Here is a 143,227-nt window from a genome sequence, read left to right as displayed (position 1 = left end):
CAAATGTATATATTTTCGTCCTATACACTTATGATTATACAAATACGATCTTCCCCTGCCCAGTTTTCTTTTGTCTTTCTCTCTTTCTCGCTTTATACAAACACAGATTATACAATTGATCATTTGTATATGTATACCGAAACAGAAATAGATTATACAACTGCTTATAGCGAAATATAAATATTTATGTTTGCTATGAAACGTAATTATGCAAACTATAGTTATAGCATACAAATATGATTTTCATGTTAGCTATATGTGAAAGTTGTTCTTGTAAATAATTACTTCATGTATATATTTAAATATTTCATGTAAAAATAATAAAATTAAAGAGTTACAAAAAATAATCTTTTCAAAAACGACTAAGAATAGTAAAAACAAATTGAAATAGAAAGGAGGAGTAATTAATATGTTACTGTCCTCAACGGTACTCAATAATTATCTCCTCAACAAGAATGGCCATATATCCCTTTCCATTTCTTATGGTATAATACTGCAACTGTTGTCACTGTAATGAACTCCACAGAGTGAAGGCAAATGATCCACAGTACACTGCATCACGTGTATGTACACATAACAAAAATTAATACTTTTCCTCTTTTTTTTCAGGATCACTGTTCCTTTAATCGATTTTTAAAAAATGACATATTTTTATATTTAATAATAACAATTTATCTTGAATGAAATAATTTTTTCCTACAAATATCTATAACTTATTTTAGATTACAAGTTTCAAAATTTTCTCTTTCTTTCTTAAATTACATGACAAATCAAATTATATCATATAAATTGAGACGGAGTAATTAATTTCGGTATTGGTGGAAAGGCACCAGAAAAAAGCAATGAAAAGAACCCCAACAAATAGTACTCTAGAGCCATGAACTCTAGAAATAACCAAAGAACCAAACACAAATTCCCAAATTTAGGAACAGAGAAACTTAACAACCACACCAAAAATAATAAGCATTTAAAGAAGGGAAAACCAGATGGTAAAATCAACTGAAATTAGTAGTGTAGTTATTGTGAAGAAAGCAATTATAATAACGAAAACGATTACTAGTTCGAGATGATGAGGAGGGAAGAAGAAGAAGAAGGAAGAGTATCATCATCATTAAGTAGTAGTAGATGTCAAGATTGTGGAAATCAAGCCAAAAAAGATTGTACATATTTGAGGTGCAGAACTTGCTGTAAGAGTCGAGGGTTTCATTGTGAAACACACGTTAAGAGTACTTGGGTCCCTGTCGCCACAAGGCGTCCCAGGCACCATCTTCATCATCATCATCATCACAGTACTATTCAGCAACAGCAACAGCAGCTTCAAAATGGGCCAAACCCTAAAAGATACAGATCAAATGAAGGTACTGCTGTTATCATCACAGACAATATTAGATTCCACAGTGTATAGATCTCCACATACTCATCATTGCACTTTAAATCTATTGAACTTTGTGACTATTTTGATAACAACATTTCATGATCTAAAAGCCTTTTTTTCCCCATTGGGTGACAGTACAGTGACGAAGCTAGAATTTTCAATAAAGAGATTCAAAATATTAAAGAAGTAAGCGCACACGAAGAAACTATCTATTGTTATAAATAGGGTCACAATTTAGTAGGGAAATCAAGATTTTCAATAAAGTGTTCAAAATTTAAATAAGTAAACATATGAAGAAGTCAAGAAAATTCATCATATATTATAGATACATAAAAATAATTATATATAGTGTAAATTTTCGCCAAACAGAGTTCAGATGAACCCTCCTTCCACCATTTTCCGCTTCTCACATAGTTCAATAGATAGTAGATAATGGGTGACATAGTAGCGGATTTAGAATTTTTCAGTGAAATTCATTAAATGAAGAAGTAAGCACATGAAAGAGGCACTATTCAATATTTGTTTAATATATAATTATAAAAAATAATTTAATCGTGTATATATATATATAATAGAGTATTCCTTTACTCCCCTTAGTGCTCCGGCCCTGGGTGGCCGTGAGAATCAACCCAAGAGACTCTTATCTGGTTGGATATCGTGTACAATGATCTGTGATATTTTCTAGTTTAAAAGCTTCAGCAATTTAAGATATACTTTTATTTAGAAGATTATACATGTTCTTAATTATGAAACCCTAGCTATTGCAGCTTTTCTGTGTATGCTTGCTAGCAAGCAATGTTGTGATACCATTTTCAAATTACTTTTACTATAGTACTCTTGGAACGACTCCTGTTAAATAGCGCAATGTTACACCCATTGAAGCCCCAAAAAAATATGTATATAATTTGCGCTACCTACTGTCAATGTCAGTGTATAGTACTTAAATTCTTAATTTAAATTTCGTGTGTTGTCTTTGATGTAGTGATGATAGGTGATGATCACGAAGGAGGTCATTTTCCGGGGGAAGTGAGTTCTCCAGCAGTATTTCGTTGTATTCATGTAAGTTCGATTGACAATGCGGTTGATCAATATGCATATCAAACATCAGTGAAGATAGCAGGACATGTTTTTAAAGGGATATTATATGATCAAGGACCTGATAATGAGAGTCCTCGTTACAACAATTATATGGCTGGAGAAAGTTCGTCAAGTGGCTTTCAGCTTCATCAACCTCCTATTTTACCTACTACTACTACAACTTCTCCACCACCACCATCTTCTACTTTTCCCAATCTATTTAGTGCTTTTAATATGCCTGGTACGCAATTTTTTCCATACCCAAAATCATCTTGAAATAAACTTTCTTCAATCAATTCAACTTATATACATTGATTTACCAGTCAAATGTTGTATTCCGAGGTCAGACTTATCTGTAACTTTTGTTGGAATATAACATACACTACCTTTTGGTAGTTAAACCAAAAAAATAAAATAAAATAAAAATACATTGACAATGTCACTGTATTTTAACCCTGTTGTATTAGGTTTAAAATTTATTATGGACACGATTATTTGTATTAATTTTTTAAATAACCTAATTTAATTACCCCTCTAGTTATCTCTCGGTATTTTGTTATGTGCAGTGCAATGGTAAGAGTTCAAACAATGTACATTGAACATTGAACAAAAAGGAAAGAGATGAAGAACAAAAAAAGGCTAAAAAGAGTATTAAATTCTAATGAGGAATTATTGGTTGGCATATGGTTCTGCAGTTTGTCTTATCATGAATTTCCCCCATCCCCATTGTTTTAATCTTTTTGATTAAGGGAATTAATTATGTCTGATTTACTGGTTGTTTATGAATATCGAAGCCACTTTTCTCCTGATTACCCGTTTCTTTGCCGGTTTAAAATGCATGTATCCTTTTTAATGGACACAAGGACAATAAGTGATTCTTGGACCATATATTTTAATCATCATGATGAGTTATACTTTTTCTATACACATAACTAACAGTAGTGTCATTTTTTTTATACTATCACATTAATTAAAAGAGACTATGTACGTAGGGACTAGGGAATAAATAAGATAGGACAACATGTTATAACAGGTTAAATTACAATGGTAACATTTTAATTTACACTATGAATGCATATAAGTTGAAATTATAATTTTAATGTATTTAGGGTGTGCCAGTCAATTCACCCTCCCTCAATGACCAACTAATTAAAGGCCAACGTGGGGAAGGTCCCTTTCTTGATATTTTTAGAGTTAATTAACACAATTAGCAAATCATACAAGAAAGTAGGCACTGATGCTTACCCACTATAGTTGTCCCCTTGTAACACCTAAAAAGTTCAACATAAAACTCCATGTTTTCAAAATTAAATTGTGGCATGCTTACTTGTTACAGAAAGAAAGAAAATTGTGTTAGTGTTATTGAAGAGTCTTACATCGATGGTTTAAGAGATACTATATAGTTTCTTTAATATGATTTGGGTGGTTGCCCAAGATTCATTATTTCTTTACTGTTACCATTGTCTTTGTACATCTTATTTTCTATGTTAATTATGTGTGAATTGTAATTGTTGTGTTCTTATTATTGATTTGTGGTACGTCTATTTAACTAAAACACTTCTATGACATTAGAGCTATACTTATATCTAGGTAGCTAGTTCGTAATTAATGCTTAAGATGCCTTCGATCATAAGCAAGTGTTAGACATTGATCATTGTAGCACTTAGGACAATGAAAGGGAATCCTTGATTAGTGTAAGGGGCCCTCAAATATGATTAATACTTAAATAAGTATCTTGAAGCAAAAAAAATAATATTGGGTGGGCATCTTGAGTGACTTTAAGCAAAAAAAAGTAGTTAGTAAAGCCTCATTTTTAACCTTTAGAAATATGCACACACCAAACCAAAGGTAAAGGTTGATGCCCCTATCAATGACACAATGTTGGAATATATCCCTCTAATAGTACTCATAGAGAAGAAACTAATAAATAAGAACTAGGAGAATAAATTACATGGATATTTTGTAAGGGGGAGTGAATGTTGAAATTTGAGTCTATATATTATATTGTTTTATAATTGTGGCATCCGGATTAGATTGAGCTCACTAATTTTATGGGGTATTTGCTATCTTATAAAATTTGAATTTGGGATTTCATGATTCTCATCGTAATCGATCTATTACTAAGATTTGAAATTGAGACCTTATAATTCTCAACAAAATTCATTTCATTGATTACTAGGTCACACCCTTGAGTGTGAAATATGTTACTATCTTATTTTAAAGGAGTTTAGCACATGAAAAAGAATTAGACTCACACACGGAATGAAACATATCTAGATTTAATAGAATCAAGTAAACAATCTCTTGCAAAAATATGCAGGAAAAAGACAACGTACAATAAACTCTTGTAGTTTATACTTCCCTGCATCCCGTCCATAACAAGAGCTTTTAGTACACCAGGCTACCCTTTTGAGTAAATTAAAGTATGTTCTTTCCAATTAACAATATATAAAACTTTGATGAGTCACACATTCCAATATACATACATATTAGATATTACAATCCATCCTAAAAATTCCTCAAGAGTGCAACCCTCTTTTCAAGGAAGGCTTACTTTTTCCGGAAGGGGATCCAAGCAAGCAATTTCCTTCCTTTTTTTTCTTGTTTCTTAAGCAAAGAAACATGATAATATGGTAGTGATGTTTCTTTGATTATAATATGGTAGGAAATTTAATTAACATATAATTAAATCAGATACTTTAGTGGCCTTGGGGACCAAGCACATGATCAACAACTTTTTTCTCTAAAGGAATAGTATCTATATCAAGTATTTTAAGATTGTTTTTACAAGTAATCTTTGGACTTATTGAGGAGATCGTGAGAGAGTACTGTGCTTTTCCACCACATGGCCACAAAAAAGAAAAAGAAAAAAGAATCAGTACTTGTACGGAGTTCATGCATTTATCCACTCTTTCAAATTTTATGGACGTTCCATGACCTCCAAATTATGGACAAAATTTTCTGTATCTAATATCTTATGTTTTTTGGTTTTGCCATGTACCCTATATTTTATTACTAGACTAGATAGGCATGGCCCGGGCCCAACACTAAACTGAGAAGAGATGATATCCAATTGAAGCAGTTCCCAGAATATCATTGTTGGGCCACTCATCCAAAACTTCAGTCATAATCCTTTTTGAATTTCACCAAGCGCATTCATCTTTTCTTTATGGTATGTCTTGTCAAAATCATCAAGAAAAAGGACTAAAAGGTCACAACCAATTAGCTCAGATTCACCTAAAAATACAGTTATAAGAATGTTATGTGTTCTCCTAAGCAATGAAAAATAAGACAACGCGCGATCAAAATGAACTAGTTACTTCTTGCCTAGAAATACAATAAGTTTCTCCTTTTGATGAGGACACATCAAATACACAAGAACTGACAAAATTATTGTTTACTACCAATTACAAAGTCATAAATTATTATCAAATCAAATATTTCAAATATAGTGCAGAAGTTGAATGTAGAAATACATACCACAGACCTCTCACAACGAATAATTTCACTGCCTTTTCATTTGCTGCACTCACAAACTCCATTGATGCATGGTCTCTCCAATAATCCAAGCCTACAATTATGCTCACAATTATTTATACTAAATTGATAGGAAATTTCCTAGCATTATTAATATTTGAAAGTACATAAATAAAGTTGTAAGCAAATATTCATTTATAGTGATCTTAGAGGGATAAACAAATAAAATGCATTCACAAAGAATAATATTATTTTTTTACTTGCAAAGACCAACGTAAGGCTAAGTAACCTCTGAAAACTGAAAAGTATAAAGAACGGGTAAAAGCATATCGTGTCATCCCAAAATCCGACATATTACAGAAGAAAAATGAATCTCAAAGGCCATAAATATTAGCGTACTTATTCATAAATGGTAATGTTATCAGCAAAAATAAATTGTAGAGCAAAGAAACTCTTTAAAAAAAGAATGTACTACTCTCATAGACTCTGCAGACAAAATTTTCTTCAAGTGAAAAGAACGATTACAAATCAAAAGAGGAGATTAGTTTAATTGAAAGGAATAACATAGAGAAATTTAATACCAAGAGACAGACACAAGGAGAAATGTTACGAAAATAACCAGAATCATATCTAGGAAACATCACTAAGCAGACTTGCCGCTTTCACATATGCACACCATAGTAACTAATTAAGGAAATTCTATTTTACTTCATTGTATTTGAAATTAAGAATTTTACTTTTGATTTTAGGTTGATACGAGTAGAAAGCATATATTTGAAACTTTAGGAAAGGGCAAATACATGCATATCTTCAAAAATTCTATGCACAAATGGTACAAACCAAGTTATAATAATGTCTCTCTTGTGCTTGCATGCAAATTTTACTACATATGCTCTCTAAATTTTCTAAGCTTCTTAGCCAAATCAACTCAGACTTCTTCCTCTAGAAAATTGGTACATCAATTTCCTTGTACAGTTTAACTGCACTGTATGATAATTACACAACATAGCATAGCAAACTAATTTCTACATTTGATTACTTACCCCTTTGAGTCAGGCCTCGTCATAAGCATTTGTCTTGATCCTACCCCTACTCCCTCTCTCCCTTGTTTACTCGAGGGATATTAAGAGTAAAGATAATGAAAGTCGAACCCAAAAAGAGATGATTGGATGAGTCATTCAAAGAGCAAACCAGCATATACCAATATACCTTGCCTCAACAAAACAAAGGAACAAAGAGTAACATCATGATCAAATTAAGCATGAAAAATGGATTCTTTTAATGGAATGCCCCCCTTTGGTTCTTAAAGGCAAATCAATAACCCTTTTAATAGACATAAGACTCTATTGAAAAAGAAATATGAATGCATAATTGTCTCCAGATTGATGTAGTTGTTGGGTTTAGCAAGGTGTGAATGGGAAATAAGAAGAGAAAATGGAAAGTGGGGGAACCAATTTTAGAGGAAAAATGAAAAGTCATTGCAAAGTTCAAATGAAAAGTCATTTTTTACCATATTGGTAGAAGAAAGGAAATTGTTGTCCTTATATTAGGAAACACTTCTTTTAGTTCTTAAAGGGTTAAGAAGGAAGTGCCCCCTCGCGCCGTCTTCATCGCTCGCTCGGCCTCGGCTTTGGATTTGGCAAATAATTGATTAATAATATTTTTAGACAAAATTTATTTAATCAATCTTGTTAATTCATTTCTTTTCTCTTATAAATTAATTCAGAATGTTAGTTAAATAACGGAATTAATTTCGCAACGAATTATTTGAAATTCACGCATAACGGTAAATTCATTTGAAAGGATTTGTTCCTTCCGAAAAGTGGTTACTTTTTCCAAAAGACACAACATTCTGGAAAAAACGGGTCTGAACAGACGCATTCCTTGCTGCTAATGGCTATAAATAAGAGGTCATTTTCGTTTTTCAAACACTAAAATTTTTTCCTCTCTACATACATTTTCTTACATAAACAAAATTGTCGATCGACTGAGTTTGTGTGTGCTCTTGTTGAAGCCTACAAAATTCAGACCATTTTTTAAAAGGATTTATGTTATACAAAATGTTGCTATGTCTAATAAGTATGGAAAAAAAAATCTAAAAAAAGATATATATGGTGGTACACATGCATGCGTGCACATAGAGAAATTTTATAACAAAGAGAGAATATTGGAGAGGAAAGAGCGAGTAATTTAGAAGGTATTTGGACAACTCAAAAATGACATGGAAATAAGACCATAAGAGTGTCTTCCAAAAAGAAAAAAGTTACTCGTTATACAATCTATCTATCTATATATATATATATATATATATATATATATATATATATATATATATATATAAAATTGAATATAGATAATCTGATGTGGCACCTCTCTATGGCCAACATTTCTATTTATCTTTTTTCTCCTTTTTTGACATTTTATCTTTGTTTTGTATTTTTTTATATGTATTTTTAAAAAAAAACTGAACGTATTTATGTCATACCCAATTAATTATGCCCTTTATAACATCCATTACACTAATATAGATTTAAGTAAATGAAAGATGAAAAGATTAAAAAAACTATTCATTTTTCATAACTATTTATATTTATTTAGCCTATAAAATAAAAAATATTTGAGCATTTGTAACAAACAAGAACAAATTTCTTCACTTTGACTCTTCTTCTGACGATGATTATGAATATATGGTATCAACTTTTGTCGCTAAGATGTCCATCAAATTTCTAGGTCATGTGACTTTTTAACAAAAGAGAAAGAGAGAATATCTCATTATTCTTGTGAAGATATTGATGTGAAGATATTAATGTAAAGAAAGAGATCATGTAACAAAAGTTTCTCAACAAAATGAAAGACATTTTTGAAAGAATGTGTATTCCTCCTACAAGGAGAGAAAATTTATTTTGGTTGAGAAATTTATATGAAGGCTGATTAGTGTTTCAAAGGGTAAGAAGTATTATTTGAAGAGAAAATCAATCTATTTATGAAATTCGTATTAAATTAGGAAGAGAATAAGCAAAAATTTATTTTGTAATTTGAAAAGAGAGAAAATTAGATATTCTTTTAATTTCTTTCTTCTTTTATTTTGTCATGATTTTTTTGTATCTTTAATTAAAGTTTTTTTTTATTTATCTTTAATTAAAGTTTTTTTTCTTATTTATCTTTAATTAAAGTTTATATATGTTTTCTAAAAAAAAAAGAATTTATAAAGATGGATCATATTTAGTTCCTTTCCTCATCAATGCTCTTAATTTCATAATTAGTGTTATTTATATTATTTTCTTGATTACTTTTTTTCTTCCTTTTAATTATTTATATCAAGAAATTAGTTATTGTAACTTGAATTACATATGTATTTTACATAATTGATTTGTCATTTTTAAAAATTTTGGATCATTCTTCTTCTTAAACTTTCTAGCTATATGTAATAATAAAGCTAAAATAGAAAATGTGGGGTGACACCCTTCTTAGCAATAGATATCTATTTATTCTTATCAATGTTTTCTGACATTTTTTGTTAGTTTTTCCTTAAAATAATTGTTGTCTCGATTTTTATTTTTAGTTTTATTTTTTAAGCATTTTTTAATTTTAAAAGTCTGAAAAATTTTATATTGAAAATTTATAAAATATAAAAAATGATTTATTTAACTCCTATCATCATCAATATTATTATTAATTTCTTTTACTTCTTTCCTTAATATTCATTTCATCATTAATGTAATTTATATCATTTTGTTATATAAGATAATCTTCATTTTTACATGATGTGTCATTTCTTAGAAGTTAGGATTACTATTTATCTAAGGCAAAAGGGTCTGGTGGACCCTTCTACTTGAATGAGTTTGTATTGTGAACCCTTCTACTTATTCATTTGTCATCTGAACCCCTAAATCCATCTACACTCAATATTTTAAACATTTTTTAACCCTTTAGTTGTGCGTGTACCACAAACGCCTGACACGTAATTTTAAAAATAATTATAAATGACATGTGTATATATACCACTTCATGTCATCTTGACATTTTTATTATATTTAATTAATATATTTCTGATTTTTATGTGTCTTTTGCCACCAAACCCACCACTTTCCCCCACAATCTCATTTCATTACTCTTTCATCTTTCTTTAAAAAAATAATTCAACCTCTTCTACTCTTTTCATTGAAGAAAAAATTCCAGTAGCATAAATCATGGCTCAATCAAGGCAATCCGTCTTTGTTTTCATCTAAGTCGAAGAAGAGAGGTTCACCGCAACATCAATGTGTGGCTATATATACCCACATTTTTCTTTCTCATTTTTTTCTTCATTCCCACAAAATTGTTTGAGTATTTTTGTTGGTTTTGTTCGATTTTCAATTTATCTATGTAAATTTTGTAACTTATTTTCGTATTTGTATGTTGTTTAGTCTAGATTTCATCTTCTATTTATGTCTTTGTTTAATTTTTTGGTTTTTAGTTGATTCATACTAATTATGTTGAAATTTTTTGGGGATTTTGTTTGTTATGCTTTCAATTACATGTTTCATGATTTCTATTAGATTATAGGATTCTAACAAAAATAACTTTCATGATGATGCAGAAAACTACAATAGGATCAACCACAAAATGAAGTAAAGAATTAAATGAAAATGCATAGAAATAAAAAAGGAGTATAATAATGGAAAAAATGGAGAAGAAATTTGGGGAAAGGAGATCGAAAAAGAGGTCAGAAAAAGCTCAAATTTGTCTAATAATGGTGTTAAATGCATATGGGGAAGAAGATGGCTTTATAAAACCCTAATGTGGCTATTAGACCATTTAACCAGATCTCACGCTCCTCAGGTGTGTTTATCACACGCTCCTTTGTTGTGTCTGCCATACAGGATGCTAAGTCAGAAAACGTGTTTAAAATATATATTTTTAAGGAGTTCAAGGGTTCAGTTGACAAATGATTAAGTAAAAGGGTTTGGAATACAAACTCATACAAGTAGAAAGGTCTACCAGACCTGCCTTTATCTAATTTCTCAAATTTTTGTATTATTTTATCATACTAAATACAATATGTTTTATTATAATGACATTCAATATATTAATTAATATGTTGTATGAATGAAAAGAAAATTATCATTTCACAAAAATAAAGGTTAAATTGTAATTTTATTATGATTAAGGAAAGATAAAGATATTATTCCAATATCCATAACCACATTTAATACATTAAAAATTAACTGAAAAGTAGTAAATGGAAAAGGAATCACCATTTAATGAATCATTATTTTTAAATTTTTTGAAGCATATCTTCTTCTATCCATATGTAACAATAAAGTTAAAATAGAAAATGTAGTGACACCCTTCTTAGTAATAGATACTTATTTATTCTTATCAATTTTTTCTGACAGTTTTGGTTATATTTTTCTTTCAAATAGTTGTTGCCTCGATTTTTATTTATATTTTAGCATTTATTTTTAATTTTAAAAGATTGGAAATTTTATGTTAAAATTTTATAAAATATAAAAAATGATTTATTTAACTTTTATCATCACCAATACTACTAATTTATTTCACTTCTTTCCTTAATCTTCATCTCATCATTAATGTTATTTATATAATTTCTTAAATCACTTATTTTTTCTTTTTTAACTCTTTTATTTTCTTTTTTTACTCTTTTATATATATAAAATTGGATATGTAAATGATGTACATTTCTTAGACGCTAAGATTACTATTTATCTAATTTCACAAATTTTTGGGTTCTTTTGTCATACTAAATACGATATGTTTTATTATAATTACATTCAATATAGTAAGTAATATGTTCTAGGAATTAAAAGAAAATTATCATTTCAGAAAAATAAAGGTTAAATTATAATTTTATTACGATTAAGGAAAGATAAAAAATATTATTTCAATATTCCATAACCACATTCATTACATTAGAAATTAATTGAATATAGCTGTAAATGGAAAATGAATCACCATTTAAGGAAAACAAATGTTTGCAAAACCATAATAATTAAGGAGAGAGTAAGATATTATTTTAATATCCTAATTCAGAACTTTTGATCTACTACTCAATTAAAAAGAAAATGCATTTAATAAATTAAAAGGTTATTAGTTTAATATTTTTTTTCTCATTCTACTAATTCACGATTTTATTTATTTTTAACATTTATTTTTAGTTTTAATAGATTGGAAATTTTATGTTAAAAATTTATAAAATATAAAAAATGATTTATTTAAATTTTATCATCATCAATACTACTAATTTATTTCACTTCTTTCCATAATGTTCATCTCATCATTAATGTTATTCATATAATTTTCTTAAATCACTTATTTTTTTCTTTTTTAACTCTTTTATTTTCTTTTTTACTCTTTTATATATATAAAATTGGATATGTAAATGATGATGTGACGTTTCTTAGAAGCTAAGCTTACTATTTATCTAATTTCACAATTTTTTGGGTTATTTTATCATACTAAATACTATATGTTTTATTATAATTACATTCAATATAGAAGCAATATGTTCTCTGAATTAAAAGAAAATTATCATTTCAGAAAATAAAGATTAAATTATAATTTTATTATGATTAAGGGAAGATAAAGATATTATTTCAATATCTCAATCCCATAACCACATTCAATACATTAGAAATTAATTGAATATAGCTGTAAATGGGAAATGAATCACCATTTAAGGAAAATAAATATTTGTAATACCATAATAATTAAGGAGAGAGTAGAATATCATTTTAAAATCCTAATTCGGAACTTTTGATCTACTACTCAATTAAAAAGAAAATGCATTTAATAATATCAAAAAGTTATTAGTTTAATATTTTTTTTCTTATTCTACTAATTCAATTCAATCAAACTTAATTTTAAAGATAAAACAACAACTCTATTTTAATTTTTATCAATATATTTCAAAAAAAAATTATCGTGAAAAAGTTTTTCTTGCACCTTATTTTGATTTTTATACTATTTTTATTTTTTGTGTCATTTTTCAATGATTTCTTATTTCAATTTACAACTTAATGTTTATTCTTAAATTCTGATGGTACAAATTAAGGTGGAGTAGAATATAATAAATGATGATTCTTCTACTATATAAGAAGATATAACGAAATTGAAAGAGTGAAGTTTTTTTTTAAAAATGGATAGGAAGCTCTATTAAGGTATTATTACGTCATTATTCAATATATTTTTTAATATAAATTTCACTTGTTGATGCATTTGTTTAGTATTATAGTGTTATTTCACATTATGAGATATTTCTTAGACATTTAAGGAGAATGGAACACCGAAATATATATTGTATATTAAAGGATCAACTTCATGCAATGGAAGAATTTGTTATTAGCAATTTCTTAGACATTTACGGAAAATGGAACACCGAAATATATATTGTATATTAAAGGATCAACTTCATGCAATGGAAGAATTTGTTATTAGCAAATATATTTTAACTTATTTGATAAAAAAAATTATTCTTCCTTATTTAATAGATGTAAATTTTGTCAAGCTTTATTTTTTTCACAATCTTCACATTATTAAAACAAACAATAATATTACGATTAAACAACAGAGTAAATATAAAATTAATCAAAAATATTTAATTTTTAATGATCACGCGAAACGCGGCCAAGTTCTCTAGTGATACAATAAACAAGGAAATCAGAAGCTACAAATATACAATTGTCCAATAATGTGGTGTTGGTTTTTGAATGTATTAGATAATGCACAATATTAGATTCACAATTTGATCTGCAAATGGAGTCGGGTGTACTATTTATGTTTTCAATACTAACGTGAAGGAGCAGAAGTAACGTGAGAGGTAATGGAGTAGTCAAGTGCAAATACCATATAAAAGTGATAGTCCTAAACGGAGCCACTACTTGAAGCAGTTGAATAAAGCTCTTCCCGCTTGGCAAAGCTGGTGTTTGGCATCTCTCTGATTTTTCTTCAATTATTGATTGCAGTGTTCATCCTTCTCTTGCTCACTTATATATAATGGTAATATTAGTGCGAGTTGAATCTAAATGCTTCGTCAGCATCTGAAAATGAAGGACACAATACATATTGAATAAGTTGAAAATAGAGAATCGACATGATTGAAGAACTTTATCAACATATTGAAACAATACTTTCCAAGAATTTAAAAGTCAGCCAATGAATTTTAATTTAAAGTGAAAAGAAGCCTAAGAGGGAAAGAAGATGTTTCATCTTCACATGAGCAACTATGAACTCCAAACGCAAAAGTCCACTGTAATAAAGTTCAAATTTGCATAAAGCTTGTAAATGATTGTGATATTGTCTGCCATGATTGTAAGGTTTTTCTCGAAAGACCTCACACCATTAGGAGAATCTACATCTTATGTAGTTTCCAATCTTTTCTTGAGAGATACATTAGCTCTCTGGATTTAGTCCAATAATGTGTCAACACAACCATAATGAACATAAAAAGATATTGATTTTGTGGCTCTTAGTAAATATAACTAATCACAACAACCCTCTATATCTTAATCCCTACTCTTGATTTTCCCATTTGTAAGCATGTAACGAAAAAGCGAATGAGTTTTTTATTTTCCATTGCCCTGTTTTGCTCCATTTTACAATGATCCATCACTACACATCCCTTCAAATTTGCTTGTTCTTTTTGATAATAATCACCCCACACTACAAAAATCATGTAAAAATCAAATGTATAAGTGAGGAACAATATCTGTAGGGAAAAGAAATGAAAAAGTCTTTTAGTTGGTTCGAACATACTATCAAACACCTTTGTTGCACCAATTCTTAAATTAAGTTAACCATGCAATATAAATTTTAACGATATAACACATAATTTGCCACACATCTCATAAGATTGCGCCTGAATATCTCAATTCAAACATGAATATTGAATAAGTATATCAAAAAAATTGGTACATGCACCAAAAATCCAATACAAAACAACCCAAAAGAACAAGTGACGATTACAGATAATGAGAGTGCAATAACTAAAGAAAGATTGCTTTAAAACCTCAAAAAACATAAATAGCTCACAATTTGAACAATAAATTTCTTAATATCAGATGAAGAACGATGAAATTTGAGAACCATTAAAAAAAAAGTTGTATAGTTTTAGAGAGAGAAATTATGTAAAATTAGAAATCAATTGAAGAAAACATTTGTATGCAAATAAAGGAAACAAAATTTAGTGAAAATTTACATGTGGTTTGATGAGAAAGAAGTACAATACACGTGCAGACTTGCTATCACAGTAAATATAAAAAGATGTTTAATGACCAATCAAACTCGTCCAAGTTTATAGTACAACTGATAATGTTGTTGGTACAATTCTTACTTGCAGTGTTCGTCCTCAAAAGTCTCATTTCTATATAGGAGTAATAATATTCTTCTGTTAGTTCTAGCTAGCAAATGGCCTGGTGGTAAAGATAACGAAGTTTTATTTCTATTCGAGTTAAATTTAAAGTGTGGTAAAATGGTAAATAAATACCAGCTAAAGAACCCAACCCTACCAATAATTTATCAAATCTTGATTGAAGAGGATATTGGTTGTTTAAGAAGAGTGAGTCGTTGATTTCTTATAATCATTTTTTTTTCTTTCTATTGTTGATAACTCTTGTTCCCCACCTTTTAGCGGTAGGGCTCTAGCTTCTATGTATTAAAATTAGAATACCCTTTGTAAAATAGATATTAGAAGGTCTGAGTCTTGAAATAGAGTTTTTCCGATAGCTAGGGAGCTTGGGAACTTTCTGTTGTCGATTCAGTGGATTTCGAACCCTCAATGCTAGAAGGGGAAAAAATTTAATTTAATTGGCCACAGAAAGTGTATCTAATTTTTTATTTCTAGCTATTATTACTCACGAGAGTTGAATGCATGCCTGTTAAATTTCTTTAAGGTGAAAACTACTCCACAACTAATGGTGGGGATTTGGCATGACCCCAAAAATTTATCCTTGTGTAAGCTGTAATTTAGCTTGTTATTACAAGTTACATATCATATTTCATCAGGTTACAAATTGATTAATTATTGCACGTTGTTGTTCATATACAATTGTCTTTATGACTTTACAGGTTCAACAAAATTCAGTAATTTTATCTTAAATCCTGCATTGATGTAAAAAAAAATATTTATTATGTCCGAATAATCTATCAGAACTAATAAGAAGGAAATGATTATGATCCAAATAATTAACTTGAGGGATAAGTACTGCATTGTAAGTTTTTTACTACTTCACAGTGTGCTCTCCTTTTTGTTCAGTTACATTTGTGACAATGTTATTAAGAGCCTGTTTTGACTGACTTATTGTGTTTGACTTATTTTTTGCTATATTGACTTAAAATAAGTGCTTAAAAGTACCAAAAACAAGTCAATCCAAATATGCTATAAAACCTCCCAACGTTGTGCTTTAATTTGTGCCCCCCTGCCCCTCCCCTCCCCCCCAAAAAAAAAAACAATGTGGCTCATAGGCCATGAGGGATAACTTGTAAAAATCAATCTTCACGTACTCTTCATGTACGTACGCAAACAATTTTTCAAATATCTCATGAATATAATCTGCTTTCAGAAAAAGGAATAGTGTTTTTGATCTGGTATTGTTGCTTATCCATATGCATAATTGGTGGAATACAATATATTTTTTCGACAATAAATGTGTAAATTAACTTCCTTTGACAAGGACAACTCCGCTTATGTCCATATGGTAGCAAAAGACAGAATAATTAGTGCTCGAACCCGTTTGGACGAAAAACTTGTTTTCCTCTTGTGTTGGTAGCCGATAGCAGGTAGCAGTGTTTCCTCTGTAATGAGCTATATTGGAATATACAGTGTCAATCAGAATTAATCGGGTCAATAAATATTTAATACAAATTATTATATGAAAAAAAGATGGGATGACAACGCATCTGAACAGGTTTTTTTATTCGTTCTCTTCTAGATATAAGGTTATTATAAGTCAATTAACCTGTTGAATACAAAAGTGATACAGAATAATTAGCTTCTTCAATGAGTTATTTGTTAAATGGTCATTAATTTGTTAGCCTCTTAAACATAAATAAAACCAGGAATTTTTGGGATACTATGTGATTAAATAAAGTAAAAAATGTGAGCTAGCTACCAAGCTTGCTTTGATAGGAAAACTAAACAAACTTTTAAAATTATCTCTAAGTCGGTTTGCGTGTATCAATTAATACAAGTGAAGCAAAGCATCAAGAATCATTAGAGTTCAAGTTGTAATTGAACTCAACAAGTTATTAATTGAGCAAAAACAAAGGATAAAAAGTTAAATGCACCAACTGTGTCAATGCAAGAAAATGTCGTAAAGGTTTACGGCTTTGGATGGTACTTTTCCACGGATAAGCGAATTGTGTTTGAGTAATAGTTGATGAAATATCTAACTCACGCACGTCCTGTTGAAATTTGACTTGTCGATTATAAGAGATTTTTGACAAGTTCTTTGTCGGAAATGTTCTAGCAATTTGTTTTTCATATCTTCAAAAATATCAATTAATGTCTGTACAAAGAATTACATACCACTATCTTTCTAAGTGCTCTGACAATATAAAAAAAAAGTAAGTTATCAATGCATAATTCATAAACCTTGTAAGCGCATCGAGTGGGAGTATGTCAAAATCATCAGACGTTTGTACTGCAACCTCAAACAATCGCTCATTATCTAACGAGTTCCTCTCTATTTAACGAATGCTCATTACCACGAATTCAAATCTTAATTATCTCCTAAATTCTAACAAGAGATCCCTTCTAACAACCTCTCCTAATCTGTCTACTATTATTTGTTAAAAAATAAAACAGAAGCCCAATGGACTAGGACTACTTTACATACGGGATACGGCTTCAAGAATGTGATCTTACATAAATCCCACTACTCTGGGTTCTAATTTTTAGAATTTTTGATAGTTTGTAATATTACTTTTTATACCATAATTTGGCCCCGAGATATATACATGTATCATTAATGGCGAGATACATGTATCCAATAGTTTTTAAATTCGAAATACACAATTTATTAATTTGAATTAAAGGGGTGTGACTTATTTCCTCAATTAAAGAATTAATTGTTGGCTAATTGACAACTCAACAGATTTACAGGATCCTTGGATATCAATTCTAACAAGTTTTCCTAAAATAACGATATCATAAACTCAAGTAATTTTGTTATTGTATTCTTCATCTTCTTCATCAGTTCCTTCTTTTGTATCTGAAAGTTTCGAGTTTTTTTTCCCCAAATGGTCAATCATAGTATTGTTGAGGCATTTCCTTACAATTGTTCGTCTGAATCCTACGCCAACTTCTAGAATGTGGATGGTGCATCTCACCGTTAATGACATGTGTATCTCGAGCATGTATCTCGCAGCCTAATTTGTAAAAGTTAATACAATTGAACTTTATAGTAATATGAACTCTATCTCAGATACATGTATCTCAGCTTTAAAAACTGTTGGATACATGTATCTCACCATTAATGATACATGTATCTAGCAGCCTTATTTGTAAAGGTTTATACAATCGAACTTTAGAGAAATATGCATCTAGTATTAATTTGATATGTCAAATATCAATTTCATACATTATATCCAAAAACATGTATCTCGAATACATTGTAAGTAGATACATAAATCCAAAAACATGTATCTCGTCATTCTTCTTCTTGTCAAATTTCTCACTCATCTTCGCTTGCTGGTAATACAAAACTATCATGTATGGATTAGCGATATTGAAGTCGAAGAGATTATCGACTATGATTTTTGCATCATATATATCCTTAGTTGTGCCGATACGAATATGCCTTATAGCACCGTACTTATCAAAAATATAGTACATCTCCTCGCTCATGATGTTGAACGGAAGGTTTCGAACGCATAATACCCTGTTAACCTTCGACAGTAGTCGAGTATTACCCTTTCGGAGACTTAACATCGCCATAGTTTCGCCGGAATAAGAGTGAAAAATTTTAGCCTCTTTTACTTAATAGTCTCGCCGGAAGATGAACAAGGATCAATTTTGATATTAAGAGGATGAAGGAAGGAAGAGAAATGGTGGAGGACGTGAGGGATTAGAGATATTGTTGGAGTAGAGGATTGACAGAGGAAAACAATTGATGAGAGAGGAAAAATATTAATTGCAATTAGACCATTAATTTTGGTGTTTAAATGTAAAGATAATTAATCAATCCTAGTTATAAGAGATTTGTTTACCTAATTGTATCTTTTAAAATATATGATATAAAATATTAAAAGTGATAACATATGTAATTGTATAAAGTAGAGGTAAATTTAAGGGCAAATTACAGAAATTACATATTTTTAAGGCAAAATTATAATTTATTCCTTAAAAGTTTATAATTACAGAAATCCCTCAAATGGATACAATAATATAAGCGCTGATACATTAATCTGATGCACGAGATATATTAATCGTTAAGTAAGATACATTACATTTTATACATGATACAATAATTTGATGCGCGAGATACAATAATATAAGCGCGCTAATATATTAATCTGATGCGCGAGATACACTAATCTAATACGCGAAAATGAGGGATTTTGGAGATTTGTAAAACTTATAGAGGATAATGGTAATAAGTAAACTAAAAAATGGGATTTTTGTAATTTTTCCTAAATTTAATATAGGGCAAATCACATAAATATGATATATTAAGAAAATATTTACCATCTATGGCAATATAATCTTTCTAACTTAATATAACAATTTTTTGGATTAAAAAATTGTACCGCTTCGCCTCTTTCTCTGTCCTCTTTCTCTTCCTCATCTTCTTCTTTTTATTTTTCTTCTTTTCGTCTCTTTCTGTGTTATTCTCTCTTCCTCCTCTTCTTTTTTTATTCTTCTTCTTCTTCTTTTAAAATTTTCATTTAAATAATTATTCTCAAATCAATTTTTATCCATATTTCACAATTTTTATCCAAAAACACGACGAGAAGAGAAATAAAAAAATAATATTTTTTTTACAATGTCATATTCTCAAACAAAAATTTCAAATCTCTAAAATTACAACAACAAGAATTCACCATTGATGATCACTATAAAACTTCAAATTTTGAATTCATTTTATGAATCTTACGAACTCGTGATTAGTTTGGATTGGTTGATCATACAAATAATTGAAAATGCAGTTTAAAGTTTATATCTCAATTTTAAGAGGGTTCAGTTAAGTTTATAACTGATTTTAGGAGAAATATAAGATTGAAACTCAAAAAAGGTAAAGTTTATGGAATTATATCGCAATTGTATTAAAGTTGAATTAGATATGTTTTATAATTGTATTAAAATAATGAACAGTATATTTATAATACATATTGCAAACTTTACTCTCTTCTTAGTGAGACCAACCAAATGATTTAGGTAACACACTTAATAATACATTTATAATACATGCACACTACATTTTTAATATATATTGCAAACATCACTCATGTTCTTAGTGATACAAACCAAAATAATTTATAACACATATAATACATGTTTTATTCATGAATAATACAAGTTTAATTCAGTCTATAGATTATTGTCTTGTCTTTCGTTAGTTACGTTTTTCATTTATTCTTAATTTTCTCTTCTAATTCAACTTTAATATTGTGTATACACTTTTAATGCAAATTTAATTCATTTTGTAGTTTATTATATGTTACTATTAGATTACTTGTTTAATTCATTTTTTATATAAGTTTAATTCACTTTGTAGATCATTGGCTGCTCTTTCATTAGTTAATTTTTTTATTCGTGCTTAATTCTCTCTTCTAATTCAATTTTAATATTTGTGTAATACACTTTTAATACAAGTTAATTCATTTTGCAGTTTATTGGTTGATTTGTTACGATTGAATTACTTGATTATTTCATTATTGATACAAGTTTTATTTAGTTTACAAATCACATAATGCTCTTTAGTTTGCTACATTTTGCATTCATGTTTAATTCGCTTCTAATTCAACTTTAATATGTGTGTAATACATTTTTAATTCAATTTTAATTCATTCGGCAGTTTATTATGTTTCTTCATTTGTTATGATTAGATTACTTGTCTGCTCTTTCGTTTGCGATTAGTTTGGATAGGTTGTTCCTACAAATAATTGAAAATATCTTTTGGAGTTTATATCTCAATTTTAAGAGGGTTTGATTAAGTTTAGAATTGATTATAGGAGAAATACTAGATTGAAGCACGAAAAGGATGAAGTTTATGGAACTATATCGGGTTTGTATTAAAGTTGTATTAGATATGTTTCATAATTGTATTAAAATTGTATAAAATTCATGAACAATACATCCTACATTTATAATACATATTGCAAATTTCACTCCCTTTTTAATGATACCAACTAAAACAATTTAGGTAACACACTTATAATATATGCACAATACATCTTTAATACATATTGCAAACATCACTTACGTTCTTAGTGATACAAATCCAAAATAATTTATTAGACACATATAATACATCTTTTATTCATGAATACTACAAATTTAATTCAGTTTATAGATCGGTGTCTTGTCTTTCGTTAGTTATGTTTTTCATTCATTCTTAATTTTCTCTTCTAATTCAACTTTAATATCGTGTAATACAATTTTGAAGCAAATTTAATTTATTTACTTGTTTAATATTTGTGTAATACACTGTTAAATACAATTTTAATTCATTTTGTAATTTATTGATTTGTTACGATTGAATTACTTGTGAAATTCATTGTTGATACAAATTCATTCAGTTTACATAGAATGCTATTTGATTTGCTACATTTTGCATTCATATTTAATTCTCTACTAATTCAACTTTAATATTTGTGGAATACATTTTTAATGTAAATTTAATTCATTTTGCAATTTATTATGTCTTTTCATTTGTTACGATTAGATTACTTGCCTAATTAATTAATTATTGATACAAATTTTATTTAGTCTACGAATCATTAACTACTCTACAAAAGAAAATAGAGAGAGAGAAAGGGAATAAAAGTAAGAGAAAGAGCAACAAAAAAAAACAGCAAAAAGAAAAACAAAAGAGAAAGAACAACATAAAAAATAAATAAAAAGGGAGAAAGAGCGAGAGAGAAAAGGGAGAAAGAGGCAAGAGAGAGACAAATCTAATAAAATATATAGTATTGTTATATATTGCTATAAATGGTAATGACTAAAGAGTATTATTAAAATAAGTAATTATTTTTTAAAAGGGATTCACTCAAGTAATTAGCCCTTTAATATATACGGTAGCTATGTATGTCTGGTTAGTTTCCCTACAATGGGGTATAATGGGCCCAGTCCATTTTCAGCAAACAATAGAACCACAGAATCAAAAAGCCCAGGCCCAATCGAAAGCCCATAACTTACTCGACCTCATGAAGCGAATTGGCACCAAAAGGCACTGCATTTTCCCGCCTAAGATGTCCAATATAATAGGCCCATTCCATTTTCAGGCCCAAACGAAAGCCCATAACTTTCAATACCCAATATAATGGGCCCTGTCCATTTTCGGCAAACTATAGGACCACAGAATTAAGAAGCCCAGGCCCAATCGAAAGCCCATAACTTACTCGACCTCATTAAGCGAATTGGCGCCAAAAGGCATTGCATTTTCCCGCCAAAGATATCCATCACATTTTCATTGAAGCCTCCCGCCACAGATCAAGCCCTAACAATTTCTTTTTTCAATCCCAATCTGCAATCCTTACAGCTACATCCGAGAAAGTTCCGGCGAACTGAGGATGGCTTCCGACTCATCTCCGGTCAACGCTCGCGGCGGTAAGTGCACTGCATCTCTTTTGTCATCTGCTCGTATGTTTAGTATTTTTCTAAGTAGAAGTTTCTTAGAAACAATTTGAAATGTACAGGTCCATCTACACCAGAAGATTCCATTTCAAGTCCAATTGGCAACACTTACTCTTCTCCCGGCGACTCTGCTCGCCGGAAGCGTGGCCGCCGCTCGGCCTCATCGACACCAGTAGCACCGTCAAATCGGCGATTCACAACTCCTGAGGCAACACCAACACCGTCGAGTACTAATCCTCGCCGAGGCGGAAGAAGAGCATCCTCCAACACCCCTACTAGTGCCGCTACTCCATCCTATGCCTCTGATGTTCCGCCTTCCTCAGAAGGCGGGGAAGGTGATGATGCCGATGATACCCCACCTATGTATGTGTGGGGCACAAACATCAGCGTGCAAGATGTAAACGCTGCAATTCTTAGGTTTTTGAGGAATTTCCGGGAGGATCCTTCTCAAACTGAGGGGAAATACATGAGGGCAGTTCATAATGTAATTGAAATGGAAGGCGACTCACTCGATGTTGATGCGCATGATGTGTTCGACTATGATGGTGATTTGTATACCAAAATGGTCAGATTCCCACTTGAGGTTCTAGCAATTTTTGATATTGTCTTAATGGACATGGTTAGCAGAATTAACCCACTATTTGAGAAGCACATACAAGCTAGAATTTTCAATCTTAAGACGTCCACTTCAATGAGAAATCTCAATCCATCTGGTTAGTTGCATTCTAGTATGATATATTTTTCTTTTCAGGATGTATGATGATACCTGGAGCTATATTAATTTGTATTCTCTTCTGTCAGATATTGAGAAGATGGTGTCACTCAAAGGGATGATTATCCGTTGTAGTGCAATTATTCCAGAGATAAGAGAAGCAATATTTAGATGTCTTGTTTGTGGATATTACTCTGACCCCATTGTTGTAGACAGAGGTTAGTTGACTAGGTGGAATTTATTACCTTTTGTCCTTTATAAATTCTGGTCTCTATGTGCTAATACTTGACAGTTATCAGGAAGAATTAGTGAGCCGACAATATGCGGCAAGCAAGAATGTCTGGCAAGGAACTCAATGACTCTGGTTCACAATAGATGCAGGTAAACATGACTACCTTTATATCCTGATTGATCCTACTTGTATACGGTTGATCATACTTGTATATAAGGTGGTGATTGATTTTTTGGTCCTTATTTGATTAGCTGAAGCCAATATTTGAAAATTTATTCCCATCTCTCCTTAATTGAGGAGCTGAAGTAGTTGCACTTGTTCTCAGTAATACTCAATTATCCACAAAGTTTGAGTAGTTATTTATATACACTTGGTATAACAGAGTTTTTATCTGTTGTTTGTGTCCCAATCCACAAAAATTACTACTTGTGATTTCTGATGAGCAATTTATTTAATTTGTTCTCTAGTGCTGAAAGAGGCATACGTGTTGGTTGATGTAACAAATTTGTTGCTAATTATTATTGAAAGATAGAAGCATTACACTTGGATCCTGGGAATAGTGCAGGAGGAGAGATTGACTTCCAAACTACAACACCATGTCCAATTAAGATCTACCAACTATTTCTGATGATTCCTTATCACCAATTCATGGCAGTGATTGATGACCTTTCACACTTTATTGTCCTCTACACCTTCAACATATCTCAGCTTGACTTGAGGCATCTAGCTTGACATCCTTGCACTTTAGTCAAGGATTTGGACTTTTGATCTAGTTGTTGTGATTACTAGTTTGATTGCATTCTCGAATAATGTACCCTGAATGTTGGCTAACCTTATTATTAGCCTTCAGCATTTTAAGTGAGATTTCCTTTAAATATATGTTTTCCCATACACTCAATTTATTGCAATTTTATTCAACTTGGTCTTCGTCGACACAGGTTTGCTGATAAACAAATTGTGAGAGTTCAAGAAACACCAGATGAGATCCCTGAGGGAGGAACACCTCACACGGTAAGCTTGTTGATGCATGACAAGCTGGTGGATGTGGGGAAGCCAGGTGACAGAGTTGAAGTAAGATTTCATGTCATATATTGTTTCTTGTTGATTGTGTATATAAGTCCAACATTCAGTTCCTGTTTTTTAATGTTAATACTTCAATGGTTATTTTGGTTGGTTAGGTCACTGGAATTTATAGGGCTATGAGTGTCAGAATCGGGTCAGCACATAGGACTGTAAAATCATTGTTCAAGGTATGTCTCCCTATGCGGTTGCTTAGAGTAGTTTGAAAATTAGGCAGTCTGCCAATCTAAAAACCCATCACATATTCAAATTAGACTCTATCAATATGCAGAAACTGATTGGACATCTTTTTATTCCAGACTTACATTGATTGTCTTCATCTTAAGAAGACTGACAAGTCAAGAATGCATGCAGAGGATCCAATGGAAATTGAAAATGGTGTTGTTGGAAATGATGAGCCTCTTGATCATGAAGAAAAGGTTACTCTTATTCAACCTTCTTCTTGGAGGATAAGAGTGATCCAAGTTTTGTTAATGAAAGGTTGTTTTTGAAATGACAGGTGGAGAAATTAAAAGAACTATCTAAACAGCCTGATATCTATGAAAGGCTGACCAAGTCCTTGGCACCAAACATATGGGAGTTGGATGATGTAAAGAAAGGCCTTCTTTGCCAGGTACCACAACAGTCCATCTTTTGTGCTCTGATTGCTTGTGCTTTTAAATGAACATAATTTATTTGATTTTTCCCTAAATATTTATCTTGATACTGATGGTTAAATTGGGTTTGAGGCGTAGTTGTTTTATATTGATTGTTAAGTGCTCTCCATGTAGCTCTTTGGCGGAAATGCATTGACCTTGCCGTCTGGGGCAAGCTTCCGTGGTGATATCAACATTCTTCTTGTTGGTGATCCGGGGACCAGCAAATCACAACTGCTCCAATATATTCACAAACTGTCTCCTCGTGGTATATACACAAGTGGACGAGGAAGTTCAGCTGTGGGATTGACTGCTTATGTAGCCAAAGATCCCGAGACTGGTGAAACTGTATGATAACTGCTTATTGCTCTTTTGATTGGACTTTTGGCAACATTAATTTGCAACTGCCAAAATTTGATTCAACAATTTACTTCACAGGTCCTTGAGAGTGGTGCCTTGGTCCTGAGTGACAGAGGGATCTGCTGTATCGATGAGTTTGACAAAATGTCTGACAGTGCCAGGAGCATGTTACATGAGGTGAGACTCCAAGCTCCTATTTCTTCCTAAATATTTAAGCATATTTTGATTTAAAAGATCAAAATAACAGTATATGCCATCATAGCAAGTTAAAATGTTTTTTAATCATCTTTTTCGTTGATTTCTCTTTAGGTGATGGAGCAACAAACTGTTTCAATTGCAAAGGCTGGAATTATCGCTTCGCTTAATGCTAGAACTTCAGTATTGGCATGTGCAAATCCAATTGGCTCCCGTTACAATCCCCGATTATCTGTCATTGATAATATACACCTTCCACCTACCCTGCTGTCTAGGTATAATTGTGCAAAAACTGCTAACATGCAGTAGTTTGATTTCTCATCTGTTTCTTTTAGCATAATGCTGCTGACTGTTGATCTACATCCGGAATTGGATACCAGCCACTTGGTGCTTGAACTGGTGGCATCTCTGACTAATCTTTGTGTGTTTTCCAGATTTGATTTGATATATTTAATTCTAGACAAAGCGGATGAGCAGACCGACAGGCGCCTTGCAAAGCACATAGTTGCTTTACACTTTGAGAATCCTGAGGTTGGTTGATTTGTTTCAGTAAACTATCCAATTCAGTACCTTGGTAAAGAGTATTACTTAGCTGTTTAACTTAATTTTCCATCTCTGCAGAACTCTGAGCAAGAAGTGATTGACCTTCCAACATTAGCTTCATACTTGAGCTATGCTCGAAAACATATACATCCACAATTATCTGATGAAGCAGCTGAAGAATTGACTAGAGGTTATGTGGAGATGAGAAGAAGAGGGAATTTCCCCGGCAGCAGTAAAAAGGTCTATTTTTTAATCAATCAAGTTATAAGTTTCATTGTCATATTTTTATTCTGAAAGATACTGTGCAGATTATTATATTGCACTTTTCAAATAATCCCCATAAGTACTACCACCTGGTATTTGATATGTAATCTTTTACAGGTGATTACAGCCACACCAAGGCAGCTAGAGAGTTTAATACGTCTAGGTGAAGGTCTTGCTCGGATTCGTTTTTCAGAAAAGGTTGGCATATCTTTCCTAGTGCTTGTCCTTTTTTTTTTTGGACTTCGCCTCATGAAGATGCTATTGCCACTTCATGTGCAGGTGGAGAAAAGAGATGTAGTGGAGGCTTTTCGACTTCTAGAAGTTGCATTGCAGCAGTCTGCAACTGACCATGCTACAGGTGTAACTTGGAATTCCCTTTTTATAGTCTACACTAATCGTTGTCTTCACATCTAGAAATATCTTAGGACAATGAATCATCACACTAATTTGAGTATCTGGTGACATCTATTTTTGCAACCTGCGTAGACACGTAGTTTGTGAAGCATTTTTCTTATTGCTCTATTTAATAAACTCAAATGTTACCTCTTTCTTATCATGTTCAATTGCTAACTCATTTCTAATATTGTCACCTAGTTGAAGTATTCTGAGCACTTGTATTCTTTGAGCAGGAACCATTGACATGGATCTCATCACAACTGGAGTATCTGCAAGTGAAAGGATGAGAAGGGAGAATTTGGTGTCAACCACCCGCAACATAATTATGGAGAAGATGCAGCTTGGGGGACCATCAACTCGTTTGCTAGAGGTGTGAAACTTGTTGAAATTATACTTTAATAGCATTTCGGGGTGACTGAAAAGAAATTCAGTACTGACTTGTGCTTACTTCAATGTATAGTTACTGGAAGACGTCAAGAAGCAAAGTTCTGGTGGTGAAGTCCACCTAGCAGATGTAAATTTCTCTCACTCAACTCTCTCTCTCTCTCTGTGCACTTTTGATTGAGAAGTCATCTGATGTTTTTTCCCTCTTGGTGTTGCATCAGCTGCGAAATGCACTGGCTACCCTCGCAACCGAAGGACTGGTTGTTGTTCATGGAGACACTGTGAAGAGAATATGATGAGAGGAGTGCTCAGGAAACTTAGGTTGATATGCACATTGGCATTATTTGCTAGAGCACTCACAAGCTCTTGGCCATATCCGCGGTCTACTTCACTGTGCCCTTTGAAACAGTTAGCCATATTGTAAGAGCAACGTGTATGACTTTGCAATGTAGTGTTTTTGTCTTTGAACTTGATCTTTAATTAAGAGCTTGGGTTAAGTTGAAACCTGAATCTGTATATTAGAAATTAGATGATAGGTTACGTGCACAACATCGCTGGTTTTGGCGTATATCTGTTGAGAGTTGACGAAAAACATTTCATTCATAGGTTTCTTTAAACTGTCTCCAATTTATCTGTTGTTAATAGTCCAAATCAACCCATGTAGCTCACCCAAATTTAGAGACTTGAATCTCTAACCCAAGTCTTCAGACTCTTTACAACGTTTGGAATCTGGAAAGAGAGGAAGACTGAATTTCCTCTAGCACGCTTGGAATCGACGTTTTGTTAAAAGTGCAACTCTTTATTTAGTCATAAAAGTTGGCTTACCTATGGTAATTTCCATCCACAATGTTCTTTTTCTTTTCTGAATAGGTATGATATGAAGTCGAAAAACAGACTAGGGGGAATATAGGTAGAAATATTATCAACAAATTGATGTGGCTGGAGGGACACTTGGAACGTGCAAGTTTGTTGTTTCTGTCAGTGGGTCCCATCTAAATCACGTGTTCGTTATTTGTCCACAGGTGATCCTCCTCCGGAAATTTCGTCTACAGATTTATGAGGATTATAAATATTAGCACCGTTTGTATAATTGATTTACCAAAGTATATGCTTTTTGTTAAAATAAGTCGTGATTTTCACGAGAGATTCAAAATATCATGAAATAGAGAAAAATTAACATTTACTATATGTATAAAATTAATAATTTTACTTTTGAATATTAATACTTACTCTGCTTTGCTTTATTTGTCTATTGACTTGATATAACATTATTAAAGAAAGTAAAATAGATTTTTAAATCTTGTGGTAGATAGATTTACTTGTACTTTCTTACTTCTATTTAGCTCTATCCTGATTAAAATGTGTGCGGAACGAATTAATCTCAAAATAATAAAATTATATTTTTCAAACAGATCTTATGATTCATCAGTATCGTTTGTGACTTACAAAAATCCGTGATTGATTTACCAATATTATGTTATATGAGTTTTTGCACTTGTAACTATTGGATTGGTGATGCGGATGCCTCCAACCTATTCCATGTAGCACAGAGTGGCTCCACATAATAATTACGATAATAATCTCTTTAAGTTGTTTTTTCACACGTAACTTTGACATGTTGCTCAATTCTCACTTTTAATTGTTTTTTTTTTCAAGAGCAAAAAACATGCTCCTTTCCCTTTTCCTTCATTTATTATACTAATTTAATTTTTGTACTAGTTTAATTCAGTGACTAATACTTTCTTGTTTAGTAAAAACATTAAAAATTTAAGAATATAAATTAAAATGTTCTAAGCACGGACAAAATGACACATCAATATACCTTTTGAATGTTGGACATATGTCCTAAAAATTATGTTTGATGATTTTCTGTTAATATTTTGAATTGAGATGGTTGTAGTCTTATGACACGAAGTTTATAAATTTAAATTCTAAACTCGCTATTTACTTTGAGAAATGATTCTAAATAATCTTTATGCAGTATAAGGAGGTGGATTAAAAGTAACCCTAAAAAATGGTAATATGAATGAGACCTTCTTTTTCTTTAAAATTACAGGAGTATATGGATGCATTTATAAAATTTAAGTTGAAGTAATAATTAAAGATAATAAAAGATTTGCGAGAATGAAAAGAAATTATAATTTCTTTTTACATAAATGAATAATAAAGTTATGAACTTTTATAATATGGTATGAATATTTCTTTTTTCCTTAAAAGATATAAGAGTGCATAAATGTTGGTATGAATATTTTTTTTCTCCTTAAAGTTATAAGAGTGTATAAATGTATTTATAAGAAACTTATGTTAAAGCAATAATTAAAGAGAACCGAGGGTGCGAAATAGGAAATAACAAAAGTTTTTACATCAAGAATATTAAATCCGAGTCGCGTGAATAATGTGGAAGCGGTAAGAAAGAAATAAAACTCAGCGACTCCTTCTTTACTGTGTGATGTGATCCATATATCATTTGTAGAGGAGAGAAGAAAGTCAGAACACAGATTTGAAACTCGGGTCGGAGGAGCAGAAGAAGAACTACAATGGCGGAGCAAACTGGTGGAGGATGCTGTCCGCCGATGGATCTGTTCCGTTCAGAGTCGATGCAACTCGTCCAAATCATCATTCCGAATGAATCTGCTCACCGGACAATCGATTATCTTGGAGAAATCGGACTCATTCAGTTCAAAGACGTGCGTTTCTTTATATCTATACTTTTTCTTTTTTCGCTACGTTTATTTGTGTGATTTGTGTTTGATGTATTTTTATCCTGTAATATCGGATAATTGTGTGGACTTGCTGTATGGCTAGGGTTTATCGGTTGTTTTCTGCTTTATTTTAGGTTAAATTTGGACGAATTAGAGATTTAGGATTCAGAACAGTGTTAGAGTTTATTTACTTTCTTGTTTCTGCGATATTGATCAAGAATCGATTCAATTAATCCGGCATTGACGTTATAAAGTTTGAACAAATCGTTAATTCTAGATGCTGAACAGTGTTGGAGCTTATTTACTTTCTTGTTTCTGCGATATTGATCAAGATTCGGTTCAATTAGTCTGGCATTATCATTATAAAATTTGAACAAATTGCTAATTCTAGATGCTCTTGTTTTTATCCACTGTTTTCTTTTGATTTTTGCGATTCCTTCCTTAGCAACAAGAGATTTTGCTAAAATCCTTGATTTTCACATGATGTCTGTTTGTTCGGTAGGTTCTTTTATTAGATAAGGGCGTTTAAAGGTAGATATTCTGCTTTCAGACTCTCAGTACTGATTTAGTTTTGAACTACTTACTAAATTTTTCATTTTGGCTTCGTTCTGATTTTTGAGTGGGCTGGCTCTATTGATGGACTTCATTTGATAACTGAGTAATATATGTAACTATATTCCATTTAAGTGTAAGATAACACTAATTCTTTTTATAAAATATTGACAATTATCTTGTAACTTTTGCAATTTTTGAAAAAGTTCTATCTAAAGTTGATTCATCTCTGATGCACAAATTTACTATAGTGTGATATTTCAGGATCATCATACTAAAAGAAAAGGCATGGAAATATAAAAACACTTTTTTTTTGATGATGAGGGAACCTGTAGTTGCTACCCTTTGGTGCACACAACCTTTACAAGAGTTCGCAAACCACACAGGTGAGGTGAACCGCACTAGGCAAGCCCCGTACGACGAGCTCGACCCAAAAGGTCAACCCCTAGCTGTTGCAAGCAATGGGTTTCGAACTTGAGACCTCCATTGTGGAAGTCCAAGCCAAACCATCCGAGCCATCCTGAAGGGTTAAAATGCACGGAATTTACTTAGTTAGTCTTATCTACATCTTGGATGCTCTCTGCAATGACTTTGTTAGAACTCCACTCATGATTTTGTTTCTACACAGTTGCTTATGCAAGCTGTCTTTGTTATATTTATATTGTTGTAGGGGACTCGGACTTGTTAATTATAATTAATCAAGTGCAGTGATTTTACGTGTATATTATATGGACTCATTACTGGTTTATGAGATCTTTATCTTTGCATTTTATTTATCCAATTTTCGTTTTTTTACAGTTGAATGCCGAAAAGAGCCCATTTCAACGAACATATGCTAATCAGGTATTGCATGGAATAGTTAATAGCCCCGCTCAATTCCATTATAGTTCACTCTATTGTACTCTACTCTATTGTACTCTCATCTTTCTCTTACTTTAGTTCTCCATTCAGTCACATTATACCTATCAAAATCTGGTTAGTTATCTTTTGGGATTATCAGCCATTACTTAAAGATTGGGGTAGGAGAAATATGTTGTTTATTATTTTTGTGGGAAAAAGGAAGAAATCCTCTTTATGAGTAGAGAATCTTATCAATGTAATTATAACTTTTACATTTTAGTTTTTTGGTTCTTTCCATCAATCAGATTGTTGTGTTTCTTTCTTGATGGATTATTCCATTTTCACTCTTTTGGACTAATTTTTCCTCAGAATAGCATTAAGCCATTAACTAGAGGGATTGGTGAAATTAACCCGATTAGTAAATCCTCCTGACGCGAGGGGGTGATGATGTACTCATGCCGTCCATATTGCTGTCATGTTAGCTTCTTTTAAGGACCTGAATTGTCTGGCGCTGAAAAGAACCTTTCTTTTGAATGACTGCCATTGCTATGAGCTTTTACAAAATATCCTCATATAATTTTTGGTCTTCCTCTAGAGCCATACAATAATGGTCACACCCTTTTGCCTGACAACAGGTAAAGCTCAAAAGCTATTTCCTCTCCTTTCTGCGAACACAATATTCACACCCTTTTGCATTCTTATTATGTCTGTTCCCATGTTGAAGGGAAACAAACCAAGAGAGGAACAAGGGGACAGGGGGGAATGTGGGAGAACTCACAATAATTTAATCTAGCTATTTTCTCCTCCCACTAAACCTCAATTCTCATGTTCAGTTTTAAATTAGAGACCCTAAGGTTCCTGCTGTGTATAAACACATTTTACAACTACCACAACAAAGGTGTTGGAACTTCTGAATTTTCTAACAGAAACAGTCTTATGAGACGTGCTCATTTTGTATCAAGAGAACTTAGCTGTTTTGTGTCAAACTGAAAGCTCCAGTGTAGGTAGTAACTTGAATGACTTTGTGCATAGATGTCACTGAGTCGCATTTTGGTAGTGCCTGGCACCTTTTTTAAAATGTGAAGTATGGTTAGGTGCTTTCTTTAAAGATACTTGTTTATCTTCTTTTGCATATATCTTCTTCGCTCTTGCTATTCAGAACTGGTAACTTTATACATATAACACTGTATTCCTTGTGCAGATCAAAAGATGTGGAGAGATGGCTCGTAAATTACGTCTATTTAAGGAACAAATGTCCAAAGCGGGATTGTTATCTTCTTCTATGTCTGCCACACAAGTTGACTTAAGTTTTGATGACCTTGAAGTATGTTTAGTCATCTGTTTGTATGTCAATTGCTTTTGTTCAATGGCTCAACACGGCTTGTTTGTGTACTAGGTCAAGCTTGGAGAACTTGAATCAGAGCTGATTGAAATGAATGCTAATGGCGATAAGTTACAACGTTCATACAATGAGCTTGTGGAATATAGACTTGTTTTGCAAAAGGTGCAGTTTCTTGGTTTATCAACGTCGGAAGAATTCCTAGAATTGCTTAGTTTCCTATTCGACTTTTAAAAAAAAGAATAGCTGATTGCCAATATAGTTATACATAAATTTTACACATTCTATTTGTTTTCTAGGCTGGTGAGTTTTTCCACATAGCACAGAGCAGTGCTGAAGCTCTACATCGAGAACAGACATCAAATCAAACTGGCGAACAATCATTAGAAACTCCTTTGCTATCTGAACAGGTAAACCTTGATACTTAGAAAATTGTATATTTTCTTCCTTTGGAGTAACTTTGTAGTTGGATTCGGATTCTTAGGAAGCAGTGACTGATCCATCCAAGCAAGTTAAGTTGGGATTTATTACTGGACTTGTTCCGAGAGAAAAATCGATGGCCTTTGAGAGGATTCTCTTTCGTGCTACCCGGGGTAATGTGTACTTGAGGCAGGCTGTAGTTGAAGTGCCTGTCATCGATCCCGTTTCTGGAGAGAAGGTATTTTCATCAACTTTTGAGAAGATTCATGGACAAAAATTGATTCGCAAAGCATGTCTGTTATCTAGTAGTTTTATAATTGTTTGCAACTCAATGAAGAGTTTTTGATCACATAAAATCAATGGGACACCTCTATTGAAAAGTGGATGCTCGTGATATTATTTATGTCGGTATCTATATGCCATATGGTCTAATGGGATGTTTGTGAATGTCGATTTGGGTTTTCCATAGTGTTTCAGTGCTCTCTGCGACTCTGCCAGCAAAATGTAATAAGTACTTATTCTTTTTAGAAACTTTGATCAGTATCTGTTTTTTTGTGAGAAAGAATGTTTTCCGTTGAATATCTACTTGTTTCTTGTCAACTTTGTAAATCACAAATATCTGATGGTACATATTTATATTTTCTGCTATATCTATATACTTGTAGAAATGAATACTATTAGTAGCCATTTGTTATGAAGTTGTTATCATATCTCAGAGAAAAAATAAATAAAAATGTTTCATGCAGAAGTTGTGCAACGTTTAATTTGATACGAAGCACTGTTGTTACAGCTGCTTCCTACTAGCTACAACCAGAAAGTTGATTTTCATTTTTGGTCAGACTAGCATATATTCGCTAATCAAAGAATGATTTATTCTACTCTTCGGGTAATTTCAGGTTGAGAAAAACGTATTTGCAGTCTTCTTTTCTGGTGAAAGAGCAAAGAGCAAAATTCTCAAAATATGTGAAGCTTTTGGAGCAAATCGTTATTCTGTCCCCGAGGACCTTGGTAAACAGGCTCAGATGATCACTGAGGTATGCACTACATCCTTTATTTTTCCTAGGCCATCCTTGCTTCAGTTCCTTCCTCCTATTTTAAGTCCCTTTCTGCTTTTATCAACTTAGTTATTTTTGAGTAATTGCTAATTAAAACAGCATCTGGGCTCAAAGGCATTGTGGTGAATTAGCATTTACAAATCAAAGAAACAAACAAAAGGAACCTATTCTTGTATATGAGGAGAACAAAATCTGACACAAATCATCTATTTGTTGGTGTCAACTATAATTGTGATATTGTTATTGTTTAGATGAAAATGCATTCTTCCTAATCTGGCATCTCTGTACAACTATTTTATGGAAGTCTGAATCTGTCTGGTTGGTACTTCTCATTTATTTGGAATTCTAAGAATGAAGTGTGTCTACAATGTCCCTTTGCAGGTCTCTGGAAGAATCTCAGAGCTAAAGACTACTATAGATGCTGGCTTGGTGCACCGGGGAAATTTATTACAAACTATTGGTGAACAATATGATAGATGGAATATTTTGGTTAGTTATTAAACAAAGGATAAATATTATTGTTCTCATTAGGAGGTCTTTTTAATTTCTTGAAGAAACCTATTTTTGCAAGTTTTGTTGTTTGTAGAGCTTTTATTCCATAATTGATATGAATGGTTTAATGTTTGTCTATCAGCTTTTGTTCTACTGAGCACATCTTTTTGATTATTTTAGGCGAGGAAGGAGAAATCAATTTATCACACTCTCAACATGCTTAGCATTGATGTGACCAAAAAATGTCTGGTGGCTGAAGGTTGGAGTCCTGTTTTTGCAACCAAACAGGTGACTATATGTTTATCTTTCATTTCTTGGTCATGGATGGTACTCAGGTTCATGTATGGGATGAAAGACTAACAGGAAGAGGAGAGTGTAATTGTCTTATGATCAGATCTGATGATGTCACTCCCTTAACTTAACAATGGAAAAAGACATCTCTCCGTTTCCTTGATATTTCTTGTCAATTTGGTAGTGGAAAGATGTCCACTTCGGCATATATTTAAGCATGTTGACCTAGTAAATGATGTATGATCGTGCAGATTCAGGATGCGCTGCAGCGGGCAACACATGACTCAAATTCAGAAGTTGGTGCAATCTTCCGGGTTCTGCGAACCCGAGAAATGCCGCCTACATATTTTCAAACAAATAAATTTACTTCTTCTTTTCAGGATATCGTCGATGCATACGGGTGTGTCTCTAGTCTCAAATTTTGGATTCCTTTTACGGAAAGATTAAACAATGATTTTTCTCTTTTTAATAAAGAGAGCTGGTTGTTTTTATGGGTCAAGTATCTGTCTTCTGCAATTGTAAAGATCAAAGATTCGTTAGTTGTTATCTCTCTTGCAGTTTCTGACATTTGTTAGATATGTTCTTTTGGGGTAACGAAGATTAATACGAGTTGCAATATTTAAACAACATATTCTCCCTTATATATCACTGAATATCTGTCCCCTAAAGAATAGCTAATATCTATTATTCATTTTGGAAACACAAATGCCTACTGATTATGAACAACTATAACTTAGCACTTCAAATTGCCAATATCATTTTTCTCAAGTAAACAAACATTTTTTCTATCAAAAAAGTGAAAAGATTGACTTGGCAAACTGTGATCCCAGAACTTAGTATTTTATGACATCGATCAATCATGTTTATATCCTTACATCTATTTAACAGGATCCTTTAAATGTCAAGTTTTCTTAGAACGTATCTATCATATGGCCTAAAGAAGCCTGCCACTTTTAACTTCTGTAGAGTTGGTGGTGAATTCTGTTTATTCTGTGTTTGACCACTAAAGTGATATACGAGGTCATTGGTGCTTGCACTTGTAGACTTACCTATCTTTCTTTAGTGATAGAAGTGCACAGTTAGTTTCAACCTTTATACTATTTCTAATACTTACTGTATGTGATGTTATTAGTCATATTCATGCTGTTTGATCAACTGTTGCAGGGTGGCCAAATATCAGGAAGCAAATCCTGGTGTTTACACTATCGTCACATTTCCATTCCTTTTCGCAGTTATGTTTGGTGACTGGGGTCATGGTATCTGTCTGTTGCTTGCTACCATGTTCTTCTTATTCAATGAGAAGAAATTCTCCAGTCAGGTGACTATTGCATTTCTATTTATGTATTACAAATTACTTACTTAGATTAGTTTAAAGACCCAATTGGGTATGTCTGTTACATCAGTTTGCTTAAAAACGTAGGAATCACCTCTTATTTCCCTTGTAACAAACACTATAAAAGATCCCTTGAAATAATGCTTAGGGGATGTCGTTTGTAACATGCTAAGACCTAGGTCAGCTTCTTATCAATTGTAAAAAATAGATGTATTTTTATAATTTGGTGCAATGAAGACTTCTGTACTGATGTTGATGTAATGATTGGAGGTTTTGGAATCCTTGCAGCTACTTAGGATTCATACCCAGCAATGACTGTACTATATACCACTACAAGCTCTAAGCATTTAGTATTTATAAAATTACCTTATTCATCAAAACTAGGCCAGCTTCTTAAGTGAGCAAGGAATTGGTGTATGTTCATCAGGTGGGTATAACTTGAGGTACCTCTAAATGACACAACATTTTCATAGTTTCAACAAAGGAAAAAAAAAACTACATGGGTTACTGTTATTAAGTTGACAATGTATGCTCAAAGGTTCTTCAATGATGAGAACATTTTTCTTGGAAGATTAGCAGAAATCTGAATGCGTTGGTCTAGCGTCGTCCACATTCTAGTTATTCTCTTGTGCAGGTTTTGGTAAATTAGGGTATACTTGGATTAAGAATATTCTTAGAACTATTAGTTTGTTATAGTTTATGGCAGTAATGGGATTTTTCCAAGTGAATTACGCCCTTTCTGCTTGAGCATGAATGTAAATTATTTGAAACATGATAGATAATGATTCATGAATGCAGAAACTTGGAGACATCATGGAAATGACTTTTGGAGGGCGATATGTGATATTTATGATGTCCCTCTTCTCAATATACACGGGCCTGGTCTATAATGAGTTCTTCTCAGTGCCGTTTGAGTTGTTTGGAAAATCAGCATATGGGTGTCGTGATCCTTCTTGTAGGTATGGATTTATTAAAATAATTTTCTTGATAAGTTAGAGTTGTTTCCTTTATTAATACCTTTTAGTGTCATATCTATTGCAAGTTGGCTAATCTTAGTTGGCTTGATTGTAGGGATTCTACCACTGCAGGCTTAATCAAAGTGCGTGACACTTATCCATTTGGTGTCGATCCAGCATGGCATGGTTCACGTAGTGAGTTGCCGTACCTCAATTCATTGAAGATGAAAATGTCTATCCTTATTGGGGTGGCCCAGATGAACCTTGGGATAATTCTGAGCTTTTTCAATGGTCTGTTCTTTCGCAATGGTGTAAACATTTGGTAAGTTCCATTGCATTCAGGTTACAGTCCCTAGATTTCTGGAAGTGTTATTTATCGATTTGGATACTTCAATCAAGATGTTGACAGTTAGCCAAACTTTGCAATGTCAGGTGTCAATTTGTTCCCCAAATGATATTTTTGAATGCTCTGTTTGGATACCTGTCCGTCCTTATCATTATGAAGTGGTGCACCGGGTCCAAAGCTGATTTATACCATGTAATGATATACATGTTTCTTAGCCCAACAGATGAGCTCGGTGAAAACGAACTTTTTCCTGGTCAGAAGATGACTCAGGTTAAGTATCCCTTCATAACCACACTTCTTACGATTTTTCACATTTTGATGGGAGATGTCTGATTTCACTTCGATTTTTGTTAATATTTGGCCAGCTTGTCCTGCTACTCTCGGCCCTTGTTGCTGTCCCATGGATGCTTTTTCCAAAGCCCTTCCTATTGAAAGCTCAGCATGAAGTATGTTTGCTTAACTTGTTTCTTTGTCCTTTTCACTTATTCATAAGCTTTTGTTTGTTGAATTTTTAATGATATTTGTTTTGCTACTTATTTAGAGGCACCAAGGACAGTCCTACACAGCACTTCAGGAGGCAGAAGAGTCTTTATTAGTGGAGAGTAATGATGATTCTGGTCATCATGGGGAATTCGAGTTCAGTGAGATTTTTGTTCATCAGCTCATTCACACAATTGAATTTGTACTTGGAGCAGTCTCAAACACAGCTTCGTACCTTCGTCTGTGGGCTCTCAGGTATGCTTGAGGAGTTAGGATGTGTTGATCCCCTTCTTTATTCTAGTAACACAATTCTTTGTTTGGTTCTATGTTGAAACCTTACTCATAATAGTTGTTGAATAGATTTTAGACAAAATGCTTTGTCGTTAGATTTTGATACCTTGATTCATTGTTGGAATTATTAACTATAATGGGTTTATGTGGTTATTGGGAATGGAATCTCTTCTTGAATCTCCATAACTAGTGAGATGCTTTGTGTTTGCCCAATAGGGTCTGTTTAGAGGCTGTGTGAGAGAGGATGTATTGGATAGTGGTTGCCCAGTACTAAGCTTTCATATTGGTATGTTATTAATAGGAGAGATGACATTGTCAAATTACCTAATTGGGAAAATTGCCCTGGGCTTATATTAAGGAGAATCTAATTGAAAATGCTGCTGGAAATTAAAAGAGATGGACGAAAAATAAATTGTACTAAAAAACCACTCATCCTGTACTTCGTTGTAGTCGCCCAGAACACCCCAACTATTACTATATATCCTGTTCATTATTTGCATATTAGTGAAATCCCCACGGTATAAGCTACCCTGTATTAACAGTGGCATAGGCACATGTATGCCAGGGTTTAATTGGACACCCTTCGTCGGAAAAAAATACCGCATATACAAGTAAAATGACACACGAAGTGATTAAATAACATATTTTGGACACCCTTAACATAATAAGTTGTTATAGCCTAGTGGTTTAAGATGTCTTGAATGTGTGTTTAGACATTTTTAATGAGTCAGTGCTCGCATGTTCAAATCTCACTTGGAACAACTTTTCCCCTTTTTAAAAAGAGCTTTTGTTGTTTAATTTTTGGACCCTCTTCGTGAAATTCTTGGCTCCGCCACTGTCAGTATTAACTCATCACTGAACCAAACTACCCCATAAATATTATCACACGTCACCTTTTTATTAACAGAATAATTTCCCATGTTGCTTTTTTTTCAGCCTTGCACACTCTGAGCTGTCCAGTGTATTTTACGAAAAGGTTCTACTTCTCGCCTGGGGGTAAGTTACTCATTCTATGTTCGTTGGCTAATAGCTTCCTACACTATTGGTTCAAACTGATTACATGTTTGGTTCTCTCTGAGAATGAGCTGTCAATTATCAAGTTTATATTTGCAGATCTCCAATATATATAAATCTGAATGCCCTAGGCTTTAGTTGGCATGTAGTGGACTGAATATTCCGGGAAGAAAAAAATGATATATTTATATAATATTAATACATTTTAAAAATTTTACTTGTGCTCCTCAGGTACAACAATATCATTATTCTCATTGTTGGCATCATTGTATTCGTCTTTGCCACTGTTGGAGTGTTGTTGGTGATGGAAACACTCAGTGCCTTCCTACACGCATTGCGACTTCACTGGGTGGAGTTCCAAAATAAGTTTTACGAGGGAGATGGATACAAGTTTAGTCCTTTCTCATTCAAATTGATTGATGTGGGGGAGGATGAATGAGGAAGTATCAAAGGTTCTCAGAGATGAAGCTCGCCGTTTGTAAAAGAATGTGTATGTTATTCTTTTCTGCTTGAATGGTCATCTTAGTGGAGGGGATAAGATTTTTTTCTCCTTTTCATTTTTGGTGGGATGGAGCATTATTCTGTGAGCACGCTCCACTCTATTTGTTTTATTGGCACCGAGAGAAATAAGCATTCCTGCATGTGAGGTTCACAGCAAAGAAAGCAGCATCTGTGCAGCTGCAACTTTTAGATGGTATAATAAGTTATTTATTAACTGTATTTGTTGTGTTGTGTGATCCAGAAATAGTCACTGTTTTGTGCGACAGATATGCCGGGACAGTTTGCCTGTAAATTAATCATATCACGTATATTTATTAGCGTTTCTATTGGTAATAATGAGACCATGTGAACACATCATGCGTGGTGCATTCTTTCTCCTGGGTTCCATATGTATGCAATTCAGTTTGTTTTTCGCCAAAAAAGAAATTGTTTTTTAGGTGTGCATTTTGCCCTTTTAGTTACATTCGTGCTGAAAATAGTTGTTACTGGTGAGACATTCTACTTGTTGTCTGAAGGGTTTGATTGGAGAAAGTACAATCAAGTTGTTCCTTCTGGAATAATGACATGTTGCATACAACTCCAAAATGTAGTTTAGATAATTAGAAGTGTTAAACAAAGAAATTGTCCAAGTAAACAAAGAAGAAAAGCCTTTGATTTGCAAAGATTAGCAGCTCAAGTTGAAAGTTACCTCCCTTGACATTGACGTCAACTAATTGAACTCTTCTGAATAGACATTTTTGTGTGTGCTGGCGACGAGGAGGGGCAGTCAACCACACATGGATATGAATTAAACTATAAAGGAATGTTTGGTAGGGTGCAAAAAATCCAAACTGATAGATAGATGTTTAGAATGCGGAGAAATGTGTTTTACTTTCAAGATTTGTAGAATTGGAAATAATAATGAAATAGAGTCTTAACAATTGGAAATAATGAAATACGGTCCTTTAAGCTACACTTAATTTACATAGAGTGTAGTTGGTAAAAATAGACGTTAAATTTCACTATGAGCTGGTACTAACAGCTGCAACTGTTGAAACCATTGAATCCACTCCACAAACATTGCGGCCTCTGCAGATTTTGTAGTATCCATTTTCTCCCCATTTCTCTCCCCATGAGTTCTTGATGATCCAGTATGGTTTCTCTTTCATTCGAATGGGAGAAAAGCCAGTACCATAACCAACTAATAAGACACCATGATCCAACTGCTTAGAGCATATATATGGGCAGGAGACTCCACCGACATATGTCTGCATGAACACTGCATTGATAGCCACTGCAAGCCAAGCCAAGCCAAGCAACAGCAACACTTTCAGAATTAGTTTTACATCCATTAATTAGCACATGAAGAGTAGTAATTAACTAAAGATCCCATAAAGGCAGTTTTAGCAAGTTTTTGGAGAGGACATTTACCAGCGAGTGGGCCATTCTTGACAAGATTAGCAGCAATTTGTTCTTCGTCAAGGGAGACAACACTAAAGTTAGCAACTTTAGCTGCAACCTTGGTGTTGTCAAATTTGCAGGTTGCCTTATCGGTGCCAGTGTATGGATAATCTTCTTCTCGCATAAGTCCACCAGCTTTGAGAGTGTATTCAAAGGCACTATTCATCAGCCCACCACTGCACCCTGAGTCGCAAGAACCTTTTTCTTCTGGGTCACACTGCAGGTATACAATGCAAGGTTAAATTAGTCTAGGATACATATTTCAGGGGGATGGAGGACACTGAAATTTCAAAGTAAGAATTTCATTTTCCCGTGGAGTAAGTACTACAAGTTAGAAGTCTTATTATACTGTCTACAATCCCAATTCTGATTAGCAATTGGCATACTGAAAATGAAAATAGCAACAAATTCAAGCCTACACTAAGCAAAGAACTGTTAAAATAATCATAAACACAGTCCAATTCCCTTTCCCTTAAAGTGGGTCCCGCACCCCGAAAACGAAGAGGAAAATCTTGATAAAAGAAAACCACAGAACAACACGGTACTTGAAGAAGAAAGACACGTTAAGTAATAGATTGATATCAAATAACAGCCAGAAAGGCAAAACTCAATATTTAACTACATGGGGACAAATATAACTATATGAATCCTCTCAGTTTCACTACATTTTTTCACATATAAACGCCAAGCGACCTTCCGTCTTTGTTTCGGCATGAGCTGTGGATTGAATCATTCCTCCATATAAATATCATAACTAAGTTTTTTCCATACTTAAAAAAGACAGACACAGAGCAAGCACTTTCCTAAAACTGATCCATGATCAGTTACATGACCCCAAAAAAACTAATAATGACAAAACATGATAAAAACAAAACTTTTATGCCAATAGTAAATTCCAATCGAATGAGCAACACTTTTAAGTTCGCAAATGCTTTTAATTTTATACCTAATTACCGTGTTTAAGCTCTATGCTTAACAAGAAATAAGTTCAGGATTCCCCTATGCACAATTTATAGAATGAACATCCGAATAGGATAAGAGGGAAAAGCGCCAAACCTCGTGATCACAGTCCACAAGTTGCTGCTCGCTGAGGCTAACAAGCTTCCCTGTAGCAAGAAAGTTGGCACCTTCTAATGCACCAGTGGTACTAAAAGACCAGCATGAGCCGCATGAACCCTAGTTTTTCAATCATAAACAATAGCAATTACTTAATTATCCATTAATCAATAATGATGCACGTATCAATCTCACAGAAACAAACATACCTGATTCTTCACTGGCGTGACAGCACCGTGTTCTCTCCAATCGAAATCTGAAGGAAGATCCTCGGTAGGAAGAATCGGAGCTTTATTGGCGTCAGAAGGAAACCGAAGCCGGCGGTTAACGCCGAGAAATTTCCGGCTGAATTCGTCCGGCGTCATATCGGAAAACTGAGTCACGCCGTGAACAGCAGATGGATCGAGCTTCTGGTGGCTCATTGCACGGCGCAAGTTAGCTTTAAAAACCGAGAATCTATAATGATGCTCCTCATCGGAGGCGTACGTTTTCCCGAACCTCTTTTTAAAAAGCGTAAAGTGATGATCGGCGTTTAGCATGTGATGATCATCATCGCCGACGACTTGACGGATTAAAATATCATCGTCCCCGCCATTAATCTCGCAGTTGACAGACAACAAAAACGACGTCGTTAGGAGGATAGAGAATAAGAAAAGGAGAGAGAAACGAAGAGCCATTGTTGATTCAGGAGATTTGTTTTCCGTCTTCTCTCAGTTTCATCTGCTATATATATCCATCAGTCTCCTGAAAGAATGAGGTTGCTTAGAGTTGAGGTGAAAGATATCCAAGAATTGAATGCCACGTGGTGGATAATAATTGGTTGAAGGAATGGTAGTTGCTTCTCGGCGTGGGTTTGGGTAGTTTTTCAGTTTTGAAGTCGTTCTGGGAAATATATAAAGAAATAAAATAACCGAAAGAAAGAGATTATCCTTAATTTTATCATTAAAGTTGTTGCCTTTAACAAACAAAGGTCTTCCAAAAAGCAAAACATAAAATATTAACTAAAGAACAATGACTAGTTTATATTCATTTTTTTTGTTATTACTATTAAAAAGTGTTGGAAGAATTCTATGTTAGTAAAATCTTCGTTTTGTATTCAATTCTCATCATCAAACCGCCAAAGGATGTGGTAGCTAAGATTTGAGTATGAATATAAAAAAATTATTGATAGAGATTGTTTACCTTAAAGGAAGCCTTATAAATTTAAAATAGTTGAACTTCAATATGTGTATGGAACACAGGACCAAATAACAAAAACAAAAAACAAAAAAATCTTATCATCCCTTAGTTGGCAATGAGCTACAAAAAGTTTACTCAACTTGAATTATTGAAATCGAATGGTGATGAAAGAGGATTTCAATTGTTGTAACTTGTACGTGTCTGGTAACTAAAACAGTAGAATATATAATAATTATAGGAAACAACAACAACATACACTTAAACTGGGTTTTGATGGTTTTTTTTTTTTTTTTTTTTAACCCAAGGATAACCCGCAGCCGTCACTTTGAGTGAGCACTTTGTGCACACTGAGTAAACCCCCCACTGTGTAATAGCCTTCGAGTGAGCACTTTGTGCGCACTGGATAAACCCCCCACTGTGTAATAGCCTGCAAATCACACAGAGGATGTAAACCGCACTAGGCAAGCCCTATGCGACATACTCGACTCAGAAGGGGGATCGATCTCGGGTCATCCATGTGGATAACCACCCTCCAAACCAGTTGTTGCGCATTGTTTCATACTATTTCCTTTATCTCAATTTATGTGACACTTTTCGGATTTCGAAATTCAAACAAATCTATTTTATAATTATTATTTTTATGTAGTTTACAAATATATAAATTCATTTTAAAAAAATGAAGATTTCATGTGAACTGTGCGATTCTCGAAAACGAAAAATACTACATAAATTAAGACAAAGGTATAATTTTATAGCAAACAAGTAATGTATACTTGTTCAATTTTATATAAATTTAAGTCTTTATTCATGTACATCTAAAATTGAAGGATATTATAAATATCAGTTGATGAGAAGTTAAATAACCATATTATGCCTTCAAACTATTGCTTTATTAGTTCCTAGTTACCCATGAACTTGACTAATTCCATGATTTTTAGCCAAATGGATCTTTTTTAGCGGAAATAATGTTTAACTGTGTATTATTATTATTTTGGTTGCGTTTATACATGCAATGGTTTTTCATTTCGATTATATATTTCTTCTTTTCGAGCAAAATTTGTAAATAATTGGATAAAACTTTCTTAGGTGTAGCCAAATAAAAATGATAGCTGATACGATGGAGTTCAATGTGTGAATGCCTAGTCTCAAATTTCCTTGGCTCGATATCAAACTATTCAACATCAACTAAGGCGGAGCCAGAGTTAAGAGTTTGGGGGCTCACTAAACCGTCAATCAATTTTGTTAGGGGTTCATAGGTTTATATATATATATATATATATATATATATATATATATATATATATATATATATATATATATATATATATATATATAATTAGTTTTCTAGTACAAATACAAGGTCTACCGAAAAGCTACTGGGTTCGACCGAACACATGAACCCCACCTAACTCCGCGTTTGAACATCAAGAAAGCTAACAAAAATTGTGGTAGAATGGTTAGTGTAATTACTCATTGGACGTTTGGTTCATCATATATATATTACTCCTAAAATTTAGATATAAACTATATATGAAATTAGTGTTTAAGTTAGATGCACTTACCGTGCAAATAATTTCTCTGAGTGCGTAAATAAATCTTGAATTCCTCTTCTAAGTGAAATTCTTTCAAAAAAAAATTTACGTGCTGTTATTACATGTTTGGCAAATACATAAATGTCATTTCACATCGTATTTAGCATAAAATAATACGGAGAATAACAATATAGTAATTGTTGTGGAAACTAGCTACTTATTCAGAAACAAATACTCCCTCCAAACATTTAGTTATTCATATTTGACTTGACACATTCCTTATTTAGTTATTCATGTTAGACTTGACACATTCCTTAAGAAATAATAAATGAAAGGAAAGATCCCAATCATCTAAATAATGGGAATGAATGGTAGTATTTAATAGTAAATATCTTGATTTTTCAAATTGAACACGAAAAAGGTGGATATCTATTTTAAATATGGCAGCCAAGAGGTAGTAGGATGCTAATCATACCTACTAGGCTACTAATAAAGAACTGCAGAAGCTTGGAAGAAACTTCAAAATGACAATTTGAATCAGCAAGTCAAAAATCTAAAAGAACTTCATATTAGATTCCCCATCTGTACAAACTTTGTTAAGGTTTCTGTTTTCTTGTGTATGCTATTTTTTCTGCCTCAAGTGCACACACTGAAGCAAAAAAGATTCTAATACATCTTACTGAACCTCAAATGTAATAGGAGTAAATGTCTATACACGGCACTAGTTTTTCGGCGGTATACTATTTAAATTCCTGAAGATGAAAAAGATAGACAGGAGAATAAAAATAATGGTGAACCCATGGATGACCCTTATGCAGAACACGGAAGCAGAATCGCAATTACACCAGTGTCGATGAACTCTTTTTCCGCAGTTGTAGCAGAAACTGGCACCACACCTACATCCAGATGAAAAGAGAACCAGGTTAGAGTATAAAACTTGAAAGTTGAACCCTTTCTCTACTTCTTATTGTTTGAGATCAGAAAAAGTCATTTTTTAACAGTGTACAAGCGTGACATATCAATCAAATTCACACAAAATATATCTTTCTCGACACCTGTGTACCCTTACAAGGCCTCGAATAAACCAGAAGAATGTAAGAATTGCATAGGAGAGTATATTGAATCTCGATACGAAGCACAAATTGCAGAATTATGAGAAGAGCTGTCAGGAATTAAGAGACGAACAATATAAGACACTTAATATCTCACGTATGCTGAAATCTTATGTCATAAACCTGGTATATTTAAATATGTAGATCTAACCAAGCATCTTCTTTCCTCCCAGAACATTAATTTGGCTTCACAGGCACTTTTTTATTTTACAAGTTATTTACAAGAAGATGAGATCTAAAATTGACTATACAGAGGCCGAGCTTGATTATCTCAAGTAAAATCCCCTCTTAGTATTCATAGCTTTTATCTTCTCTTTTGTTTCTTTCCCGAAACAACAACAAACCCAATGAAATCCCTGAAGAAAAGTAAACACTAAAAAGTAGCCACAATGAATAAAAGGATAAGCATTTCATTTGTGAGGAAAAACACATTCAATTAGAGCCAGATACTTGAAAACTATGTGAGGAAAAGGTCTGGCTACTACTAATAAATATCGATTGGAACATTAAACAAGACAAAATTTGGCAGATCAACATAGTTGATACATGATCTACTTTAGGGGATTCAAATTTATGTAGTCCTCATTCCCAACCCCTCTTCTTTATAACGATTGATAGTATCAACACCTATCAATGCCAACAGAGAAAAATATAGCAATTGAAACCTCAAATAAGTGGAAACTGAGAATGATCAGCATCTTAATCTCAATTAAGTGGCATTAGAGATATATTAGGTAAATTTTCCGCTCACATTACTTTCTTATCATGTATAAGATAATTCTTCAGCTCATATTAGAGATGTATAAATCCACTCAGAGAACTACAGAATGCTTCCATCAACTCCCTGTGCCCTTCATACCTGTAGCCTAACATTGTGGAACATTTATCGGCCTCAGGTTTTATAGGCCTTTTCATTCCTTATTTTGAAACTCGATAAATCAGAAGCATGTTAGCAATTTATCCCTGTTTGTGAAAATGCAGAAATATGCAAGTCCTTGTTCGAATAATCGATATTGCACCATTTAAAAATCCCATTAAGTAGATATTGGAATGCCACAACAACGAGATACAAGTCCTAAAAAAATTGACTAACTAGATATCCATTGAAAGTCTGAAAGAAAAGACTATTAACATATTGATAGCCAAGTATTCTGCTGCCAAACAACAACTTGTTGGTCCTCAAATTCCAGGGAACCCATGTATGCAGGGAGGAATCAATTTAACATTCATTTTTTCTTCCTCTTTTGGTTATAATAGCTAAATGCAAGTCCTCAAAATCCTGTGATTCAATCTCAAACTTACTCTCTATTCGGATCAATTCCAATTCAACAATACCCGGTTTAGGGTCTGGGAAGGGTGGAGTGTACGCAGCTTTACCCCTGCCTTGTGGAGGGGACCAATTCCAATTCAATACTAAATATTTGCATGGTTATCTTGTTAAGTATTAAAAAGAGTACACCTTCATTTATTTAATTAGTTCTTCATGTTTGCACCCACATGTGGGGGCCTGATATCTTTTCAGGATCAATGTACTTAGAAATTATTAAATTCATGACCTCTACCCTATCTGCAGAGTACATGTTTCTCCTAATTCTTATAGAAAAAAAGTAAAAAAATAACTACTACACTACTATAGGGTTAGCAAAATTTTGCAATTAATACTAAAACAAAGGGCAAACGCACCAAAAGGTGCAGACTCCTGTATAATCACCACCACAACAACAACATAACCGTGTAATCCGATTCTGGGCGGTGCGGTGTATACGCAAACTTACCCGTCTGTAAGGTAGAAAAATTGCTTACTATAGAAACTCAACTCAAGTAAACCTCAGAAGTTGTAATCCATAAATATGAGTTTTTTATTTTTATTTTCAAAAATTAGGAGGATTTATTCAAAAATAAAAAAGAAGAGAGGAAAAAACAAATAAGACTAACCTGCATTTAACAATTTTGCAACCTTCAATAAGTTCAACAAAGTGACGACACTGTGGACACCTTTTCCACTTATTAGCCTCGGCAACCACACCAAAAACGACATCGTTTCTATCCCTCAATTCCCGACTCTCTTCACACTGAAATCCAGAATGCCATGGAAGCTTACACTGAAAGCAAAAATGCATCTTGCAATTCGGGCACTTTGATCGCTTTGCATTCCCACCACACTCATCCAAAATCAAAGTCGAACATCTCCGATCCGGACAGTAACAATACGCTAACCCTAAAACAGAAGATTCACACAACACGTCGGACCATCTCACAAACAGCTGAGGGCCAACAAGATTCCGGCAAGAAATTGGGTCCAAAAAATTCTCACAACTCAGAGACGGACACGGAATGTTGCCGACGTTGTCCTCAAGCTTGACGGAGATGTATTTCACCATACAGTCCATACAAAACGGATGAACACAAAGATTCTGGTTCTTGAATTTTTTGTTAGGTAATAATATAGGCTCGATACAAATTTCGCAAGTGAATGATTCATCTGGTGATTCTGTGACTGGTGATTCTGTCACTGGCGATTCTTGTTCGGATTGATTTTGGGCCAATTTTTGCAGTGTGTTTCCCATGATCAGTGAAGTGTTTTGAGTTTTTTTTTTTTTTTCAAGTACTTTTTGTGTGGGCAAAGGAAGGGTCGTTTTAGGTCTTCTTATACTAGGATTGTAATTTGTAGGAGTAATATTTTCCCCAAAATTTTCTTTCACGTAAGACTTTTGCAGTCATCCTTCTTTTTCAAAATTAGCTGAACTTTCTTGAAATTGGAATATCATAGCAGGTTAAACAATTTTTTTGTTTATTTATAAGTTATTCTTAATCCCTCTGTTCACTTCTATTTACGGAGTACTACTATTTACTACTCCATAAATAGTTTTCTCTGTTACTAACATAGAGTATATTTTATTTTTAGCATTAATTATTTATTCTCTAAATTATTTTTGTAGAATTTAAGAGGCAATGTGCACTTATTAAGAAAATTAATTGAATTTGTGATGCAATGCACATTTATTAAGAAAAACATATAAAACATAATTTAAATCATACTTTCCACTTTTATTCTTTGTGAAATCATGAATATAACTTTGCAAGTAATGCAATTTATCTCCTAAAAAATACTTATCAAACTACATTAAAGAAAAGGACAAATATGAAAAAAAAAAACAAATATCCATTTGAACTTTGAACAATCCAATTATTTTGATCAATGAAAAAAACCTTAAATATTCAATTAATATAATAGAGAGTATTTTTATTCCATATTAACTGTATTTGTGAAACAATGCATACTTATTAATAAAAACATTCAATGACATAATTAATATCACAGTTTTCAATATTGTCTATTGTGAAAATAATAAATATAACTTTTCAAGTAGAATGATTTATCTCCTAGAAAATATCAAACCTCATAAAAGGAAAGGACAAATATAAAAAAAAATCAAACATTCATCTTGAATTTTGTACAAATTGTTTTGAACAATAAAAATACCTCCAAAAATTTAGTTAATATGAAATAGTGGAAATACCAATCAATAAAAAGTGAGTAAATTAGTAAAGCAAATCATTATTTTCTTACTAAACGTGTTAAGTCCATATAAAACAAGTAAAAATCTTAATAATCGTGTTAAGTTCAAATAAGACAAACAAAAATAAACTAAAAAAAATATTCCCTCCGTTTCAGAAAGAATTACCCACTTTTCTTTCTAGTCTGTTTAAAAAAGAATGATTTTTTCTTCTTGTAACATTTTAATTTCAGTTTTTCACGTGACATGTTTAAGGTCACAAACAAGCCACAAGATTAAAGGACAATTTTGTACATTTGACATAACTTTAATTTAGGACCACAAGATTCAAAAATCTTACTTATTTATTTTCTTAAACTCTGTGTCAAATCAAACTAGGTCACTCTTTTAGAAACGGATGGAGTACAACTTTTCATTATTTAAATACTTGGGTTAATTTAAATTTGTCATATATAGAACTGTCAATATGGGCTGGTTCACCCCATCCGGGCTAACCTATACAGGCTTTGAAATTTGACGGGTCAGGCCGGGCTAACCCATTTTTGGTGTGGGCCGAAAAATGGTCGTCTCAGCCCACAAGTACGTGGGCTACTGGCTTTGCTGGGTCAATCCTTTTTTCTTAAATGTATATTTTTATAATTTAAAAAGACAATATTACATGGTGTTAGTTAGAGCTGTCAATATGGGTTGGCTAACCCCATCTGAGCTAACCCATACAGTCTTTGCAATTTAACGAGACAGGCCGGGCTAGCCCATTTTTTATGTGGGCTGAAAAATAGTCGGCCCAGCCCATAAGTGTGTGGGCTACGGGCTTTGCCGGGTCAGCTCTCTTTTCTTAAAAGTATTTTTTCATAATTTTGTAAATTAAATTATAATTTAAAAATATTATCATAAATATCGACTAGTGTTACTGCTTGTTAATCAAATACACAAATAAAGTTATATATATAATATTTATTAAGTTTGATTTCAAATAAAAACATAAATAGCTAAATAGAATTATTAACTTAATTGTTTTCCAATGATCATAATAAAACACAAAAACTATGATAATATTCCATAGGCTATGGCCTATGTAGTGATTCTCTAGAATTTTTAGGAACTTTATTTTATGTAGTACATACTTTATAAACATGATTTGTATTTAAATTGTAATATTTCAAACTTTAAACAGATTTTGAGTATAGCCTCCTGCTGTTTTTAATACTTTTTTTTAAAATTAATTTTCATTTGGCCCACCAACCGGCCATATCCATATTACTCAAGCCCCACAAATCGATAGATTTATTCAGGTTGGGCTAAAAAGCTTTTTTCTTAAATGGACTCCAAAAATCGTAGCTCAACCCTATCAAATCACAACTTAGACCAAGCCTAGCCCATATTGACAGCTCTAGTGTAAGTGTTACTACTTGTTAATCAAATCCACAAATAAAATTATCTTTATAATATTTATTAAGTTTGATTTCAAGTAAAAGCATAAATAGCTAAATATAAATATTCAACTAATTGTTTTCCAATGATCATAGTAAAACACAGAAACTATGACAATATTCCATAGGCTATGGTGGCCTATGTAGTGATTCCCTAGAAATTTTAGAGAATTTTTATTTTATGTAGTACATATTTATTAACATAATTGTAATAATTCAAACTTTAAACAGATTTTGAGTTTAGACTCTTGTCATTTTTAATACTATATTTTATTTTTACTTGGCCCACAGGCCGACCCTATCCATATTTCTCAAGCTCCATAAATTGGCAGACTTATTTAATCCAGGCTAAAAAGTTTTTTTCTTAAATGGGCTCCAAAAATCATAGCACAACCCTATCAAATCACGGGTTAAGGTCAGACCGGTCCAACGAGCCTAGCTCATAGTGACGGCTCTGGTCATATACAATAAATTAAGGGTGTACATGGCCGGGTTGGTTCGGGTTTTTCAAATATCAAACCAAACCATTTGTGTTGGATTTTTAAATGTATAAACCAAACCAAACCAATAAAACTTGGGTTTTTCTACCTCAGGTTTTTTCGGATTTTTTTTCGGTTTTTCGGGTTGTTTCGAATTTTTCCGGTAAAGTATTCATACAAACATATAATTTACTTGTACTTCAAATATTTCTTTAGTCCTACCAAAATACAACTATCTAAGGTGTTTCTTAAAAAAAAAAACACAATATGATACGATTAATGACACTAAAATATCCAACAAAAATAATAATAATAATGAAATCGCGTAAAACAAATATTGCAAATTAACAAGTCATTATGAAAATGATAATAATTTAAAAGTACTAAATCATGCTAGAGTAAGTATAATAAGTATTAGTTACATGACTAAATATTAAAGGAAATTAAAATTAGATTATGTATTTTAATTGCCTAAACCAATGTAAAACTAAAGAACAAATACAACTGTCAATATGGGCCAGCCCTATCCATATTTATCAAGCCCCACAAATCGACAGACTTATTCAAGTCGGGCTAAAAAACTTTTTTCTTAAATGGGCTCCAAAAATCATAGTACAACCCTATCAAATCACGAGTTAGGCCAGGCCGGCCCAACGGGCCTTGCCCATATTGACGACTCTAAGAACAAATATTCAATATTATTGTCATTCTTAGTGTTGAATTGATTTTCTTTTTGCATTACTATTAATTTGATTTTGATTTAAGCTTTATTATAATTACCAACATTTGTGGATTATAATTTTATTGGACCATTGAGAATTCTAAGTTTCAAACTTGAAATAATATATTAAAAGATAAAAACTATGAAAAGGTATAAGAAATATTTAAAAATTATATCAAAGTAAATATTTTTATGTATAAAATAAAATTTTAAAATTAGATATATATAATGTCGGGTTGATTTGGTGTCGGGTTGTTGTTTTTTAGTTAAAATCAAACCAACCCTAATATAGTCGGATTTTTTTTCAATATCAAACCAAGTCAAACCAAACCACTAGTCGGATTTTTTTTCCGATTTGACTCAATTTGCGATTTGATTCGATTTTCAGGTCGATTTTGTACACCCCTACAATAAACTTATGACACGAAAAGAAGACCCTAGAGTTTAAAGGGGGATTTATGATTTGACCATGGTTTTGTGTCTTTTTTTTTTGTGGGGGGCTCCGGAAAGCACGTTTAATTTTAATTTTTTTTATTAAAATAACATTAAAAAGTTATTATCACGTTAAATTATTCACAAAAATGAAAATAAATTTGATTTTCAAATATCAATTTCATATTATTTTCAGTAACTATAGTTATAATAATGAATATGCACAAAAAAATTGATAATAAACAGTTAATTAATAGATGTAGGAAATTTCTGCGACCATTCCTCTTTTCACGTACTCATATGAGAGAAAAAAGATTTGGTAAGGTGCAAATTATTTTTGCTTCATTGAGTAAGAAAAAATATAGGTTCATAAATGTAGGAAACTTCTGCGATCGTTCCTCTTTACTTTTTTTTTTTTGGTATATTAGTAAAGTGCACGGCAATTACCGTACTAAATAAGGAAGGTATATATAGCATATGAAAGTGAAATATAACTTATTCACCCTTAAAGCTGACATTAAATTATAATTAAAATAGGCACTTGTTACCTTTATCACTAATTTATATTTATACCATAAAAGCACGTTAAATAAGTTGATTGAACTTTTTGGGCTTCATTAAAATACTTTGTAATAGACAAATTGTCATTTATCATATTTAAAATAAAAAACTATCGTGAGTTTCTTAGAAAAATAAAATTCTGTCGTGATTTTTGGCTGTCATATAAGAGTCCTAACAAAAAAAAAAAAAAAAAAGTTGGCGTAAATAGAACTGTCTTGTTTTTAGAAATTAAAATATTAATCATATATGTCAAGGATTTGTTTTATGGGGTGATTGAATTATTACGGGAAATAATGTAACTCAAATTAATACGATTGAGTGAATATTTGCTATACTCTACCAATAATTATAGTATAAATTATAGTGCTCTCCTAAATATGGAAAAAAAAATAAAAAATTAACTTTTCAAACACAGAGAGATTAATTAGTACAGTAGTTTCTTTTGCATTTTTCCCAGAAGGTTATGACAATGACAAATATAATTAGCCTAAGTAACTTTTAAAATACCTAATTAAGTTTTCTAGTTGAGTTCTACTTCAAAACCATTTACAAATTGTTATTTGATAGTAGTTTATATAATTCATGTGTAATTAGATTTCAAAGTTGAAATATGTTTCTTTGAGTCCTAATCTAATTTTATTTTGTACTGCTTTTATCAATATGAATTTCGCTAACTAATAGGTTTTTCCATTAATCATGGGGAACACATTGCAAAAAATCCAAGAAGACGAATTGCCAGATGAATCTCAACCATTCTGCTGCAAAATTTGTATGGAGCCTTTGTTGTTACCCAGTACAAAATTTAAGAACCAAAATCTCTGCGTTCATCCATTCTGCATTGACTGTATAACAAGATACATCTCCGTCAAGCTTGTTGACAATGTCGTCGAAATTCCGTGTCCGTTTCCGACTTGTAACCAATTTTTAGACCCAATCGATTGCCGGAATCTTGTGGATTCTGAACTGTTTGATAAATGGTCTGAAAAGTTGTGTGAGTACTCTGTTTTAGGGTTGACGCGGTGTTACTGCCCTAATCGGAACTGTTCTGCTTTGATTTTGGATGAATGCGGTGGCGTTGCGACGCGATCAAAGTGCCCAAATTGCAAGAGATTATTTTGCTTCCAGTGCAAGCTTCCATGGCATGCTGGATTTCAATGTGAGGAGAGTGGGGCATTGAGGGATAAAACGACGTCGCTTTTGGTAAGCTTGCTGAGCGTAAAAAATGGCAGAGGTGTCCTAAGTGTCGCTCTTCTGTTCAACTTAGTGAAGGTTGCCGTTATATCACGTGCAGGTTAGTTTACGCTGGCTGTTTATAACAAACCAATTAACGATGTGTTTACATATAAATTTTTAATATTTAATTATGTTGGTTAATATGTAATCGTTGTGTTTATATATAGTTTAATCTGATTGTGTTTTTATGTAGGTGTCGTGCCAATTTCTGTTACAACTGCGGAATGCGAGTCGATCGTCCCGATGGCCGGTGGTGTGCTTGTGATTCTCATTTAATTACCTTCAACCGTTTTCTATCTATTTTTTAAATCCATGTTCTTATTTTTCTTGTTTTTCTTGTTCTTATAAAAACATTTCGCCCGTACATACAAAAATAAATAATACCAAAACACGATTAGGGTTATTCATGTTTACATTTAACAAATCAAATCGAACTGCAATTCAAATTATTTGGTGTGGTTTGGTTTGGTTTGATTTGATTTAGTTTTAAATTTTGAAAATTGATATAAATTATTTATATATTATTCATAAATAAAATATAAATATTTTATTAAATTTTAATTAACATAATTCTTTTAATTTTACCATTTCCTGACTCAGGCCCAACATTTAACTTTTAGGGGTTGTTTGGTGGAGAGATTAGTAGTGCATGAATTAGTAATGCAATATTTATTTTTATCTAAGTGTTTGGTTCATTGTTTTCCACCTCATCCTGTGTTAGGATTAAAACTTTATAAAAAATTTCTTTGCAATTATACCCTTGAATTATTATGTAATTGGGTCAAGTTAAATAATTGTCGGACAATATTATAGAAAAACAATTTTGTTGTCATGTTTGCTATTTTTTCACTTAAATTATTTGAGGATAAATAATTGTCATACGAGTAAACATCACTCACAAAATGTCTATTCTCAATTTTAAAAAGATTAACAATCTACTTTTAAAATCAGAAAGACGGTATTGATTTGTATTGGATTTATTTAGTAACAAACAACTTTCTATAAATAACTTGTAAGTTAATATAAACAAATTAACTAAAATGATTTGAGGGATATTTTTATCTTTACATAGACTTATTCCATTGTATTATATCTTGTGTATTACTATACCTCCAAATAGGTATTAGTACTACATCCTATAATACCATGTAGGGGGATAATTAATACATGAATTAATTATAAATATGTCCAAAATCCTACCAAACATAGTACTAAATAATATCATACATAATAACTATTTATTTGGTTACCGGCAAAATAATTTTGGCCCATAAGACTAGCCCAATCCAGATCGTGGTTGGGTGAGATTTTGACTAGAATTCATTTTTCTTCGCCCAACACGATGGCCTCAAGACTTGGTTGGGCTTGGTATATCACTTCTTCTTGGGCCCAACACCGTGGTAGAGTTACGGTGGCCTTAAATTATGATTTTTTTTTTAGAAATTTCATAGTGTAATGAGCAAATTATATCCTATTTCTATCATTTTCAATTTACAAAAATTTCTCAAAATTAGTTGGATACATAGCAATCTAGCCGGATACATTATACCTGATACATTAAAAAAAATCAGTTACGATTTAAAAGGAAAGGGAACGTAAAATTGAATGTGATTTCCCCAAATAACGCAAATCAAGTTGATATCGATCTCTCCCAAATCGTAATAGCTTCAAACAATTCAATATTCAAATTTTGTCCTCTCAAATCTCTCCCAAATCTTAACAAATTCAAAAAAAAATAAAAATCGAAAACAGTAGTTGATACATGATGAATATCTCTATTTTGTTGAGATATTCAGAAGTCTGGGAAAGCGAGGTCAGTTATAAACAATACAAAAGTGATAGAATAGTTGTTGGACAAATAATTTCTTTTGTGAATCTCCCAGTTTATCAAAGATCCTTTCAATTTTGATTTAAAATTGACGAAAAATTTGAGATCAAAATTCTTCTCCAGTTCTTCGAAGATTATTTCAATTTTGAAAAATTCAAAATTCTTCTCCCAGATTATCGAATATCCTTTCAATTTTGATTCACCATTGTCGAAAATTTTGAGATTCAAAATTCTTCTCCCAATTCATCGAAGATCCTTTCAATTTTTATTCAAAATTATCGAAATTTTGGAGAAGACATGAATATGTTTGTTAGTCTTGTTACTATCATCGTATGTGGTTTGAAGAAGTTCTTGAGTTTTTTTTAGGGCTCTCAACCTCTCGTTTTGCACCGATGCAACCATCTCTATGGCGTTTTCCTCCTCTATCGACATTGACTATATACTTGTATACTAAATGAAATTCGAACTCTCCCTACTTCTATAGAGTAAAAGAAACGGGAAAAGTAGAAGAACACAAAATCGATAGGTTAACTGGTTGAATTTATTTATGTGTATTAACTTTTTATCTATTTACGTATCATGCCCATAAAATTGTGCGTGGTACATTATTGAAAAATATTGTAGTTTATAAAAGATATATTATACATGTAATTGTTCTCAATAGCATTTTTTTTGTGATTGGTACACGACACTGTGGCTAGTTGATATGTATTTGCCATATATAATAAAGTTTGAAATTTGTTGAATTTGACATACATACATTAAACAAGTGGTGCAACTATGTCTTAAAATGTTACTCAGAAGATTGCAGATACATAATAACATCTGATTCATAGTCAATTCGACATTTTGACATAGTTATGTATCATATACAAAAAAAAAAACTATGAATATGATTCAGTCATTTAGTTATAAAACAGTGTTGCAGATACATAACAACATGTGATACATAATTATGATGGACACATAACAAAGTTATGCGTCATATACATAGCTATGAATATGATACAAACTGATATTGTTAAAAACATTAGTGTTTATGCATAAAAAATAATATTTGATAATGTCTACAGATACATAGCCTCTAGTTGAATATGTATATGTGCATGTCTCTGGTAGTAAAAAATAACGAAATTTGTAATAGTTATGTATATTTGTATTTCAATAAACTAGTGTTATGTATCAAAACTAATATTTGAATACGATACATTGCACACGATAAAATTGTAATGTATCATAAAGTTGAAAGGAAGGCACTGTACATAAATTTATGAATCAAAATCAACTAGATATATTAAAAGTCAAAATCTTGGGTAGAGAAGTGTGTTTAGAAACACATTCTACTCCCCCCCCCCCTCCCCCTGCCCCCCTTTTCGTATTAGAAAAAGATGAGCAACAAAAAATCAATTATTTTTTTAACAATTCGACCCAAAGTCCTTATCGGAGCCACCAACAATTTGACTTTTTTCTCCTTTTTGGGGCATTTTTTGCATAGTCGATTTTAAAGTCGAAAAGAAGGAGCATCATCATCTATATGTATCGAAACTTTGTAGAAAATAATAATAATAAATAAAATAAAAAGAACAAAAAAAGGATCAACTATAAGAGAAAGTTGAAATTGATTGACTAGAGAGAGAACAAATTTGAAATTTCAAAATGTGATGAAGGAAGTAAAGATTGAGAGAGTAAAAATAGAAAGAGATTGATGGAGTGAAAATAGGAAGAGAAACGTGTATTTGGGAGTTGAAGAGTTATGTATCTCGAATAGTGGGTTTTGGAGGAAAAAGAGTGATTTTTGTAATATTTTAGAATGGTAGGGAATAATAAAAAATATGGTAATTAAAGATGTGTATATATGTAATTTTTTCTTAATTTGATAAGACGGACCACTAATATGAGACAACTATTTTTAGCAATATGATCAAATTATATAAAATCGAAGGAAATATCTTGTAGTCTTAAATTGTCACGTAGAATATAGAATTGAAAACTTAGTAAATATGAAATCAAAAACACTCTTTTGGGGATAAAATAAATAAATTAAAAGAGTGAAGTACTTAATATGATAGCTAGTATATTCTATTTAACTTTTTGATTAGATTCGATATTTTTATTAAAACCTTGTTATACATGTATAAATATTCAATTACAAACTCAGTTACTAAAACAAGTTACAATATGATAAAAAAGTTTTGAAATTCATAAACTTCAAATTATAACTTAGTTTCAAATGCATTTTAAAAAGAGAGGTATTGACTTCAACCAATCAAAAATGCCCTTAAATTATGTGAAAGGAACAAAAATGTCCACCGTCTATAGTTTGGCTCAAAAATATCCTTGTCGTCAATACTTTGGTTCAAAAATGCTCTTGCACTTAATATTTTGCTCCAGAAATGCCCCTATAGTTACTAAATTGGTCAAAAATGCCCTTTGTCAAATAAATATATATTTTTTTCTTTTTAAACATATCTTCTTCCTAATTAACATATTATTAAAGAACAATGTTCTTGTTTTCTTTCTTTTAAAATCACTTTAACAAATAAAAATGTAGGTTATTTCTTCATAATCTCATTTTATCAATTAAAATAGAATAACTTCATGTACCCTTTCGGCAGATAATATATGCCATATATGCCATATATATAAGATCATAGTATATACGTCATAAAAAATAATTATAATAAGATAAGAATTTTTATTTTTTTTTTCTGAATTGAAGTAAGATAAATATTTGCTAATTTAAAAAATATTATTAGAAAAAGAATGTATTAAAAAAGAAAATAAATAATGTATTTTATTTTAAAAATGAGCATTTATGACCCATTAAATAACAATAAGGGCATTTTTTAACCAAAGTATTGACGGTAAAAACATTTTTGAACCAAAATACAAACAGATGACATTTTTATTTCTTTCGCATAATTTAAGGACATTTTTAATCTTTTTCCCTTAGATTTTATTTGCAATGTTCATGACTTTTTCTGCAAGTGACAAATGCTCACTGCCCATACCATAATGGGAACTCAACTTATAATTGCCTTTGCAACTTGTTTTCATCTTTTTCTATTGGGACCTCTCTTATTGGAATATCGCAATTCCCCAATATAGCGTTGTCTTGTGAGACATGTATGGTCGAGTGACCACTTATTTAATATACTAGTGGCAAAATATTTTGCACGAGCTCAATATTTATTTACGAAGTTATTTTTAAAGTATTTTTAATTGAACAATTTTAATATTTTAATCTAAAATAAGTTGTATAGATGTATATGTATGACAATAAATTATTTCATTAAGTTTAAAATAAAATTCTATAATATTATAAATTCTAAGTGGTGTGAATTAAATTAATTTAAACATTTTAATCTAAAATAATATATATATATATATATATATATATTTGTGTTCTAGTAAATCATCTCATTAGGTGTAACGGATAAATATTATCAACATTATAAATTTTGAATAATGTTGATTAAAATAATTGTATAGGAAATAGACTAATTGACCATTTTATTCTCTTATAAGATTGTGAAAAGGAAATCAATGAAACAGAGGTAAAGCTCCTTAAATGAATAAAAGAAAATTTTAATTGAAAATTGACAAAAATTAAAAGTATTTTTTACTTTCTTAAAGTTCATTCAAATTAAAGTTAGACAAACAAATTAAAATGGATGAGAAATATTAAATATTTAGATGAAAAAAGAAAGGAACAATTTAGTACAAGTAATTTCTTGTTTTGCCTTGTTTGTTCAAGCAAATGACTTCTCAATAACAAAATAAAATAATAGGGAGTGAGTTTTATTCCATTTTAAAAAGTTTTATATAAGTATCTTTACGTACTTCAGTTAAAGTAAAACTTTTTCAATAAAGTGATCCAACAAGACACTTTCAATTTTACTTTCTTTTGGTAGAGTTTATTGCTAAAAAAAAGGATGGTCTAAGTAATGCTACTTCCTATGCAATTTATTTGTTTCGATTTGAATTTGATATGAAATTTTAAAAAGTAAAATAGATTTTTAAACTTTATGAAAAAGTTGAAATTAAAAAATTATAAAAAAAAACATATATTTTTCTTGAAATAGATTAAAATAAAAAGTAATACAAATAAATTTAAACAAGAAAATATCAAATAATTGGATTGATTGGTCAACAGCCTACTTAAACATTACGACAAATTAGCAATAACTGCGAGAATAAATGCATTGTAATTTGTACGTACGTTTTTACTCCTTCTGTTCATATTGTGCACTATAGACTTTGTATATTTTTTTTAAAATAATAAATGAAGTTCATATTTTATCATGGTATTAACTTAATTTGTAAGATAATGCACATTTATTAAGAAAAAATATATAATGACATAATTTAAATCATATTTTCATTATTGTCCTTTATAAAATCATAAATATAGTAGTTCAATTTATCTCCTAAAAAATAATCAAACTTCATTAAATGAGAAAGTGTAAATATGGAAAAATAAATAAATATTCATCTAAAACTTTAAACAATTCAATTATTTTGAACAATCAAAAAAATCTCAAAAATTCAATTAATATGAATAGAGGGAGTATTAATTAGTGTATGATCTCAATAAACTTAAGATAAGAGGAGTTAATGTTAGTTACTCCCTCTATCTCTAATTACTTGTCCAATTTTTCTTTTTTACTTGCTCTTTTTACGGTCCATTTTGATAATTCAAGAAATGACAATTTTTTTTATCTATTATACCCTCAATTGATTAGTTTTGAAAAATGTAGAATTTCTTGAAAATTCTAAATTTTAAATCATCCACTTCATAATCAATAGGGATAAAATAGTAAACTCACTATGTCAATCATTGTTTTCTTAATATGTGTGTCAATTCAAAAGTGGACAAGTAATTAGGGACAAATGAAATATAAAACAAGAAATCAATTATTTCTCCGTTCAACAATAGTTGTCCACTATTCTATTTTGGGATCTCAACAATACTTGTCTACTTTATAAAATTAATGGATAATTTTATTCTAGTTCATAATTTACATGTATCATTAATTATAGTCATTTTCCTATTACATTTCAAAACATTGTATTTATTATATTTAAAGGATGATATACTCCATCCGTTCTTTTTTATATGTCACCTTTTTAAATTGCATTGTTATTAAGAAATTAAGTAATTTACCCTTCTACCCTTATTTAATGTTTTCTTAAGTCAACTTTTTAATAAATGATAAATATGCTAGATTTCAAAAAATAAAATGCATTTGGATGATTATTTAAAATTTTGAGTTTATTTCAAAATCAGATTTAATAGAATAGTGAATGAAGAGAGTAATAAATCAATGTATAAAGTACTCCAATAAATATTAATTACTTATTAGTTTTCCTAGGTTGGTCAAAATATGTATTTTAAAGACTAATTAACTACTCTATCAAAGGTATAATAGGAAAAATATGGTAATTTATGCATTGATTTTATGAAATGACCAGTATTATGATCCAACTATTTATAGAAATTGATGACATATAAAAATGAACGGAGGGAGTAATAAGATTATGGGTGTTCACGGGTTGGTTTGGATCGGTTATTGGCCAAAATTAAAACCAAACCCACTTACTCGGTTTTAAAAATATCAAAACCAAACCAAACCAAATATAATATACATTTATCGGTTTGGTTGTTATCGGTTTTGGTTTGGTTTGGTTCGGTTATTAACCATACACAAAAATAAAAGAAATAATTCATTCAAAACGTGAAAAAAGTAACTACAATAATCCATTCAAAATGAAAAATAGTTAAAATGAGTGACAATACTAAACTTTCTATTAGTAAATTTACTATGAATAAAGATTTTAAATTTACTATTTTGGCCTAGAAGGAAGAGACAATAACATTTTTTCTTTCAATAAGTAAATTATAAAGAAATTTTGATGAAAACATAAATAAGATATTTAAAATTGTTTATAAAAATAATATATTAAGTATGTATAATAATAAAATATATGTATATAATTTATTGGTTCGATTCGGTTATTTATTCGTTTTTTCCGAACAAAATCATAACCAAACCAAATACTATCAGTTTTAAAAAAATCTAAAACCAAATCAAACCAAACCCAAATAAAATCGGTTTATTTTATCGGTTTGGTTAGATTTTTATCCAAACCGTGAACACCCCTAAGATTATCCTTTTATTTATAGTTTGTTAAGAAGTGTGCAAAGTCAGTAATGAAATAATGAAAACTATTTTTGTATGCCTTTAATGCCAATTATATGGTCAAATGATAGAGCTAAAAGCAAAAAAGGAATTCCATTTATTCAACATAAATATTGAGATTTTATGGTTATAAAATGAGAAATAAGTCATAAGAGAGCTTCTCCATTCATTGCCTTTGACAACTGAACCCTACTTAACTTTTAACTAGTTTAAATTTTATTAGTTAATATGTTCCTTATTAGATTATTTATATATATATCAATTTATGAGTACCTTCATTAATTTATCAATTTTTTTTTTGTCTCTTGTCGATACATTTTGCATGAACTTGATAGTCGAAGGTCAAAGGCGAATTTAAGATTTTTCGAACAAGGATGCACCAAGTAAAATGTAATTTTACTGAAGTGAGAATTGATCTTTAATCCTCAAGGTCAAAAATTCAATATTAAATCATGTGGACCATTTAGACTTCTTGTAGTACAGGTGCCAAAATATAATATTATACAAATCTTAGAAAATATATATATAAAATATTTAATTTTACGAAAAGACCACGAATGTCGATGCCCTATTTTTTTGTTCTAAATTCGCCACCGTCGATGGTGCCTTTTTTAGAGCTCTCAAGAAAGTGTCATCACCAGAAGTAAAGTCCATAGTGATAATTATGGTATTATGAATTTGATAATTTTAACATAAGATATTGGTAAATTTATTTAACACACACACACACACAGATATATTTATATATATATATATATATATATATAATTTTTTTAATTTTTCTTTTTTTGTGATACAAAAGTCTTATGTGGAAGTCATTGTCGCATTGGTCCAAAGACGATCCACCTTCTAAGATGGGCACATTGCGATGCACTTCTTCCGTTCCTTTTTGTATTTCATTTTTACTATAAATAGTTGATTCATAATAATTGTTATTTTTGTATAAATTATAATATTCTTGCTATTTTTCCTTGGTGAGTAATAAAATATATATTTAATCAACATAGAAAAATTGAGTAAATAATTTATGTTCATTGGTTAAATACTTAAATTAATTAATCAAAATAAATTAATTTGTATTCATTGATTGAAAACTTGTTAAATTTTTTTAAAAATAAAGATAGAATAGTAAATTTACTTAATTTTTTATTAATACACGTAAAATCTAAAATAATGATATATAAATAAGAACGGAGGGATTATCTAATGTGATAACAGCGAATTTCTGGTAAGTCGTGAAGTCAACTCAATTTATTGTCGCCTATGATTATAGCTCTTTTTTTCTTTTTGGATTTCCCATTGGTAACCCAATCCGAATATCGATTGTCGACTACTCAATAGTCGTTGAAGTTTTTTTTGGCTAAAAAATTGAAAAATACTTTTCGCTTTTGCATTTTAATTATTCAAAAATTATTTTTAAAAATAGAAATAAGTCAAAAGAAAATCCTACTCCCATGGTTCATCGATCTTTATTTATCCCGTTTATAAAATTAATGAACAGTTTATCATTTTATATCTTTTTATCCTTATTATTAAACACTATTTATTTTTTAATATTTAGATGATTTATGTAATTAATAGGAGTGATATAGTAAAGTTATCCCTCTATTTATTATTTTTTATAAGTGTGCCAAGTCAAACATGGATAAATAAAAATAGAGTAGGGGGGTGGGGGAAGTAAATATGAACAATTAACTCTCTTTAATTTATCACATAGACAATGTAAATGAAGAACAAAAATGAAAAAAATTTCAAACATCAAATAATAGTTTTCCACTATTGACTTGACAAAGAGATTAAGAAGTAGTAAATTAAATATAAGTCATCTAAACATTAAAAACTGAATAGTATTTAATAGCAAGGTAAAATAGAAATAACACGATAAATTATTTTTTGGTTTACTGGACAAGTATTATTGTACCTCCTAAAATAATATAATTGACTAATAAAGATGGACAAAAACTTTGAAGAATTCACTTATTTTGAAGAATGAAAAATATCTCAAAAATCAGATAATATAAAATAGAGGGAGTATATTTCAATATTCTTTATCATATTAGTTGTTGTGTTTATTTTGTCCAAGAGTTAATTTAACTAATTATTAAAATTAAGAAAAATTATATATAACACAATATTCGATCTTCATAGAGTCCCCGAGATATTTCCTTACCAAGTTTATCATAGTAGCATGTATAATTCTTTTGATTTAGATTGACTTGATATTGAGTTAAAGAGAATATACAAAAGTTTTGAACCTTGTAAAATATATTAAAATGTCTTTTAATTTTGTATGTAAAGTAAAAATTAAAGAGTTAATAAGAAAGAATAAAAAATTGGAAAGAACTGGAAAAAAAAATGCAAGACAAATAAATTAAAATTAAAATGATAAATTATGAAAAATTGTTCAAAATTCTATCTTTAATGTAGGTCATAGACCATAGTTAACCAATTAATTCGATGGAAAATATTTAAATTAAGTTGGGACTGAGTACTTATCATCGTATAAGGTTAGCATATTCCCCGCAATTCTAGACGTATATACTGGGAATACAGGTATCTATTTACTTCCTCGATGCATATATAAAGGAGCTTCTACTCTTGAGTAATGTGAAAGTTGAGTTGAGTTTGTCAAGAATGACTTCTTTTGGGTATTGTATTCTTGTTGTTTTGGGTTTGATTGTGAGTGAGTCAGTTTTATGCAATGGTGGAGTCACCAGTAGTTTTGTTAGAAAAGTTGAGAAAACAATTGATATGCCTCTGGATAGTGATGTTTTCAGTGTTCCTCCTGGACATAATGCGCCTCAACAGGTATCTTCATATTCTCCTTTTTCTGTTTTCTAGTTTGTATTTTTTCATTTAGAGCTTTTAACAAACACTTTTGATGCATCATTGACCTTGCTGTGAGTTGTTGAATTTTTTATGAGATATATTTGATGCACTTTTCACCTTCTTTTTTTTTTTTCCGTTTTTGTTTAATGGCACTTTACTTTGATTTTTTAATGGGTTTTGGGGTATACTAGTAGAAAAGTAGATATTTTTGGGATCCACTGAACTCATACTACTCTTGAAATTGAAATTATCGGTTTAGAAAAATCATTTTCAGAGCTAAGTCCAAGGAGGCAGGTGGGAAGGTATGGGCGTAGGCTACCTTCTCCTCCTACGAGTGATCACCTTTGCAGGCCGGCCACTGTGTGCGTTGTACGGCTGAAGGCATTGTTTATGTTAGATTCTTATCTGGTGCCTTCTTTGTGACTTTCTACCAAGCCATTATTGAAGAACCTCTTGTTTTAATATTTGTCAAAAATTTTACTGTCAAATGAACAACATATCCGTTGTTCTAGAGAGGGTAGAGTATATGAAGATCTTACCTTTAACTCGAGGCATAGAGACTCTTTCCAAGAAACCCTCGTCTCAAGTGAAGCAAAACAAATTAGTATTAAAAAAGGAAAGATGGCAGGCAAGAACATAACATCAACAAAATAGTGCGATCACCTAACATAGTAAATAACAAATTGTAACAGATAACAAAAGCAAGAAACTACATGAATAAGGCTATTACTGTGACAAACACGGTGCCCCGCACTAAGTTGAATCAGTGTGGGAAATTCTGGGTTCAGTTAAAACCCATTGGACAAATGTGATAGTGTTTAAAGTTTTTATCAGATGTAACAAATTTTGTTTATGCTTGTATCATTCATGGAATTTGGTTTATTTGCCAATTGATTCTGTTTGGGGTGTCTTTATAAGGTTCACATAACACAAGGAGATCATGTGGGAAAGGCTGTTATTGTTTCATGGGTGACTATGGATGAACCTGGTTCAAGTACTGTAGTATACTGGAGTGAGAAAAGCAAGCAAAAGTATAAGGCCAGCGGAAAAGTTACTACCTACACATATTATAACTATACTTCTGGTTACATCCACCACTGCAATATCAAAAATTTGAAGGTGAATATTCTTTCTTTCATTCACTTTTTTGGTTGGATAATTTTGGTTTCTTGAGCATTTCTAAACTACTTTTACCCTCTATAATGATGCTCAAACTTACAATGGATTTAATACTCCTTTGCAGTTTGATACCAAATACTACTATAAGATTGGGATTGGACGGGTGTCACGAACCTTCTGGTTCACAACTCCTCCAGAAGTTGGCCCTGATGTACCCTATACTTTTGGTCTTATAGGTAACAATTTCAACCAAATTATTGCTGTTGGTACTTCGTGGAGCTTGCTTTGGTTATTTTACACACTGCTTCTGAAGTTTCATTGATATTGTGCTTTCTCATACCGTACCAAAATAAAGATATACTGTACAATCATGTTGATGTGAATATGATTAGACCCTGAATCTAGGATTGAGAGATGACAAATTTTCTAGTTTATTGTGTGAAACAGCATTATCTGCATGACGCATAAACTTCGTTACATGTACTTTATACATACAGCATGCTTCTCCTTCGGTGCATATGTTGAACATGGTTCAGTGAGAACCTCTTTGCATACTTCCAAAGGAGAAGGAGAAATGATAGCTAAAAAACATTTATGCTTGTGTTAGCATTTGTGCGGCATTTCTCAGCCAACATGCATTTCATTGCAGGGGATCTTGGTCAGAGTTTCGATTCAAACAAGACACTCACACATTATGAATTAAATCCAATTAAGGGGCAAGCAGTGTTGTTCGTAGGCGACCTATCTTATGCTGATAACTACCCTAATCATGATAATGTAAGGTGGGACACATGGGGAAGGTTTGTAGAGAGAAGTACTGCTTATCAACCTTGGATTTGGACAGCAGGAAATCATGAGTTAGATTTTGCTCCTGAAATTGTAAGTGATTCCATACTATTTCCCTTTTTGCTTAAAACTTATTTCTTGTGTATTTCATAGATGCTTTAACCTAATTTTTTGAGCTAGATATAGAGATATATACTGATGACGAAACTGCTAATACTCCTACAGAGCTTTATTAATGCATTTCTTGACCTTCAGCCAATTGAGAAGAAGCTGTGTTAAAACCCTTTTGCTTCAATGTACGAACAGAAAGCATACTTACTTGCATGAATTCTACATTCGTCACAATATCAGTATATCTTAACCAGAGATTCTGCTCTCTATTTCTAGTTTGAGTGTGGTGAGTTTATTGAAGCTGGTATCTATCTCTGTTCCAACAAAAAAATAGATAAACATTTCCTCTGCTTTGCAAAGGAGGTGGCATGAGATTCATATTGCACGATAAAAATGACTATATTTAGAGAGACTAATAATGAGCAAGCGTGTATGCTTTAGAGAGAACCAATGTGGTTATAGAGTTTATTGATTGAACTCCACAGCAAAAAGACAATTTGCTTGTGCTTTTCCATTCCTTTAATAATAATGTCCTAGATTTTAGATGGTTTTGCATGGAATTTTGATGAATACATTCTTATACTGCCTGCAGGGGGAAACAAAACCATTCAAGCCCTACACTCATCGGTATCATGTCCCATTCAGAGCATCAGACAGCACATCTCCACTTTGGTATTCAATCAAGCGAGCTTCAGCGTATATCATAGTTTTATCCTCATATTCAGCATATGGTAAGGATACGGTACTCTTGTGAATGATACTTAGCATTGAGTTATGAACTGTTTATGCTTTCCCTTTTCCTCTTCTTTAGTGTGGACATAGAACTTAGAAGTACTCAGCCAGAAAATATCATCTACAGTCTGTTACTTTTCCAGTTCTTGAAGAATTTAGAAGTCTTTATGTAGTAATACCAAAAATTTCAGTCCACAGTCTTGTTCACATTCACCTTGCTCCCAAAAAAGTCTGTGAGTGCATTTTCGTGGTCTCTAGTATAGGTTATTCAGGAGAGGCATCTATTTCGAAAATTCAGGACCATGGATTTGTCTGTTTTCTTATAAGTTCCTTTTCTTTCCTCCATTTAATAGGCAAATACACTCCTCAATACAAGTGGCTTGAGGAAGAGCTACCAAAGGTTAACAGGACTGAGACTCCGTGGCTGATTGTTCTAGTACATTCGCCATGGTATAACAGCTACAACTATCACTATATGGAAGGGGAAACCATGAGAGTAATGTATGAACCATGGTTTGTACAGTACAGAGTGGATATGGTTTTTGCAGGTCATGTTCATGCTTATGAACGAACGGTATGTACAACTCATCCAGTTCTCTGTAGCTTAAGTGAGAATCTTAGTTTTCATCTGTTATAGAAGATGTAAGCTTTTATTATGTTTCAGGAACGGATTTCTAATGTGGCCTACAACGTTGTCAATGGAGAATGCAGTCCTATTAAAGATCAGTCTGCTCCAATTTATGTAACAATCGGTGATGGAGGAAATCTTGAAGGCCTAGCCACCAAGTAAGATTAATCTAGATCTAGAAAGTTGTTTTATCTGTTGTGGTTGGCGTTTCTGTGAGACAACTAATCAGATATCTTGTACACTAATTTCAGCATGACAGAGCCACAACCAGCTTACTCTGCATTCCGCGAGGCCAGTTTTGGACATGCCACTCTTGCCATCAAGAATAGAACTCATGCTTATTATAGTTGGCATCGTAATCAAGATGGATATGCTGTGGAAGCTGATAAAATATGGGTTAACAACCGAGTTTGGCATCCAGTTGATGAGTCCACAGCTGCCAAATCATGATGATATACACGAAATTTCATCTATCTTTTCTTTCCTTTTCCTCAGTAACATTGTGTACTTGTTGATGAATAAATGTTTCATTATTTCAAGCTCTTGCTGCCTCATAATTTGTTAAACGTCCATTTGGGACATGGCAGAAGAGTTATTGTGTGGAAAACGAAAAAAACGTCGTAAAAGAAAATCGAAGGACATACATTTGTTCATATTACTCATTTATCCAAATTATAATTCTAATCATTAGTCATTTTCTTTAATTATAAATTATTTTACATGGTTGTCTAATGGCTGATGGTTAAATCAGCTTACACTTGGAACCAATATAAAAAGTAGAACTTAAAAATTGATTATAATGTTATATTTAAAATTTATCAAAGTTAGAGAAAGAAGACTCTTTTTTTTGGGGTAAAGCCTTGGACATATCATGTGATATAAATTAATAGCAAATGTATTAAGTTTTAATATTAATTAATTAACGAAGAAACGTGCCATAGACATATCATATGAATAAATTAACAACTATAATATATCCAGGAGCACGTGGCCGAAATCTTTTTCCCCAGTTCACATCTTTTTTGTTTTTATATAATACACGCCTTCACGAGTAATTAAGTGTCAAATAAATAATCGTACTCATGTGGAGCGTTAATTCTAATCAATATCAGTGGACCAGGAAAAATAAAAAATGTATGAAATATGAGTATACAAAATAATATTCTCTAAGTGCATGCTTATCTGATATTTATATCGGTGAAAAGTAGTTTTTTTTTTTTGTTGGTAAGAAAGGATAATATATTATAATAACTTAAGAAGCGGATGCAGTAGTTAATACTGATTAAGATACATACAAACTGATTTATATATCACCGTGATAAGGTGTTACACTTTGTTTTGATAGTTATTACATATTATTTCATAATGTGTTGTATTAAATTATTTTGATGAAAATGTTAAATTATTTTGATGAATATAACATTTGATTAGATTGTATCAATCCACATCATTATATTAAAATATCAGACATTAACAATTTAAGGGGATAAGCCTAAAACAACAATAACAACTACAATGAAATTTCACAAAGTGGATTCTGGGGAGGGTAGAGTGTATGTTGGCCTTGCCACTATTTCTCCAAGGTAAAGAGACTGTTTCTGAAAGACTCTCGGCTCAAGCTAGGGTACAATATAGGGTCATCATAAAAACGATAAAGAATAACCTATGATTATTAGATAATAAGCAAATGTTTTAAAATGAAATGAAAGAAAATAAGTAAGATAACAAAGCGATCACACCAAATTGATCAGTACATAAAACAAGAAATTTTATCATTACATAATAATAATTTAACGATCCAATACAATAAAATTTAAATAATAATTAAAATAAATAATTTGTCAACGTAACAACCCACTTAAACATTACGACAGAATAACAATAATTGCAAAAATAAATAGAAGGGTTGCACGCATCGTGCAATTAATCAAACGGAAGAACGTCGTGTTTAGACGTGGGACAACCTTAAGAATGAGAATTTAATGCTGATATGGAATTTTATTCAACATAAATAGTGAGATCGTATTATTATGGATCCTTCTACTAACTAAACTTTTGACCGATTTAAGTTTAAAATTAATTCATATGATCCACATTATAATCATATTAATTCATACATAAGTTTATTTTTGTGCACCTCCATATTTTATTGACATAAGACCAAATGTGAAAACAAATCGCGAATTATATTTTGATTTTTTAAAATGAAAATTATTTTGAACATGTTGTTTTTAGTAAGCATGCCGGGATTGACGACTAAAATGGATTGGAGCATTTGGAGGGATCCTATTTCCTGGATGCCTATATATAGAAGCTACTACTCTTGATTAATGTGAAAGTTGAGTTTTCCCACAAGATGGGTGTGTTTGGTTATTGCATTTTCGTTGTTCTAAGTTTGATTGTGAATGAGTCAGTTTTATGCCATGGCGGAGTCACCAGTAGTTTTGTTAGAAAAGTTGAGAAGACAATTGATATGCCTCTGGATAGTGATGTCTTCCGTGTTCCTCCTGGATATAATGCGCCTCAACAGGTATCTTCATATTCTCATTCCCAAGGAGACAGGTCGGAATGTATGGGAGTAGGTTTGCCTCTCGAGTCTCGTCCTACAAATGATAGCCTTTGAAAGGCCTCCCACAGGGTGCTTTGTATGGTAGTAGCTAGTTTATGTTAGCTGCTTATTCTTGACCAAGTTATTAGTGAAGAAACTCTCTTGCTTTAATATTTGTCAAAATTTTGTTGTGAAAAATACCGGCATAGTGTTTAAATTTTTTTTTATCACATGTAATAAGTTTTGCTTATGCTTGTCACTTTCATGGAATTTGGTTTATTTGACAATTGATTCTATTTGGGGTTTCTTTTTAATAAGGTTCATATAACACAAGGAGATCACGTGGGAAAGGCGGTAATTGTTTCATGGGTGACTATGGATGAACCTGGTTCAAGTACAGTAGTATACTGGAGTGAGAAAAGCAACCTAAAGAATAAGGCAAATGGAAAAGTTACTACCTATAAGTTTTATAACTATACATCTGGTTACATCCACCACTGTACTATCGAACATTTGAAGGTTAACATTCTTTCTTTCATTCCTTGAACAAAATTTAATATTGGGATGCTCAAATTGACAATGGATTTAATTCTCCTTTTGTAGTTCGATACCAAATACTACTATAAGATTGGGATTGGGCACGTGGCACGAACCTTCTGGTTCGTAACTCCTCCAGAAGTTGGGCCTGATGTACCCTATACATTTGGTCTTATAGGTAACAATTCCAACCATAATATTGCTGTTGGAGCTTTCTTAGGTTATTTTACCATTGCTTTTGAGGTTTCATTTATATTGTGCTTTCATTTGTGTGGTGTTTATTAGTCAATCCTGCATTTCATTACAGGGGATCTTGGTCAGAGTTTCGATTCAAACAAGACACTCACACATTATGAATTAAATCCAATTAAGGGGCAAGCAGTGTTGTTCGTAGGGGACATATCTTACGCAGATAGGTATCCAAATCATGACAATAGCAGATGGGATACTTGGGGAAGGTTTGCAGAGAGAAGTACTGCTTATGAACCTTGGATTTGGACCGCAGGAAATCATGAGATAGATTTTGCTCCTGAAATTGTAAGTGATACCGTAATATTAGCTCATTGAGATTTAATGCATTTCTGGATTTTAGATGGTTTTGCAATGAAATTTTGATGAATACATTTTGTTACTATCTGCAGGGGGAAACAGAAACCTTCAAGCCCTACACTCATAGATATCATGTCCCGTATAAAGCATCAAACAGCACATCTCCACTTTGGTATTCAATCAAGCGAGCTTCAGCATATATCATAGTTTTATCCTCATATTCAGCATTTGGTAAGGATATGACATTCTTGCGAGTACTACTTAACAACTTAATCGATGGTCATGCACTTCAACAACATTCACCTTGCTTCGCGATAATTCATAATGCATTTTCTCGGTGACTTAAAGGCTATTCGGAAAATTCAGGACTTATGGATTTGTCTGTTTTTCTTACAGTTCCTTTTATACTTTTCAAATTTTAGGCAAATACACTCCTCAATATAAATGGCTAGAGAAAGAACTACCAAAGGTTAACAGGACTGAGACTCCGTGGCTGTTTGTTTTAGTACATTCTCCATGGTATAACAGCTACAACAATCACTATATGGAAGGGGAAACCATGAGAGTAGAGTATGAGCCATGGTTTGTACAGTACAAAGTGGATATGGTTTTTGCAGGTCATGTTCATGCTTATGAACGAACGGTATGTACAACTCATCCAGTTCTCTGTAGCTTATGTGAGAATCATAGTTTCATCTGTTATAGAAGATGTAAATTTTTATTGTGTTTCAGGAACGGATATCTAATGTGGCCTATAACGTTGTCAATGGAGAATGCAGTCCTATTAAAGATCAATCTGCTCCAATTTATATAACAATTGGCGATGGAGGAAATCTTGAAGGCCTAGCCACCAAGTAAGACTAATCGTCTATGTCTAGAAAGTTGTTTTATCTGTTGCAATTGGCATTTGTCAGACAAATAATCGCATATCTTGTACACTAATTTCAGCATGTCAGAGCCACAACCAGCTTACTCTGCGTTCCGCGAGGCCAGTTTTGGACATGCCACTCTCTCCATCAAGAATAGAACTCATGCTTATTATAGTTGGCATCGTAATCAAGATGGATATGCTGTGGAGGCTGATAAAATATGGGTTAATAATCGTTTTTGGCACCCAGTTGATGAGTCCACAACAGCTAAATCATGATGATATACACGAGATCTCATATTTCTTTTCTTTCCTTTTCCTATGTAGCATTCTGTAATTTTGTTTCCTTACAAGGTACACGTAATGAGACAATTAGCATTTACGTACACTTGGTATGTTGTTGTATGTTTATTTCCTAATGAGAGATATGGCTGCAAAACCAGTCAGGGGACTATACAGTTTTCATATGCAACTGATGCACAAAGAATATGTTGAACAAAAAATTACCCTGCAAGGTATAGAAGGTATCATCAAAGTACAAATGTGAATCATTTTTTTCCCCATGAAATTCAAGTATTACTTTATGCATATGTAATGAGTTACAATATGACGGACTATTTTACCTTTTTACACCATTAACATCGTAAAACATTGGCATTTGAAAGTACCTTTTTTGAACCAATCTTCGCAACATTTGAACTTTTCACTTTTAGTTAATTCAATGATTCAAAAAAAGGTTTACAACAAAAAAAAAATAATTTACTTGCTAGCTTCATAATAACAAAATATACCTTAGGTAGGTGGCGTTTAGGTTAGTTCTAAGTTTGACTCTAAGATAATTGATTTAACGTTTCAATTTTAAGAAAACGATTGTTGTCTAGATTTGATTTTGAAAGAACAATTTCATAAAAGTAATATTAAATCCAAAAACCAAATAAATGCTTTCTAATTAGTGAAGTCGAAGCAAATGAAATATAGAAGAAAGAAAGAAAATAAAAGTTGGAATGAGTTTTAGGGGAAGAAACAGGTTTCCAAAATCAACCGTGCTCTTTACTCTATAAATTTATATAACTCGATGGAATCTTTATATAGTAAAATATTGAATCGTATTTTAGCTTAATAGCTACTTCACCACTCCATATATTACTTTTCCTTTTATTGAAATGAAAAATGGCATTCAACTTATATAAATTCATTTCTTCTTTCTAGTCTAATTTAACTATAATTTGGGACAGCTAGAAAGGCTTGTTCGCAGTACTTTTGGCAAGGTAAAAAATAAAAACGAATTTTATGGGAAGAAAGTGGAAAAATCAAAAGGAGAAGGGTGTTTCTCGTAAAGCATTATAGTTTCGGGGAGGAAATGACAAAAACAGAAAGAACAGGGAGTTACTCGCCACAAACTTTTTATAAGATGCACCGTCACCAAAAAATGGCGCAGGAGACGGAAACTACTCAATTGCACATTCGCCATAGTCGTCACAATTCACATTTTGGCAACTCCGTTTTCAGTCATCGCCAAGAGAAAAAATAATAATTTCAAAAGCGCTTCCTCCACGATCTGGTTGCCGGAGGAGGCGATTTTTTGAATGAAGAATTCACCTGAATTTTCTCGAAATGGCTGAATCGACGACAATTCAGAGGAGCTCGCCTGAAGGTGATGATCATGAACTGAAGGAGGAGAATATTGAGAAGAAAAAGGATTTTACTGCAAATCCTGAGTTCTTCAGTTGTATGCTTCAGCCAGCGCCTGCCGATTCAGATCCAAATTACATTGGAATTCGCCGGTTCCTCCTTCTTCGCAAAGCTGAATCCGGTGTGCTTCGTCGCAAGGTACGCTTCTTTCACGCATATGTTAGAACACGTGATTATATGTAACTGCATCATCGCTGTGTGTACGCGTGATTTCTCCTTAGAATCAAATGTTAAATACATCCGTGTGGTATCCTGGTTCACAGTCGTATATAGGATCTCATTGTGAACAATTCATTGCTTTCTTGACATGCATTTGTGGCACTTTCGGTTTATCTCAGTTTAAATTGATTTTGGTGGTTCATTGTGTAAACTATATGCAACTTTATCCTACATTTTGATAGTAGGATCTTTGTATTTGTTGCGATTAGCTATGCAGCGACTTGATAGAACTTTATTGCTTGTTTAAGGACTGGAGATGCAATGGAAAAGGATACGTAGCTTATCGTAATTATATTAGTAGGCCAAGGAATTGGGAGACGTTGCAAATACCAAGCCGACCAAGTACCCCAGGGAACAGGTGGTTGAGATCTATCTTCATTTCTTCTAGTAGCATGCAACCCCTTTATTGCTTAGTGTGCTTGATTAAGACTCATAATTGGTTATTTACTTCTTACCATTTGTGTAATTTTCATTTATCAAATCACTAAGAACTTTGTTAGAAAGAGATACTCAGTAGACTTTTGTTGCACGTTCCTTTTCTACCGTTTCAGAATTGTTTTGACATCATGGAATTTTGGGGAATGTAAAACTTTACAACACGAAGCTTTTTATTTATTTATTTTTATCTTTTTTCATGTCATTTGTTGAAGTTCGTACTCCATACAATCTGACATCAGGATAATTTACTGGTTGATGCATCAGTGGGCGATGGATGCCTTCAGCAAGTCCAGTTTCCCAGTTACTCGAGTCGGATAGCTGGAATTCCTTAAAGGTATGTGCATCTTTTGGTTGTCTTTGACTAATATTTTTTCATAACTAGCCTATGCGTGCATCTATTTATGATGATTGATGAGTATTTGATTATCCATGACATGTCATCCAAATACTTTTTGGATGATAGATTGTGTTTGCACCCTACGAATTAAGTTGAAGGGTGAAATTCATACAACTAAGTAATTTGAATCACTGGATTCTTTGGAAGCTGTTAACCTGCACCTTCTGAATATTCTTTAGAAATGAAACTTAAACAGTAAACCTATTAACACTTTAATATATTATAATGTCATAATGTTAATATTTCGAATGTAAGAACTCATGTATAACAATGCTTTATTTTGAAATGCGTACTAAAAATATGATCTGAAATACTAATAAAATATACTTTTTTTGAAATTATAAAACGTATTCTTATAATTATGGAAAAAAAAGATTGTGGGAATTAGGGGTGTGCAAAAATTGAACCGACCAATAAACCGAACCGATAAAAGTGTTATTGATTTATTGTTATTGGGTTATCGGTTCGGTATTGGTTTTTAATATTAGGTTATTGGGTTATCGTTTCGGTATTGGTTTTTAATATTAGGCTATTGGGTAAACCGATAACTCATTAAGATTAGTAATTTACTACTTTTACTTGTACATAAATATCATATATTAATCTCAATACGTTACTAGTTCCTATCTTTATCCTTTAGCCTTCAATTCACACTGCACATTATACAAAACAGTAAAATCTAAAGTAAGAACCCTATTCCTCTTAATTTCTCTTTGTGTTACACTTGTATAGTTCTTTTCATGTTTGTTATTATTGTTTCTATTTTATGAGTATTTGTAAAGTTACATTATTGTGTTTTCGCATCAAATTTATTAGAAAAGTCATATATTTTTTTATAAGTATTTTCTTATTGGTTAAACCGAAAATCGAACCGTTAAGGACCACTATCGATAAATTGTTCTTATTGGTTTGGTTAAACATATTTAAAAACAAAAAACCGATAAACCGAACCGATAATACATTAAACCGAACCGAACCGACCGATGCACACCCTAGTGGGAATTCATGTTTGTTTAAATACTTACGTTGACTTACTTTAAATAAGAGCTCTCAGTTTATTTGAGATATATGTGGCATATATGAATGGACTCTTTGTGGATTTAATGATATGCTTTGTTGTTTCCTTTTGAAATCTGTCTAGCATTTCTGGGTGACCCTTAATGTGTTAAATGATCTTTTATTCTTACTATTGGAATATTACGTGCTAATTGCTTGATACATTTGGTTTAAGTGCTGAGTAAGTTTATTAAACTACCTTTTTGTCCTCAATTGTACATATGGTTTCAATACAACCTATGTACTGATTATATTTGTATATACACAAATGTTATAACCTAAAAAAAAGGACTTAAAGAATTTAAAGTTAGACCATGGAATGCTGCACTGTTCTCTTTTTCTGTTGTGGAGAGGGTTGAGTGGGGGTGAACAAGATTGTCATGGTATGCTTGTTTGGTTATATATCTTTCCAGTGTTCTCATTTTTCAAATCTGCAAATGTTTATGCTAGTTCCATATTTGAGATTCTATATTTGTAGATGTACCTTAATGTCTCCTTAAGGTCCTTTTTTGCAAATACATGTCTTGCACTTGATCTAGAGATGTTGAATAACAATCAACTCATGGATTTTTTGGGTTATAAATGTATACATAGTTACATTCAGACTCTTGATTTACAACAGCAACAACAACATACCCAGTGAAATCCCACTCGGTGGGGTCTGGATTCAGACTCTTGATTTGAGTGTCATAATATACTCCAGCATGGAGATGATAAGAACATGCAATTGCTCGATTTGTTCAATCTTCTTGGTCTATAGCTCTTACATATGAGCTTATTAGATTAACTTTTTTAGCAAAGATGAATGCTAAGGTCATTGCCAAATCAATTGTTCGAGTCTAGGTCCAGACCCCAGCCATATACCAATGCTCTTGGTGTGTCACTCACTGGAAGATCGGAGTAGGTTCTTTCTGGTCATTATAGTTGCATGAAAAATGATAATTCTCTTAGCACAATTTTCACCATCTCATGTTTATGCAGGATTTACGAAGTCCCAGTCAAGCAAGTCAAGCATTGAGTCGGACTACTAGTTTCAGTTCAAATGCGAGTGACACTGATGATCGGCCACGTAGAAGGTCGGAACCTGCCTATTCCTTTGTGGGGATGCATTGCATTTTTGACCAATGCAAGGCCATGGGTAATTGTTTTTTCATATCGGAATCAGTCAATCTCTTTCTTCATCTTGCTGAATTATGAACTTAACTAATCTAATTTTTCAGTTACGGTTATAAAGTTTGGGCATATGAGTTCTGATCTACTTGCATATGGAGCAACCGATGGCAGTTTGACAGTATGCAGTGTCTCCATGCCCCCCTCAGTCATTAAGCAGTTAATAGGGCATTCAAAAGATGTCACAGGTTGGATTAACTGGTATTGATTCTGCAGTCTTAGTCTTTAACCTCGTACATATATCAAAGTTGTTTGTGTTGTACTTTTCCTTTGTAAAAATGTATTAGAAATAGTGGCTTAAATTTGTAACCAGTCTTAATTAGTTGCAAGCAGCATCCTGTATCAATGTTGTCAAAGGCAGAAGGTGTAGAAAAGCACCAAAATCTATCGGGGTTTTAAACTTAAAGCTCAATTTAGGGCTTTAGTGAAAAAGGAACTGAAGAACTAAAAAAGGGCAGTCTGGTGCATTAAGCTCCCGCTATGGGGTCCAGAGAAGAACTAATATATAAAAAAGGAAAAAAAACGATAAACACAAAAGCGTTATGGGTAGGAGAATTTTTAAAAAGGTAGAAATTTTAATTAGTGAAGGATTGGCAGAAAAATTATGTGGAAGAAATCAACTTTCCTTAGATCCCTGATTCAGATGCAAATGTTAAGTTACTAATTCAGTATAGTATCTTGTGTTTCCTTAATCTTAATTTCTAATTTCCTATGTCTAATCCGCAACTTATCCACTCAGTATGTATCTGTTTGAATACTAAATCACTTTGATGGTGTATTTATGTTTAGTTCTACCTTACAAGATAGAGTTGTGAGTTCCTTGAAATCAACTAAAGTTTTTCAAAGATTGTTGGTTTGCTATTTGCTAAGGTGCACGCCTAGGGCCTCACCATAGTTGAAGCACCACGTAAGCAATGTGAAGCTTAGCCTGCTTTGTGTCACACTTTAGGTTAGGGGTATGAGAATGGAGAAATAAATCTTCCAGTATTTGTTGGGTTAAGTTGGTAGAAGCGACACACGGTTTAACACAGAAATTGTTATAAAAGTTCTGACCAGAAGCTATGTCCAGAATAGTCAGTTGACTTTTGCAATGTCCAAATGGAAATGGTTTTGTAAATCTCATGTCTTCTGTCCTTGTGATTGTTTGTTCTCCCATTCAACTGATTAACATTTAACTCAGAACCTTGAAACATTGAAAAAAGGACACCGTGAATCATAGAAAATGTTTAATACTCTATCCATCCAAATTTGAATGGGAGTATTAGGCTGGACATGGACACAGTTTAAGGAAGAAAGGAAGACTTTTGTCACAAAATAATTTGCAGAAAGTACCAAAGTATTCTTAATACCAAAATACTATGTTTTTTTATGCAGTGGGGGATGTAGTAAGGGCTAAACAAATTGCAAATTGAGATGGAGAGAGTAGCTTTTTTACTCAGGGGAAGGAGTTAGCACCTGCAGTATTTGTTTCTATCACAGTGTGATTCTTAATTGCGTGTCCGTTTCACAATGTCTTGTTTGATTTTTCCAAAGCCCAACGAATCCAACCGCCAAATCTATGGAAATGAAAACATGTTGTTGAGGCCTAAAATGTTAAAAATAGATATTGTTGTTTGTCTAACACCCTCCCCATGTATATATGACCCACTAAAACAGTAGTTTTATTACATTACAAAAAAATTAATTTCTTTTATTAGTTCTGATCCAAGCTCAAATGTTGGTGGTTGTTGTTAAGCCTCATTTTGAATTGACAGAAAGGAAGCATTTTCTTTTGAAGCCCGGCTTTGCCAAGAGCTTTTATCATCACACGAGTCTTTTAATGTTCGTACTTTTTTTAAACCTCTTCTTTCAAATTTGATATTGGTTTTGTAAAGAATACTGTTACAAGGAAAGAAGAATAGTGTGGGAAGAGGTGAGTGCAGTCAGAGGACTAATGGAAGGACCATGGGCTATTTGTGGTGATTTTAATGTAACAAGATACATATCTGAGAAGAAGAATTGTACAGTAAGAACAAGGGGTATGAAGGAATTCTCTGATTTTATTGAAGACATGAAACTAGTTGACTTGCAACTTGAGGATGTCACATATACTTGGTTCAAAGGGGACCAACAGGAAGCAGCCTCCAGGATTGACAGGATCCTAATTTTAGAGGAATGGGATGACAAGTTCCAAAATTTGAAACAGATTCCACTTCAAAGGTTGATTTCAGATCATATTCCTATAGCCTTACTAGGGGGGTCTTGGGAAAGGAACAAAAGTTACTTCAAATTTGAAAATTGGTGGTTAGAATCTGAGGGCTTCATTGACAGAGTCAGAGAATGGTGGTCTTCTTTCAACTTCACAGGGAAACCTGATTATAGATTGGCTTGCAAACTAAAAGCTCTGAAGACTAAACTTAAAGAATGGAGGAATGGGGAAGAAGGAAATTTGGGTATACAGAGGAAGAAATTGCTTGAACAGTTGGCTGATCTAGAAGCTGAGAGGGAAGACAGAATCCTTACTAATGAGGAGTCTGCCAAAAAATCTGAATTGATGTTGAAATATGAAGAGTTGATAAAAAAGGAGGAGATCTCCTGGAGACAAAAATCAAGGGCTCTATGGCTGAAGGAAGGTGATAAGAATACTAAATTCTTTCACAAGATAGCAAATGCACATAGGAGATACAACAACATTGATCAGCTTATGATACATGGTGAACTGAATCAAGAGCCAAGCAGAATTAAAGGGGAAATTGTTGAATATTATAAAAGGTTGTATAAGGAATCATCTCAGTGGAGACCTGAGTACATGAATGTGCAATGTCCTGTCCTAACAGAAGAAGATAATCAAGCTCTACAAAGCAACTTTGAGGAAAGTGAAGTGTTGAGATGTCTGAAGTTATGTGCTGTTGACAAAGCAGCAGGTCCAGATGGTTTTACTATGGGGTTTTTTATTAAATGTTGGGATGTGGTAAAGCAAGACATCATGGACACCTTTCAAAACTTCTATGAACATGAAGTTTTTGAGAAGAGTTTCAATGCAACTTTTATAGCTCTTATACCCAAAAAGAAAGGTGCCAAGGAGTTGCGGGACTTCAGGCCAATTAGTCTAATTGGTAGCATCTACAAACTTATCTCCAAAGTTCTTACTGAGAGGCTGAAAAGGGTGGTGGACAAGTTGGTAGACTCACAACAAATGGCTTTTGTTAAAGGGAGACAGATAATGGATGCAGTTTTGATTGCAAATGAAGCAGTTGACTCCAGAAATAACCAAAAGAAGCCAGGTGTCCTTTGTAAGTTGGATATAGAGAAAGCTTATGACCATGTTAGCTGGAAATACTTAATGAAGATGTTGAACCTGATAGGTTTTGGGCAGAAATGGTTGAACTGGATAAAGTTTTGCATATCAACTGTAAGATTCTCAGTACTCATCAATGGTAACCCTGCAGGTTTCTTTCAAACCCAAAGGGGTCTCAGACAAGGGGATCCCTTGTCACCTTTTTTATTCCTGATCACCATGGAGGGTTTAAACAACATGATAAAAACTGCTAACTTGAGAGGCTGGATAAGGGGTTTTGATGTGGCCAGAGAAGGTACTGAGAGACTAGAAGTCACACACTTGCAATATGCAGATGATACCTTGATTTTCTGCGATGCTGAGGAAGAACAACTGAAGTATCTAAGGGTGATTCTGGTCTTATTTGAAGGTATCTCTGGTTTGCATATCAATTGGAGGAAGAGTATGATGTATCCTATAAATAAAGTAAACAACATGAGTTGTTTAGCATCAATTCTGGGTGGTGAAATAGGAGTTCTGCCTACTATATACTTGGGAATGCCTTTGGGGGCTAAATCCAAGTCCATAGACATATGGAATAGTGTGATTGAGAAGTGTGAGAAGAAATTGGCCAAGTGGAAGTCTCAGTACTTATCAAAGGGGGGTAGACTGACCCTTATTAACTCAGTACTTGATGCTTTGCCAACCTATATGATGTCCCTGTTTCCTATCCCACCAGGGGTCATTAAGAGGTTGGATCGTATCAGGAGGAATTTTTTGTGGCAAGGCAACAAAGAAAAGAAAAGTTTTCATTTGGTTAAATGGGAAGAAGTCATGACAAGCAAGGAAAATGGAGGTCTAGGAATAAAGAATTTGAAATTGCAAAGCAAGGCTCTTAGTATGAAGTGGTTGTGGAAGTATGCAAACAACAACCAGATGCTATGGAGGGAAGTAATTGGAGCTAAATATGAAAAAGAGGACAACTGGATAACTAAAGAAGTAACCACTCCTTATGGTGTTAGCCTTTGGAGGTCCATCAGAAGCTTGTGGAATGAAGTTAAAAGTAACTCAAAGGCAAAAGTAATGGATGGGAATAAGACCAGATTTTGGAAGGACATTTGGCATGAGAAAGGCAACATGGAAGATCTTTTTCCAGACATCTACAACCTAATCATGTTTCAACAAAGCACTATAGCAGATCTTTGGTCACCACAAGGATGGAATTTCATTTTCAGAAGAAACCTTAATGATTGGGAAATAGAGAGAGTTGCTGAATTTTTAAACACTGTGAACACTTTCACTGGACTACAGCCAGGTGAGGATAAATTGTGGTGGACAGGAGATGACAAGGGAGTGTTCAAAGTCAACAAATCCTACAAGTTGATGGATCAGACAGATCAACAGTGCTCAAGATGGCCTTGGAAGCAAATATGGAAGAGCAGAATCCCTTACAAAGTCTCCTTTTTTGTCTGGTCAATGGCTAAAGAAGCAGTCCTTACACAGGACAATGTTATGAAGAGGGGGAGAACCTTGTGTTCCAGGTGCTTCCTATGTGGTGAAACATCTGAGACTGTTAACCATCTATTTTTACATTGCAAGTACACCCATCATCTGTGGAGAATATTCCTAAGCCTCAAAGGCATCTCTTGGACAATGCCCAGGAAGGTGGCTGAGGCATTACTATGCTGGGAGGAAGCAGGTGTACATGCTAAGGACAGAGGTAGATGGAGAATTATCCCGGGGGCTATCTGGTGGGCTGTTTGGAAAGAAAGGAATTCAAGATGTTTTGAGAGCATAGAGAACAATGTGCAGAAAGTTAAACTAAACTGCATTTTACTTTTAGTCTTTTGGTGTAATCAATTATACTCTAATGACACTGTCTCTATTATTGATGTGTTAGACTCAATTTAGACGTAGAGAAGTGAAATCAGGAGTAGACTTGTATATAAGGTTACAGTACGACCCATGTACTGTTTTGTGATATAATACAAAGTTACCAAGTTCAAAAAAAAAAAGAATCCTTTTAATTCTCACAGTTTTCTGGATATGCGAAATTAGTACATGTGTTTAAGTCCCTACCCCAATCTATTGATGGTCTAAACTGAGTAATCCAGAAAGCCAGAAACCACACTATGGTGCTCTTATGGAGTTTCTTTTGATTTTCTTAGCATGCCTCTTCGTGACTCTAATTGCAAGTCTGTGCCTCGGTCAAGAGTGACTAAATGCTAGCTATGCTTTGTATATGTTTTACATGTTACTGATATCATTTTTGAAATCTGTCCTTTTTTCAGATTTTGACTTCTCCACAAACAATCAGTACATCGCATCATCTTCAATGGATAAAACTGTCAGAGTATGGGATATTTCTAGAGGCCTTTGCATTAGGGTGATTTATGGAGTCTCTTCACAGCTTTGTATTCGATTTCATCCTGTAAGTGGGCAAAGATGTACCTTTTGGTTATGAGTACACATTTTCTGCAACCACCAGAATAGACTTTCCTAGATGACATTCTTCATAGGTTTTCACAAGTCATGTTTGCATGCAAATTTCTTGTGTTGTTGTCAATGTGTATTTGCATATTTGCATGTGTTCTCCTTTTGCTTGGCAGTACAATAAACCATCTTCTTTGGCTCCATCTTCTTTTCAGTTTTTTTCTTCTCTATTATATTTTGTTACTGTTATCCATTCAGTAAGCTGTATAACTTATTGCATGAAGTGCCTTCAAATTCTTTTTTAGGCTTGGCATTTATATGCATTTAAATAACTTACTAAAATTAGTTCTTTCTTTGTTGCCTTTTTTATTTTCTTTTACAGGTGAACAACAACTTTCTTTCTGCTGGCAATGCAAAAAAAGAAATAAATGTAATTATCCTTTGCTTTTTAGCTGAACGCATTCTATTGTTTAGATCTATAGTACAAATCATTGTACATATCCTTGTTAGATTTATTGGCTTAATTAAGGTAATATTTCTTCATGGGCAAATGATAAATATTTATCTGCCCTCCGGGGAAAGAGGATCGGATAAAGAAAGGAGGAAAGGATATTTACATGTGCACAGCAGTCATCATGAAATTAGATTATTTGAGAGATAATGTTTCCAAAATGCATTAAGGTACACTTGTTTTTCATCCCCAAGGGGTTGGCTGAGTGGTTGAGGCACAGTAGTAATAATCTGGAGAATCTAAGGGGAACAGTACAAATTTAATCAGGCCGACATTCTAACCTACTAGAATATTTCTTTTGCTTCTAAAATTGGATTTGGATATTGTTGCACTTGATAAGTAGGTTACTTTATTCTAAAAATAAAACAAGTAGGTTACTTCATTCTAAAAAAAACAAGTAGGTTACTTCATTCTAAAACAAAAACAAGTAGATTACTTCATACTTATATGCCTGCAGAAACTGTTGGTGGATTCATACACATGTTCAAATTGCTTCTGACGGATTGGATGACGCTGCATCTCTGTATATATATATATATTTTCACCATAATAGAATATGTCACAGCCTTCATTTCACTCTTTATCTTCTACCTCATTGAGAACTAAACCTTAAAACTAACATTCAGGTGTTCAATTTTAGCACGGGGAGAACGATCAGTACAACTGTGGTCGATGGCGAAGTCACTGCCATGGACCATGACCACACTGGTCAGTTTATTTTCTGCGGTGATAGTCAGGTTACCTGCTTTGTCCCTATTATTCTTCATTACAATTTCTAGACCTCTCTGTACCAAGGCTTACTATATTCAGCCTTCTTATTTGCAGGGATGTATTTACACAGTTAGTATGAACTCCCATACAGGTGCACTATCTCGAACTCATCGGAATAGAAGTAGCAGTAAGCATAGATCTGCTGTTACAACTGTTGAGTACAGGACATTTTCTCTGCTGGCACGGGGCCCTGTCTTGCTGGCTTTTACTCGTGACGGAAGTTTGTCTTTTTTCAGGTCAAACTGAAATATATGCCTCTCGTCTTGGTTTCTCTTTCTTCTGATTTTCTTTTTCTAGTCATATTGAAAGTATTCTGGGCTTGCAGCGTCTCTTTGGAGATGAAAGGTTATTTGACACTCCGGTGCTCACTGAAGCTGACTCCACGGCTACACAGCATTCGTGCTTCTTTCTGTCCTTTACTTTCCCTTGAAAAGGGAGAATACATAGGTATGTATCAGATTTGTTCATAAAAAGTTTATTCTCTTTAAAAGCTACTTCCAATTTGTAAATCTCTGCTTGCTTTTTTTCCCTCTCGAGATCCTAATATTGTAGTTTGTTTGGCTACCAAGCTGGAAGTCATTTTCTTGTGGAGAGATTTGTTTTGGTACAGATCCCTTGTTTTATTGACTTTCACTTCCTACCTTTAAACTACAATCAAGAAACTACCAAGCTGGAAGTCTTTTTTTTTTTTTTTTTTTTTGGAAAATAATAAAAATGAAAAAGTTCTAATGTCTTTGATCTATTGTGTTTCATTCTTTGGGTTGCCCTGGTAACATCTGTGTTGTTCCCTGAAGCTTCATGGATGTAAAACATGTTACAAGTCTCCTGTTTATGAATTTCTTCCACAACTGACGTAGTTATTTGTTCTGTCAATTTGAAGTTGCTGGAAGTGAAGATGCAAATGTTTACTTCTATGATTTAACTCGGCCAAGGAATACATGTGTTAACAAACTTCAGGTATAAAAAAGATGAGCAAATTTGATCTACAGACTTGTATCATTTCGACGACCACGGAAAGAGAATTAATAAATTGGGGTGTATTTGGCTGCAGGGTCATGGCTATCCAGTAATAGGTATTGCTTGGAATCATGGAGAGAATTTGTTAGCTTCCTCTGATTTTGGCGGCACCGTCATTGTATGGAAGAGAGCAAAAACAGCTTAACATCAATGTAGATCTGAGCTAAAAGCAGTTTGCATGCAGTTGATCTGTTCGATTCTGGCGTGGAATCTGTGAGGATTGTAATTTTCTATACAGGCATATCAGTTTAGCTATCTGAAAGTTTTTTAGGAGACTTGAAAAGTGTGACATCAGTGAGCTTTTGCATACTGATTGCACAATTGTATCTCATTTTTTCACTGACTTTGTACAATGTATTTGATGTCAGTGAATTACATGATTTCTTCAGTAAAAAACGCCCTATCTATCAAGACATGTTAGATACCTTTCCAGTTCAAACAATATTCCAATTACAGATACCACTTGCGTCTTACATATTTGCGTGTACCGGGAACACTGATGCCGAGTAGAAACAAGTAAAGGGTGAACACTCTACTAATTGAGGATACGCAGCACAATCAAGAAATATAGCAGGCAAAAACTAAGATAAGGTAAAAATAGAGTGGAGAGTACAAAATGTCTTCACATTTACCAGACTCTGAGTAGTTCCCATAGGGGAGATGTTTGCAGAAGGGCTATTGCCTCGAGCAAATACCAACACGTATTTACAGGTAAACAAACTAAACTACTTTAATTTATTATAAACAACACCTGTCACTCTAATAAGAAAATAGCGTCAAAGAACAGAAGAGAAACCTACAGGAAATAATTACACACAACCAAACACTTCCTCGACCTACTTAAAGGACACAAGGTGCATGCCTATCAAACCAGTAGGTAATACAAAGTTTCAGTCAGTTCCGTTTACATCAGTCTACATGATTGTCGCTTCTGATGCAGTTATAATTGCCTCAGTGTTTGCTTGCATCCCGTTGGCCAAATAAGTATTACCTCCTGCGGCGTTTGGACTCAACCTGAAATACTCAGGTCAAATTTTGATATTTGAGGCTTCAGTAGCATATCTATATGACAATAACCACCAAACAAAATATTATAGAAAATAAAATCTAAAGAACTCCAGCTATTTTTGGACTGTAGATTTCAAATCACCAAATAACGCACATCTATTTTTGTTCTGTTAATTGAGAACATCATTTCAAAACTAAGGTGGATCCTTGTGTCCCCACTTCCCATAATATCCATACTTGACTACTATACTATCATTGTTTCAACATTCTTCCATAGAATCTGAAGGCAACCTTACCCAATGTATTAATTTTTGACCAGCAATAGACGATAGTTAGAACTTAGAACCTTGTTAGCTGCATCATTGCCCAAGAGCAAAATACTCTCAAGAGTGTACATGAAATAGTCTCGGAATGTATACGAAATGCCCTAGACGCCTAGACCAATTAATTTTTGCACAGAATCAGACCATATTTAGCATTGAATGTTCATTGGAGAACCTCCGTTGCCCAGATTTTGTTTCACCAAATATATATACATGTATCAAAATCTAGCCCATATTTTCACCAAAAAATAAATAAATAACTTAATAACAGTAATGATGTGCATATATTACATTGTACAATTGTTTAGGGAATGCCAAGGCTAATTAAAGAAGTGACGGAGGAGAAATGACAAGGATGCTTAGAACTAACATTACCAGTTTTCCGAAAAAAGAAAAGGATGCTTAGAAAGATTGAGTAGTACTTGCTTCCCATAATAAAGCAGCTTTATTACTGAGACATAATTATTTTTCATCAAAAGAGAGTTTGCCTTACCATCATGAGTTGCCAGGGTGGTTTGAGAAGATAAATTTCAGAAAAGCTGTATAAATCTCAGATGATTTTTTCCTCTTGCATTTCACCTGTGTATCTCTTATTCCAACATTCTCCTCCTATCAATTACCTTTTCCTTCATGTTTGATATTTCAAAGGGAGCTTTGAAGTACTTAGATCTCTTTCCAACACCCCCACCCCACCCAGTCTGATGACATTTGCTATTTACCTTTCTTTGGCATTACTAGTATGTTGCAAAGGATGATGGGTTATACACCCAAACTGCTACCCTCGCCACATGTAACAAATGGTATGACAAAAGCAGCAGCTTTACTAAGTATGTCTAGTCTAAAATCAACTTATCTTTTTTGTCATTGTTTTTCATACCAGCATGTTTTGAATGAATACAACAAACTACATCAGTGAATGGAGGCCAAGGAAAATAGAAAATAAGAAACTTATGTCAATTTAGATCACGGAAAGATGGATCAAAAAGGTGACCAGGATGTTTGTGTTAATCTAGCAATGGGCTCACCTTTATATCAGCATGTCTTGGAGTAGCATGAGAATTTAGCAATTTCTTCTGATCTTCAGATGAACAATTTTGGCAAAAGAAGTGGTCAAGTCTCTTGGCTTCCTCTGGCGTCATGTCTATACAAGTAGGGTGGAACCTGGATGAAAATTAAAGGCACTTAGTTGCAGTCATTCAGATGTTAAAAGTAGACGCAAGTGACGTACCAGTTTAGGAAAATGCTTTGTTGCTTAAGAATCTTGACATATGAATGGCTTTAAATATGCAACTATGCTAGCAGAAAACTTAACTGAAGACATGTTCGGGCCTCAAACAAAAAAATCCATATTTTCACCTGAATCCAGTTAGGAAAGGTGATCAAGAATCTGATGTATTCAGCTCTAAGGCTTCTCCCACACCTTGGCATCCTTCCAAAACAAGATTTCCGATGCACAAAAGTACATACCTAATATAATTAAAGGCTTGACAACCTAAGATATAGCTAAAATAATGACGTCTTTCGGTTTTCGCATTAAAAACTCTGATTTTATCTTTCGAGCAGAAATTTCTGATGGTTACTCTTCTTCATTCGCTCTTTTGCCTAACCTAGTTGCAGATATGTGGAGAGATGAAAGTTCAATACAAGCAGAGTAAAAAACAGAACAGACCAATCTCCAAACTTAACATGAACTCTGGTGTTCAAACCACAATGGAAATAAATTGATCAGAAATATCAAAACCCTCTGAAATAAATGATTTATGATGAGCCAGTTACTTTCCATATAAATAAGTATATTAATTTCCATATATCAGCTCTCGGGATGGCTTAAAAGGCCGTTTAAACCTTGGTTTTGGGATCTGAACAATTTGATCCTTCTAATGAAGTACCTTTTGGGAAATTCCCCTTTTTTTTGCAAGTAAACAATTATCACAATGATAGGAAATTTCATGTATACAAGCAGTACGCCATAATATGAACGAACGACATCCAATCCTCTATACTCAATGGAACTCCATGGGTGCACCAAAAAGATACAACGAATGAGAATGATCATATCTTAACACCTGATCACAATTTACTGTACCTCGGAATGACCCTATCTTAGTTTCTACCGAAACGCCAATGATTAAGAACAAAAATAGGCAATGGATTACTAGCTTTGAACTAGATTTAACATACTATGAGAGAGTCTGTCATATTAAACTTCGTCTATTCCACTATGAATATATTGTTAAACACAAAAACCTTACCAACATCCAATTTATAAATCAAACCCCTTCAATTTAACATGATTAAGTAATAATTTGAGGAGAGAATGTGTTAATTAACAATTGTTAAGTGATAAAATGCACATGTCATACATTTATTTGGTTGGTGTAAACTCCGTGTGTAGGTAAATTCTTTCCATAATTTGACTTCCTGAACAAAGCATATTCCAAATCTGACCAGCCATATAGATATGCATAACACATCAGCATACATAATTAAAGATATACCAGAAAAGCTGATGGCAGTACAGAGATCTAATGGCCATGTAATAGGGAACTTACTACCTTTTTTGTCAGTATGATAAGGCACTTACCACTATCATATCAAGGAAACTTTTATTTTACACAAATAGGAGAGCAAAGAGAAATAAGTGTTTCAAAGTAGAATATTAACTGTACTGCATCATGCACTTAAAAAATTTCTGAGTAACTCCACTATGTGGGTAAACTTGCTCCCAACATTCGAGCAGAAGTCATACAACATGTTAAAAGGTATCATGATCCTCCATCAGGAAATGTCTGAGTAACTCCAGATACTCATGAACAGCTTGAGTCGCATACCCTGGTGCAACTAATGGCCAACTTTTCTTTTGAAATTAGCTCTTGCACTATGTCGAGACTTGTCAAAAAAGAAAATAGTACACATTGAGCATGTAATGAAACATAGGAATAGGCTTTGAGATTGGAAACTAGTGCATGACCTATACTATTTAGCATCAATTCTTACTACACCATTTGCCTCTTATCAGTAACTTTAAACTTGAGAAGATTTTAAACATCATGTAACTGAGAGCTAAACAAGAAACCAGATGATAACATATTACCTACCATGAGAAAAATGTGAAGAATCAGACTTACCAGTCACTGCAGCCCTCACATTGAACCATGAGGTCATCAGGATTGTATGGCATTTCACATTTACAGTACCTGCCAAATTAGGACCAAAAAGAATACTTAGTGATAAAACCAAGGTTAAGAACTTCCAAAAAAATGTTGTTTCCTCATAAACATCACGTAGTTAGTATTGTAGCTACATATTGTCAGATTCTGAAGCACGAAACTATATGAATGTCTTTAAACTGAAAACTTTATTCAGAAAAATAAACTACTGCTCCTCAATAAGCTATTACCAAATCATTAATTACTGATAATGCAAAAATCTGAAGTCAATTACCACTTTTTTAAAATGTACTAATTAAATAGAGATTGTAAGGAAAAAAGCCACAATTTTTATCAAACTTTGTACATACACAGCAACTCTGTCAGGATTAAATGCTCCGGTAGAAGAATTGTAGTCAAATCGGCAAAAGAAATCTTCGTTCCCAACAGCGTCGAGTTTGGTGTAGCTCTTGAACGTGTGGACCGTACACTTGCCTTCAATTGTGTCGGCACTTTGTATATCGCGGTGATCGGACATAAAAAGTTCCTTGGAGCCGTGAAACTGACGTCGGCCACCGATCGACTCCTCCGGACGGTAGTACCACCGGACGTGAACCCTGACGTTGCCACCTCTATTGTCGGATTCAATCTTCTCAACTCGAGCAACGTACGACGGCTTTGACGACTCCGACGCTCGCATCAACACGCAGTCGCCGGCTGAAGAACGTTTCCAGGTAGCGCAAGTTAGATTTTCCGGCGAAAAAAGTTTTTTTCTGGAAAATTGAGAGAAGGTTTATGAAATAGAACTTACCTCGAACGGTCTTGTTGATGGATTTAACTGTGTAAGAATCTAGGGTTCGACGATTTGTACGAGTTTTAGCCATGGACTGAAGAAGGAGTGTGTAACACTACAAAAGTCATGCGCCTGAAACTGCAAACTGTGTGAACTGTGCAGGAAGACAAACAGGAGAGAGATATATGAATCCAGCCAAGCCAGGGTGTGTCACCAGGGCTCCTCTTTTTTCTTATTAGATTTTTTTAATCAAGTTTCAGGAGAAAGACTATTTTCCACTTTTTAATTAAAAAAAAATCCAAGAACTCGATTCTATGATTTTATTTTGATTTATTTAGATAAAAAATACTAAAGTTTCACGGAAAAAATGTACTCCTCCAATTTCATTTTATTTGTCTGATTTTGTTACTACCTGTAGCAAAGAAAACTATCCCAAAATATGTATGACCTTAAGAATTCAAGATAAAAATATATAAAAAAAATTTAACTATATAATTATATTTTATACTTTTAATAGTATATTGTGTGTTTGGAGAAAAATATTTTCCAATTCTTATATTTGAAAAATATAAGGTCCTCAAAAGTAACAGAAAACAAGATGTATACATAAGTGACATTTTAAGTTTTCTTCCCAACCATCCAATTCCAACACCATCCTGCCCACCACCCTCAAATCACCTCTCCCCGTTCCTACCGCCTTTACATTTTGCTAGATAACATATTGTAAGTGTTATTGAAATAATATTTTTTATTTATCTATCGAACAGTATATAATAAAATATTTTTGTGAATAGTTTAGTAACCAGTTGATTTCTTTAATCTACTAATTTTGCCAAATGACACTTATTTTCGGACACTTGACATTTTTGCATTTGTCAATTCAATTTATATCCTTCACAGGCCACCCGTGAACTCTCTGCATATTTCTTCCCATGATCGAAGTTCACTAATGAACTCAATCAGTTACCAGCAACTGGAGCACAAACTCTCACCTTTTGGACGCAAAGTGATCTCCTCCATTGCCTTTGCTGGTAGCACATCTAATTTCCCAGACCAGCGCCCTATTCAGTTTCTCACCAAATCGAGAAATATTATTCACTCAAAACCCGAAATTTCCCATGCCCATCTCATAAAGACCCAGAATCTTGAATGCAATACACATGCTGCAAATTCTGTGCTTTATAATTATGGTCAATATTCAAGAATGGACAATGCAGCCAAGGTGCTTGAAGAAATGCCTAATCCAAATTCTGTTTCATGGAATCTGATGATTTCTAATTCTAATAAGGCATTACTGTACCAAGATTCTTGGAGGCTATTTTGTAGGATGCACATGTTGGGGTTTGACATGAATATGTATACTTATGGTAGTGTTCTTTCTGCCTGTGGTGCTTTAACATCTACATTGTGGGGTGAGCAGGTTTATGGGCTTGTGATGAAAAATGGGTTTTTTTCGGATGGATATGTAAGATGTGGGATGATAGAATTGTTTTCAAGAAGTTGTAGGTTTCGTGATGCTTTAAGGGTGTTTTATGATTATTTGTGTGATAATGTGGTCTGCTGGAATGCTATTATATCAGGGGCGGTAAAAACTAGGGAGTATTGGGTTGCTTTGGATATTTTTAGACTAATGTGGGGTGAGTTCTTAAAGCCTAATGAATTTACTATTCCAAGTGTACTGAATGCTTGTGTTTCATTGTTGGAACTTCAATTTGGCAAAATGGTTCATGGAGCGGCTATAAAATGTGGTCTGGAAAGTGATGTTTTTGTGGGGACTTCTATTGTTGATTTGTATGCAAAATGTGGGTTTATGGATGAGGCATTTAGGGAACTCATGCAGATGCCAGTCAGCAATGTTGTTTCTTGGACTGCCATGCTAAATGGTTTTGTGCAGAATGGCGATCCTATTTCTGCTGTTCAAATTTTTGGAGAAATGAGGAATAAAGGGATAGAGATAAACAACTACACTGTCACTTGTGTGCTTGCTGCCTGTGCTAATCCTACTATGGCAAAAGAAGCAATCCAAATCCATTCTTGGATCTATAAGACTGGATTTTATCAGGATTCAGTTGTGCAAACGTCTTTTATCAATATGTACTCGAAGATAGGAGATGTTGCCTTATCTAAACTAGTCTTTGCAGAGGCTGAAAATTTGGAGCACCTAAGTTTGTGGTCTAACATGATATCTGTTCTTGCCCAGAATGGTGATTCTGACAAGTCAATTCATCTATTTCGGAGAATATTCCAAGAGGACTTGAAACCTGATAAGTTCTGTTGTTCTAGTGTCTTGGGAGTTGTAGACTGTCTAGACTTGGGTAGACAGATACATAGCTACACCCTTAAATCGGGGTTAATCTCTAATGTTAATGTGAGCAGCTCTCTGTTCACGATGTACTCGAAATGTGGTAGTATAGAGGAATCATATATTATATTTGAGCTGATTGAGGATAAGGATAATGTCTCATGGGCCTCAATGATTGCTGGTTTTGTAGAACACGGTTTTTCAGATAGAGCCGTTGAACTTTTCAGAGAGATGCCCGTAGAGGAAATTGTTCCTGACGAAATGACACTAACTGCTATCCTTAATGCATGTAGTTCTCTTCAGACCTTGAAGTCTGGCAAAGAAATTCATGGCTTCATTCTTCGACAGGGTGTTGGTGAGCTTCAAATTGCCAATGGTGCCATTGTGAATATGTATACAAAGTGTAGTGATCTAGTTTCGGCAAGAAGTTTCTTTGATATGATACCCCTTAAAGATAAGTTTTCATGTTCTTCCATGATAACTGGGTATGCTCAAAGGGGTCATGTGGAAGACACGCTCCAGCTGTTCAAGCAAATGCTGATGAATGATTTAGTTAGTAGTTCCTTTACAATTTCTTCTGTTCTTGGGGTTATTGCTCTTTCTAACAGATCTCGCATTGGTATCCAAGTGCATGCACATTGTATAAAAATGGGATCACAATCAGAAGCATCGACAGGAAGTTCAGTAGTTACGATGTATTCAAAATGTGGAAGTATTGATGATTGCTGCAAAGCATTCAAAGAAATTTTGACACCTGATTTGGTTAGCTGGACTTCTATGATTGTAAGCTATGCTCAAAATGGAAAAGGGAGTGATGCTTTGCAAGTTTATGAGTTAATGAGGAATTCAGGAATCCAGCCTGATTCAGTAACTTTTGTTGGTGTTCTTTCTGCTTGTAGCCATGCTGGTCTGGTTGAAGAAGGGTATTTCTTTCTAAGTTCAATGATGAAAGACTACGGAATTGAACCTGGTTATCGTCATTATGCCTGTATGGTAGATCTTCTCAGTCGCTCTGGTAGATTAACTGAGGCTGAGAGTTTCATTGGTGATATGCCTATAAAACCTGATGCTTTGATCTGGGGAACATTACTTGCTGCTTGTAAATTGCACGATGAAGTTGAGCTAGGAAAGCTGGCAGCGAAAAAGATCATAGAGTTGGAACCGAGCGAAGTTGGAGCATATGTCTCATTGTCAAATATCTGGGCTAGTTTGGGCCAATGGGATGAAGTATTGAAAATAAGAGGTTCAATGCGAGGAACTGGGATAGCTAAGGAGCCTGGATGGAGTTCTTTGTGAAATAAATTTTTGCACCTTGCTCTTTGCTTCTTGGTGAACGAACGTTCTTCAAGGCGGGGAACTTTCAAAGTAGCTGGGAGTGATCATGGAACTGATGCGATCTGAACTAGACAATTTACTTAGCTGAATTCAGACGTCAGTCATTATTCTCCCTTGCGGATGGTTTCAACCACGAAGAATATTAACAGATTTTTTATAAAGATTATGTAGTTATATTCGTGTATACAGAGTCACACACACACTAAAAATACCATCAGGGAAGGGCCTTGGCAAGTGCCGGTGTGTCTCAACAACGTGGATGCGTGCCTTTTGTAGTTCCATCAACAATCAACCAAGCATAGCTGCACTGATTTCCTAGTATAACTTTTCTTCTGTCATCCCATTAACTGGTTCTGCTGGTAAGTATTTCTCAAGAAACATAAGATATCTACTTCATCAAAAAAAGAAAAAAAAAATGCATTTCTCTATAGGGATTGAGGAGAAAATTTGGATAAGCCATGTCGCACCTTATGAAAATTTATGCACATCTCCCCTTCACATGGGAGGATTTTGAGGTATTAAATCTATTTAATACTAAAATTTACTTTGCTAAGGAGATGCAATTTACTTACACGTTCTTGTAACACAAATCTAATGGTTTAGATTGCAAGGACCTGGAAGTACAAAAGAATAAGAATCTAAAGCAAATGAAAAATGAAAATTCGATCAGAATTCTTTTTTCCAACAATAACTTGTAAATATATACACTGATGAGGAAGACAAGCAGTGGCACTGCAACCATATTTTGAACAAAGATGATTTTGCACAGCAAATAAGCTATTTATTGCTGAAAAAACTAGAATAGGAGTTTTTTCACAGAACTTTTTCGTTCTATGAGACCAAACTTTACTTTCTACTTAGTGGTACCTAAATAATATCATATCTATACATATGTAATTGACCTTTTGACAAGAGAAATCTTTGATGCATCCCCACCTATCTCCTCAAAAACTACCAGCAAGTTCCCAGTTGGCTTTAACCAAGATCGAGGAACGTGGTACCTAAAAGAAACCAATATGTTAAAAAGTTAGCAACCATTTTAATCTTCTCATTTATCAAGTAAAATACTACTGTTATCTGCATACCATCTTTGAGTTGGCTGGCCACAACCAGATTGGCACTTTCCTTGTCGGTATGTAGCTGCATAAGTACAAGGACTGCAGTTACCAGTGGCATAAGCGGTCCAGTATCTTCCAATGCTCTGTCCATTGATCCATACTTGACCTTTTCCCATACTACCCATGTCCAGTGCTAATGGATCACTTCCTCCTGGTGCATTGAAATATACCTGAAAGTTTCATGAAGAATCTCAGTATTCATGGTCAAGATCAAGGTTCCACCTTTTCATTTCTCATTATTACTGCTCTATACGACAATATTAATCTTATCTTCAAACATCTTAATATCAGGAAGTGTGATCAGTTCTGATGTTTCAAAAGTTACAGCAAATAGTATACAAGTGATTTCCATCAGTGAGTACATTTTTTAAGGGTTCTTTGTATTACATTTTTCCTTGTTTACTAATCGTCTGTAGAGAAATTCAATTTGGAAATTCTTCTGTCCTGTCCTCCATATAGACAAAAGCAAACATATATACCTTGTACCACGTAAGAGGTTGTTGCTGCCTTGCTATCAAAGAGCCTCCTACCCATTCAGCAGCAGAAATTGCATTTGAAGCCAAGTTCATGATCTCGCCTCTCAACCCCACCTGCGCAAAAACATTCAGAGTTGTGGTAAGGACATCTAAGAGGCCAAAGCATGAATAAGAAATTAGGATATTCACCTGATATGACCATTTCTGCCATGATAAGTCCCTTTGACCCTTGTCTAGCCCATGAAGAACGACTGGCCCAAGGACTCCTGCGCTCCATGTCTCATAATGTGCTCCGTTGTTCTTCAATTACAACAAACCAAGACACAAAGGTGAAAAACCAATTTTGGGAAGCAAGAAAGTGATGAGTGATTTATGAGATCCACAAACTCAGAAATATCTCCCCACCATCCATGCCAAAACTCAAGTTGTAAAACTTAGATGTTGCTACTAAGGTTTGTTCCAAAATAAAAATCTGTCATTTGTTCCCCCCCACATGTCATTTATTGAGAATCCTTGATATCTTGAGTGTGAGTCTTAAAAAGAGACTAACCGGCAATCCAACAGCTACACTGAGTAGGGAAATTCTGTTTATTCCAGCATGCAGGTTAACACCTCCTGTAAATGTAACTCTTCGGTTTTCTCGGTTTCCATAAACTGAACCTGTAATTGGAGCCGGGAACTCTTAAAAAGAATCCAACATTTTGATGTTTCTCAACACTAAAATGTTACCATAAGTCAACTAAAGGAGAGTATTTGCACCTGAAAGCCGTCCATTAATATACACATGTAAGGCATGGCCTGCTGACTGCACAGTAAGAGTCAGATGTTGCCCTTGATGTAGAAATGATTCAGCTGAATTTATCTCAACACTGAAAAGTTCAATGACATGGTCAGACAGATATACACGTTTGTCAGCAGGCATATAAAATGTTTTCTTTCATACCTAGTGGTGTACCAAAGGTAGTCACTCATATCCCTGGTAACATTTAATTGCTCCAAGAGACCAACAACAGTGAGCTTTGAATCCACATCAATGGTGGATACATCCTCGCTAAATGTTTCCCAAGTGCGCAGTTGTACGTTTGTGGGCAGCATTTGTGCAGTGGATGTCTTAACTCCAACCTGATTTGAAGAGCAAAAGATTTCATCACAACCATTTTCCAGTAAATAGACTGCAAGTTGGCAACTGATTACTTCCTAGGTATCTTAGCTTGAATTCTCATCTTTGTAGATCAAGTTAATGGGAATAAAAAGCCAAGAGTTGTTTAGTAGACACAATATTGTCAACTATTATGAAGTATTATTTTCTTAGGAAGTAGGGAGTAGATGATATATTGAGAATGATTACAACCTAACGTTAGCAACGGGGAGATATTTATTTGTGAATGACTCTTCAGCACCAATGAATAAGAGAAGAGGATATACAACAGGAGTAAGTAACCATTGTAATATATACATACCCTGGCAGTATTATATACAACATTTTTACAGTCTGGAAGAATGCTTATTGACCAAGGTGGCAGATCGTAATGTTGGTTCCTAAATGTCACCCTTGCAGTTGAACTCAAATGGTAATTTGCAAGAAAAGCAGCACAATGTCCAGAGCCGGAAGAAAATACATGTGCCTGCAAAATGGAGATGATTTCAGAATTTTGAAAGGCCAAACATATATGAATCGGATATGTAAAAGAATGTGTCAATGTAATAAAAAGAAAAAACAAAGAATTATTGATCATCTATAGTCATTAGAAATTTAAACATTGATTTGCATACTCATCCTCTGTGTCAGGGCCGGATGCAAGTATGGTATAGCGAGTGAGCCTGCACCCGCTCATAGTTGAAGTACTTAAGAAACCAATATTTCTTTTTAATTTGCACCTGCTTCCTCAAAGCAGTAGTGGTGGGTGCTGTGGTACTCCGCATCTACTAGCATCCCTGTCTACTCGTAGTAACACCCCTACCCCCAAAAATCTGATGAAAAGAGTCAACAGAAAGAGAAAAGATATAAGAAAGGCACCTGTTCATAGTTCCCTAAGACAGTAACGGTAGGATCAGCAGAAATCAATGCTGGTTCACATAACTTGACAGCCTTATGAAGCTCCTTCAAATGGTCATACTTTGGCTGCCTAATCAAGCCTATAAAATAAGCACGGAGAACTAGTTAGTATATACGAGGAAAGTTGAACTACATGTGAAGTTGTGCATCTAAATGGTACTAGCTCAGTCTCTGACCATATTCATCAATAGGAGCATCATAGTCATAGCTGGTAGTGATAAAAGGCCCTCCAGCTGTTCTTCCAAAGTTGGTTCCCCCATGATACTGTTCAAAGAGAAAAAAGAAACATCGGTTAAGGTAAAAAGTATCATCACAAGTTGCACGCATGATTGATTCCATAGCGCCAGTAAATCTCTTGATTTTTTATAAGTAAAACTATTTATATCAATTATTTTTTAAGAAATGACTAATGTAGAACTCTTGATATCATTTTCTTACATTCATTTGGTAAGACATTAATATGTAATGTCTGAAGAATGAGAAGTACATAAAAGCCACTGAATTTAACAGTTTAGACTTGGTGATGGGTCAAGATGAAAATTCAGATAACTATAGAAGATTATTTTCCGAAGCACAGGTAATTTTGCATTATAAATTTCATGCATCAACATAATAGACATGCACTTTTAAACAACAGGCATATCATCAATTGATATAGAACTTCAGAGAACTAGTTATTAGTTAAATTACATATACAGTAGCTGCAGTAACGAGATTTCAAAAGCTGGAGGAAATCCACCTACCATATAATAATTCACCAAAGAGCCACCTTTTTGAATGAACCGAGCAACTGCAAAGGCCAAATCTTCAACTGGTCGATGATGAACTGGACCGCCAAAATCATCAAACCTTTACACATGAAGAAACTTAAGTAAAATCATCCCAACATGGAAAAGTATTAATCACACAGAAAATGCCAAAGTATATTGAATTTACCAGCCACTCCATGCCTCTGTCCATATCGTTGGCTTGTTAGGTTTGTTGGGGGAAAAATAATCACAATAAAAACCATTGCAGGTGTTTATCTGTCGCCAAAATGAAAATTTAAGTTTAGCATAATATTAGGTAATCCCAAGCACATACAATCAGCTTTCCTATATAATTTACTTTCTATAAGAATATTTTCTAATCTGGTAATATGAGGGACAAATCGAAACAAGAAGTTGAAATAAGGAACCAAAAGAATTGAGTGTTGCACTCAGTTTACTTAATGAACGAAGCCAAAACAATCTTGTATAGTGCAAAAAACATCTTACCACTGGATCAGGGGCATCATCCTCCTTGCACATGACCCATGGGACCCCAGTACCCATTTCAACAGCCATTTTAGCCGCCCAAGTCATGTATGCATGACCTGGAGCACCATATTGTTTTATTTCTAACCCATACTCGTTCTCGATCTGCATCAACACTTCTAAACATAAGTATCTATGATGCTTCATCATTGCAAAGCATCATATTGCACATGGGATGAGGAAAGAAAACAGATGATCCAGTCTATGAGTTCCCTCACATGTCATTAAATTGCTTTAAGTACACACCAGATGCCTCAATAAGTGGCTTCTATCATGAGTGAAATAGTAGAAAATCATACCTGAGACAGAATGATAGGACCACCTTGGGTCTGAAATAGCTTCTCATTCTTCATCATTTGGACAATTTTCGTGGTGAATCTTTGCATTTCCCTCTACAAGACAGAAATTACAGTCCACTGTGATTTAGCTTCCAAGATAAACAACAACAATTTCATAACAAGCGGGGTCTAAGGAGGGTGGTGTATATGCAGCTTTACCCCTAAATTGTGAAATTAGAGAGACAAAATGTTATACTTTTTCTTTAACCAAAATTCTACTACACATTAGGATGTTCCAAGCATATTACTTTTCCACTTGAACCAACAACAACAACATATCCATTGTAATCCCACTCGTGGGGTCTTGGTATGGTAGAGTATACGCATACCTTACCCCTAGTAGAGATGTTGTTTCCGATAGACCAAAGCAAAAACACAACATTTATGAAGACATAAGTAAACTTTTCTGGTCGAACCATTGCCATAAATGCAATCCCCTTCTGAAGGGTGTGCCTCTGTGTGTGTGAGAGAGAGAGAGATAGAGAATGACCTTGAAAGGTTCATTATCGGTTCTAAAGCTGATTCCAGGGACATACTTCAACCATACAGGAAAACCACTGAAATTAGGAAGAAAAAAGAAAAGAAAAATTATACAGAGCATTTGGCATCAGAAAGTAAATACAATCATAAATCAAGTTCATAGGAGTAGTAATTTGATAACAAAAATCAAACTTACCCAAAATTCCACTCTCCACAAATATAAGGCCCAATTCGAAGATGCATATAAAGCCCTGCCTTCTGAATCAACTTTATGAATCGAACTAAATCATTACGCCCCTCAAAGTTGTACTATAAACCCACAAAAATTAAGCATTAATGTAGCATTTTCACCAATGCTTCTCAGAAAAAGAAACTATTACTATATGTGATTAAAAAAAATTCAAGATTTAACAGAAAAAATATTCACAATGAACAATTTAAACAAGAAGAAAGAGTAAAGTACATTGCCAGGTGAAGGTTCATGAAGATTCCAAAATACATAGGTTTCTATAACATCCAACCCTCCATCTTTAGCCTTCTGTATAATCCCCTCCCACATCTGCATTTTGTCCATTGTTAAACCAAGAACCACAAAAAATTTGAAAAAAGAGCGGAAAAAAAAGAAGAAAATGCCATACATCAGGGGTGCTTCTTGGGTAATGAACAGAACCAGAAAACAGAATTTTTCTTTGTCCATTGATAATGAGAGACTTCTTATCATAAGTAACACTACAATAACAAATCTTGGACCCAAAAATCAACACAAAAAATATCAAGAACCATTTGGTATTGATAACCATTTTGATTTTACTTGGAAAAAGAATATGCAAAATGCTTATCTCACAACAATGGTGGAGAAAGCAAAGTGGGAAATGCGAAAATGTGAATAAAGAAGAAAGAGAGAAGGCCTGCAAAAGTGCAAACAAAAAAGGACACTGACAAGAATTCACAAAAGGCTAAGAATGTCTGTGACAGATAATCACACACTGAGAAAGAAAAAAAGTAACAGTATTTTGGATTTTGTTACTCTGCATTTAACAATACTCAATGGTCATAAATGTCAAATGAATTTTATAAGTTTTTTTTGGTTGTATTTTGCAGCAAATGCCACTCCCAAGTCTTAATCTTTTTATAGATACAGACACCGCCGACCTCTCGCTTTTGGTTCTTCAAAAATTATGTCTTTTCTCTCTCACACAAAATTTCTAAATTTTTTAGTCATAGTCTTGTGACTAACCTAAACTTTAATAATTTGAAAATTTGAAATTAAACGGTTCAGTAAATTTTAGGCAGGAGAAACAACTGTGACTCGTCTTTTATGTTCCTATCATGTTTTGATTACTTTTTATTTGAAACGAGGAATTATTGAAAATAGTCTTTTTGTTTTTATAAAACTAAGAATAAAGTATGCTTACAATCTACTTTTATCCTTATTAGAATGATTTATAGTCACATAAATTTTTATCATTCATTTTAAATCACAAGTTTTAAAAATTTTCCTTTCTTTTTTAAACTTCGTGTCAAGTCAAACTGTCTCACATAAAATGGGACAGATGGAGTATTATATTTTCTTGAGAGGCCTTTGGTGTCCCTTCCGATCAAAAATTGGGGCATCACAATCACTAGCTAATATGCTTTTCTCTCGTGCATTTCTTTGTTCATGGTTCAATAATCTGGTGTCCTAGGCATAGAGGAACCATACCAATCGATCCCCAACTTGATGGTTAAACTCTATTGCGGTGATGATACTGTAGAGGAGGTCCTGCGGAAAAATAGCTCAAAAACTCCTTATCAAAATTTAGGAGGGGACTCAGTGCTATTCCATATCATTTATAACAGGTAAATTCATGATTTAAACTTAATAAATTCAAAATTATTTTAAGTTCATTAAGAGTATGAGTTTAAAACTTAATATATACCGTGGTAATTTTTTTAAAGTTTTTCACATGTATACACATATCTATAACAAAAATAATCGAGTAATTGAAAAGGCTTTGTCTAAGTTTTAATTTCACTTGTAATAATATAATTTTTCTTCCTTTTTTTCAACAAAAAAGACGGAATTGAAATTATTTCATTTACTCTTATGGTCCACCAAACATTAAATAAAAGATATCTCTATCTAGTTATCTAATTTATGATGGCAACATAAAGAGAATTGGAACTGAAAGATTATAAAAGACGCAATATATGTAAATGTACTTTTCTCTGTGCATATTTAATTTATTCTAACAAAGAAGAAACTTTTGACCTCATTCAAATTGTTAAGAATTTTGGCAATGTTTTATGACGAGGGCATTTCAGGCATTGAGATATAATCTTGCCAGTGTCACCGCATATAAATTTGGTACATATAATATGACACAAATCTTGCAACACAAAATTTAAATTTATTTTCACGCTCGTACTTATGTTAAATTAGATTAATTTATCATAGTTACTTATGAAATTAATATAAAAATATGTATTAAATTAACTATGATTTAGTGGTAAAAGTAACAAATATAATATGTTGTGTAAAGAGGATTTTGTATATTATAAGTTAAGATGATATAAATATCGAGTGTGAGTAAATTTTTTTCTAAACTGGTGTTTTGTTAGATTGCTTGTGATATAGGTTTGTTAATTAAGTAGTTGAAAGCTTTCATTTGGAATGATCTGTAACTTAAATGTCAAGTTAAGCACATTACAATTTACATATTACTTAATTTCAGGTTTGATGGGTTCCATTAAATAGGTAATTGGGTGCAACTGCTTCCTATTTTTTTGGATCAATCCTTCCTGGTGTGATTCACCAAATTTCATATTTTAAGTAAACTGAATTATTGGTAAATTATAAAGACATAAAAATGATTAATGCTCTTGTTAGACAATTTATTTGTAAAAAAATGTCCCTGGAAGCAATTATTTATCACCATAACGCGTAACCTTGTATAAAGGAGATAAACTAATGTTTATATAGTTAAGTGACCTTATAAAAGTTTTTTAAAATTATTTTGTGTCAAATTAAACTGTTGGGATAGTTGTAATATAAAGGGAAAGTTCAATATGGGAGGAGTCATATTTTAGGTCATTTTAAGGCCTAGCTCATTTAATCTATTTAATTGAATAAGTTTAATATATATATATATATATATATATATAAATGACTTGGACTTGAAGATTTATTTTATCGTAATTTAATTTGAACAAATTGTTTATTTAAAATTTAAATTTAATATTTAAATTTTAAATTAAACAAAAAAAACTGTATGTTGTCTGTTCAGAAAGGGAGCAAAAAGTTTGTCTGTTCATCTTTTAAGTAATATAAATACGAAGCATTTTTAGAAGCAGTGTGTTCAATTGCATATATGTTTTTGGCTTTGTTGTATTCTGATAGAGAACTAATTGTCATCCCTAAAAAATATACCGACAACAACTCTTGAAAGATAGTAATCTTTCATGCATCAAAACTTTAATTTCTCCGCTATTTTTTTTCTTATAACACAAACAGTATCTCATGTAAGGTAAAGGCGAAGAAAATATCTTATTAGGCGTTAAAGTATGAATAGGTCGTGTCAAATCGTCAAATAATTACCTCATACAATAAATCTTACTCAGCGTCAAACTAACACTTTATAACGTATATTATACAGTAAATTTCATTCGTTTATTCTTTGCAATAATTATGAATGCACGCTGTCTTCTTAAATACTTTTGGTTGAGAGCAATCAGCCGTGACAGTACGTACGTGACATAAATCATAATAATAAGTAATGTCATTTTTTTAAAATTATATTTATACCTAATATTTTCATTTCACTTATTACTATATATATATATATATATATATATATATATATATATATATATATATATATTAAAAGATTTCAACAAAGCTGACACATGACAATCCTTAAAGTAACATATTTTTTCCATATATCAGTAGAATTGTGATAATAAATCGACACTAGTTATGCTTGCAAATATACACGGTCAACGTCTAAAAACCGAAGAAACATTATAGAGTAGTAGCAGGTGAAGGGTTAGTTGTAAGTTGTAACAATGTAAGATGACAGACAAAAAATGATAACATAACTTTAGAATAAAGAAATATAAGAGGGGTCATGAGGAAAGTAGTATAGCCCATAAGTGGGGTGGACATAGGATGCTTCCCATATAATGTGTGTTGCCTTCATATCAATGGAAGAAGAATTACTACTTTCTTGAAAACTTTGGCTAAAGGAATTAACCATGACCCACTTTTCCACTTCCCATGTGACCCTTACATGTTCACAGGCCTTCCACATTTTTTTTGTCCTCATTTACAGTTTCACAATGCCCACATTTTACTGATCAGATCTGTTGAGAGAAAAAAAAATAGCATTCACTAAGTCACAATTCACAAACAAACAACTTGAGAGTTGTACTATTATCGGGTAGATAGGTATGTCAAGTCAGTACTAAACGGAGCGAGAGCTTTGTTGCACTATTATATGACTCTCTAATATGTCCCAATTCAACAGCTTAATGTTTTCAGACATTACAATTTACGAGTATGGACTCATAACCTCGAATTGTATAATGTAATGTTTTTTACACGCAAGAGTAAATAATGTGAAAATTTGTATTTCAATAAAGAAAAAAGATAGTACTAAATTATATGGTATCATTGTCGGTTTGCTTTTGCAACTTGGCTGCTCCGTGAAATAGTGTTTATATTATTGCATGTGACTATTAGTAAAATAATGTGTGGGGGCAGTTGCAAAATGTTTAAAGTATTTCTCTTCGTTTGTTTTATTCCATTTGCGTACACTCAACTGCTTGACATCTTCACGTATATCAGGTGGAGTGATAAATATTTCTTATTTTTAATTAAAATTTTTGGATTTGAGTTCTCGATATGAAGTTATTTTTAGTAGAGATAAAGATATTTTATCTTTAAAGTGAAATTTCCATCATACAAATCTAAATTAATTTAACCTCAAAATGGATATGAAACACTGAATCATAGTGAGAAACAAGAAAGTAAAGGGTACTTGACATCTTCATTAAGTTTGTTAGTTTTAATCACTAAATTGTATAACAAAATCCAATAATTACGTTTCCTAATTAAAAGTTAGCTAGCCATAGAAAAAGAATATCTATGTTAAGCATGAATTGGTGACTTGAAGATGTTCAACCGCTTAAAATTGATCAAGTTGAATTGAAAGTGCAACAAAATTTAACGCCATGACTCAATAAATCTTATATTTATTTACTTAAAATAGTATAAATGAACTGGACATTAGGATCAATCCTTATCATATATGAACATCATAGTAAATTCCTATTTTTTGGTAAATTACATGATGTGACATATTTTTCTTGAATTGTTGAATTATATGCCAGTGGCAATGGGGCAGAGATGGGGCTGGTTTGGAGGAATCTTTATGATGGTCCAAGCACTAACCTCTCGTCTGATCATAGATTTGAAGTTAAAATTAATAATTTGAAAATTTGATCGAATTTCAAGGTCAAATAAATATTTGAAGATAAATTTTTGAAATAGATAGTCAAACACTAGTTAAATACTATGAGAAAAACAAATAAGTACATACATGAAGAAAAAAAAAATTAGACGAAGATTTAACATAACATGATTAGATGCAAGCAGGCAGAAGAAATCTTTTTCTTTTTTAAAAGTTGTTTTTTCATAAAACTTTAATATAATTAATTGAACCGACAGTGCAGATTGTAAGTGAACAAAAATCATATAAAACAGAGTGAGATGAGATCTAACAAGACAGCCCACCCCCTTAAGCCTAGCCCACTCTTATTATCCTCCTTATAATGCATCAATCATGATTATCGTGAATAATTATCTTAGAAAAACAAAAAAGCTATAGAGTGCCGTAGTGAACTATCTTCATTTTTTTTTGTGGGAATTTATTGCTTTCAGTTGGAAAAGGTGGATGAGGATTATGTGGAGGCAAAATAAATAATATTAGTATATATTTTCAAAGGGATTTAAAGGACATATAAAATGTTGTTATCAACATCATCATAAATATGATCAAATAATACAACGTCAAACAAAAGGGGCAAGAGACAGACAAAGATGACAAGTAATTTGACCTTAAAACGTTTTGGATAAGAGTTATTGACGTGCCTTGATTATCTTTACAAGTTTCGATTAATTCATGGATAAGTTTTCGAAAGAGAAAATTGGATAAGCAAACTGTCACCATTCGAGCAGTGAATATGAGGTTATCTTATCAACGATATTTGTGTACCACATGCAAGCGATCGATCATAATATATCACATCTACATTATGACATTGTCCAAACCAAACGCTACTCCGTTTTATCTACTTCACTTATACTAGATCGAAATGCCACAGGGCATCCAGAAAATTACACGTTGATATCAGCTCGTTAATGCCAGAAAATTGCCAACATAGCAGTGAAGGTAGTTCAAAAAATGTTATAAGGAATAGGTTCTAACTCTCGACTGGGACATTTTTGCATATTTTCAATCCCTTCGTCTCAAATCCTGCAAGTCCCTGGTCTTAGGGGCTAGGAAGAGAACAAAACACAACTGCCAAAAAGGAAGAAAATCTTTGACCAAAATTGTAATCCCATATTTTAAAACTAAAATTGTTATGAGATATTTTACGGGGGAAATACAACAAAAAATACAAACCACAAACGATGACTCTCACCTCTTCTTAATATCACCATAAAATTAAGCTACACAAAAACCTGTGAATGGTTTAGGATTGGAACCATCTCTTAAGCTGCTTAGAGCGCTGCTGGTTACTATCAGTTTGATTAGAACTGTTGCGAGTGAATTTGGATGTATATTGTTCAATAAGCATATCTAGCTTATCTACTCCATCTCGTCCAACTGCGTCTTTCTTCTTTTTATCCTTTTTCCTGTTCTGTAAACTGATGCTTTGTTTTTGTTGGTTAGTTTTATCTTCAAATTTCCTCTTTGTTGCTCTTGCTGCAACATCTTCTTTATGTCCAACCTTGGGAGTAGCATTACCTGATTTTTCACTACCAAAGCCACCATGCCTTTTTCCTTCTTGATTATCTTTTAGTTTCTCTTTTGCACCTCCTAGCTTTCTACCTTCCTTCTTCTTGTTCTTCTCATCTCTTTCTTCTGCAGAGAAGGTGGCTCCTTTAACACCTTTGTTTTTCGGTTGATCTCCATCTTTACTACCTGAAACTAACGACACATTGCCTTCCCTCGAAGTGGCACCTCTGACACGCTTGTTATTTGCTTCATCTTCTCCTGTTGCCTTTCGTTTTCTTGACTGTTTATCGCGGGGATCCCGTTCATTTGTATTGTCATTCTTCTGCAAATCTTCTTTGTTCCTGTTAAAACCTTGCTGCTGAAATTTCTGACGAAGCTTCATTGTTTGGATATTATCAAGAGCAAACTCCACTATTGGTCGATGCTCGGGACCAAAAGTCTCTACAAATAGATAAGTACTCAGATAAACCAGAAACCTAAAATGCTAAAAGTCACTAGAAATAGGTATGCAATATCTAACAAACTAAAGGCACATACCAGGATTGTTGTTAAGAACTCTCAAAGCCACAAGCGCATGTTCATGCTCTGAGAACTCAAGAAAAGCTACTCCACGAGAATGATTCTTTGCCACTGCTTGTCCTTTTTTGACGTCCTTCAAAAACTTTATCTGCAACACAGGGAAGTATAATGAAGTTGCAAGAATAATATAGCAAATCTGCTAAGGCTAAACTTCAAAAGAAAGCACACCTGCCGGATAACAGGCTTTTGCTTAGTAGCACGAGAAGTAACTGCATCAATGCAAAGTGTCTTCAGCTGTTTTTCAGTCATTGACTTGGGAATATTGTACATAATCAGCCGTGTCCTTGACACATGGAAATTTGGGGACTTCAGCTTGATAATCTTCTTTTCTTGCAGCCTACGCAATGAACAACGTTAGCATTGCAAGCTATGCAGGAACTTACATAACATTTTAAAACTGCAATAGAACAGCTCCAGAACTTTCTAAAGCATTCTGCATCTAATACAACAACTACCACTACACCTCAGTCCCAAACAAGTAGTGGTTAACAATATGAATCCTCATTGACCATGTTACTCCATTTAAACTCATGTCAAGCCAATAAAAGCATTCTGCATCAAATGAGTTCTTTTATTTGCTAAAGTGTTGATTAGCAAAAAAACTCATTTGATGTATTAAATGGCAAAAACAACTCATTTGATTAGCAAAAAGTGTTGCAAGGCCCATCAAAAGAAGTAAGAAGGTAAAGTAACTATATCTTCCCTAATTTATTTGCTAATCAATTCATTTTCACAACATAAAGTGAAAGGAATGGAATAGATAGTTCGAGGTTAATCGCACCAGCAGATCAAAATATAAATAAAGAGGAGATCACTTGGTAACCGTTGAATGCAGACACCCTGCTAGAATTATTAAAAAAGAAGTAACCACCAAATGAAATGTGGCCTGCGGAGACAAACTGAATATCTTCAAAATAAGCAACATCACCTTTCATTGTCTTAATGAGGAGCTCCAATTCTTTAACATATAATTTTATTTTATTTTTTAATGAAGATTTTTTAACATATTATTATTATTATTATCACAAGTTCATCTATCTACCCCTATCATATATTACCTTTACGCTCTGGACAAATAGACTTCTTTTAAAGGATCACTCTTGATCTATGAATCATTGTCCCATATCATGTTAAAGAAGCTTTTGTCAAAAAGGAGTTACAGTCTAGAAAGAAAGGGCCGCAGTTTCTAGTCTCCAAAAAACTATAGTTCAACTCAGCTGATATGAGGTCAATTGTTAGGATATGCATATCAAAACCATGTTAACCTTTCAAGATTCACCATTTTGAATATAAGAAAACTTTTGTGAGACTTACCCCTTGCGCTTTGACATATCACTCACTGAAACACCTTCAGCAGCTGGGGTACCCTCCAAAATAAGACCCTCCTGTTACAGAACAGAATAAGATTACATCACATTACCTAGAAATATCTTGTAAGAAGTTAAATGCCGAGACGGCATTAGCAATAGAAGCCAACCTTTGCCAGGTAAAGGTTGCGATGGTCATTATCCTCCTTTTTGGTCTTCTGCAACTCCTTATCATTAGCAGCTTTCTTGTCCAAGGCCTTTAAAATCTTCAATTGCCGACCCTTCAGAAAGACACCTAAACCATCCACAACACTGGCAGCGGAAATAGCAGCTTCAGCAGATGCTGCTGTTTTAAATTTGAGAAATCCAGTACCCCTTGGTCGTCTGCAACATGTAGAATAAGTTCAATGGAGTTATTAAACAGCAAAGAGTAAACACGTAGTAGAGCTCATACTTGGTGACTTGTTCAAGAACTGGAGCAAAGTACTCCACTTCACCAAAAGCTGAAAACCGTTGTTTGACTTCTCCATAATCAACATCAAAAGGAAGGTTGCTAATGAAAACTGTCCCCTGCAGATCATCTGCTCCCTCACTCTGCATAGCTTTAATCTCTTTGTCCTTACCCAAAACGTCATCTAGTGCTTTATTCGGAGTAGATGCATCCAGGGGGAGAATAGTTTCAACTTCCTTACCCTTCTTTTGGGGGCTTGAAATATCATTAGCGGAAGTAACTGTCCCTATTGAAGTTGGAGAAATAAAGTTCTGAAGAATTTTTTTCGCAATGTCTGCTTCCTCATCAAAGTTAACTTCGGTCTGATTATCTTCATCTAAAAGGTCAGAGTCATCTTCGTCCCCCTCAGCTTGCTGAGATTTTCCATCAATATCAATGTCTTCATCCTCCGTATCACTACCACTATCATCTTTTGCGCTCTGTTCTGCAGAAGCAATAGTGTAGATTGCATTATTCCAGAACTCATGAAACAACACATTTAAGAGCATAAACAAAGTAACTGGCATAGCATTAAAACATCATCACCAACCATCATTATAAAAAATAAAAAAAAAGGAAGAACTAGCTGCAGAACAGTTTAGATGAATACGAAGTGACAACCATCAAGAATTCAACATTCTCAAGATCAGTCCTAACAAATGTTTAAAAAAGAAAATAGCGAGAGGACTGTCCTTAATTGTACCCTTGAACATTAGGAAGAAGAAATGACACAGCACCTATACAATGGTGTTGTAGTTGGCAATTTCAAGGTCGACTTAAGGAGGTTGGCTAATATGTTGATGGGCTGCTAAAAAGATACTTCTGAGTTACGATAGAAGGAAAAAGAGAAACATTTTGAAGGGAAAAAAGGAATAGGAAGACCCTTGCCAGCGAAAGCAAGGGGTTTGCCTTCTGGTCGAGCTCGTCGCACCGGGCTTGCCTAGTGCGGGTTACCTCTCCTATGTGGTTTGCGAGCTATTGCATAGGAGCGGGGGTTTTACCCTGTAAGTAAATTTACATTCATTCAACTTCAGTCCTCAATAAACTTAGATTGTTTCCTATATAGAAAGGAGAAATTTTGGAACTGGAACTTCTCAAGTCACCAAGCAAAGCAAGACCTGCACAAATAGATCTTATATTCAACAAATTAGAACTGAACTCAATTTGAGACATGAAGATTTTAATGAGGCATATGAAATGAAATTAGCATTCCAAACACATTTGACTAATAAAGCCAAAGCATCTAAGATACGTTAAGAAGTGATCATCCATCTTTGTAGCAGGAGCAGAAGTATTTTAATTATAAATTATAGCCCGAAGCATGCAACAACTACTAAGGCATAATTAGAGCATTTTAGTTTCAGCTTAATCTAGACAGGGTCTGAGTCCATTGCACTTGTATGCAAAATTGCCTTTTTTCCCCTCATCTTGTGCAAACTCTAGTACACATACCACTTGAAACAGACCTTGACTTGGAGCAAGGAGAAGAAGATGAAAAACTATGGCTCGAGGGATTTTCTAAAAGTTAAAAAGCACCACATACAGATCATCCGCGATAATTTTCCCACTCAGGTCTGCTCAAATTATTATCAAATTGGTGATTTTTCAAGTACACTCACTAAAAATAATAAGACAAATAAAGCCAAAGAATTTTAAACAATTAATGTGAACCGCCTAATCTAAATCCTGACTTGGTTCAATGATGTATTAACTTCAGAGTTTGATAATGTAGATAATTTTATCAAAATCTGGGCACAAATAGGTCTGAATATATGAAGTACGCTAAGAAGTGGATGCCACATTAGTACTTCATTTCCATGACTAAGATAAATTTGCTCGATATGATTAGATTAAGCAAATGACAACATATCTAGCAAAATATAACAGGATATTCTCAGACAAAAAGAAAGAGGCTTACCATCTATTGCAGTTGCTGAAGATTGACCACCAGATGCATAAACCTTTTTGGAAACGGCCCAATCAACAGCAATAGTTCGTTTATTCATTGTTTTCCCATTAAATGTCTTAATAGCCTAAAAAGAGATAGAAAAAACAAAAATAAGGGTTAGACTAGATAAGAATCCAAAGGTACAACCCAGAAAAACTTCAGTGGTGTAAGCTCATCCCATACATTGTAAGCATAAATTGGAAGCACATTGTGATTTTTACCATTTACATATATTCCTTATAAAAGAGAAATTCTGATCATACTTATTCGAAGATGTAAACTGCAGAAAAAAGTATGATTTTTCACTATAACAAGGACAATGTTCACTAAGCCTTAGGGCATGTAATGGTTATGTTTGAGATCATGTACTAATTTGTGCTACAAAAAATTATGTGATATCACAAAAGCACCATATGCATAAAGAGTAAACAAGGAGAGCAGCTAAATTTAGTTGTGGTATTACACCAAATCTTACAGTGAGAGGTCAATGTCAATTGAACTCTCTCCTGTCTCCTTCCTCTTTACACTGATGTCATGGGCAGTTAATTGACAATTCTACCTGACCCTTGTTTTCCAACGGGTTCGAAGTCGTCCATTTCATGGGACCCGGTCCCCTATAAAGAACTTGCCAGAAGACCAAGATTACCTAATACATAAATCACTTTGGTCTGTGGAATTGAAAAGAGTTCACAAATTGCTAACTAAACCTAACTGCAATCAGCCAAAGGTAGGCTTCTTTAGACCATACCTTTTTTGATAAACAAGAAATCTCCAAAAAGGCTATCTGTTGCACTGTCTGAAACCATGTGCATCGCCCCACCCCCCAACTCACCCACCCACCCCTACCTTACCTCCATCAGGTTCAAAGTCTTATCTCATAAATTCCCAATGGTCCACTATAGAGAACTTGCCAGAAGACCACAACAACAACTTACCCAGTGAAATCCCACTATGTGGGGTCTTGGGAGGGTAGACCTTACCACTACCTCGTGAAGGTAGAGAGGCTGTTTCCGAAAGACCCTCGGCTCAAGTGCATCAAACCCAAGTAAGACTTGCCAGAAGACCAAGATTACATAATACATAGATCACTTTGGTATGTGGAATTGCAAAGAGTTCACAAATTGCTATCTTTACAGTTCACTTTCTCTCGGACTTTAACAGCTTCTCAATTTCAAAGTAGAACAAAGCCTTTGAATCAACCAATTTAAAGCCTTAATTAATAAAGTTACTTGATATAAATGTGAGTTCATACATTCTCTGCATCCTGCTTCGTTGTAAATTTGACAAATGCAAATCCCTTTGATAACCTGCAAAAATGCTAACTAATGGTTACTAGTGGTAATTAACAATAACAAATTTAAAATTGTGCCGGGAAGTCCCTTACCCTGTCTCAAAATTCTTAGGGATAAACACGTCCCACACGAAGCCAACTTTTGAAAACATATCTTTTATCTCATTCACTTTGGCCTATGTTTGATTGTCAAGCTCAAGGGTCAGAGCTCTGTGAGCACACATGAATACAATGGAAAACGGTACACTAAATCTGGATTAGCTTATGAAATAGAACTGATAAAGTGAAGAGCAGAAGGAAAGACCTTAAAAGGAAGATTCCTCAATATAAGCTTCCACCTTTGAGTCTTTGAGCCCTGGTAAGAAATGTATTAGTAAGAAAGTGCAAGTCGATCAGCTGAATATAACACCTTACAAAATTAGGCAGCTTGAAAAAAGTGTCCAATAAAATGAAACAAGACCTCTTCCAAACAAGAATGTCGCACAAGCCATTTATACAAGTTAAAGATGTGGGCAGAGGCGTACAGCCGTACGCATTATCTTTCTCAAGAGATGTCAGCGTTCAAAGAAGTGAACGATGGGACAAATCACTATATCAAATCATATTAAATCGTATTTCAAGGTCGAAAAGGATACTCTAGAAGATATGCTCATTTTATTGCAACATGGCATTCAAATGATATTTCTGAATTGTTAATTTTTCCACCTGATCAGATTTTAGGGAAATCAGTCAACTCCTTTACTTTGTCAATATAGATTCAACTCATTGGCCGTTTCTTTCAAGTTTGCTGAACTTTGAGCTGCTGAATTTAGTTTAGAAAGCTTGGAAGATATTTTAGAAAATATATCCTCATTGAAACTGAAGTCGAGCTACAAACTAAAATATCAATTGGAGACTTTAAATCTGCCCTAGGGGTGTGTTATCGGTACAATACCAGGGGGGGTCTTCTTCAGCCCTCAGGCATTTCTACAAAGGACTTGAATTTCAATACTGACCCAAGCATCTCATACCACCACTATTTTAGTCACTGATTATTATAATTTAGGACATATCCAACTATTGCAAAACTGCTTAAACCTTCTCCTGGAAAGCCAGATCACATGACAAAAAGCTAATAAAACAGAAGCATCCAATTATCTAAAAAAAATGACAGCAACCTAACCTCTCCACCAAGTTGGCGTGCCCAAAGCGTTGCTCCATGTACTTCTTTTTGGTGTAATGATGCAACACAAGCTTGAGCTGATTTGACACTAGTGAAAAGTACAGATGAAGCATCCATTTTACAACCATCGTGTGCTAGCCCTAGAATATTCATGATTTGTAAAATATATTAGCCATTGATTCAAATAACATGTATCTTATAACTTCCCTTGGAATTCATGATCAAACTTGTTTCTTCTAAGGGAAAAAAGTAATCACTTCAAAGCCAAAATTTCTCAACAGCTTTTTGCAGATTTAATCCACTAAGATCACTAATCAAATTAAGTAGTACTAACTTAAAAATTGTAGATTTGGGTCACTTTTGCCAAGCACATTGTTTTTTTAAGAAAAGATTAATGTTAACGAAAGTCACAATGGGATTAATCTGGGCAAAAATGGATGCCCAAAACAAATGAAAAGGGGAAGCATATTTAATTGTTTTTACCATGATTTTCAATCTCTTCTTTTGGAAGAGGATAAGTAACAGAACATACAGTGCCACACTCCGCCGCAAGCTGGTGAGCCTCTTTTGCCATATTTGCATTTACAATTCCTCCTACTATAACTGTCCTGGCGACCCTGTTCAACATGAGGAAGACATAAGAAAGTTAAAAAAAAAAAAAAAGGAGGATTTATACCAGTCAAATACAGGAAAGGAAAAACAACACAATCACAAATTCAACATGCAAAATGCATAACTTCAATTGCCAAACAGTGATGTTGCATGGCTGTGACTCTTTTGATAAATAATATTAGTTGATGTGGGGGAAAAACTCCCTTCGAGTGGTACAAAAGGTATAGCCATATAGCACCAAGACAAGAATATGGTTCTTTAAAAAAAGACACTCGAACCATTTAAACAGGAACTTCATGGGTGCATTATAAAAGGTATCTCTGAGCTATACAAGATCCTTTATCACCCCCCTCAAAAGTATTACATGCCTGAATTTTTAATTAAACAATTTAAGCTCACGGAAAATTTTCTCTTGAAAGCCAAAAATCACTTTTAGACAAATTCTACATGAATATGCAGCTACAGACTTTGCCTCTCAAAAAACTGTGTGAGCACACATAAAATTTTATATTTGGTAAAATGAGGGAGATTAAAAAGGTCACAAGTGATTGTTAATTTAGACGAAGGTCATAATACCTTAGCACCTAAGTAGTGCCTAGAAAGACACCAACATCATGTCTGACACAAGAACTCCAAAATTAGGCAAGCAAGACAAGAAATTAGAGCACTAATCCACCAAAAATGAAAAGAATCTAGAGCAACAATGGATAATATAGCACAACAATTATCACCCTACAGCAATTTACAGAAGATTAATTCACCAGTCCCTTGAGTTTTAGTACTTCATATTTGGTCAATAAATAATAGTGCTAACATAAACTCTAGAATACAACTTATTTTGGACTGAGAAATCGTTGTTGTCGTTGTCGCAATACCAAAATTATTATCAACAGAAATTGACATAGTGCAAATCGATATTTATAAGTAGGTTCAGCAGAATATTTTCATAATCAAGAGAAATAGCGAAATTTAACAAATGGAAGTGCGGAATATCAAATACACAACAAATTACCTCTGCTTTCCTGAATAATTTCCTTCATCAGCTGCACCATTGGAAAGCAATGTAGCCTTTTTTTTCCTAGTGGGTTTCCCTGAGTTCTCTGACAACAATAACTTACATTGTCAGGGGATGTGTTGATAAAGTGAAATCCCACGACGTGATTGGATTTTGTATTACTGATTAATCTAAATCACCAATGAACATTAAATACAGAAATCATTAACTCATATGATACTTATCATGGAATCTAAAAGTAAATCATCTCTTCTTTTTTAGAGAAATAAAAGTAAAATAGTTTTCACTCAATGAATAAATACAAAACGCATGCAAAGTATTTTCTTTTAGATTAGAAGTCTTATATATTATCTATTCTATATTTTTTTTATCAAGTAAAAATTATTATTAATGATGAATGGGCCAAAATCGGCCGCATACAAGAGGTACACCGAAAGGAGTAGAAAACCTATAAACATTGCCAAAATCGACCGCATACAAGAGGTATACCGAAAGAAGTAGAAACCTATAAACGTTTATTCAAACATAAATATTGGTTCAAGAATCTTAAAATACTTATTGAAGTGTATATTTCTATAAATGTCAAAAAAGAATTGTATTAACTGATATCTAAAATATGATGTCTCTTATATTTGAGTTCATACATTATTGAGGCATGTTATATGGCAAGTCATGACTCATTAACAGCCATTATCAAATTAGTGAAAAGCTAAGTTGGTTGGAAAGGTATGTATAAAAGACGTGCATTGAATGTATTAAGAGATCCTTTGGTTCTGTCATCAAACACGTTTAATATCTAACAGCTTGAGGCATTCAGTTTTAGTGCATCATTGGGTTCTCAGGCAGCAACTAGGTACTAAAGAGCTACATTTATATTGAAAATAACACCCATATGCTATAGCTCAGAACCTGTTCCCGGTGGGTTTGAAGCTTGTTTGTGCTTAGCTGCTTCAGTAGAAGAACCATCTTTTCCGTCTTTTGCTTGTGCAGTACTTCGTGGGTTTGAAGCTTGTTTGTGCTTAGCTGGTTCAGTAGAAGGACCATCTTCGCCGTCTTTTGCTTGTGCAGTACTTTCTAAATAATATAATTGATAGAAAAGTCAAAGAAATTGGAGTATTCTCTGTTGGTGTAATTGTCTTTATTGAAATGTGGCCCAATTTTCCATTTGAAACTAAAGTACCTGATCCCTCCAGGTTTGAAGCTTGTTTGTCCTCAACTGATTCAGCAGAAGGACCATCCTTGCCGTCTTTTGCTTTTGCAGTGCTTTCTAAATAATATAATTGATAGAAAAGTCAGACTAGCAACATTGGGGTATTTTTTGTTAGTGCAGTTGTCCTTATTGAACATGGCACAATTTTCCATTTGAAAACTAAAGTAGCACAAACCTTGATCCCCCTTAGATTGCCGTTGTTCACGAGGCGCACGCTGCATAGCCTGTTTAACGCCAATTTTCCTTCCTCCAACCACTGATCCATTCTTTAGCTCGATGGAACGGTTAGCATCGTCTACAGATGCACTATGACAACATGTATGAGGAAGCATAAGTTGCAGAATATATGAGCCACATACACAAGATGGGAAAAAAGTACCACTGAACATAATTCTCTTATGTAACTTTATCAACTAAGAAGCAATGCTTCAATCTATAACTTAATTATAATCATGTAAAGTTGGAACCTCACGTTCAAAAATAATAGAAAATAAATTTCGGAAAAAGTTCAAGAACAAGAATGCTGAATAGTTAAGAATAAAGTAATATATTCTATGCAGATAATGAGCAAAGGACAAGAACCCTGTAATTCTTCGCATTCCATTGCCAAACTACACCATTAATGTCAAGAAAGAGATCAATAATTTTGAGAAGGCCAAGACACTCCAACAGAAAAGAAAAAAAAAAGTAGTACTTACAATTGGACAAAGCCAAAACCTCGGTGCTCGCTTGAACCTATGCACATAGAAGTAAAGAAAATTGGACAAGAAACGTCATCAAGATATCAGAAACTTGAGATGGAGACTTAATTAGTTTCAAGAAAGACTGATACCTAGTAATAGGCAACTGAAAAACAAAGCCACTTCTTGAATTACAAAATTTTCAATAGAAATTACCTTTATTGGTAACCATAAAACACCGCCTAATTGGTCCAACTTCACTGAAAGTTTCCTCCAACTGCAGATGATTAGTAGCTTGGTAAGTACGCAATGTTTAGAATCTTTAAATTAGGAAAGAAGAAGAAATTACCTGAGCATTAGTGAAAGAATAAGGTAAATTGTTAACAAAAATAGTCGAAGGTGAGTGTTGGCTATCGCCACCAGACATCGTCTTCTTGTTCTTTCCCATCTATACGATTGTCAAGAACCTGGACAAGAAGCAATGGCGTTTCTGCGCTAAACAAGATTTTTAGGGGTTTATGGAAGAGGGGTTTTTCGATTTCGGGTCAGGAGGGCAATTGGGTCTGAAGTGAATTGGGCTTGACCTAGAATTTACTTATTTATAGTTGTGGGCCAATATAAACCCAACGCGCTCAATAAAAAGTGGGCCGACATTACGGTTGCAACTTGAAAACACAAAGTACAAATATTGAATACCTAATCCTTAAAATTCTTCAGTCAAAAATTCTCATGAATTAATTTGGGCTAAATATCAATCCAGGTTTAAAATGGACTGAACTAAGCGGATTAAACTGAATCCAATTAATAAAATAAGCAGATTATTAACCTGTCAAAACATAAACAGATTGAACAAATTATGATTTTATGAGCTGACTAGGAAACAAAATTTATCCATATCATTACTCACATCACCCAATGGGCCAATGGGGAGGAATTGATACTTGTGTGAGGGATAAAAATAAATAGTGATGGGATAATTTTTTGTATATTGTTTGGTTGACATGTTTGAGATAACGTATCTCACCATTTATATCATTGTAATGGGATAAGTTATCACATATACATGTTGGGATCCCAGGATAGCTAATCCCATGATAACTAATCCTGGGATAACTTGCTCCCAATCAAACGACCCCTAAAATTTTGCACAAATATTGGTTTTAAGTAATACTTTTATTTATAAGACAATTAAAATGTTTAGTTTTGAAAATACGAAATTTATTTATATCTAAATAATTAAAAATAATTATTAGTAAAGAACAAAAAAAATTACAAACAAAATATCCCTATGATTCAATTTTGTGAAATCTAAGAAAGAGAATAAACATTCGTGTTGAAAATTTTAATTCACATAATTGTCTTTAAATGAGAACAAACATTGTAGTGTTATATGTATCTTTTATTCTTTTTGAGCTCCTCAATAAGAGATGATCATACATTACTTAATTAAATATATCAACTACTAGCCAGTGTATAAAAGGTTTAAGTGTTTGATTTTGGAAATAAGAATAATTAATACTTTAATATTTGCATAAGATTTCAACAATATAAAGGTGCAACAGAGATAAGGTTTTTCTTCCTTCGATTACATGTCTCCGGTTGAAGCCATGTCTATGAAAAAACCTTGTTGGTGAATGCTTCTCCTTAATGGGCCTCTGTGTGAAGTGAATTTGGAATAGTCGGATTTCAATGCAGGAACTAGACATCAAATGAAAAAATATATATGCATAAAAAATAGAAAAAATGGCACAACATGACATCCCATTTTACTAATTGGCAGCATATAGCCTTCTTTTATTTTTTGACAAAAAAAAAAATTGAAAATTAAATTTTGCAATTAGTAGCCCACGTATTGGGAAGTTCATTTTTAATTAAATTAAATAATTTTAGAAGGTGGGCAGCATGGTGTCCTTTTTTATTGGGAAGTGGTTTTTTTCTTCCTATTTTTTATCTTTTGTTCCATACACACATGATTCTTTTGAATTGTGTTTTTTTTATTAATTCTTTCTTCTTCTTCTTCATTACTTTGAATAAAAGATGATTTACTTTTTGTTTATTAGTTTTACATATTTGAGTTCTATAAAAATATTCGTTCATAGTGTCTATTTTTTCTCTTCCGCTTTTAAATTTTTTATGGTTTGTTAATGTCTACTCGTCAATTTCTCTAACTGTTAGCCTATGTTTGATCCCCCTCTTGTATTGTCGTTCAGTTTTTTGGGAGTTTTAATTTTTGAAATTTAAGGTATATCTAATTTAGGCAAAAACTTACATAACAATAATTGATTGTAGGTATCAATTGTCATGTTTAAGAAAGTTATCCCTAGGATTATTCATAAAAAAAAGGATTATCATTCTAATTTTGTGGATTCTCCATCCACAACTCTAAATTTTAGCCATGTAAGTTCTTCTCGTTATCCGATTCAACTTGTGTCTTTGCTATTGAGCATTTTAAATTTAATCTGCAATCCTCATTTACACACTGAATAAAGAATCTGAAATGTATACAAATTTTGAGGGAATGAATACACGAATATGTATACATGAATGCAATGCATACATGAAGTGTTTGATTTTTTAATATGTATGCACTGTTTTTTTAATATGTATACACTGGAAGGGATAACATAGCTATAATTGTATACTAACATACTAAGTGAATGAATACACCATTCTTTTACCTATATACAATCATCAAGTATACAATTGGAATTTTTTTTTATCAAGTAACGAATAAAAAAACATATGAAAATACATAATTTACGTTTTTAGGTGGTTACGTATTGTATATATAATTTTTGATGTTTCCGTTATTTTTGTTGTTTAGTGATGATTGGTTATATGAGGAAAACAAAAAAAAACTACTTATTAAAATGTCATTATTAATTTGGGCCATTTTGTGCTTATTTTTTATTTGTCTATTAAATGCTAATTATTGTTGGGCTATTTATTGCTAATTATAACTATCAGTTGTATATATGTGTCATTTCCTCTAAAAAATAATTTTGTTAAAATATAAAATAGTAATATAATTTTCGTCAAAGAGGATTCAAATAAGCCCATTGACTCTAAGGGGTCGTTTGTACAATGATTAATAATGCAGGAATTAGGGACGCAGAGATTAGTAATGCAGGGAGTAGTAGTGCATGAATTATTAATGCAAATTTTATTTTATTTTATCAAATGTTTGGTTCATTATTTTCCACCTCATTTTGTGTTTGGATTAAAACTCTATAAAAAAAAAACCTCTTTTCAATATACCCTCAAATTATTATCAATTTTTCTATTTCATGTAATTGGGTCAAGATAGATAATTGCCGGACAATATTATTTTTTACGGCCTTCTAACTAGCTAATAGAAGAAAATTTTGTTCTCATGTTTGCTATTTTCTGACTTGAATATTATTTCTGGGTAAATAATTGTCATCTTAATAAATTGATCAATCGCAAAACGTCAATTTTCAATTTAAAAAAGATAGACCATCTACTTTTAAAACCGAAAAGACGGTAAACAATAGTAAAATCGAATAAGCCATGTACATTTACACATAAAAATTGCAAGTTGTAATTTTAATATGTATGCAATTTTAGAAATTGTTTAAAATACAAATAATTAGAAAACCACACACACACACATATATATCAACAAATAATACATTCATTAAGATCACAACGTTTTGTGGTGGTATATTTGACTTTTCAATTTTTAAATGTTAAACAACTTACATTTCAAATATTGTATTAAGATGTGTTGGATTTATTTTAGCAATAAACAACTCTCTAAATAATAAAATTTGTAAGCTAATTTATTTAAATAACTAAGTACAAATATAAACATAAAATCAAGAAAGTAAACAAAATGGTTAAAACTTAAAAGGATTTGAGGGTTATTTTTTTCTTTATATAGATTAATCTCATGATATTTATGTATCACTAATACTATCGAATAGAAGATAGTTATACATCCTATAATACCATATAGGACGTATAAGTTATAACTAATCCATAAATTAATTATACATAGACCCAAAATTCCTACCAAATATAACACTAAATAATATCATACATAATACATGAACTATTTTTTCTAATACTCCGTACCAAACGGTCCAAACTGACGCAAATTGGCCCTCAATTATACACATCAACCGAGCAGCCTGCATAGTACTTGCCTTCAACATAACACGAATTCACCTACATATATAGTAGTATTCTTGTTTTAACGGGTCCCAATATCTCACCAAGAAGTTTGAAATCGAAAATATTAATTACTTCTAATTAAATGAGACAAACTCCCCCCAGTAGGTAATCAAAAACACTATTTCCAATTGATTGCCGCCACGTGTTTAATCAATTTGGTTAAGTTATGAGTATTCATGTTAAGGTGGCCATGTTTTAAATTTTTTACATACTTATAATCCCGTTTTAGTTGAAAAACCGACAATCATATCAATAATTTAACAGAAATATTCAAGACAAAGTCATAGTGGTTTTATTTAATGTTTTTATTTGAATTTATAATAAGCTAAAATGCCGGCCTTTAGGCATATCTTAATTAAGGTGCATGAATTTATATAATGGTGTTTGGTATCAACACTCAACTAACTCTACTAAATTCATTTAATTAATTGCTTGTTTTAACCCTTTATATCAATAGATATGTATAGGTGGTGTGCTTCAATTGACAATATGCATTTGTTTTTTTCTACTACGTCATATTGTGGTAGTCTGATAGAGGAGAAATTAATCAGTGGATTTAAGTTATATATCCAATGATAATCTAAAGTTTTTTTTTTTACATTATCATAATAGCAAATTAGTGGAGCATCAATTTAACATGTTACCAAATTACTTATCATTATTAGATCCTTAACACGTACTTAGTATATAGAAGATGTTAATTGAGTTGTGTTTGGCTAACCAAAAAAATAAAAAACTTGAGTTACAACTCATATTATATACTGTCAAATTTTAAGAGTAGCTCGAACACATATTAATACATGATATTTCCATGTACAAAAAGTAACAAAAGTACAATATTATCTTAATCAAAATGATGGAGCTAGATAAAGTAGCAACCAGCAAGATGCTATAATGGGTCTCTAGATCACGTAATTAATTATCCAGTTAACTAATTTTAGTTGAAGCCGCCCTTTGCTACTTAATATTCGAGAAAAATATGTAATAAATATCTTAAAGTTCAATTAAATGTGATATTATCTAATTTTACACACCTTGGAGTTCTTGATTTATTGTCTTATTATTATGGAAGAAAAAGAGTGACAGAAAAATTACTGTAGTACTAATAATGACTCATTGATTGAAAAAGGATCTTCTTTAATCCCGTTTTGACTTGGCATGAATTTCAAAAGTTTGACAAATAGTACAAGAAAAAATTAATATGACCTCACTAGTACACAAATAATAATAAACAAATTTCACAAATAGGACTTTTATTTAATACTCTGATTAGTAACAAGGCTTCTTATAAATGAAATTGCTCCACCGTTAATTAAAAATCTCAAGTTCAAATCTCGTGAACATGAAAGTTCTTTCATATATAAAGAGTGTCGATCAACTCTTTAATAATATTTCAACTTGTTGATCCATGTTTATATATGTATTAAACTTAAAAAACTTTGGCCCCTCATGGTTAAAATTAAGGGGTCGTTTGGTACGATGGTGGGAATTGAAATATCTTATAGTGCAGATATTTTTGAGTTAAAATATGAGATTATTTTGTTGTAAGTTTGATTATGAGTATTAATTAGTTTCAGAATTATTATATTCCAAACTAATTATATGATGTAATTAGCTTATAGTTACACTTATGATATATCTCAACTTAATAACGATATGCTGAACAATCCCAAATCAAATATAAACCCTAAATTATATCTCAAGATTATTATCTACATCTCTCGTAAACATCTTAGGGAAGTTATGTATAGTGGATATTGCAACAAAACATACCTTCTATACATGCTTAAGATGAGAGGAACATAACAGAAACTTAGAAATAAAAATATACTAAAAGATAAGAAAAAGAAGCTAAGGCAGGTTTAATTTTAGGTCTACATACCAACTGGTAGTTAGAGATTGCACTCCTTAACCAAACATTAAATAATAATAATAATTGAAGAAACTAAAACTAACAAGTTAACAACAACAACAACAAAAAAGTTGAAGGATAAAAACCCCATTAAGGAAAAAAGATAGAGATTGAGGGTGTGTTTGGTATGAAGGAAAACATTTTCCGGAAAATGTTTTCCAATTTTCTCATGTTTGGTTGGGCTAAATGTTTTGGAAAATGTTTTCCAAATCAACTCATTTTCCTCAAATTTAAGGAAAATGACTTCCCTTCTAAACTTAAGGAAAACATTTTCCAAAACTCTCTTCCAACTTCAAATTACAATTATTTTTTTAAAAAAATCAATTTATTCCTCAAACCACCCCCCCCCCCCCAAAAAAAAAATAAAAAATTTAAAGCTTGTTTTTAAATTCAATTTTTTTACCCCATCCTCACCCCTACCCCACCCCCTCCCAAAAATATATTTAAAAATTATTTTTAAAAGATATTTCTAATTTCAATTTTGTATTTTTTACCCCCCACCACTACCCTCGCCCCCCCCCCCCCATCAACCCCCTATCAACCCCCAACCCCCTTCAAAAAGAAAAAAATTTAACTTTGTTTTTAAAAAATATTTCCAATTTCAAATTTTTATTTTTTCATCCCGATCCGCAATCACCCACCCCTTCTCCGGTCACCCCCACCCCCAAAAAAAAATTGAGTTTGTTTTAAAAAAATATTTACAAATTCAAATTTTCATTTTTTCACCCTACCCTCGACCCCACCCCCTCCCACAAAAAATTTAAGTTTGTTTTTAAAAAATATTTTTAATTTCAAAATTTTATTTTTTCACCCCTAGAACCCCCACCCACGCACCCATAAAAAAAAAAACTCAAGTTTGTTTTTAAAAAATATTTTCAATTTCAAAATTTTATTTTTTCACCCCCTACCCTCGACCCCCACCCACCCACCCACCCCCTACCAGCCCCCCACCCCCCTCCCCAAAAAAAATAAAAAATTTCAAGTTTGTTTTTAAAAAATATTTTCAATTTCAAAATTTCATTTTTTCACCCCTACCCTCGACCCCCACCCACCCACCCCCTACCAGCCCCCCACCCCCTCCCAAAAAAAAATAAAAAAATTCAAGTTTGTTTTTAAAAAATATTTTCAATTTCAAAATTTCATTTTTTCACCCCTACTCTCGACCCCCACCCACCCACCCCCTACCAGCCCCCCCCCACCCCCAAAATAAAAATAAAATTCAAGTTTGTTTTTAAAAAATATTTTCAATTTCAGTTTTTCACCCCTACCCTCGACCCCCATCCACCCACTCCCTACCAGCCCCTCCCCCCCCCCAAAAAAAAAAAATTTTAAGTTTGTTTTTCAAAAATATTTTCAACTTCAAAATTTCAATTTTTCACTCCTACCCTCGACCATCCCCCCCTTCACCCACCCCCCAAAAAAAATTTAAGTCTGTTTTTAAAAACTATTTTCAATTTCAAAAATTATTTTCTACTCTAGTAAAAATAAAAGATATTTCTCAAAAATATTTTTCATTCATAAATCAAACACTAAAAATCTTTTCCGAAAAATATTTTCTACTCACCAACCAAACATGAGAAAATAAGTCAAAAATCAACTTGTTTTCCTGGAAAACATTTTCCATGGAAAACATTTTCCTTCATACCAAACACACCCTGAAAGTGAAAGTTCATAATTTTTCCTAGGAAAGGTTTTTTTTTTTTTTTTCTTGATAAAGAACATTATTTGGAGCTTTCATGTAGATATAGAGAGAGAAAGAAAAGTGAATTTAGAGAGAGATGTGTACACGTGTGATATTTTGTATGGTTCTGTGAAATTCTCACGTGTGAAAATATAGATAAAATGATGGATAGAGAATATATGATAAGTTACAAGAGTACTACAGGAGTGATGATTTCTTGTACTACTACTTTGTATTAAAGATTTAATTTTTCTTTTCATTTATTTTTGGGGTCTTTGAAGTTTCTTATTTTTTGGTCATTTTGATTTGTTTTATGCCTGAGAATTAGAAAAAAATATGATAATTTGAGTATAGGGATCAGATTTTTTGTTTTCAATTTGGTCAATTGAAGCTTTTCTGTTCCCCAGAGAAGACATAAATATTGCAGGTTTTCAGGTAAAAGATTAGTATTTATACTTAAATATTTTCTCTATTTTGACTTTGTTCACAAAACAAATGGATTCTTGTCAGTGGCAAGTAAAGAAGAAAAGAAATAGTACTACATAATAGTAGTAGTAATTTAGTAATTCCCAATTTGTTGCTTTCATGTTACTGTTGTTATTTGGAAATTTTACTAGCTCTTTGATATCTGAATTTTCAATTTTATTGGTATTAGTTAGATTCACTATCTTGTAATCCTCTCCCCCCCAATTATATTTTTTTTATAAAAAAAGTGACTATTATTGGGAAATGGTTGCTGCTGAATTTTATTATTGAATGGGTTCAGATTTCAGAAAAGATTATGTTGTTACAGGGTTTATTTTTGTTTAATGGATTCTCAACTTTTTGGTATGGATAATTTGTTTTGTTGTCTGCTTAGGCTTGGAGTTTTGGAAGGTATAAGAATTGGGAAAGATGGGTGTTTCAATATGTTATTGGTTATTATTAATGTTTGAGTTGATTTTTAATTTCTCTATAGGTAGGGGTAAGGTCATCGTATATCCTACCCTTCCCAGACTCCATTTGCGTTATTATGTTGTTGTTAGTTGGGTTTGAATTTTGATTGGAAATCGCTTTAATTTTACTGAAGAGCATGTAAAAGTGAAGCATATATAAATAAACATGTGCAGCAGTTGCAACAGATTTTGATGTTTGACATTCGTCGTTGTCTTTGATCATGTTTTCGGATCATCTTCCTAGAGTTTGAAATTGGCAAATCGTGTAAAACATGGATAAGAGTTCAACCAATACAGCAAACAACAACAAGATACCCAAAATATAATTACAAGTAGAGTCTGGGGAGGGTAGAATATACGCAGAGCTTATCCCTACCAATGTGTTAACTAATTAATTTCATGTTTCTACATAGTTTAGTGACATAGTGCTCGTCATTTTCATGTCAATGAAATCTTTACCTTTCTGTTTGCAGGAGTTTGTAATTTGATAGTCAACCTTGTATTTGAAACTCGATAGTTAATCATCTCCAAGTAAAAAGGTTATTGAGAAAAGTACCACAGATGGCGACTTATTTTCCTAGTCCAAACAATCAAAGAGATGCTGATCAGACATTTCAATATTTTAGGCAATCTTTGCCTGAGTCTTATTCAGAAGCTTCAAATGCTCCAGAAAACATGATGGTATTCATGAACTATTCTTCTTCTGGGGCATATTCAGATATGTTGACGGGTACTTCCCAACAACAACACAGCTGCATCGATATCCCATCTATAGGAGCCACGTCTTCCAACACATCCCAACAAGAAATATTGTCAAATCTTGGAGGATCGCAGATGGGGATTCAGGATTTTTCTTCATGGAGAGATAGCAGAAATGAGATGCTAGCTGATAATGTCTTTCAAGTTGCACAAAATGTGCAGGGTCAAGGATTATCCCTCAGTCTTGGCTCCAATATACCATCTGGAATTGGAATTTCACATGTCCAATCTCAGAATCCTAACCAAGGTGGCGGTTTTAACATGTCCTTTGGAGATGGTGATAATTCCCAACCAAAAGAACAAAGAAATGCAGATTATTTTCCTCCGGATAATCCTGGAAGGGACTTGGATGCTATGAAAGGGTATAATTCTCCATATGGTACGTCGAGTATTGCAAGGACCATTCCCAGCTCGAAGTATTTGAAAGCAGCTCAATATTTGCTTGATGAGGTTGTTAGTGTCAGAAAGGCCATCAAGGAGCAAAATTCTAAGAAAGAGTTGACAAAGGATTCCAGAGAGTCTGATGTGGACTCAAAAAATATATCATCAGATACTCCTGCAAATGGGGGTTCAAATTCTCATGAGTCCAAAAACAACCAAAGTGAACTTTCACCTACCGAGAAGCAAGAAGTGCAGAACAAACTGACCAAACTTCTGTCAATGCTGGATGAGGTATGACCCATGGAAAATATTTTTTTGTGTATCAATTTTGGTGGTTTTCGAGGTTCTAATCCTCTTCATCACAAATTTTATTTTCTTATTTCAATTGATAATTGCGTAAAAGGAGTCAAAGTAGTGGCTGCAGTAGGTTAAGAACTTCTTCGACGGTCCACTTTCATCTTTCCGTTGACTAACTTGTCTGAGAGGACCTTTAACTGTGATGAAATAGATATACTATTATCTGACACAGGAAATTACCATGAATAAAGCATATTATCTGATGGAACTTCAACGAGTAACTTCGACTTCCATACAGCATTTAGAAAGCTGTTCTTACATATATTTTCATGAATTTGATAATACAATAACTTAGTTTTCTTCATAGGGATACTAATAGAGTGTTAACTGTTATAACTTATAACAGTATCATTACTATATTTCCAATGGGTGGCTTCTCTAAAATGGCAAAGTTAATGATTATAAGGCATGACTAACTGCAGTATAATATAAGATGTACTCTTGGGTCCTCAGATTTACCTGGAGATGTTGGCAATGATGGTTGAAGAAATCTGCACCAAGGAATTGTTAATTCAAAAACAGCTACAGTTATTTATTTTCCTTTCCCCCCTCCCTTTCTTTTCTTCCTGCTGCTAGAATGACACTAAAAGTGTAGTTTGGTAGCTAATCTCAGTGGCATAAATTTGTGGAAAGGCCTGCAAAATGTTCAGTTTCTTGAGCACATGATGGAAACATGGGTGATACCATGGTGTTGTATCTATCTTGGGAAAATAGTCAATTCCTAGTGTAGGATAATGGTTATTTATGTTAAGTTACAATAACATACAGTGTAATCCCACAAGCGGGGTCTGGTAAGGGTAGTGTGTACGCGCAGACCTTGCCTCTACCTTGGGAGGTAGAGAGGTTATTTGTGTTCAGTTAATGAAGGGAATTTCTAGTATATTGGCATCCTTCTTTTTACTTGTCCACTTCTGTCAGAGTTTCTAGTAATTAAGTTTATGAATGCACTGATGGTACTGAGAGTTCACAATTAGGCTGCAGTTTATACCTTTGTAGCAGGTATTATTCCTGAATGTATATTCTTCCTTCAATTGCTCTAGTACGTGTCTAGATTTGTAATTTAGGGGCAAACATCAAGAATAAAAGAGAGTTCTGAGATTTGCATATTGAAGACATGACCTTAGATAGGAAAATGTAGAGGTCGGGTAAGGATAGAAGGGTATAGGTAGCCAAGCGTTGTAGTATTAGGTAGTATAGGCGTAGTATGTTTTTCTCCTAATTTTCGCTATTACCTGTTGTTTCATTTGTTCGGTTGATCTTGCTATTTTGCTGTCAATTTTTTCTTTTTATCATGATATTGCATTTATATTTTGAGCCAAGGGTCCATCAGAAACAAACCTCTCTACCCCACAAAGGTAGGGATAAGGTCTGTGTACATCCTACTCTCCCCAGACCCCACTTGTGGGATTACACTGGTATGTTATTGTTGTTGCCATCTGTAATTTGCATAAAGTGGAAGTTGAACTATGGTGTATTGTCTCAGATTGATAGAAGGTACAGACAATACTATCATCAGATGCAAATAGTGGTTTCATCATTTGATGTGGTAGCTGGAGAAGGAGCAGCTAAACCATACACAGCTCTTGCACTCCAGACAATTTCCCGACACTTCCGTTGCTTGCGTGATGCAATCTGCGATCAGATTCGAGCATCACGAAGAAGTCTTGGAGAGCAAGATGCTTCAGAAAACAGCAAAGCGATTGGAATATCACGCCTGCGTTTTGTGGATCAGCATATTAGACAGCAGAGAGCCCTGCAGCAGCTTGGTATGATGCAACAACATGCCTGGAGGCCTCAGAGGGGATTGCCTGAAAGCTCTGTTTCAGTTTTGCGTGCTTGGCTCTTTGAGCACTTTCTTCATCCGTAAGTTGATAATTTAGACAGCATCTAGCACACGCTATTAAGCTTTTTCTTGAATTTGTATTGTTAGGAGACTTCAGTCATCCAATTTATCCCCTTAAAAGAACTTTGGTCATCTAATTTGTAATTGTTTCTCTTTTCCAGCTACCCGAAAGATTCTGACAAAATTATGCTAGCAAGGCAAACTGGCTTAACGAGAAGTCAGGTATTAAGGTCTTTCTGACATATTTTCTTCAGCATGTGTATTTTTGTATCTGGAACATTTTCCATTAGTCTTACTTTAGTGAGTACATTTATCCTATTTTGAACCTACAGAACTCAGGCACATGGATTATTCCATACATCGGATTAACTTAAAGGATGGTCTGGAAACTGGTGCCAAATTTTTTGTTCATGCAAAGAGTGTATACACATGTTGAAACTTCACTTTTCTTACCATGAGCACCGTAAAATGCTGAGTTTGTATAAAATATTTAGATGTTCATTCGTTTCTTAAGAATGATTGGTTTTAACAGACGGGAAATTTACTGAAGATGAGTTCTAAAATTTTAAGTCAACTGAATCATGTGGCAGAGGGCTCCTTCCTGCATCAGTACAGTAACACAAAGTTCTTAAATTTGACTTTTGTGCACTGAACAAAGTCAATAGTTTCTTAAAGAAAAGTTCATTTGGTTCAAAAATAGCAGGCATTTGCCAATCACAAAAATCATATGCATTTGGTCCATTTGTGTTAATGGACATTTGGTCGTGGCTCAATATTTCATTGATGAATGGGTGTCATGTTTCAGGTATCAAATTGGTTCATAAATGCACGGGTGCGTCTTTGGAAACCCATGGTTGAGGAAATGTACAAAGAAGAGGCTGGTGATGCTAAAATAGACTCAAATTCTTCATCGGATGTTACCCCCAGACTTGCAACAAAAGACTCAAAAGTTGAAGCAAGAGGAGAATTGCACCAGAATGCAGCTTCAGAATTTGAGCAGTACAATAGTGGCCAAATCCTGGAGTCAAAATCTAACCATGAAGCTGATGTAGAAATGGAGGGAGCAAGTAATGCAGAAACTCAAAGTCAATCTGGAATGGAAAATCAAACAGGCGAACCCCTGCCTGCTATGGATAATTGCACCCTTTTTCAGGACGCATTTGTTCAAAGCAACGATAGATTCTCAGAATTTGGTAGTTTTGGAAGTGGAAATGTACTACCCAATGGAGTTTCACTTACATTGGGGCTGCAGCAAGGTGAAGGAAGCAACCTACCTATGTCCGTCGAGTCTCACGTTAGTTATGTACCATTAAGGGCAGATGACATGTATAGTACAGCACCTACTACTATGGTCCCTGAAACAGCAGAATTCAACTGCTTAGATTCTGGGAATAGGCAGCAACCATTTTGGCTCCTACCATCTGCTACATGATTTTATATATGTGTTGTAGAATTAAACTGCAAGTTTTTAGTACATTGGATGCTTAGTTTGAAGCTTACAGTAACAGTCTCATTGATCACTGTTGTAATATATCAAATTATTGGTTGGGTATTAGTTGTTAAAATCTGTAAAGTCTGTAAAAGGTGTGAAAGATGTTATAATTTTTGATAGGTGGAGTTTATTATATAGTCAATCCCAATTATTGACGCGTAACTGTTGTAGTTTAGTTGGGAATTTGTTATATACTACATTTTCTTATATCTTACCCTCAACCTAGTTCCACACAGTCTCTTCTTCTTTTTTTATCCCCAAGCAGAAGTTTGAGAGACAGGTCCATACCAAATCTTGTGTTTCCACTGTTTACCAAGAGGGTTAGGATAAGATTTCATGGTGATAGATCTCTCTCTGTTGATCAAGCTTAATAAACCACATGATTCAAACCAGTCCTTTCGAGGCGCAAAATAATAACAACGAGAGTGGGGAGCAATAGCAAAGGAACCTTGGTGAAAGGTCTACTAATTTCATTTCAGATTTCTATCTCTAGCATCTTTTAGAGAATAATGCTAAAGAGAAGGCGCAATGAAGAGATTTAAACAAAACAAGAAGTTTTAGAAATGGAAAAATATTTACAATCAGTTTGAACTTCGACATAATTTGAACAAAACTAATTGTCAGATAGTTAGCATGCAGTCTGCAACTAATAACACAACATTTCCTGTCAGATCTCTAAAGCTTTCAATGGCATAATGGATCCACCATTTGTTAGACGACCACATCTGCACTTGAGGAGCTGTTTGATACTTTTCAATCACTATCTACCTGAAAGTGAAGAAAGAAATCAGAAATAAACGTCAAAATAACATAGTAAGTTTTCATTAGGAGGAAGTAGCTCTCACTGACCTTTTGTACAGAGCCACCAAATCTTCATTAAGACGTGATGATTCCAAGAACAAATCTTCACAGTTGTTGATATCGACAGTCTCCATCTCAAAATCGGGCTGAGCATAATCCTCACTCCACTCGAACCATAACTTTGCAATAGACTCCTTTTTAAAACAAGTTGCATGATCTTCCTCCTCAGGTGACTCTGAGGCCACCAATCTGTAAGTGTATACTTTCCTCTCCTGCCCTGGTCGGAATGCACGTCCTATTGCTTGACGGGTTACTGATGGGTTGAGATGCACATCCAAAATGATAATTCGCGATGCACCAACAAGTGATATTCCTTCACCACATGCCTTAATTGAACCAAAGAAAACACGAGCATCCGGTGAAGTGTTAAATCGCTCCATTGAGGACTCCCTGACGTCCCCGTCTGTATCACCAGTGATCATAAATAATTCCTTCCCCAAACTGTAACCCTTAGTCTTAACAGTCAACCTCTCCAAGAATTTCAAAGGCAGGAGGTATTGGCTAAACACTAGCATTTTTTCACCTTTTGTTTCACACAGCTGCAGCAGATTCAGGTAGAATTTGGCCTTCACTCCTTCCCTCAATTCCAAATTCTCTAATAGAGTATCAATCTTCTCTTCATCAACTCTATCTTTAACAGAACAGTTTCTTGAAAGGCTCTTCAATTGTGGGTGCACATACAGTGCACTTCCTTCAGAGCTGATTTTGAACTTCCTTCCCAGTTTTTTCAGCTCTGCAACTTCACTTTTCTGCTTAGGATGGAGCTTTAGAAGGACAGTGTAATCCACCAATCCTGGAAGTTCTTCGAGGAAATCTCCCTTGTAATAATGAAGCACTTTTTCGGTCATTTTCCGCAGACCTAGTATAACAGCACTCTTCCTTGAGAAATTGTCATCCTTTAACAGTGTATGCTCCACCAGCTCATAAAAATCATTGTCATTACTTTTCTTCAGGAGGTTCCTTCTATTTGAGCTTGCCACTTTGCTTAGGATTGTCCTTTTAATGCTTCTGGATGTTTCCAGCTTGAGAAATTTTGGACGCACAAGGTTCAGAATGTTAAAGACCTCTTTAACATGATTTTGGTATAATGTGCCAGAAAGCACCACCTTCAGGCGTGTCTGGACCTTCTCAAGTGAAGTCAAAACATCAGTGTCTTGGTTGCGCGGAGTGTGCCCTTCATCAAGAATGAGAATTGACGGGCACTTCAGCAGAATCTCCTGACAAGCAGCTGCAGTCGCACTACCAACATTGTCACACACAATTGTTGAGAACTGCTTATAGCCTAGAAACAGAACACTTCTTTCCTGTGACCATTGCTTCAGAACTTCCAATTGTTGAGATCTATTATCCGCTTTTACTGAGTAGAAGTCATAGAGGGGAATTTCATCCACCTGCCACCTCAAGAATTCTTTCTTCCATGTACCTAAGATTCCTCTAGGTAACACAACCAAAGGCCTAGCTCTATCATTATTAGCCATGAAGCTTTGTAGGAAGCTGATTATCATGAAAGTCTTGCCAGATCCAGGGGCGTGAGCCATGATACAGCCTCCTTTATCTCTCAACAAGTTGCTAACAAGAAAATTAAATCCCTCAACTTGGTGAGATTTCATTTGTTTCCTATGTCTTGGATGAACACAAATTTCAGTCATATCAATGTCATCAGATGGAATGATGCCATCAGGGAGGAGATCAGTAGGCCCTATATCCTTTACCGACCGACCTTCGTAGTGATATGTTCTTGTACTCCTGGCAGCCTGTTAAAAAAATCAAAATTATGCCCTTGAAAAAAATTCCAGATACTTGGACTAAAAGACATCTAATTAAGTCAATGATTTGTATTAAACCTGCCCAAAATGTTACCTCAAGAGTTGTTAAGGCAGGGTCACAACAATGAGCTAATCAAAGCTTTTGATAACTTAACCACCTCCCAGAAAATTCTTGTTCAACACCCATATCACTTGTGAAAGAAGCCATACAATTTCTACTTTAGTAACAAAATCATCATTCATTTCCTTCTGATGTTGTAGTTTTCTAAAAATATAAAAAGTTCAATTTTCTAGTGAATGAAATACCAAAAAATGTGCACTCCTTGGACAATCGAAGACGACAACAAACTAGGTGACACCAAATGACAGATGTTACACAACATAATATCAGTCAAAAGCAGTTCAGATGATTTAGCAACCAAACAGTTAACACAGAATAATCATGATCAATGCACTAATTTTTTTCCATGCTTCTAAAAGGCGTAAAGAACAAGATCCAAAGCAAAAGATGATCTAGGATTGACAGCCAGACCTTCAAATACTGAAATTCTATGATGGTTTCAATACTTCTCTTAATGACTCCACATATACGACACACGTAACCAATATCATCTTTCAAGATGAAGGAATGATCACACTCGTCCTCCTCTTCAACTGTATGCTCATCTGGTGAAGGTTCAGCAGCAACATCCTATTTTACATGCAACAGAGTTCAAATATTAATATTAATATAAATATCTGATTGGCAGGAAAGAATCAATTTAGATAAACAGAAAGGTAAACGGTTGACTCTAAACATTAGAAGAAATACTCTCTTTAAATTGCAACAGCAAGTGTGTTTTGATGTGATCAAATGTACAAACAACTCCACGTGTGGTTTAAAAAATCAACTGTAGGGTGATTTGGTAAATAGATAAATGCTGATACAGCAAATGTTTCTTAAAGATGCTACCAGAAAGGCACTGCAAGCAATATATTCTAATATGATTTCAGAAGTGCATACAGATTACAGTGCTAAACATCAAGGATGCATTTGAAAGTTGGAGCAACTGGAATGTTGATAGCCTTTTCTGATGAAGTGATATGCCTATAAAAATTGCATGCTCAGGCTTAAAATCTTAGCAGGGAAAATAATGGTACATAATAAACAATGGAAACACCCAAAAGAAGCTGATAAACTAGAATTATCTGCACAAAGAATTATCAAGTCTGTCCTAAATTGCTAGAAATTATCCAGAACACACTTTAATCTCACATATATAGTGGCAAGAATCTAGCAACGAAGAGAATTTTTCATGGCTATATTGGTCAAAATTATCAAAGTTCTGATTGTGGAGCGGGATACGATATCAAGTAAATGTACCTTTGAGAATTCAAGAGCAAATGACATCTCATTCCATATGTCTGTCAAACCTTCATCAGGCTGTTCGGCACCGTCATCAATCTCGTCATCATCTTCTACACCGACATAAACACCTTTATCTTTCTCTAATTCAGCTTCGCCAGCAAGGCTTACAGCTTCTACCGAAATCTGTCTTTCACCATAATCCCTGCCCTGCATTATTCAGAAAGTTTTGCAAAGCATAAGAAATATGACTGGATAAAAATGACACAAGGACCTCAGATCAATCATAAACAACAATATATAAAGCAAGATGGTGTTGCATTCTTTTTTGATTGGCCCTCAATTAATCTGTAATATCACTATTGAGAGGAAGGAGAAGTGGGTTTGGAGGAGAAAAGAGCAGTATTGACTGAACATGTTAAAGTGTCCTAGACTCCTTCTAAAAGGGAGAAGGATCTCAAGTTAAAGAAGATTTTCCGCGTATTCTGCAGCTCTAGGAGCGAAGAAGCGAAAGGGGAAGAGTTAACAATCAATTGCTTTGTGGTGATAACCCTTTCAAGTTCAACTTCCACCCACTCTTTGCTATCTTAGGAATAATGGAGGCATTGGGTGCAGGGGGGAGAAGAGCACTAAGGATCACTTGTGTTGTGGGAATAGAAAAAATACATAAATCACCCCCTAAAATTGTGCGGAGAAGTCATCATATATTTAGGAGAAATAAAGGAAAATTTTCAGCCCGATCTTTTTACTAGATGTTATTGAAACAAGATGAGCCTAGACGCAGAAATTGGCCTTGGAATCTAATTTGGAAAACGCTAGCTCCACCTTAAGTGACTTGTTTAGAGTGGGTTGCAGCTTAGACTCTTGTATAACACAAGATCATCTACAAAGAAGACGGCTTAACGTATGTAACGGATGTGCTATGTGTGAACAGGCCGTTGAATCAGTTAGTCACACCTTCATTCACTGCAATTTGACCTGGCATGTATGGAATATGTTCTTTAATCTTTATGGAATGCAGTGGGTGATGCCTAGGAATGTGGAGCAACTGCTTTATAGCTGAAATGGACAGAAGACTGAGAAACTAAAAAGAAATTTAGACGAGTATAGAATAATATTCTGTTGTGTGTATTGTGGGCTATATGGGTAGAATGGAATAGGAGGATGTTTGAAGTTTTATGATTGTGATTGCATTTCTCATGTTACATAAAAATATATCCAGAATTTATATTGCTAGAGTATAAGGAAAGATGAACTGATATATGTGATATCCTCGAACTTATGGACCCCATGAAGGCTTAGAAGGAGCACGCCATTTGCACCAACATCTTTTGTAAAACTCCGGTAACTCCTTGGTACTGTTTATAGATAATATTTTACCTTTCATTAAAAAACAAGTCTGCTACTAGGTGTACAGGCCAAGAGTGATAGTTCTTAAGAAATAATTTCCTGAGCTCAAGATCACAGAGAACAGGGAAAAACTCAGTATTCATCACCAAGAAATCATAATGATCTGGTGTTCATCAGACTAGTATAGCAGTAATTAGCAAATGACCTTTCACAGCTCTGCAACTTTACCCTCAGTTGACCTCCATAATGTAGGACTAAAACTCAATACCAAATGTAATTAGCAACTGAATTTATTGGGATAGGAAACATCAACACACAATTCAAGACAGCTTAACTTAAATATGCTCTCTCAGACGGTCAAGAGTGTCTAACAAAGTTCCCAACAATCCTATATTAAACACACCTCACAGATTTTCCAGACATATTTTGAGTTCTTATTGGATCAAATGCAGGACGTAACATGATCGATTTGTCAATCAATACATTAGAGAGAGTCTCTTTCTCAATCATCCACTAGATAGTCTAAACACTATAATATTTATGCACACATATAGGTATTTTCAAACTTCCTATTCCTTTTTTAGCCTAGAGATGCCACATATTTATATTAAATCGTGAGATTAACTCAATCAGGTAAGATTTAACATTCTCGAATGACTTACCATAAAATCCTTAATTTGGAAATCAATAGCAGCATTCTTCAAGGGCATCCCCTGGAATGGAGAAATGGGGTTTATCTGAGAGTGTATTCCCTGGGATAGAGAAATAGTTTCCTTCTGAGTGTCTTCGTCATCTGAATCAATAATAACCAGAAGCTCAGCTGAAGGTAAACATGCAGAAATCATTGGCCCCGAAGCAATGTTGTTAGTTTCCTGTCCATCCTCCAAGTCAATCACAGCGGGGGAAGGCTGATTTCCCTTGAAAGCCCATTCACAGTTCCTTTCCCATTCCAAGACTTTGTTGGGAAGTGAATGGTCACTTGCATAACAAGAGTTCACTAACTTCATTCGCCGCACAATAAGGTCCTCAATATCTCTGGTGACACTTCCAAATTTGCCGGAATCTAACACTTTGAGCAAGTCAGGAACTGCAAAAGTTTCGGAGCGGTTGGCAACTCTTGAAGACCCCTTTTCTTTTCCATGTTCGCATTCTTCCCGCCAACTAGTGGCAGCAGCAGTAGGGCTACTCTGGTTTTTACTTTCATCAAATTTCATCTTTTTTATCCCCTTGGAAAACAAATCTGTTCCACGTATAAAAGTTTAATCACAAGGCATGAGAGTAGAAGACAGGATGACAATGGAATATATGACAAGGTGAGGGTAGGGATTGCGTACATCCTACCCTCCCCAGACCCCACTTGTGGGATTACACGGACTTTGTTGTTGTTGTTGATATGCATGAATAAACAGAATTCAAATGCATTACTCGCTACAATTTTTTCACGCAAATGGGACTAACTATTCTACTCTTTGCATTGTACTATATTCCTTTTAGCATCGTGCCAATATGAAGTCCACCTCTTTAAAAGGATGATTTCAATGTGTTTTGTAACTAATAAAAGTTAAGTGGAATGCACAGTAACATTTCTTACTCTTTCATTTCGATTTAAAGATCCACCACTTATAGCTCATGCAAAAATAAATATCCACTTTGTAAAGAGAACTTAAAACATCGCAGGATATCCACTTTATCTTCTCCATACAACTACTTCTCTCATTTGCTCAACAAATACAAATGATTCAAATGTTCAAACTCCTCACTCAATCTCTAGGCAAAGTCAAATTTAAAATATTCAATCTGAACAAATGAAGAATATAACTTAACCTCCATTATGCTCCCAAAAGACAAGTCAGTATTTGGTGCACAAAATCTATGTTGCTTGTACTCTTTAAAAATGTCACTGGGTGTGCATTGTATCCTCCAAAAATGTGTCACTCCCTTCAGAAGTAGTGCATTTTTGGAGGATCCAAGACAAGTGTGTTAGCATTTTTGCAGAGTTTGAGCAACATAGCACAAACCCATAACAAATACTCCAATTCGAACAATTTTACTTTTCTAGTTCTTTCCTACTAATCATGTCATGTCAAAATTAAGTTATAAAATGGGATGGAAGGAGTATTACTTGATTTCTCCACTAAACTCAACGTAAAAATTAAGTCAAATTATTTACTCTTAATGCAGTCTCTATCTTCACTGGGTATGATGATGTTGATGTTGTTGTAATGGAGTCTCTATCTATGTAAGATACCCATAGATCTTGCCTTGGTCCAGCTAAATGAGAGGGTTGTGGTGAGTTGATGACCAGTGTAAAAATGGCTAAATTAAAATGAATAATCAATTGAATATAGACCTAAATAGGGACCATTCATATGGTCGACCCAACTAATATGGGGCTGATACATGATTGATTGACTGATTGATTTTAACTTTTAACAAAGGTGCGAGACAAACTAGGTCTTGTTTAATGCCACACAGTGAGTACATAGAAAGACCCTCTTACACATTTGTGTATAATTGATAGTATGGGTATCCGGAGGGGGAAAATAGGGGAATCTACCTCTGGGGCTGTACGGCTGAGACCTTTTCGCCATTGAGTTAGCAAAATTGTTCCGCCATCCTTCAGTTGCTAAGTCCATTTTCACTTTAATTCGACAAAAAAGACAAAATATCAACACAATGTCGCTAATAATTTCTAACTGAAAAACACACATGCATGACAAAATGTCAACACAGGACATCCCCATCTGTACCAATGGATGCATGATCAAAACCCCATCACAACCCATCATTCAAATTTACTTTTATTAAAAGAAAAAACACTCACTATTTGTAAAACGCAGCGATGAATAAAATTTGAAGCGAAAATGAAATTTTGGAGAAAAATAGTCAGTAATTTGAGCAGAAAAAAAAGGGGGGTTTTACAGAAAGAGAATCTGATTCGGATAGGAGTTAGGTAGCGGATGAAGCTTCAATTTGAAGAAATCAATTTTGAACAAACCTGAGGAGTTACTGGTAGAGTAGACTGATGAAGAAAAATAGCTGAGATTTGCAGGTGACAGAAGGCGTTGGCACTTGGCTGAAAATGGTACCGTCGACTATTCTCTCACTCACAGGCCCCAGCTTTCCTTTTCTTCTTTTTATTTTGTTCCTTTCTCCGTACAACACCTCTTTTCTTTAAATAGGTAGAAGAATGGTAAACATAAATCACCGAAAATTAAATTAATTAAACTGAACATAATTTAGGAATTAACTTTTGATTAATGTATTGGATTGATTAGTAAGAATTTTGTTGGAATGACAAGTACTTCTTCAACTTTAATCAAGAGGTTTCAGGTTCAAGTCTCCTTAAATATAGAGTTTCGTTTGTTCGGGAGCACTTTATCAATGTTCACTTCTAATAAATTGTTTATCATATGTATTGCTAGCATTAACGAGTGATTTCAAATGTCATAAAAGTGAAGATCGAATATTTTTATGTGATTTTTGTTATTAAACATTAGATAAAAGATGAACATATATATTTTTATTTAATATGTAATTATTAAATTATCTTAATTATCAAATTATCGAAATCAAGTATCGAACATCCCAGTCCTATTTGATTTTAATAAGCTGATTTTGCTTTATATTAAAAATAAATCAAAACAAAAAAAAGTGGACAAAGGGAGTATAATACATTACTCAATTTCATAATGTTAACACCTCAATAAATTGTCATTTGTTTCACACTTAACTGGGTATTTATATCCTTCGGGTGACTCAATGGTTTAAGTTTGAAACTTTCATGTTGGAGGTCTTAAGTTTTAAAACCTTTACCTAATACAAATTACCTTTTATGTGTAGTTTGCGAGGTATTGCATATGCACGAATGTTAAACAATCAATTTACACATATCAATTGCATAGGCACAGAGTTAAATTGTCACGCCCCGAGCCTACACCCTGGGCGGGACCGGCACTCGGAGACCATTGTTGGCCCCAAGCAAACCCTTGACCTGGCTTTCTTAACTCAGCGGAAACCTGACTTAACAGAATAACTCAATGCAATGAAAGGTTGTAAAACAACCAACTGATGCATAACATGCCAAAAAGGCAGCTCGAGTCTCAAAATAGAATATTTACATATATACATAGATGAGAGACTCAATACTAACTGACTGACTGTCTATGAAGCCTCTACATACTGAGATGGATGTTGGGACAGACCCCGTAACATCCTAACAAAATAGAAACTAGAAACACGAAATAACCGAGTCCTCCGGAAAGCAAGGAGGCTCACCACTGTCTCTGGAGTGCTCAGCTGGATCAACGACGTGCAGGATGCTGATCCGGGGTACCTGTGTCTGCATCGTCATAAGATGCAGGCCAATTGGCATCAGTACATTGAATGTACGAGTATGCGAGCTGGAAAGCTAAACCACAATTTAAGCTTGAAAAGAGTACAAAAGAACACTTACCTTGGCTCTGTTCGCTCATGAATAACTGAACTCAATATATAAAGTAATAAGACACATGCAATATATAAAGCTTGTAAAACTCTTAAAACATGACGTAAAAATCATATTATAATATCATGAAAATACCATGTTTCCTCTCAAGGTCTACTTGTGCAATGTATGAATGAAGTCTCATGCCCCCATCCATACTAAGCAGAACCCTCGAGGAACCATGCTCTTTCTACTGTGGGAGCTTCTCTAACCGACAAACCACCACTATGAATATGAGTGGTGATACAACGTTTTACCTCACGTTGCTCGAGGACCATCTTATACATTGCCGTGATATATGAAGCTAATGATACAACGTTTTACCTCACGTTGCCTGAGGACCATCCTATACCTGGTCTTGATATAGGAAGCTAACTTTACTAAGTGGATCCACTAGCTTAACTTTACGGGTTCATCTAAAAAGTATGACTCGTTAACTCCTATGTTGGCTACATGGTTCTTATGGAGAGTTGAGTTTAATATGAACTCGCGTCCCCAAATCGGTGCTCGATACTACTCCCAAAATGTTTTTGACTCATAAGTGTTTTAAACACATCTTTCTTTAAATGAGATAATTACTCAAAACTTAGCCCAAAGGCTCACTTGAAAACGATGTTCCTTTTTCTTGAAAGCTAGCCCTGAGGCTCTTTTGGAATCATAGTTCCTTTCTTACTCAAATGTAAAAACATTTAGAAACTTCTTTGGGAATACATAGTTCCCTAATAGCTTTTGAGAAATGAACTCAACTTACACTCTTGACTTAACTTGAGTCTTGAGACTCTTTACTTAGATTGAAACTCTAAGCTCTTTACTTGACTTGAAACTTGAGTCTAAAAATGAAGTTAAAACGTTCAATGAAGACTCTTGAAAAACTTGGAGGACTTGCTTGAGCTTACTTCTTAACATGGCTTGACTTGACTCTAACTTCTCTTTAACTTGATACTAACTTGCCTTGAATTGAACTACGGATTCAAGGTATATGATCACACATATTTGGATGAGTTCGGGATGTTTAGAAGTACTTTGGGGTGTTGGAAACAACTAGGGAACATATGTATAACACCTAAGAACATGCATGAGAAAACATAGAAGAATGGGGGAAACTTGGTGTCCTTGGCGCTCTGCAAGACGCGGAGCGCTAGCCCTCGAAAGTCAGAGGTCACCTGCTGGCACTCTGAGAGGCACGGCGCCCCAAGGGGAAAACCTCAGAGCCTCTTTTGGGGGGCGCTGGCAGGCGCGACGCGCCAACCCCCTTGCCCAAAAACTCAACTTTTCTCCCTTTTTTCTTCAATTCTAAACCATCCTTACTTCAATGGATCTAACCCCAAACACTAAGGATCATAAATCCCTTAACATACCATAGATT

General features: G+C 33.5%; 14 protein-coding genes and 1 pseudogene across 14 annotated transcripts; 9 read left to right on the top strand and 6 right to left on the bottom strand.

Annotated features, from left to right (window-relative positions):
- Window positions 1-901: 901 nt before the first annotated feature.
- Window positions 902-2,798, top strand: LOC125816487 (protein SHI RELATED SEQUENCE 1). The gene is made up of 2 exons (XM_049496100.1): window positions 902-1,358; window positions 2,358-2,798. Exons 1-2 carry the CDS (start codon window positions 1,067-1,069, stop codon window positions 2,726-2,728), a joined length of 663 nt encoding a protein of 220 aa, XP_049352057.1. The 5' UTR covers window positions 902-1,066; the 3' UTR covers window positions 2,729-2,798.
- Window positions 2,799-22,568: 19,770 nt separating this feature from the next.
- On the top strand, window positions 22,569-28,035 carry LOC125816476 (DNA replication licensing factor MCM4). Its single transcript, XM_049496087.1, has 18 exons — window positions 22,569-22,697; window positions 22,787-23,437; window positions 23,526-23,654; window positions 23,736-23,817; window positions 24,607-24,739; window positions 24,847-24,918; window positions 25,048-25,167; window positions 25,248-25,361; window positions 25,519-25,731; window positions 25,822-25,920; window positions 26,053-26,213; window positions 26,373-26,469; window positions 26,560-26,721; window positions 26,863-26,943; window positions 27,025-27,103; window positions 27,375-27,511; window positions 27,602-27,655; window positions 27,747-28,035. The coding sequence occupies exons 1-18, from the start codon at window positions 22,661-22,663 to the stop codon at window positions 27,819-27,821; spliced, it is 2,496 nt and encodes an 831-aa protein (XP_049352044.1). The 5' UTR covers window positions 22,569-22,660; the 3' UTR covers window positions 27,822-28,035.
- Window positions 28,036-29,912: 1,877 nt separating this feature from the next.
- LOC125816876 (V-type proton ATPase subunit a3-like) lies at window positions 29,913-40,413 on the top strand. The gene is made up of 18 exons (XM_049496523.1): window positions 29,913-30,212; window positions 31,578-31,622; window positions 32,821-32,943; window positions 33,016-33,123; window positions 33,258-33,368; window positions 33,443-33,616; window positions 34,275-34,412; window positions 34,815-34,922; window positions 35,106-35,213; window positions 35,468-35,616; window positions 36,381-36,534; window positions 37,348-37,508; window positions 37,621-37,827; window positions 37,938-38,121; window positions 38,217-38,297; window positions 38,393-38,586; window positions 39,559-39,618; window positions 39,868-40,413. The coding sequence occupies exons 1-18, from the start codon at window positions 30,063-30,065 to the stop codon at window positions 40,073-40,075; spliced, it is 2,463 nt and encodes an 820-aa protein (XP_049352480.1). The 5' UTR covers window positions 29,913-30,062; the 3' UTR covers window positions 40,076-40,413.
- A 574-nt stretch (window positions 40,414-40,987) lies between these two features.
- Window positions 40,988-43,356, bottom strand: LOC125815986 (probable cysteine protease RD19B). The gene is made up of 4 exons (XM_049495566.1): window positions 42,843-43,356; window positions 42,634-42,753; window positions 41,548-41,794; window positions 40,988-41,410 (listed from the first exon to the last, which is right to left on the bottom strand). The coding sequence occupies exons 1-4, from the start codon at window positions 43,308-43,310 to the stop codon at window positions 41,139-41,141; spliced, it is 1,107 nt and encodes a 368-aa protein (XP_049351523.1). The 5' UTR covers window positions 43,311-43,356; the 3' UTR covers window positions 40,988-41,138.
- A 2,664-nt stretch (window positions 43,357-46,020) lies between these two features.
- LOC125815691 (E3 ubiquitin-protein ligase RSL1-like) lies at window positions 46,021-49,023 on the bottom strand. The gene is made up of 2 exons (XM_049495230.1): window positions 48,392-49,023; window positions 46,021-46,240 (listed from the first exon to the last, which is right to left on the bottom strand). The coding sequence occupies exons 1-2, from the start codon at window positions 49,021-49,023 to the stop codon at window positions 46,066-46,068; spliced, it is 807 nt and encodes a 268-aa protein (XP_049351187.1). The 3' UTR covers window positions 46,021-46,065.
- A 5,268-nt stretch (window positions 49,024-54,291) lies between these two features.
- Window positions 54,292-55,138, top strand: LOC125815102 (E3 ubiquitin-protein ligase RSL1-like; annotated as a pseudogene).
- A 10,188-nt stretch (window positions 55,139-65,326) lies between these two features.
- Window positions 65,327-69,770, top strand: LOC125816059 (purple acid phosphatase 2-like). Its single transcript, XM_049495651.1, has 8 exons — window positions 65,327-65,669; window positions 66,609-66,809; window positions 66,934-67,045; window positions 67,459-67,688; window positions 68,299-68,437; window positions 68,792-69,012; window positions 69,103-69,224; window positions 69,318-69,770. Exons 1-8 carry the CDS (start codon window positions 65,496-65,498, stop codon window positions 69,514-69,516), a joined length of 1,398 nt encoding a protein of 465 aa, XP_049351608.1. The 5' UTR covers window positions 65,327-65,495; the 3' UTR covers window positions 69,517-69,770.
- A 1,598-nt stretch (window positions 69,771-71,368) lies between these two features.
- Window positions 71,369-73,856, top strand: LOC125816060 (purple acid phosphatase 2-like). Its single transcript, XM_049495652.1, has 8 exons — window positions 71,369-71,596; window positions 71,933-72,133; window positions 72,218-72,329; window positions 72,459-72,688; window positions 72,793-72,931; window positions 73,123-73,343; window positions 73,433-73,554; window positions 73,649-73,856. Exons 1-8 carry the CDS (start codon window positions 71,423-71,425, stop codon window positions 73,845-73,847), a joined length of 1,398 nt encoding a protein of 465 aa, XP_049351609.1. The 5' UTR covers window positions 71,369-71,422; the 3' UTR covers window positions 73,848-73,856.
- A 1,135-nt stretch (window positions 73,857-74,991) lies between these two features.
- On the top strand, window positions 74,992-86,903 carry LOC125815542 (uncharacterized). The gene is made up of 12 exons (XM_049495034.1): window positions 74,992-75,398; window positions 75,728-75,837; window positions 76,182-76,251; window positions 78,352-78,508; window positions 78,591-78,728; window positions 84,088-84,227; window positions 84,612-84,659; window positions 85,367-85,477; window positions 85,566-85,747; window positions 85,837-85,958; window positions 86,392-86,468; window positions 86,563-86,903. The coding sequence occupies exons 1-12, from the start codon at window positions 75,183-75,185 to the stop codon at window positions 86,671-86,673; spliced, it is 1,482 nt and encodes a 493-aa protein (XP_049350991.1). The 5' UTR covers window positions 74,992-75,182; the 3' UTR covers window positions 86,674-86,903.
- A 308-nt stretch (window positions 86,904-87,211) lies between these two features.
- LOC125816105 (chromatin remodeling protein EBS-like) lies at window positions 87,212-92,014 on the bottom strand. The gene is made up of 5 exons (XM_049495698.1): window positions 91,820-92,014; window positions 91,380-91,725; window positions 90,988-91,056; window positions 88,885-89,020; window positions 87,212-87,542 (listed from the first exon to the last, which is right to left on the bottom strand). The coding sequence occupies exons 1-5, from the start codon at window positions 91,890-91,892 to the stop codon at window positions 87,516-87,518; spliced, it is 651 nt and encodes a 216-aa protein (XP_049351655.1). The 5' UTR covers window positions 91,893-92,014; the 3' UTR covers window positions 87,212-87,515.
- A 669-nt stretch (window positions 92,015-92,683) lies between these two features.
- Window positions 92,684-95,403, top strand: LOC125816359 (pentatricopeptide repeat-containing protein At1g74600, chloroplastic). Its single transcript, XM_049495955.1, has one exon. It carries the CDS (start codon window positions 92,751-92,753, stop codon window positions 95,397-95,399), a length of 2,649 nt encoding a protein of 882 aa, XP_049351912.1. The 5' UTR covers window positions 92,684-92,750; the 3' UTR covers window positions 95,400-95,403.
- A 794-nt stretch (window positions 95,404-96,197) lies between these two features.
- Window positions 96,198-102,332, bottom strand: LOC125816869 (beta-galactosidase 3-like). The gene is made up of 18 exons (XM_049496516.1): window positions 101,840-102,332; window positions 101,665-101,760; window positions 101,398-101,510; window positions 101,212-101,278; window positions 100,683-100,775; window positions 100,345-100,488; window positions 100,025-100,113; window positions 99,832-99,937; window positions 99,265-99,352; window positions 99,050-99,168; window positions 98,493-98,657; window positions 97,976-98,154; window positions 97,792-97,901; window positions 97,583-97,692; window positions 97,222-97,332; window positions 97,036-97,146; window positions 96,524-96,726; window positions 96,198-96,439 (listed from the first exon to the last, which is right to left on the bottom strand). The coding sequence occupies exons 1-18, from the start codon at window positions 101,999-102,001 to the stop codon at window positions 96,322-96,324; spliced, it is 2,184 nt and encodes a 727-aa protein (XP_049352473.1). The 5' UTR covers window positions 102,002-102,332; the 3' UTR covers window positions 96,198-96,321.
- Window positions 102,333-107,766: 5,434 nt separating this feature from the next.
- Window positions 107,767-118,962, bottom strand: LOC125816870 (uncharacterized). Its single transcript, XM_049496517.1, has 19 exons — window positions 118,846-118,962; window positions 118,713-118,773; window positions 118,515-118,551; window positions 117,992-118,122; window positions 117,787-117,873; window positions 117,516-117,680; window positions 116,604-116,691; window positions 115,463-115,596; window positions 114,980-115,119; window positions 114,122-114,172; window positions 113,911-113,993; window positions 113,779-113,833; window positions 112,497-112,611; window positions 110,543-111,023; window positions 110,259-110,472; window positions 110,096-110,166; window positions 108,950-109,118; window positions 108,740-108,869; window positions 107,767-108,643 (listed from the first exon to the last, which is right to left on the bottom strand). Exons 1-19 carry the CDS (start codon window positions 118,942-118,944, stop codon window positions 107,937-107,939), a joined length of 3,018 nt encoding a protein of 1,005 aa, XP_049352474.1. The 5' UTR covers window positions 118,945-118,962; the 3' UTR covers window positions 107,767-107,936.
- Window positions 118,963-126,371: 7,409 nt separating this feature from the next.
- LOC125816639 (BEL1-like homeodomain protein 6) lies at window positions 126,372-132,170 on the top strand. Its single transcript, XM_049496260.1, has 5 exons — window positions 126,372-126,721; window positions 127,695-128,652; window positions 130,202-130,581; window positions 130,723-130,783; window positions 131,367-132,170. The coding sequence occupies exons 2-5, from the start codon at window positions 127,783-127,785 to the stop codon at window positions 131,991-131,993; spliced, it is 1,938 nt and encodes a 645-aa protein (XP_049352217.1). The 5' UTR covers window positions 126,372-126,721; window positions 127,695-127,782; the 3' UTR covers window positions 131,994-132,170.
- Window positions 132,171-132,590: 420 nt separating this feature from the next.
- Window positions 132,591-140,492, bottom strand: LOC125816629 (protein CHROMATIN REMODELING 35-like). The gene is made up of 7 exons (XM_049496246.1): window positions 140,374-140,492; window positions 139,933-140,016; window positions 138,038-138,615; window positions 136,044-136,235; window positions 135,213-135,371; window positions 132,903-134,668; window positions 132,591-132,821 (listed from the first exon to the last, which is right to left on the bottom strand). The coding sequence occupies exons 2-7, from the start codon at window positions 140,009-140,011 to the stop codon at window positions 132,818-132,820; spliced, it is 2,778 nt and encodes a 925-aa protein (XP_049352203.1). The 5' UTR covers window positions 140,012-140,016; window positions 140,374-140,492; the 3' UTR covers window positions 132,591-132,817.
- Between the last annotated feature and the right edge of the window lie 2,735 nt (window positions 140,493-143,227).

This window comes from Solanum verrucosum, unplaced genomic scaffold (assembly GCF_900185275.1).
Source record: "Solanum verrucosum unplaced genomic scaffold, falcon-dt-bn FXZP01000261.1, whole genome shotgun sequence".
NCBI classification, from domain to species: Eukaryota; Viridiplantae; Streptophyta; class Magnoliopsida; order Solanales; family Solanaceae; genus Solanum; species Solanum verrucosum.
The sequence above is the reverse complement of the archived record's forward strand: the minus strand, read 5'-3'. Positions and strand labels throughout refer to the sequence as shown.

Bases quoted from the DNA above. Each gene is read 5' to 3' on its own strand.
- LOC125816639 (XM_049496260.1), top strand. From the start codon at position 127,783: ATGGCGACTTATTTTCCTAGTCCAAACAATCAAAGAGATGCTGATCAG. The intron at 128,653-130,201 runs GTATGACCCATG...GTATTGTCTCAG, and splicing joins TTCTGTCAATGCTGGATGAG to ATTGATAGAAGGTACAGACA. The intron at 130,784-131,366 runs GTATTAAGGTCT...GTCATGTTTCAG, and splicing joins CTGGCTTAACGAGAAGTCAG to GTATCAAATTGGTTCATAAA.
- LOC125815986 (XM_049495566.1), bottom strand. From the start codon at position 43,310: ATGGCTCTTCGTTTCTCTCTCCTTTTCTTATTCTCTATCCTCCTAACG. The intron at 41,795-42,633 runs GTTTGGCGCTTT...GTATACCTGCAG, and splicing joins TTGTGGACTGTGATCACGAG to TGTGACCCAGAAGAAAAAGG. The intron at 41,411-41,547 runs GTAAATGTCCTC...CTTGGCTTGCAG, and splicing joins CAAGAATGGCCCACTCGCTG to TGGCTATCAATGCAGTGTTC.
- LOC125815691 (XM_049495230.1), bottom strand. From the start codon at position 49,023: ATGGGAAACACACTGCAAAAATTGGCCCAAAATCAATCCGAACAAGAA. The intron at 46,241-48,391 runs GTTAGTCTTATT...ATCTGGATGTAG, and splicing joins TGCAAAATTGTTAAATGCAG to GTGTGGTGCCAGTTTCTGCT.
- LOC125816876 (XM_049496523.1), top strand. From the start codon at position 30,063: ATGGCGGAGCAAACTGGTGGAGGATGCTGTCCGCCGATGGATCTGTTC. The intron at 38,122-38,216 runs GTTAAGTATCCC...ATATTTGGCCAG, and splicing joins CTGGTCAGAAGATGACTCAG to CTTGTCCTGCTACTCTCGGC. The intron at 38,298-38,392 runs GTATGTTTGCTT...CTACTTATTTAG, and splicing joins TATTGAAAGCTCAGCATGAA to AGGCACCAAGGACAGTCCTA.
- LOC125815542 (XM_049495034.1), top strand. From the start codon at position 75,183: ATGGCTGAATCGACGACAATTCAGAGGAGCTCGCCTGAAGGTGATGAT. The intron at 78,509-78,590 runs GTAATTGTTTTT...CTAATTTTTCAG, and splicing joins TGACCAATGCAAGGCCATGG to TTACGGTTATAAAGTTTGGG. The intron at 84,660-85,366 runs GTAATTATCCTT...ACTAACATTCAG, and splicing joins ATGCAAAAAAAGAAATAAAT to GTGTTCAATTTTAGCACGGG.
- LOC125816059 (XM_049495651.1), top strand. From the start codon at position 65,496: ATGACTTCTTTTGGGTATTGTATTCTTGTTGTTTTGGGTTTGATTGTG. The intron at 66,810-66,933 runs GTGAATATTCTT...ACTCCTTTGCAG, and splicing joins GCAATATCAAAAATTTGAAG to TTTGATACCAAATACTACTA. The intron at 67,689-68,298 runs GTAAGTGATTCC...TACTGCCTGCAG, and splicing joins TAGATTTTGCTCCTGAAATT to GGGGAAACAAAACCATTCAA.
- LOC125816870 (XM_049496517.1), bottom strand. From the start codon at position 118,944: ATGGGAAAGAACAAGAAGACGATGTCTGGTGGCGATAGCCAACACTCA. The intron at 117,874-117,991 runs GTTTGTGCTACT...TATATTATTTAG, and splicing joins GCAATCTAAGGGGGATCAAG to AAAGCACTGCAAAAGCAAAA. The intron at 113,994-114,121 runs GTCTTTCCTTCT...AATCAAACATAG, and splicing joins TGAGGAATCTTCCTTTTAAG to GCCAAAGTGAATGAGATAAA.
- LOC125816487 (XM_049496100.1), top strand. From the start codon at position 1,067: ATGATGAGGAGGGAAGAAGAAGAAGAAGGAAGAGTATCATCATCATTA. The intron at 1,359-2,357 runs GTACTGCTGTTA...TCTTTGATGTAG, and splicing joins AAGATACAGATCAAATGAAG to TGATGATAGGTGATGATCAC.
- LOC125816105 (XM_049495698.1), bottom strand. From the start codon at position 91,892: ATGGCTAAAACTCGTACAAATCGTCGAACCCTAGATTCTTACACAGTT. The intron at 91,057-91,379 runs GTATGTACAAAG...CTAATTTGGCAG, and splicing joins AATCCTGACAGAGTTGCTGT to GTACTGTAAATGTGAAATGC. The intron at 89,021-90,987 runs GTAAGTCTGATT...ATTTTCATCCAG, and splicing joins TGTGAGGGCTGCAGTGACTG to GTTCCACCCTACTTGTATAG.
- LOC125816869 (XM_049496516.1), bottom strand. From the start codon at position 102,001: ATGGTTATCAATACCAAATGGTTCTTGATATTTTTTGTGTTGATTTTT. The intron at 100,489-100,682 runs GTATGATTTTCT...GTGTTGATGCAG, and splicing joins GTCCTATCATTCTGTCTCAG to ATCGAGAACGAGTATGGGTT. The intron at 96,727-97,035 runs GTATATATGTTT...TGAAACTTTCAG, and splicing joins AACCTCTTACGTGGTACAAG to GTATATTTCAATGCACCAGG.
- LOC125816060 (XM_049495652.1), top strand. From the start codon at position 71,423: ATGGGTGTGTTTGGTTATTGCATTTTCGTTGTTCTAAGTTTGATTGTG. The intron at 71,597-71,932 runs GTATCTTCATAT...CTTTTTAATAAG, and splicing joins GATATAATGCGCCTCAACAG to GTTCATATAACACAAGGAGA. The intron at 72,689-72,792 runs GTAAGTGATACC...TACTATCTGCAG, and splicing joins TAGATTTTGCTCCTGAAATT to GGGGAAACAGAAACCTTCAA.
- LOC125816476 (XM_049496087.1), top strand. From the start codon at position 22,661: ATGGCTTCCGACTCATCTCCGGTCAACGCTCGCGGCG. The intron at 23,818-24,606 runs GTAAACATGACT...TCGTCGACACAG, and splicing joins CTGGTTCACAATAGATGCAG to GTTTGCTGATAAACAAATTG. The intron at 24,740-24,846 runs GTAAGATTTCAT...TTGGTTGGTTAG, and splicing joins AGCCAGGTGACAGAGTTGAA to GTCACTGGAATTTATAGGGC.
- LOC125816359 (XM_049495955.1), top strand. From the start codon at position 92,751: ATGAACTCAATCAGTTACCAGCAACTGGAGCACAAACTCTCACCTTTT.
- LOC125816629 (XM_049496246.1), bottom strand. From the start codon at position 140,011: ATGGACTTAGCAACTGAAGGATGGCGGAACAATTTTGCTAACTCAATG. The intron at 138,616-139,932 runs GTAGATTCCCCT...TACGTGGAACAG, and splicing joins TCAGCCGTACAGCCCCAGAG to ATTTGTTTTCCAAGGGGATA. The intron at 136,236-138,037 runs GTAAGTCATTCG...TGAATAATGCAG, and splicing joins TCCAAATTAAGGATTTTATG to GGCAGGGATTATGGTGAAAG.